The sequence below is a fragment of the Pogona vitticeps genome, chromosome 11 (assembly GCF_051106095.1).
Source record: "Pogona vitticeps strain Pit_001003342236 chromosome 11, PviZW2.1, whole genome shotgun sequence".
In the NCBI taxonomy this organism is placed as follows: domain Eukaryota; kingdom Metazoa; phylum Chordata; class Lepidosauria; order Squamata; family Agamidae; genus Pogona; species Pogona vitticeps.
The window spans coordinates 3,212,543-3,349,145 of NC_135793.1; the positions used below are offsets into that span (position 1 = coordinate 3,212,543).

The window sequence follows — 136,603 nt, forward strand, 5'->3', positions numbered from 1 at the left end:
TGGGCACCTCAGCCCTTGGCAACAGAGCCCATGCGGAAATCGCTTGTAGATCTGCAACGTTCAAGTGTCCTTTTGAATTTCAACTTCAGACAAAAGTCCTAGATATTTTCCTCAACTGGGTTGGGTGCCCACAGCACAAGAAGAATCACCTCCACATGAGGTATCTTGAAACCCCTAGACCAAGCTGGCGGGGGACTCCGCAGTCCATGTGGCAACAGCGGCTATGGACTCTTCAGCATCCCTGCTCTTTCCCTTTCTGGGATAACATTTGTTTTAAATTCTTCCCTCCCTACATGGAATTTTGCCGGAATGATAAGCAGAGGTCTTCCCACACACGGTGTTGGTGTATTGGCTGGACTCGAGCTGAGCCTGATTGATGGCAAGGGGCCAGCTCTGAGGGAATGGCCTTGTTTTCCTCTTCTGTTTCTCCGTCCCTTCATCTATTGATTATATCAATTAAGTGGTTTTGCAAGGCTGTTCCGCATTGCCTTTTGTTCCCCGCTAGAATAGTCGCTGGTTAGTTGGTTGGGTTTTTTTTGGCTTCTCTCTCTGTGTGCAAGATCTTGCTTCATCTTGTTGTTTCTCTCTAGAGGGAGAGGCTACAGATGGAAGCGAAATTTCGCCCTGTGCCATTGCGTCTGTGTGTGTTCTGAAGGGGGCGGGGGCGGCGAGCGACCCCATGTGAGTGATTTCATTCAAAGTCACATACGGCACCCTGCCTTACATTTGTAGAAACCCAGAGGGGGACCGTGTGGATCTTTCTTGCCCTTATGTTTATCCACCAATGAATTGTCGTGATAAATGACACATGGTGTTTGCAATGTGCAATTGTGCGAGTGTGGAAATGTGTGAAGAGAACAATGGACTCCAGGAGAGTCATCTGTAATTTTGCAGAGAAATATCTCAACGGCTGCCACCAGCAAGCACTACAAGGTTCAATACAGAGGCGAAAAGGTTACAAAAATTTGCACTATAAATCCCAGAATTCTTTACCTATCCAACACAGAGTAATATTTCCAAGATCTGGGTAAAGGAGAGATAAAGCCAGGGATGCTGAACAAGATGGAAAGCCCCCGATTATGAACCTCAGATTTCTCCTCCTCTGTGTCGGCCGATGACTACAAGCTGTTTTGAGTCCTCTTGATTTCCCAGCTGTTCTTGCCGGTAAACCCGAACGGCAGCTATTCCTAGTATGTAGTCCAACAGTCGGGTGTTTCTCTGCACAGCAGCTGAGCCGTGCCACAATCTCCAGCCTCACACCCTGGCTTACCAGTAATTCATCGCTTGCCAACAGACGGGTTTCCCCAGGGCCTCCCTGCTCTCCTTCAGCCTGTCCGGCACCCAGATTGTCCTGCCAGAGGGCGCGCATCGACCCAGCCTTCGGTTCGGGCTGAAAAGGTCGGGCGTCCCTTCTGCGTTGCGTCAGGCGTTCCTAGAAGTGTCGGCCTTTAAACAGCAAATCTACAAAAATTCCAGAAGGAATAAATTCTGACCTTGGGGTATATCTCAGAGCTGCAGGAATTGACGTGCTTTGCAAACGTGATCTTGTTGGAGAAAGGGATGTTTTGGAGAATGGCCCTGGGAACTGGTTATTTATTTATTTATTTTTTGCATGAGTGTGGTAACAGATCCTCATAAGGTAGGAGGGACATCTGATATGTAGGGGATTGAAAGAGGAGAAGCAAGCACCGAGAAATACCAGTGTTACAACACATGTGGTCCTCTGACTGTATGAAGCTAAATGTCTCACATTACTTACATTTCTGAATATTTTGGTTACACATACTGGTCTCGTTTCCTTTTTGTCACATGATAGCCTGATGCTTACTACCACTCGACCAATAATGAACCCTTCCATCTTCGGCCTTCTCAGCTATCACCACACTGCATCTTGGAAAGTTTATTTTGCAACTAGAGATGGGCAGAGGCTGGAAAAACGAAGAATCGGGTAGTTCGTGGCTACCTGTGAACCACGAACCGCCCCGAAACCCCAGAAAAATGAATGGTTCGTTTTTTTTCTGGTTTGCGCCTGGGTGGAGAGGAACCTGTGCGCGCGTACATGTTTATAAATCTTACCTAAGGTATTCACTTCCATATGGACTAAAGTGTCCTGTGTGGATTTTTGAAACAGTGCCCCTTGAGAATTTAGGACAAATCAAAACAAGACCCAGGGCAGGTATTTCTTCTGATATCTGAAACCCAATTTGGGGTGTTATAATAATGAGCTGGCTGGATAGCTCAGTGGTTAAGGTCTCTGGTTACAGAGCTGGGAGGCTGGGTAGCCTTGGGCCAGCTGCACAGTCCCAAGGTTGCCCCTAGAGGAAGAGAAGGGTAATGCACTTCTGAGTAATCTCTACCTGCCATAAGGCAGCATGCAATAGCATCATCATCATCATCATCATCATCATCATCATCATCATCATCATCATCATTTTAATTATTATTATTATTATTATTATTATTATTATTATTATTATTATTATTATTGGCGGCAGCAGCAGCAGCATCGGCATCAACACCAATTCACGATTATGAAAGTAAAAGCAAATTGTATGGACCCTCCCACACTGCTCTCCCTTGGTACAACATAAAATAAAATCATACAAACAGTGCAGAATGCCGGGCTCTGTATTGTCGACAATTATTTAGCGCATTCTGTGCCATTCCATCATCTCACCATTCCAACATATGGGGCAGAAAAGGCGTTAAAATATTAAAGACAAGTCAGGGCATGATTTTCCACTTGAGCCAATATCTATATTATGAGGTGATGAAATCCATACTGTGGTGCTTAATGGTGGTGAAAATAAGTGTAAAGTAAAGCCTGTCCCAGCTGTGTCCAGCTTGATTTAAGGAGGAACGGACCTCTGATTATCATCTGATAATTCATTTTGGGGAAGTTAATTAAAACAGAATTAGATAAAGCTGCCTTTTACTAGGGTTTTCACTATTGACCCGAGATGTTCAAATTTGTTTTAGATTTGTCTGATTCTATTTAAATCCAGGTTTTATTTTATTTTATTTTTTGCGAGTGACAGGGTTTTATTGTATTTATAGAAAGATAAGCTAACCAATTAGATGTAGGTGTATGAAGGTAGCCAATGCAAGACAGATTATTCGTAATTTTAAATTTTAATTAACTTTAATTTTTTTCTGGAATGATAAATGCATTGTCCACAACCATAAACTGTATTTTCATAGATTTCAGTGCCTCTATAAATTCTTATACATGGATGTGTTCCCCCCCCTTAGAATTCTACCACTACTGGTGAAAGTAGACTTGAGGTATTATCCTGAACTCTACCTGCACCACAGCAAACTAATTTAAATACACGGACTGTGCCCGCATCCCACCAGGTCAACACTTATATTTTCTGGGAGTTTAGAAGTTTGTTTATTTCTCAAGACTAGATAGGCGGGATATAAATTAAATAAATAAATAAATAAATAAATAAATAAATAAATAAATAAATAAATAAAGTATTTTTGACCCACCTTTCTCTTTAAAAGGGACCCAAGGCAGCTTATGTCATTATTTAAAAGCAGTACGTACACAAATATTAAAAACAATAAAACAAATACCACACTGAAAACAGGAAACAAAATCAATACCAAAAAACACATTCAAAGCAATAAGATACAACCATCCATTTCAAAACTTCTCTCAGTCAGCCAGACCCTAGGGGGGAAGCTTGCCTGGAGAGAAAGGTCTTTGCCTGCTTGCAGAAGGACAGCAAAGATGGGGCCAGGCTGGCCTCCAGTGGGAGGGAGTTCCAAAGTCTAAAGGAGCAGCCACAGAGAAGGCCCACTCCTGTGTCCTCAACAAAGGCACCTTTGAAAGTGGTGGGAGGGAGAGAAAGCCCTCCCCTGATGACCTCAACACCAGGGCAGGCTCAAAGACGTGATTCCCGAGATAATGTGGGGCCAAGCCACTTAGGGAAATCCATAGTTCTGGGGAAAATTCACTTAAGTTGGAATGAGGAAGTGCATCATATTTTTCTAAAGAAAATATCTACAAAATTCACATTTAACAGCACTTCTTTGCAGGCTTTTTAAAAATAAAAAAGGGAACCACTTAGGTGGATCAATTAAAAGTTGGATACTGATTAGACTGAAATTTCTGAGATACGCTGGTGGTCCTCAAATAAGTTATTTTGGTAATCCATGCTTTGTCTGAGAACTGAATTCTGGCCTATTATAAATAAATAACAATTTGAGATCCTCGTCCCATATTCTTTGAATCTTACTGATTTTTTTTCTTTCAATTCTTTCTTTTTTCTTTTCCTTCTTTTCTCTCTTTCCTCTCCAGATGTTATTTCCCCAACATTCTGCAGAAGATTCAAGACATTTCGTTCTGATAGAGGTGACACAGCCCTTCTTGATGGACAAACATTCCCCATCTGGTGGCCTTCGGGTCAGTTGGAATAGAAAGCCCCTAACATTGGTCATGCCTGCCAAGGCAATGGATCGAGGAAGGCTGGGTGAAGCTGGGGTCTGGCTAAGATATCCTGTTCCCATGAACCTCTCCGTCATCACAAATGATATTTTAGCCCCTTGTATACAGGATGCGACAAGTATTTCACCAGGGAAGCGGAAGATTTAAAATTAACACCATGAAAGATCTGTGTGACTACGCTCCCAAGCTGACAGCACCCTGATTCCTTCGGACAGCTTTGACGTGATTTTCTTCCTTATTGTTAAACCTGAATCGGAAAAGGATCCTTCGGTCTTGTAGCAAATTCGGGACCGGTTTTGTACGAACGAGGTGAACATGTTTCTAGCGTAGCTGCTCATTTCCGATTACATTATATTCTTTTCGAAGTTACTTTAGTCTTCGGGCTTACCATTTTTAAGACCGATGACAGGAGATTATTTTTTCCCCCAGAGTGAGGCAGGAGGTGGGAAGCAGAGGTGGAAAGAAAGTGAGAAGAAAAAATGAAACAAGAGAAAAAATGAAAAAAAAAGATTGACTAATAGGTGGCATGCGGTCCTGTTAAGTCAGAATTGACTTACATGTCAGGAACTTCCTGATTTCCACAAGCTTTGCAAATATAAATAGTAAAAACCCAATCTTGTTAGCTCCCCAGATTTAAATGTTAAACCTTTGCCTCTCTGGAGGCCAATCTCTTAAACGGCAAGCACGGTCTTAAAGCATACATTAAAACAACAGCAACAACAATGGTTACATTCACCATCATTATTCCCTAAAAGTGATTGTTCACATGTAATAGATTGGGCTGAAGAAGCCTGCTGTCTTTCCTTAGCGGAGAAAAAGCTAGAGTAAAATATGCAAGAAATTTGATTAATTAACTATGTTTACATGCTCCCATATTACGCCAAAGGAACTGTCTATATCGCTGAGGGTCATATAGCATGATGCTGAGCTAAATGTAAAGCAAGAGGTGGCAAGCCATCTCCACCACTTTGAACCCACAGTGATTCTTTGCTGTTATGCCTTGTTGTTGTTTAGTCGTTAAGTCATGTCCGACTCTTTGTGACCCCACGGACCAGAGCACGCCAGGCTCTCCTGTCTTCCGCTGGGAATCTGAGTTGGGTCAGATTCATGTTGGCCACTTCGATGACCCTGTCCAACCATCTCGTCCTCTGTCGTCCCCTTCTCCTCTTGCCTTCACACTTTCCCAACATCAGGGTCTTTTCCAGGGAGTCTTCTCTTCTCATGAGATCGCCAAAGTATTGGAGCCTCAGCTTCAGGATCTGTCCTTCCAGTGAGCACTCAGGGCTGATTTCCTTCAAAATGGACAGGTTTGTTCTCTTTGCAGTCCAGGGGACTCTCAAGAGCCTCCTCCAGCACCACAATTCAAAAGCATAAATTCTTCGGCAGTCAGCCTTCTTTATGGTCCAGCTCTCAATTCCATACATCATTACTGGAAAAACCATAGCTTTGACTACTCGGACTTTTGTTGTCAAAGTGATGTCTCTGCTTTTTAAGATGCTGTCTAGGTTTGTCATCGCTTTCCTCTCAAGAAGCAAACATTTTTTGATTTCGTGGCTGCTGTCACCATCTGCAGTGATCATGGAGCCCAAGAAAGTAAAATCTGTCACTGCCTCCAGATCTTCCCCTTCTGTTTGCCAGGAGGTGATGGGACCAGTGGCCATGATCTTAGTTTTTTTTTTTTTTATGTTGAGCTTCAGACTGTTTTTTGCACTCTCCTCTTTCACCCTCATTAAGAGGTTCTTTAAATCCTCCTCACTTTCTGCCATCAGAGTGGTATCATCTGTATATCGGAGGTTGTTGATATTTCTTCCAGCTATCTTAATTCTGGTTTGAAATTCCTCCAGTCCAGCCTTTCACACGATGCATTCTGCATATAAGTTAAATAAGCCGGGGGACAATATACAGCCTTGTCGTACTCCTTGCCCAATTTTGAACTAATCAGTTGTTCCATATCCAGTTCTAACTGTTGCTTCCTGTCCCACGAATAGGTTGCTCAGGAGATAGATAAGGTGGTCAGGAGCTCCCATTTCTTTAAGGACTTCCCATAGCTTGCTGTGGTCCACTCAGTCAAAGGCCACAACATGAAGATGGAACTTTGTAAGTACCAAATGGCAGGTGACACAGTTACTTACCTGCTATTTTTTTGGAGTAATAATACTAGCTTGCTGTCAAGTCAATTTTGACTGGTGGTGACCCTTTTCAAGGTTTTATAGGTAGAGGACACTCAGAAGTGCTTTACCATTCTTTTCCTCTAGGGACGCCCTGGGACTGTACAGCTCACCCAGGGCCACACAGGCTGGCTGCACAGTCAAAGAGCTAATTCACTGAGCTTTCCAGCCAGCTAATAATGATGTGCCATCAAATGAGTTCTAACTTATGGCAACCCTTTTTAGGGTTTTTCGAGTAGCGCGTGCTCAGAAGTGGCTTCCCATTCTTCTGGGATCACTCCAGGACTGTGCAGCTTGCCCAAGGCTATACAGACTGGATGCCCAGTGGGGGGAATCGAACTCCCAACCAGACACCTAAACCACTGAGCTATCCTATATTTTCAAGTAGCAAGAATATAATCAAGTTGTACTACAAAATTAACACAAGGAATAGGTGCAAAGCAGTTACAAATGGGTCACATTTTCTAGTCACCCACAAAAGTTACTTTTAACGGACCTTCAAATACATTTTTACAGCAATTTCCCAAGCTTTTCAAGGAAGATGGAAGAGCATGAACCAAGACTTGTTTCGTGGCTTGGATTTGTTTTCTCTGAAAGAATAAAGTGCATTCTACCTGATAAATACAGAACAGTTATTCAGCCTTCCCCAGAGAGGTCCTGCTAGGTATTCTTTGCCCGAGGCCAGCTCACATGTGTGTTACAGAACAAGTCACATGAGCCTTCACAAAATCACCCCCAAGCAGTTCTGTGTAAAGTTAATGTCCGGGGTCACGTCCTATGATATCTTCCCTACCCTATGTATTCTACTGTCATGGTGTTATCTATGGTCAGACAGAAAGACCCAGCCCTCCTGTTCATCTCTGGGATCTCTAAGATCCCCGCTTCAGTCCCTAAGTTTGGCAAAGTTACTTTGGTGTTGACAGTCTCTCAGCGAATGTGCCCAGTGGATCGCTGAAGAGTTTTCTGAGTCACGGGCCCTAAGATGAAACTTTCCCAAGCACTCCTCAGACACTAATTTTCACGAATTTATCCTAACTGGGAATCCAGATAGAAACCCAGGCTTCTCTGTTAAACTATCTCACCCAACATAGCTGACCTTCCTCTTTCTACAGGAAGGCAGATTTCAGCTGAATATCAGGAAAAACTTCTCAATTGTTAGAGCAGTATGACAAGGGAACCCATGAGCTTTGGAGGTGGTGAGCGCTCCAACGCTGGAGGCATTCGAGAGAAAATTGGACTGCCTTCTGTCAGGTCTCCTTGGACTTGGATTCTTGGCTTAAGCAGAGGGTTAGACTCAATGGCCTTCTAGGCCCCTTCCCATTTAAGTATCCTGTGATTCTATTATTTTGTTTCCAGGGAAGGGTGGCTCAGGACCATAAAGGCTGAGAACTGGATTTGGAAGCGTTACTTTTGCCAGAAGCCAAGCTGGGTGGCAGATCCTGTGAGATGGGATCCAGACTCGACATTTGCAAAACGTTGGTTGAGGTGTTCGTTGATATGTCTGTTTACGTGAAGCCGCCCGATCCCATTTTACACCATCTGGGAGGGAACATGGATCGCCCATCCGGTCTGAAATCCCTGTCTTTTCTGAGCAAAGAGGCAGGTTGTGGGTCCGTCCCATATCAGATTAAATCCTGAATCTAAGAACTTTCAAGTGCGCAGGTGAAAAGAGTACCTAAATCACATACATTGCTCGGCAGCAAAGTGGTTTGGGTATCTGGCTTCCGAGCCAGAAGTTGGGAGTTCAGTTCCTCATTGTGTCTTCTTGAGAGAGGTTAGATTTGATCCATAGGTCCCCTTCCAGCTCTACAGTTCTAAAACGACTAGGTGCACACCATGAATTGGCCATAATACTAGTTCAAAGAGGGGGAGGCTCAGAGTGAGGCCGCTGTTCAATACACAGTGGCAAGGGAAGTGTAGCTCATTTGTAAACTGGCCACCACGATGGGCACAATCTATCACAAAACCACCATTTTCCATAAGGGAAACTTGTCGTCGTGTAGTTGTGTCCGACTCTTCATGCCCCCATGGACCAGAGCAGCTTCCCAAGGTTCATAGATCTTACATTCCAGGTTCCTATGCAGTATTTTTCTTTGCAGCATCGGACTTTCCTTTCACTTCCAGGCACGTCCACAGCTGAGCGTCCTTTCAGCTTTGGCCCAATCACTTCATTACCTCTGGAGCTACTTGTCCTCCGCTCTTCCTTAGTAGTACATTGGACGCCTTCCAACCTGAGGGTCCCATCTTCCAGCGTCATATCTTTTAGCCTTTTGTTTCTGATCACGGGGCATTCTTGGCAAAGATACTGGAGTGGCACTGCAAATTCCTACTCCAGGTGGATTGCGTTTAGTCGGAACGCTCCACTATGACCTGTCCGTCTTGGGTGTCCCTGCACGGCATAGCCCATATCTTCTCTGAGTTACTCAAGCCTCTTCGCCACAACAAGGCAGCAATCTGTGAAGGGGAAACTACCGAAGCTCAAAGCTGCAATGACCTCACTCAAGACCTCAGTCCAAGTCAGAGGTACGTTGTGTGCTCCAGAACACAACACAGCTCCCCCGAAATGAGAACGTTCTGCTCAGGCCAACGTTCATTGCACAGGAGGCATGGATCTGAGAAGGATGGATCTGAGAAGCAAAATGTGGTCCCCGGCACTGGACCACCATCCTCCAGGAGCTTCAGCCCTTCAGCTTCAAACCAGGAGGTTTTCTCTTTAAGGCTTTCCACTTGGTGGGAAGAGGTGGAGCTTTGAGAGAGGGCAACCTGGGTGGAACTACAGGAGGTCTCCATTCAGCTCCGGCCTCTGTTGCAATAGGGTGCTTGTTGGGAGCTGTCCGTGGTACTACTCCTTCTGGTTGCCCCCAAGGGCTCTCAGATCTGGTCTGAACATCCCCTTCAGCAGCCACCCCTTATCCTATATTAGGCTCCCAGATGGCACAGTAAAATACCTAGAGCTGTGCTCTAGCCCCTGACTTGGTCCATATGTCCAAATAACACCACACAGATGGGGACTTACCCTGTCCTGTGCCTCTCATCCAAGTCTTCTAGCATGTCTGCTAGTCCTTGAGGAGGCTCAGTAAGAGTGGTGCCATTACACTGTCCATCCAAAATGAATGCTGCATGAACTCGTGGACTTTAGCCACCTTATCGGGCAAACAGCGGCCTATAAAACAGATAAACAAACAAAAATAAATAAATAATCAAGAGATCTGGGCTGCAACTAAGGATAACATCTGTTTGCAAAACTCCCCTGGTAGTAGAATAATTTGGAATTAATTCGGTTTTGATTGGCTTTGGGATACATCCCAGCTTTAGGATGGAGGTGGCTAAGTTTCTGTGTGGCCTTCTCTACACTAACAGCTAAAAAAGAAATATGATTTTAAAGATGGTCCATAGAAACGAGAGGTACATTCATGACTTTCTTGGAGGCTGAGTGGAAAATTCCAACCACATGACACTGGGGTGAAGTGTTTAAAAACGCACACACACACCCCAAACTGGTTAAAAACAGCCCTGAACTCCCCTTAAGAAGTACTTCTGCCATGGCAGTTTGGGGACTTTCTTTAACATTTTTCTGCACACTCTGCGAGATATCGATGCACGCCTGAGGAAGTGAATTCATTCACGAAAGCTTGTGCTGAATGTTTGATTTTTTTGTTGATCTAAATATAGGTACCGCTGCTCCTAAAGTTGTCTTGTTCTCTTATGGGGAAACGTGTGCAAAAAGCAAAACAAAAGAAATCTAAAGACATGGTTCAGTTTTATCCGGGAACCGTGGATGCAATTAGATTCGAACCAGGGATTCCTCAGATGGCTCCTTAGGATAATCCCTCGCCCCTTTTTCAAGTTAAATCTCTGCAAGGAGAACATTGGTTCCGTCTTTGGCTTGATTTTATAATTTTTCGGGAAAGACGCTTTGCTACTTACTGCCTAGAGGATGGTGTATTTCCTTCACACAGGTCAGGTAACCCAAATCCAGAAGCTACATTTAACTTACCTTTTTATCTAAATGAATTTATGGACGGGAGGGAAATGGATGACTTCCCAGAGCCTTGATCAGTGGCAGTGTCTGAAAGCATTAACCTGATGGCCTTCACAAAGGCTCTTTGCCCTGAGCGATGCAACCAAGGTGATGTTACCATAGAGCAGGGATCCCCAACCTTGGGCCTCCAGATGTCCTTGGACTACAACTCCCAGAAGCCTTCACCACCACCTCTGCTGGCCAGGATTTCTGGGAGTTGAAGTCCAAGAACGTCTGGAGGCTCAAGGTTGGGGGCATTGCCTTAGAGAACCAGCTCCAGGATTTCAGCTGGCAGAAGGTGAGATGACGAGTGATCACAGTGAGGCTCTGACAGGTCTCAGGTATGAAATTCATAACCATCAAACTCTGGATTGCTTGGGGAAGTTTTGTTTATTTTACAGATCATCCATCTCTCTCTCTCTCTCTTAGCAGAGAACCAGGGGAAGACAACGTGGTCCTCCAGATATTTGTTTATTTGTTTATTTGTTTATTTGTTTGTTTGTTTATTTATTTATTTATTTATTTATTTATTTATTTATTTATTTATTTATTTATTTATTTATTTATTTATTTATTTAATACCCCGCCTATCTGGTCAATACGACCATACTGTCCGCTTGATGAGATTTGCACTCCAACAACATATTAGGGGCCACCTCTTGCCCACCCTCCCCTTAAACATAGGCCTGGTGGTTGACAATACAGTCAAGCATGCTTCCATTGCTCCCGTGGTGGTCCCCCTGAGATGTGAATGGTTGGATAGCCCAGTGGTTTAGTTCTCTGACTGCGAAGCTAGTGGTTGGGAGTTCGATTCCCCCATGGTGCCTCCTTGACAGGGGCTGGACTGGATGGTCCTGAGGGTCCCTTCCAGTTCTATAATTCTAAGCTGGTGGTGGTGGTGGTGGTGGTGATGATGTCAGAGCAGAGATCTAATATAAATAGAGCATTGCACAGTTCAGAATCATGGACACACATGTGGAGATGAGTGACAGACATTGTTTCACTCCAGCATCATCATCTCTAAGCAATAGTCATATAGGATTTCTTTCAACCCAACATTTTTTAAAAAAATTCTAGAGTTTGGGGGTCAATTCTGTGGGTAAGCGTCCCACGGAACTCTGTGCTTTTACCTCCTCTCCCCCCACCCAACCTTTCCGCCCTTCTTTTTGTCCACAAAGCAGCTGCGATTCTTCACCGGCCTCCAACTTAAAAGACCCACACCTCTGTTGCATCGCTGTAATGCCCGTGGCATAAAACAATTGTCAGCGGTTTCTAACTCGCCCCCGAAACGAAATCCTGAGACAATGGGGCCACGCTGGAGGAGAAAAAAAAGAAAGAAAAGCAAACCCTGCCTACGAGGCATAATTTCTACAGCTGCCTCTGTGGCTCGGCAAGGAAATCAAATCTGGATCAATGGCACCCAACCTTTTTTTTGGGGGGGGGGAACTAATCCAAATACAGGGAAGGAGAAATTTCAAATGACAGCCCGTCAGGAGGGTGGAACCCACCGAGGAAAGGTTTCTTTGCAGAAGGGGGTGTGTGCAGTGGAGCTAGAAGGCTCTAGGACCGCGGAGGAGAGCCGCGCAAACTGGCAGGCATTTCTTGCTTGGAGCTCAGACAACAAAGGCAGAGTGTGGCTGTGTGTGTCTCTCTCAGCATCTCCACCCTGTGAGCTGAAAACTGGTAAGTGGAGCCCCGAGACCCCTTTCTAGGCAAAAGCCAACCCGGGGGTGGGGGCGGCTGCAAAAGGCAGGGGAAGAAAGCTGGGGCCGTTTTTGGAGGAGAGATGTGCTCCTGCCTCCTTCGGTTCCCCCCCCCAAATCTCCACCCCAGACCCTCCAGTCCCCCTCTTTTCCAAAGTTGCAGGGAGATTCTATTGTGTTCACCCATCCCTTGGCACAGGATCCCTCTAGGAAGTGCCGGGAGGGTGGAAGAAGGCAGGCAACCGGGAGGAAGGAAGGAAGGCGGATGAGAAACTTCTTTGAGGCTGCACCACAGGGGCAATGCAAAGGTCAGGGACAGGTCACCGGGACCCTGTTATTTATTTATTTTTTAAAAATGAACAGAGGGACAGGACAGGGAGAGAGGGGCTGGCCAGCCTAATGGGCGGCAGAAGGAAAGCAACAGATTTCCTGCGGATTTGGACCTGATTGCTGGTTTAATCCCATTTCGGTGGTGTGAATCTGCGATGAGCAGATGTGCCTTGCATGCTAATCGTCCTGCGCAGCCAAGCGACGGCAGGATAAGGTTTCGCAGAACTAGCCAGAGCTCTCTCTCTCTCTCTCTCTCTTCCTCTCTTTAGTTCAGAGTTTTAAGTTGCCAGAGGAGCTGGTCTCTTGGGGCTCTTTGGCTCATGCCCAAGCTGATTTCTGTCCCTCCTCGGTTTCTCTCGCTGAGGGTTGGTCTTCATCTCCCCCCTAGAAGAAGGGGCTTGCGGTTCTGAACAATGAAAGGTGCACTTTTGTGGTGGCGTGGCGTGAACACCTCCGCAAGGCACCTTCAGCGATTAAAATGCTCTTCATAAAGAGGAGGGAGGGGGGGAAATCCAACCCCCTTTTCCTGATGAAGCAACACTAAACATGAACATCATGGGGGGGGGAATATACAAATTCTGCCTTAACTTAACTGCCCATTGCTGTCTGAATCTCAGGTTTCCTTCATCACATTTGGATCCTCTTTCTTGGAAATTGTAGGATAGATTCAGCAATGGGCTGAGAGCTAATATGTGTCTGTGAGGGAAGGGAGGATGTGGGGTGGGTGCCTTCCCCCCCCGCTTGACAGCTGCTCACAAAGAAAACGGTAGGTCTGTCTATCTGGTCGGCCATCCGTTTCAATTTGCAGAGCCCGAGTGGAGACGGGTCTGTGACTCAGGCGGGTCACTCCCTCCATGAAGGGAAGGGCTGGAAGCCTTCAGCGGGCGCAGAGCTGGCCGGCCCTTCAGTCCCTGGGAGATTTAATTCCTTAGGCACTGCATAGGCTTGGCTTGCCACTTCCACCCATCTGCTCTGCCACTGACGTTTCTCACTCTACGGCTCCTTGCCATCTCCACGGAACTTCTGACCCCTCATCTCAAGGCGTTTGTGGATGGGGGTGAGCCTTACCATGACACCCACGGACACCTTGCCCCATTCCTGTTTCAGGTACTCATCCTTGATCCAAAGGTAGGGCTGAGGAGAGCACTCTGGGTTGAACGTTAGTTAAGCGATCCTTCCTCCCGGAGCCCTGCCCAGAAAACGTATGGAGAAGCCACTCTGTGGCCTCAACCCAATGGAATTAAAGCATTAAGCAAATATGTGGATTCCTTTCTGCTTTTTAAAAAAAACATAGGTTGAGTTTCAGGATCTGCAACCCTCTCCAGATCTTGAGTTGACTCACCCTCTTTTCCTTTTGCACCCTTCTTTCCCTGGTCGCACCTCAGCCTCACATCTCCAGGGGGTCACCAAGCTATGGAACTTGATTTTGGACACTTTGACGAACGAGACAAGGCGTCCAGAAATATGAGAGGCTCCCGGATGAACGGCCTGCCCAGCCCCACGCACAGCGCCCACTGTAGCTTCTACCGCACCCGGACCTTACAAGCCCTCAGCAATGAGAAGAAAGCCAAGAAGGTGCGCTTCTATCGCAACGGCGACCGCTACTTCAAGGGGATTGTCTACGCCGTCTCCGGCGACCGCTTCCGAAGCTTTGACGCCCTGTTGGCCGACCTGACCCGGTCGCTGTCTGATAACATTAACTTGCCTCAGGGGGTTCGCTACATTTACACCATCGATGGCGGCAGGAAGATCGGGAGCATGGATGAGCTGGAAGAAGGTAATTAGCAGGGGGTGCTATTATGGCTGGCTGGTGTTGGGAGGGTTTAGACAGCACCACGTAGAAAGTCGTGCGGCTGTGGCTGCCGTTCGAGGAGCGTGGCTCAGGATGAAATGGGTGAACATTAAGAGCACACCCCCTGTGAATGTCAGTGTAGGCTTTATTTTGACCAGAGATTCCTTCCCCCCCCCCACTCTCAGCAAAGGGCACTGAGGTGGAGGAGACAGGTAGCCTGTATCGCTGCAGTCCTGCAGTCAAGACTCCGCTCACAACTGAGTTTAATCCCAGCAGGCTCAGGCAGCCAGCTCAAGGTTCACTCAGCCATCCCTCCTTCAGAGGTTGATAAAATAAATGGCCTTGTCTACTCACCAGGGTGGGTAGACAAGGTGTAACCTGCCTAATTAGATTTCAGAGCAAATGAAGCACTATTGGGTGGTACATAAGCAGCACACTTTGCTTTTTTAAAAAATTGTATAAGCCTTCTTTTCCCCAGGCTATTGATCTATCTAGTTTCTAGATCAATATTTCTTTACTGCAACTGGTGATTTTTTTTCTTTTTGGTGGTCTCGAGTGATGGTCTTTTTCCAGACCAAGCTGTCCACCTCCCCCACCCCAAGACCTCTTAATTGTAAATGCCAGAGACATGAGCTGGGCTGCCTGTAGAGGATGATGCTTTTACAAGGGGGGAAAAGGAGAGAAGTGAGCTGATAGCATCAGAGAGATATGCAGCCCCCCAGCATCTCTTTAAAGTGAAGGAGCGCTCTCACTGTGTATGAATGGACAAGATGTGTTTGTGTGTGTGTCTTTGCCTATATGTGAAGTAGGATTGTGTGTGTACTATTATACACACACACACACACACACACACACACACACAGAGTGACATGTAATTGTAGAGGTTCTGTACAGAGAAGGGGGGGTTGTTTATATATAGGTTGTTCCAGTGTACGGATTTAAAATGAAGTGCCTCTTATCGGAGGTGAGGTCATATATGCAACGGAGGCTTCAGAGCTGTGCAATTATTTTGCCGGCGCCTAGAGAAAGCCTTGCCTGCAGGGTTGGGGTTATTGATTCCGTCAGCCTCCAAGGAAGCATCTCTGCGGTCCATATGTCTGACTACCTACGGATGATTTATGTACACATCACCCAGCCCTGGGAGAGACAGGCATGTAGGCTATGTGTTAAGCATACATGGGCAGAAGTGGTTCTTACTCATTACATGTGTCAGCTGCAAATTCTCAGATGGCGAATATGACTCGGCGTGCCTGTTATTTGACATCTGCTGGAATTCATCTGGGTGTTGAGTTGGGAGAAACGGCAGCATAGAGGAGGCTGTGCTTCTCCTTCTCCTCCGGGATCGCGTCTGCAAGACGGTTGGGCACGGCTCGGTACCTGGCACATCCGTGTAGCGGGCTTTGTACAGAAGGGGGTGTGCCCGGGTTTTTGTAAGAGTGGGTGTGATCGCGCATGCATGTGTTTGAGGGCTCCATAGAAAAGGTTTTGAGATGGGTGTGCCAGGGTGAAGCTGTATCTTTGCAGGAAAGAGACGTGGGCGATCCAAGCTTAATTTTGCAGGAGATGTGCAGTGGCGTGTTAGGGACCTTGCGAGTAAAATCACAAAGGTGACTCAGTGTCTGCAGCCTGCAGAGTCACCGACTATAAATCCTCCTGCATGTTGTGAATGAAATAATGCACAATGCCTTAAAACTCCCACAAGGACAGAACTGGGGATGTGTTCAGGAAAACACACCGCAACATGACCTGTGGTTTATTTATTTGTTCTGGAGCATCCTCTCCTCTCCTCCCACATCTGTTAAAAAATGTTGCTGTTGCTCTTGCAACAATGGAAGAAAAAAAGTCTTTCAAGGAAATTAAAAGGGGGGGGAGGGTCTGAGACGTGGACAGCCCTGGTACCTGTGGCTTTAAGAGCTTTTCCATTGGAAAGCCACAGGAATGGCCACCAATGTGCAATCAGTGGCTTCTGCAGGGTGTGTCCCTTTGTCTGGGGCGAATCTGTTCGATGTGCCTGGAAGGTGCATGGGGGGGGGAGCTCCGAAGGGGTGGCACTCGGTGTGCCCAAGGGAGGGGGGGAAGCATGCTTGGGTAGAGCGAACGAGGGTGACAGATAGTCGGTGAGCGAGGAGCTTCCAAAGATGGGGCAGAGGCAGGAGGGTGTGCTTAGGGCTTCCCTGTGACCATTCATTTGCCAAAGGGAAGGAGGGAAGGGTCGGGGCCATATGGCTGGAAGAAATGAATTTCGGATGATGCAGGGGTTGACAGGATGGAAGGTTTCTGGGGAGGCCAAAAGCAATGAAAATCAGGCTTCCGAGAAGCAGGACTGGATGGGTTGTTTTTTTTTCAATGCAAGGCCACCCCCTCCACTCTGTATGCCCCAGAGGCTGGCCAATGGCATTGCCTGGAATACTCCTCTGAGAATTCGCCTTCTCTGTTTGATGAGGTCCCAGTCCTTATGATGATGGGAGTGAGTAAGCTAGACGGCTAGGCTTGCAGATGGACCTTCTCGACTGCCCAGCAAGATGCTCCAGGATGCTGTGGTCAGTTTCTATTCCTGGAGAGGCAAACCGTACATTTCGTGCGATGGTGTCTCCCTCTTGGGTGCTCTTTCATGACTGGGGTGCTTTTTGCCCCTTGCCTCTAAGCCGACGGGCTGCCATCTTGAATGATGTCATTCCCTGGAAATGTTCTCCCTGAAGCTAGGATTTCCGAGGATGACATCATGGTGTGAGCCGTGCCTCCTTTGTTACTTTTGCCTTGCCGTGGGCTGAAACCCTGGGGTGTAATATATATGAAAAGGTTGCCCCTTTGGGGGAGGGGGTGCTCTGCTTCTGCGGGTGGCGCTGGACAGTTTTGCTCTTTGTCTCAGGGAGGGTCTGGGTGCCGTCGACTGAGATGCACAAGGTGAAGGCGTTTTGTTCCCATGCTTTTTGATACTTCCTTAAAACATAGGAGACGTATTGCACCATACCGTCCATTGTCTGAAAGCAACATGTTCACTCTGGAAGGAAGGGAGGGAAGGAGGGAGGAAGGAGCTAGCTAGGAAGGAAGGAAGGAAAAGGAAGGAAGGAAGGGAGGAAGGGAGGGAGGAAGGAAGGAAGGAAGGAAGGAAGGAAGGAAGGAAGGAAGGAAGGAAGGAAGGAAGGAAGGAAGGAAGGAAGGAAGGAAGGAAGGAAGGAAGGAAGGAAGGAAGGAAGGAAGGAAGGAAGGAAGGACTGCAACTCCCAGAAATCATGATTAGGCCTTACCTTGAGTATTGTGTCCAGTTCTGGACACCACACTAAGAGGAGGGTTGCTAACAAATTGCAACAAGTTCAGAGGAGGGCAACAAGGAGGATCCGGGGGCTGGAAACCAAGCCTTATGAGGAAAGGCTGGAAGAACTGGACCTGTTTAGCCTTGAGAAAAGAAGACTGAGAGGAGAAAGGATAGCATTTTTCAAATATTTGAAAGGCTGTCCTACAGAGGAGAGGCAGGATCTGTTCTTGATCATCCCAGAGTGCAGGGCACGCAACCATGGGCTTAAAGGAAGCCAGATTCCGGTGGAATTATCAGGAAAAACTTTCTAACTGTTAGAGCAGAATGACAGTGGAACCAGTGACCTCGGAAGTTGGAGAGCGCTCCAACACTGGAGGCATTCAAGAAAAACTTAAGATAATCACCTGGCAGATCTGCTTTGATTATATTCCTGCATTGAGCAGGGGGTTGGACTGGATGGCCTTATAGGCCCCCTTCCAACTTCACTTTTCTGTGTTTCAAGGGAGGGAAGGAAGGAAGGAAGGAAACGTTATCTATACTCATGCATTCCCATCCGACTGCAAAAGTCCTGGAGGTGGTCATGTTTGCATGAAAATGTCTGTCACGGAGAAACAAATCTAGGAACTTTTTCCAAGCTTGGAGCCTTTTTACATCCCACCTTTTCAGCTTCTCCTTCATTTCGCTTGTTCCTCACAACCACCCTATGAGATAGGTCAGGCTGAGAGAAGGTGACAGCCACGAGGTTACATCATGAACATCTTGGCCCCATGGGGACAAGAACATAGACTCCCCATATCCCAGGCAGACCCTTGAAGTCTCTTTGAGCATTACCGTTCATTCGCCTTCTTCCAATGCCCCCAACCTTCTCACAATGGAAATTCATCCTTAAGACAAAGACGAGAAATGTTTGTATTGTTCGGAGCCTCCTACATGGCTTATGGGAGCTGGAGAAAGGGTTGATGTTGAGTTGGGGCCGTGGTTTCCAACCCTCAGGTCTCTAGATGTGTCTGGACTAGAACTCCCAGAAGCCTTCACCGCTCGCTTGGTTGGCCAGGATTTCTGGGAGTTCTGTAGTCTAAGAACATCTGGGTGACCCAAGCTTGGGAACAAATGAGTAAGGGGGCACTGCTAAGGACCCAACGGTGTGTGAGCTACTGGTGAACAATGTGACTAAGTGGAGACAGAAGCTGGTGTGGCCACAGAGGAGGTGAAGGGGGCCTTGATTTTGAGGAAGAGTAGTAAATGGCCCCTAATATCAATAGCTGTGATGTTGCTACTTTGTTTTGGGCCATGAGCTGGCAGAGAATATTGGATCATTCAGCTGTGGAACATGGGCCAGGAGTTGAGCGTCCTGGCCTTCATAGATCTCACAAAGGCCTTTGATCTGGTTAGCAGGGAGGGCCTTTTTAAAATACTTCCCAAGATTGGATGTCCACCTCAACTCCTTAACATCATCAGGTCATTTTATGAGGAAATGAAAGGCACTGTAGTTTTTGATGGCTCACCATCAGATCGCTTTGACATCTGAAGCGGAGCGAAACAGGGCTGTGTCCTCGCACCAACCCTTTTTGGGATCTTTTTTGCTGTCATGCTGAAGCAGGCCTTTGGAACTGCAACAGAAGGTGTCTATCTCTGGACTAGATCAGACGGAAAGCTCTTCAATCTCTCTAGATTGAGAGCGAAGACCAAAGTCCAACTGAAATGCATGCGGGACTTCCTCTTCGCTGATGATGCAGCCATTGTTGCCCATTCTGCTGAAGACCTTCAACAACTCATAAATCATTTCAGCAAGGCCTGCCAAGACTTTGGACTAACAATCAGCCTGAAGAAAACACAAGTCATGGGCCAGGGCATGGACTTGCCTCCCTCTGTTACCATCTCCACACAAGAATTAGAGCTTGTTCGTGACTTTGCGTACCTTGGCTCTTTCCGAACCATTTTAAAATAAAAATTTGGGGTGTATGTGTGGGAAGACTGAAGGCTGGCAGGGGTGCTGAAGCTGCCTTTGGGTCCAAGGGCGCTTACATTGTGCTCATCCGTGTTGCAAAGGATCCTTACAATGGCCGAAATCTCATGGCTAGTTCTGCTTAGAGCAGGCCAACAGAATCATTTGCTGGTTGGTGATGGGAGCCCCATAGATTCCATGAGTCTTCCAGTTGGGTTCCAGCCAACGACAGTGTGTCTGTGAAGACACAATACCTTTTTTTCCCCCTTGGAACTGGGCACTTCTTATCATGGCAAGGTTGAAGTCCTTTTGAGTTTGGGCAGGGGGAGGCCGGAGGATGCAATCAGACCAGGAACCAGGCACATGACCGAAACGTTCCCCAACATCAGTTAGCTGCAAGGATCTGTGGCAAGTGATGTGAATGCCAATAGGATTCTGGCTTCTAAGAAAAAGAAAAGAAAAAACCTTTTGTAGATATGGAGGGCCCTATACGTGCTGAGGGATACTTCAAGATGGGGAGAAAGAAGGTGCCCGCACTGCCTTTAAGAGCACACAGCAGCTTTTTGGGAGAAGTAGGGGCCCGGGAGCTTCTATTCACACCCCACGGCTATCGCCGTTTGATCCCACTTGAACTGCTGTGGCTCTTTTCCTGCAGAGCCCTTGAATTTGTGATTTGGGGCAGAACTTAGGATCCTTTGCTAGGAAAGTGCACTTCCCTGAACCACAGCATGAGGAGGGCAATTACACGACACAGCAAAGGGCAGTTTGAATTCACTAAAATTGCCCCGGCTCCATCTTAAAGAATTCTGGGATTTCTAGTTTGATTGAGTTGCTAAGGGATCTTTGCTAAAGATCTATAATGTTGTAATGCAAGAAAGTGGAGGTGGTGGTGGTCCCCACTTATGGCTGAGCGATGAATGAGCAATCTCCAAATTGTCCTGTCCTCTACAGAGCTGCTCAGCTCTTGCAAACTCAACCCCATGGCTTCTTTTAGAGAGCCAATCCATCTCACAGTGGGTCTTCCTCTTTTCCTGCCGCCTTCCATCTTTTCCCCAGCATTGATTGTCTTTTTCCAGAGAATCCTGCCTTCTCGTGATGTGCCCAAAGTAAGATAGCCTCAGCGTCCACATTTTTGCTGTAGGACCCACTTGTTCTCCTTTCTGGCTGTCTAGGGTATATCTCCCTGGTAAGGATCTATAACTTTGTAGGTCCAAGGAACTATATACTCCAGACTCCCTCCTATCGACTATAAATCCTAGAATTCTGTAGGATGGAACTGCCGCAGCTAAACTGGGTTGAAACGATCACAACGGTTCCGTGCTGTTACATGGTTAGGAAATCAGTTCCACTTAGCAAATGCGGATGTCAAGTTTAACCATTAAAAGCATTGAGAAGCATTCTTTGCTGAAGGCCAGCTAGAAATAAAAAGTGACATTAATAGTCCTCCATTCATAATATATGGCCAATGTTTCTACCTGATTGAAAAGCTATGATGCTGCGATGTAGCTCATTTTAGACAGTTACCTTCTTGATCATGGTTGGAGGCTAAGTTCATGCATCAGGAAAGCAAGGAAGAAACTAACCCAGAAAAAAAAGTTAATATTCTTGAGTGAGTAGGTTTATTAGGTTTCTGCCTTGAGTACCCATGATGTTTGAGGAGTCCATCTGGTCTGTATTTTCTTTCAAACCCTTCGTGAATTAATACATGGCTATGAATGCTATTGTCAATGTTCACATCCTTCCCATTTCGTAATTCAGTTGTTCGGTCCCAAGTAGAGATGGGCACGAACTGCCGGTTCGGGAGTTCATGCCGGTTCGTTTTTCATTCAAACAGATGCACGGAGCTTTCCAGCCCCACTTCCTCTGGCAAGCACCCACTCAGACACAGCGCCCGGAGAAGGTGGGACAAGGAAGATGGGTGCTACCTCTGATTCGGCACCCACTGGAGGAGGAGGGGCTGGGAAATGTCAATCACCTGGTCGGCCAAAGAAACGAACCACTGAACCCAGCAGTTCATGCCCATCTCTAGTCACAAGCGTAGCAAACCAAAGCAAGCATGCAGATCTTGCCGATTTGGGGTTCAGTTGAAACCCGGCCGCGGTCTGTCCGAAACCTCTTCTTTAAGGTCTAACACTTCCCCCAGATTTCATGGACACCAGTGCGTTTTTAAAAAGTTACAACCATTTCAGTTTTCCAGCGCGTTGACTTAATACATTTACAGTTCAGTTAGGATCCAGGACACAAACGGGATGGCGTGTCCACCGTGGACCAAGACACATTTTCTGTGACTGTGAAGAAATTAAATCAGGGCAGCACGAGGTTCATGCGATTTATGCCCCACCACTAGGAACACCTAGCAAACGGCCGAGACAGTGCTATTGAAGAATCCTGCTTCTGGTCCAAAACAATAGTTTAATTGTCTTAACATTTTAATGTGTTTTAATTTCACCCCTATTCCATAGATATCCATAATTTTGAATTGCACGATACGAATAAAGACAGAAAGACACTAGAACCAAATTAAGATCAGTTGCAAAGCTGTGAACTGGCCTTCTTAGCACATCAGGGATCCAGAGCACAGCTTCTGATCAAATTTCAGACCCTTGGCTTTTACAGGGTGGAAGTTAGAGTAGGTATCGAATTGCTATATCTTGCAGTGTAGACGGACACCCAGTTAGTTGTATGACTTTTGCAGCTTGCTTTGGTTTGTGAATCTTGGTGTTCTAATAAAGAACCAAAGCAGATACCCACGAGGCTTAAGTTTTCCCTGCCCTGCTATATAAAACAGTGCCTTTTTCCAATGACTAAATGATTGCTCTGGAAACACCTCTGAAATCAAGAGGTATTAGATTAATTAGCTTCCGCACAGTGGGGTGTCTTTCTTTTAATGGCTTATGTCATACTGCAAACGAGGCTGTGATGCCCCCCCTCCTCAAGGGGATACTTCGAGTGCTATTTGGATATTATTTTATTTGTTATGAAACCATCTGGCCCTGGAGGGGACCGAGGGAGCAGAAGGAAGGAAACAGCCACGGGGAAAGACCAAATATTTTGAAAGTCTACTTTTTACGGGTTCTTTGAGGCCGCCCCCCCCCCCGAGGCAAGGTAATTCCAAGTTCAAGGGGCAGAAACCCAGCAAAACGGAGAGAAATATCAGCTCAGGCATTGTGAAATTCCCCACTCTAATTGTCGGTTCTCGTGAAGGGGAAGAGGAGAGCGTACAGTGGAAATCCAGTCCAAGTATGACTCATATAATGGATGATCCGAGAGGGCGCAGCTGACAGCCCAAGAAATTGGAGGCTGGTCTCCAGAGAGGCTCCCTTGGAAAGGCTTTTTCATGGCTGAATTCCAAAATGGCCTCCCCAAAGGGGGGCTTCATTTCCTTTGTCTGCAAAGTGTTCCTACCCAGTGGATGGTTGCGCTAAATCCTGCTGGCTTTTCCATACCTCCGTGTTTTCCAGGAAACGTGTCTAGGGCAACGTGGCGCAATAGACACATTTTTTCTTTTGGCATCATAATTCAACGGATGGGTATGGTAAATCTGTCTATTACTCAGAATAGTCATCATCATAATCTTAGAACTGCAGAGCTAGAAGGGGATCCAATAGATCATCAAGTCCAGCCCCTGTGAGGGAGGCCCAGTGGGGGAATTAAACTCCCAACCTTTGGTACCTTATAATGAGGTAACGTTAAGGGTCAGAGACCTCTTTCATCCAGACAGAGTTTCACTAGACATGTTTGGGAGCCACATTTCAATGAACTGCTCAGTTATTTATTTATTTGAGACATTTGTACCCCGCCTTTCTCCGAAGGCAAAAGGGTTGGGACAAATTCGTTTGTTCGTTCATTTGTTCATTCGTTTATTTATTTATTTAAAATACTATTACCCCGCCTTTCTCCTTAAAAGGGCCTAAGGTGGCTTACAACAGTGAAAAGACAATATTTGAAAGCTAAAAACAGTGAATACACTTTTTTTTTCAAAGTAAGTGCTATATTATAAACAGCCAATAAACTCAATACTAAAAACACATTTAAAAACAACGGAACACAACAATTAAAACAAACAGACAAACAAACCCTCTCGGGTTGCCAGTCACTGAGGGAGAGCTTGCCTAGAGAGAAAGGTCTTCAGCTGCTTGTGGAAGGACAGCAAAGATGGGGCCAGCCTGGCCTCCAGTGGCAGGGAGTTCCAGAGTCTGGGAGCAGCCACAGAGAAGGCCCTGTCCTGTGTCCCGCACATGACAGGGAATGATACTCCCAACCTCATCCAGAGTCGACACCCCTCACCTACAAGCATGAAATAAGCAAAGTGTTACATCCCTCTTCGACTCTTCTGTCAACCAAACAACATTCAGCCTTTCTGTTTATTTAGCAAAGTAACAGTTTAACGTATTCGCGAAGGCTTTCACGGCCGGGATCTAATGGTTGTTGTGGGTTTTTCGGGGTATCTGGCCATGTTCTGAAGGATGTTCTTCCTAACCTTTTGCTAGTCTCTGTGGCCAGCATCTTCAAAGGACAGAACAGAGCACAGAGTGCTGTCCTCTGAAGATGCCGGCCACAGAGACTGGCGAAAGGTTAGGAAAAACAACCTTCAGAACACCGAAAAAACCCACAACAACCACTAACAGTTTAACCATCCCTCCTCAATTGGGAATATGCCTGGAAATAAACAACCAGCACCTTATTAAAAGATGGCAATTTACTGGTTGTTGTGGGTTTTTCGGGCTTCTTGGCTGTATTCTGAAGGTGGTTTTTCCTAACGTTTCACCAGTCTCTGTGGCCGGCATCTTCAGAGGACAGCAAACTGGCAATTTACCTCCACCCGTTGTGCAAATTCCCTTGTCCAAGTATAAATTGCTATGAGGATTCTGGCCTTCTGCATTTCAAACGCTTGCTTCGCTTTGTGCACACCTTGTTTCTCGGAGAGGCACTATCAGTTTTGAAGGCAGAGGAGTTCTGGAGGCAAGTGACGTTTCTTCTTGCAACGGATCTCAAGAGGTGTTGAAATGCTACCATCGTCTAGATGATCGCGTCCAATGACATTCTTCGCCACCCCGAATCAAAGGCTTTCAAGAATTCTATTTCAGATCCCCAAAATATAACACTTGGTGACATCTATACCAATCCCACAGGCAACTAAACCAGCAAGTTGTCCGTCCAATTATTTTCTTTATGACATTTATACTCCACTTTTCCCCATGAAGCCAGTGTTCAAAGCGGTTTACAAAGTTTGTCAAAGAATAAAAACCAAAGTACGTTAAAAATGAAACTGCTACAATGGCAAAGGAGATAGACTGGGGAAAAAAAACCCAGCCAGGCATGGTGAGAATATTAAAGGCAGTCGAAAAAGACATGTTTTTACTTTCTTCTTAAAATCACAGTAGAAACCACAGAAAGAGCAGCAGACGGTCTCTGCGTGGCACTGCCAAGAATCCTTTGGGTGGGTTTCTTGGGATCACATGTTGCCGGCCCTCTGGAGTTGCGTTCTCGGCTTCTCTTCTATCTTCCCTTTCTTGCATTCAGTGGTACCTGAAGAATTTTCAGCATTTTAAGTAGAGCCCCATACGGTCCTTGGTTAGAGTTACGGCTCTACTGTAAATACCGTGAGATGGGCGCGGAGGGTTGACGCATACTTCCCTCTTTCCTCCAAGGGTATTTCTGTCTTTGGCTCTCTCCCTGCCAGATGACTCTCCATTTCATACACACCCCCAGCTCTGACAATTTGCATACTGCGAGGGTATTTGTATAGCACATATGTATTGATTTATTTGCTGCCTTAATCTGTCGCCTTTCTCGTAAAGCGCCCGAGGCCATTTTATGAGCAGAAGGAATTTAAAACATAACCCGTTCCATTCCATCAAATCCCGGCTCCGAAATCAAAGCTGAAACAATTTCATTAAAGCAACAATAAAATGCTCGTTATGGAAAGCTGTGTTTTCTTTGTTCGACGGACATTCTTCTCCAAGGACTGGGGAGACGGGAAGGGTTATGGGGTAACATGTTTAGGAAGTGTTGCTAAGTTAAAATGGTGGACAGCGGTGGAGTCAAATGTAGAGGGTGATCAGATTGAGATTTGGGTTACACTTTGGACCTCCCATGGCCCAGTCTCGACTGGTCCATTTTCTGGAGACCAGACAATGTAAAGGAGAGCATGAATCAGCCCAGGCTAGAGCTTTGCCCAATACAGATGTGGAGAATGCAGCCAGTGAGGTCACCCTTTCCAGCACAATCCAATGTGATCCTATATCGCTCTCTGATCGTGCCCTGACAGCACGGTGATTAAACTGCAGTACTGCAGTCAAGACTATGCTCACAACTTGAGTCTGATCCTTTTGGGCTCACGTCAGCGGCTCAAGGTTGACTCAGCCTTCCATTCTTCTGAGGTCAGTAACTCAAGTAGTCAGCCCACTAGGGGAAGGGGAGAGCAATGTGTAGTCTGATTAATTAAATTGTAAACCACCCAGAGGGTGGGGCGGAATATAAGCAGCATGCATAGATTATATTTTTATGTGTTTCAATATAGCATCTCTCTCTGTGTGTGTTTAGTTGAATGCTGTCTTCTTAGTAGGGAATTAGAATTGGTGAAACAATAAGGCAGATAAATACTACCATCCATTTGATGTAAGCTTATTACAGGCTTCCTGGTCTTCTAAACCTATTAGAGGCCATGCCATATGTCGAAGGAAGTGGCCTTCTCCACCCTCTTCCTAAATATGCTCTGATCAGCTAAGGACACTCAAGGACATCCCAGGATGAGACGCTCTTTAAGACCATAGGAAAGGAAGAAAAGGAATCAGAATTAATTTTGACTAATAAAGCAGTACGTCTAGCACTGTGTTGTAGTAAGTAAGTGTGATTGTCTTGTGGCAAACGAGAAGGCTGCCCCCTTTGGAAAATCAGGCTCAAGGGAGATTATACAGTCCGGGGCATCATCCTTCAGATGGAGAAGGAGCAAGCTCAGCCTCTAAGAAAGCAATCCGAGATGGGATGATGTTGTGGAGTGATGTGGCCGGTTGCCCACAGCTTCCAAAGACCAAATGCCACAAGCTCTCCTGGAGAAGAGATGGAGTTCTTCAGATTTCTCAGCCCCGGGGATTCTTAATTGTTATATTATTGTTATTAAGACAATCAGATCATTGAAATCAGTTGAGGGATTCACTGCATCAGCTCTAAGCTGGCACAGTGTGAATCTGAGAATTATGTTGACGCGTTGATCTTCTTTCTTCTTCCAGCTGACTGCAGCAGTAGAAAGGACTGCCTTGTAATGCATGATTATAACTGAAAAATAAACATATTCCCGATGGCTAGAAAAGATGCAGGAAAGGGCAAGTGGAATTATTAACCGTCAGGGAGCAGGGGAAGACAACAGTGGGTCAGTCTGTCTAGTTTGAAGAACTGGGAGCTCTCTTTCTGAACAGGAAGCAAGGTGGTGCTAGGCCTAGCTAAATTTCAAAGCCTTCCCATTTAGGCCTTTCTTCCAGGTGAGCCACATTTAAATGTTTATATGTTAGACAGAACTCCCAGAATGGAAAATTATGGCATTTGTAGTCGAGAAAATCCAAAAATCCCACCTCTAAGGGCTGCCAACTTAAACAGCCTTAAAAGTGGACTGAATGAATCCATCAGTAGACCATCAGTAGCTTCTGGACAGGGAGGCTATATCTCACCTCCAAGATTACAGACAATAAGCCTTCATATATACGTTGTTGGAGAATATGAGACAATCATAGTGGCGCTGCTTCTATCTTGTGGAAGGCCACTTTTAGAACAGAATGTGCATTGGATGGGTCTTTGGTTTGGCCCAGCATGTTTATTCCTGTGATTTTCTGTCAACCCGTGTCCTCTTTTCCATTTTCCCTAAGGCGAAAGCTACGTCTGTTCATCAGACAACTTTTTTAAGAAGGTAGAGTATACCAAGAACGTGAATCCGAACTGGTCGGTCAACGTGAAAACCTCGGCCAACATGAAGGCCCCTCAGTCTTTGGCCAGCAGCAACAGTGCCCAAGCGAGGGAGAACAAAGATTTTGTGCGTCCCAAGCTGGTGACCATCATTCGGAGTGGGGTGAAGCCGAGGAAAGCAGTCCGCGTGCTCCTGAACAAGAAAACGGCACACTCTTTTGAGCAGGTTCTCACCGACATCACAGAAGCCATAAAGCTGGAAACAGGAGTGGTCAAAAAGCTGTACACTCTGGACGGAAAGCAGGTAAGGTTGTTTCATCGGAAGCTTTCTTAACTTCCTGTCTGTGACCAGTGCGGTGCTGGGAACCTCTGCAGTTGGAGAATTCTGTGAAGCTTGCCACATGGTTGAACAATTACATTGTTGGCAGCTTTTGACTGATAATGAAATGGTGGTGAATCCACTGCAGAATTTAACATGAACTTTGCTAGAGCTATCCAAGGTGCTGAACCATTTCTCCATAAATTCAGCATGTTGGATAGCATATCTCCATGGACACAAACCTGGAGTGGTTTCCCTGCTCCATCAATATAAGAGCCCTCGCCACTGTTGTTCAGAATACAAGTTCCAGAATCCCCCAGCCAGCATGGTCAGGTCAAATGATGCGGACATCACTGACTTTTCTGGTTAGATTACTATTTAATAAATTCACCTTACTATTCCACGTTATGGGACCAACTGCTGGTGGAGCTGTGCCTGGCCCCCTCCCTCCCTCCCTCCCTTCTTTTAAAAGATAATTGAAAACATTGCTTTACAGAGAGGTGTTTTGGTTTTATTTTGGCAACCCTGCATGTTCTAGCTTCTTTATATGGTTACATACCTGTGCTATTTTTCATTCTATATTTCCCGCCACTGGGTATTTTAACTGTTATTTGGTCGTTTTTATTCACATTTGTTGTTTTAGTTGATTGCAAACTGCCCAGAGTAATGCTTTTGCACTAATGGGGTGGTGTACAGATTGAATGAATGAATGAATGAACGAACAAACAAACGAATGAACGAACAAATGAACGAATGACTGCTCCCAAAGGTTAGCTACCGGTATGACCTTTGCAAGAAACGTTTCTGTGCAAGGCAAAGAATAAGATGGTATGTCTCCTGATCCAGGATTAAAAGTTGATTGATTGGTGGTTGAACCTTTTCCTTCTCCACTGATGATGAAGGAGTAATCTCCACCTTATTTGAGAAAGCAGGTGAGCCAGTCAAGAGGTATGGCACAGAGCAACCTTGAAATGCTTGTTTGCTGACTTATCTCTCTGTTCTATCTCCTGAACAAATTAAGCTCATGAGCCTCCTTTGGAGTTACAGCCTCTGAGGAGGACAAGTGATTGGGAGTTCAATTCCCCCACTGTGCTTCCTGTACTACCAAAACAGGCAGTGGGGAGCAACAGGTAACCCTCAAGCTTTCAAAATGCAGTGTGACAACATGGGACATTCAGTTAGCTAAATGAGCCTCAGACTGCTCGTGGTCATCTCTTTGAAGGCCCATTGCCTTCAGCACAACAGCTGCAAAAAAGTGTTACTTTAACTTTCATTTATTCTTGCGTCCTGAAATACAGACATGCGCCAGCAGAAATATGACGAGACGAGGCACTTTTGCTTTGAAACCAGGTGCACAGGAAGCTGCCCACCAGCACCAACTGGCATCAAACCAAGTTGCGTACTTTCCAAACCTTGCTTTTACAGAGGAGCGGCCTCCTTCAATTGCTTCTTGACCAGTGCTGTCGCAAACACATGGCTGGATTTCAGCCGCGAGGCGTGGTTCATGGCGGATGGCGGTTCCAGGCCATCAAGTCAACTCCAGCTTATAGTGGCTTTGGGTTTTCAGGGTGTGTGAGTTTTTCAAGGTGTACCCTTGCCAGCCACATGGTTGATCAAGGATTTGAACCATCGTCTCCTGAGTCTTAGTCTGACACCTACTCCACTGCAGCATACTGAGTCTTCATAGGGTTGAGCAGGCAACGTGACACCCCAGTATTTCCTCATACTCCTATCAAACAAGTGAACAGTTAAACAGTTGTCCTTCAAGCATTCAAAAGGCCCTGATGTAACACAGACCTATGCTTCCCCACACCCCACAGAGGTCAGAACTAGTTAGAATGAATGTTACTCCTTAGCAAGTAGGCATAGAAGATGAACTTCTACTCCCCTTTCCACCCTACATTGCTACAATAATCTCCAGGCTCCTTTTCCTATCTTCCTTGGCCCATATTTTTTCTATATCCCTTCCCTGACATTAAAAGCCCCGCCGGCTAAGTGAACGTCTACCGAAGCTTAAAATTAACCTGCCAAAATGGCTGCCATCTGTTCCCTGGAGAAGCCAGGTTTCTCATGCCAGTGGCGGTTGTTACTAAATTGTCGCTGCTACGAGGATCAGCTGGGGAATGCAGCCAAGCATCCGGAGAAAACAGATGCCCAGCCACCACTATCCTAAGCACCAGTGAGCTGTGAATATTCTGCAAAGGATCCCTTCCACCACCACCCCTTTCTCCGCACATGAAAAATAAATAATAAATAAAGGCAACGTCTGCTGGAATATTACCTTGGCTTTAGGGCACCGTCTCATCGTAGATGAGAGAAAAGCGCTGAGCTCAGTGGTTTAGAAGTTGAGAGTTCAATTCCCTACTGAGGAATCCTTCTGGGAGGAGAGCCAGCCTGGGTAGCCTTGGGCCTGCTGCACCGTCCTAAAAGCACCCCAGAAGAAGGGAATGAGAAACCACTTCTGAGTATACTCTACTTAGAAAACCCTTGAAAGGGTCACCATAAGGCAGAATTTACTTGAGGGCACGCAATTATTATTATCAAAGGCACATCAAAAGATTTTTAGACATTCTCCACCGCGCTGTGCGATAGCCGCTCCCCTTTTTCCACAAGGTCTCACAAAGATGCTAGGTCCAGAGCATTGTGGGAGGTACAACATGGCAGCCAGCATCAACACACTCCAGCTGCCAAGCCACTTACTGTGACAGCAAACAATGAATACTCGGACTGTAGCATGGGTCCTTAATTAGATTTAGGGGTCATCTCAGGGCTTTGGAATGAATCCCGAGCTAGTTGGGAGTGATTCGCGCTTCGTCGGATTCAGTTTGTGCCCCAGATTCAAGTCCGCCTGGAAATGGGCAAAGTGGATGCACTGACTTGCGCCGGAACACCAAAAGGGCTGCTACTGTTTGTTTTTTTTCTTTGCTCTTGCTCCTGCATAAATGACACCTGCAATGGGATAAACCCTAAAGAGAGGCATAAACGGGAGTCAAGCTTTGTGTGGACTGCAACAGCACACAACCAACACATGCACAGACCGAGACACGGCGCAACCGGAATGGCACAGAAGGTCACCGTTTTTCCCAGCCTCCTCTGCAATGAACAAGGGAAATCATAAACAGCGTTGACACCGCAGGCATCATTATGCAGCCAGTCTGCCTGCAGGGCCGAGGGAGAGACCTGGAGAGGAAGACTCGTCTTTTCCCTGATTCCCTGCCCTTCCATCTGCTCCCTTCTCCTTGCCTCATATCTGGACTCCTTGGCAGGGCTGGACGAAGCTCACTGCGCTCCTGGCCATCTCCAGACACCAATTCCCCCAACCATATGTCAAGGGCTTCCGAAGCCCAGAAATCCTGTTACGGAGACTTGACCTCACCCATCCTACAAGATGGGAGGAAACGCAAATGGCGAAGGGACCTTCCCAGATCCCCTTTCCTCTTTTCCTTAAAATATGGAGCCAAGATTTATTTATTTATTTATTTTGCTTTGACCTTAGGAAGGCTATTTTCTCTTTTCGCTCAGGGAAAGGGGGAATCTTGAGGTGAAGATTTCTGCGTTCGGTTTTCATCACGTAATCCTGCCTTGTATTCTTGTCCCATCGAAACTCTAGGTCAGGTTGCAAGCTTTTTGGATCTCCTTGGGACACAGGTTAGGACGCGACGCAACACCATTGCTTAGCGCTGCTGCACAGGAAGTTGAAAAGTTATCGCACGGTTCAACCTCCATTGGTGGACGACAAAGCTGGGCTATTCTTCAGGCTTCCAGGGGCCAACCACAATACTTTAGACATCTTTTCTGAAGTTCCCACAAACTAAAACTTTGTTATTAAAAAAAAAACAGCGCAAACTCACAGTTGACCTTCTCCGGCACTGGTGGGCCTCTCTGGAGTGGAAGATGCTTGCGATCCAAAATAACTTCGGTTGGTGTTATCTGGTCACCGTATTCATTGCACGCGCGGTGCCATGAAGCAACGGAATGCCAAAGCATTCTGGGAAATTTAAATGCCAGTCAGACTGAAAAGCGGGATCAGGTCAAACGTCGGCTGGATCCAGCTGCTGAGGCCCTTGGCAGCCACTCCAAGGTGCTCAGCGCTAGCACAGGCTGTGACCAAAAGTCCTCGAAAAGTCGAAAAGTTTGTGAACTTCTTAACCCGAAAAAACTCTCCCTGAGTTCAGTTTTCCGGGCAGCTCAGCTGTAACCAGGCAGAGCGCAAGGAAACATTTCAATCCCCTTCTTCGTATCGCCAACCTTATCAACTTCGGGCAGACGGCAGGATTACATGTAAATGAAGCATCAAAGGCTAGAATTAAAATATTAACACTGATGAGTATGACTTTGGCTTGCGTGAGAGGGCTTCACCGTGGATTAAAAACATCCCAGCCTCTCTCTTAATGCTTGCTGAAAGTTTAAGGCACCACTTTCACCAAATTTTAATACTGTGTCACTCCTTTCGACGGCACTATGGATTTTCTATTATTTGAGACAGCTGCGATCATTCAGGTTGACACGCTGACAAGAACATGCTGGAATGAAAATGAAGAAAGACCACAAGGGAAGAATCAAATACGCCCATTAACTTAAAGGCCTTATTGTCCGTGTAGGAAATATTTTATTTTAAACTTTTACTGCGATTAATCTGAAACATATTTTCAATAGGTTCCTTCCTGGTCTCCTCATATCATTTCGAAGCTTAATCTTCCCTTTAATTTCCTTTGTTTCTCATTATCCTTAGGGACTTCCCAGTGACAGCATTTCCTTTTAATATGTCTTTTCTCTTCTCATAAGAAGACGAAAAACATTAAAACCACCCTTCCGCAGTTGATTTTAAACTGTAGTAGCAAGTATTTGGAGAACTTTTAATTGCTAATATTAAGTACTGATTTCCTCGCATTGTTGTTGTTGCATAATAGTAAGTGTCATCATCAAAGGCAAGAAAACATATACGGAAGCCTAGAAGGGGAAAACCTATTGATTATACATTGCAGGAAGCCCAAGCTACTTATTTTGGATTAAGACCAGGAATCTGTGGCCCTCCAGATGTTGGTGTTAACTCATTGCAGCTCAGCTTACACTGAAAAAAATCATCCTCATCATCTTCAAATTGCAATGCTGGAAGGGACCCTATGGATCATTAAGTTCCGCCCCTATGTCTCTTTGCATGGGAAGGAGTAGATAGAAAGAACCTCTTTCTGCTTCCTAGACTGTATGTTGCCTCCTCTAACCAACGCTGATTTTCTTGGGTTTAGGCATCTGGCTGAAGAGCCAGTGGTTGCGAGTTTGATTCCCCCACTGGGCCTCCTTGACAGGGGATGGAATCCATGATGATCCACAGGGTCCCTTCGAGCTCTGCACTTCTATTACAATGATGATGATGATGATGATGATGATGATGATGATGATGATGATGATGATGATGATGATGATGATGATGATGATGATTCAATAATCCTGTAGTCTCGTCTTGAGCAGAAGAGCTTGGAATTCTGGGAGCCATGATCCTGAATGAATGAATGAATGAATGAATGAATGAATGAATGAATGAATGAATGAATGAATGAATGAATGAATGAATCCCAACACCTCCCACAAACCCCAGATTTCTCAACTTTTACTGAAAAAATCATTCAAGTCTTTCCAGCCTCAGGCCTCAGCAACGTATGATGGCAAAAATCTCTCAATCCAGGAAAATGACAGCGAGCGCCATCCGAAAGCTGACAGATCCGCAGATCCCTACCTTCCTCGCTCCATGGGCTCCCCTTCCATAACTCACATGGCTTCCATTCATCTTGTCGATTCCGCACACACACACACCCTCCGCCTTGCTACGCCATTGTGCAATCTGCCAGCTGCAAGGACCAGTTGCTAGGTGACCGCCTCGGCAGCACAAAAGGCCCCGGCTGGGCCGGTCACTCCTGTCATTTCCAAACAGCTGTGCCGAATTTCTATTTGCTTTTCCCCCTCATTGTCGCTAATCCCTGGAGGCCGAATCAGCAGAAACCACCTAATAGAGATGAAAAGGGGCTGCCGGTGATCTCTTTGCTTCCCCCCCCCTTTTTCTCTCTCTCTTTTTTAACTAAAAAAAGAGAGATACATCCTTTCTTGAAGGAAAAGGATGACACTCAACTTAGCCGTGTTTGGCTAGAGCCGGAGCACAGAGGTGAACATGCAACGGTCTCCCTCTCGCCCTCTTTGTTCCCAGCCCTTACCCCTGAAGCCGGGTTTGCCACCTTGTGAATCTGAGCCCCTTCTGGTGTAAAGCGGAAGACCCGTCCATGCGTGCGGCTCGCAAATCAAGTCCACCTTCTGCATGCGAACAAACAATGGAACAATGGAAGGGCGTGAAACCTCCTTTTTTATCCACGAGCCAAGATGTCAATGGGAAGGGGGAGCGTGTGCCTGGAAGGAATCTCCCCTCTGCTGATAGTTGCTTCTTCATTGATGCAGAGCTGCCTCTGCTTGGAATAGGTGCTGGCCTCCCGGACCATCTGCAATGCGGACAGGGTGGGACATCATGCGGAAAGTGTTGGAGACGCCTCACAGGGCACCCTCCGGTGGCTCTCAGGGTTGGAAGAACAGCTCCACGGAGGACTTGGGTCAACGTATGGAAGAGAAGGCATAGAAATGGATCGGGTTAGAAGACTCATCCATTTCCCCCAGTTTTGACCATTCTAGAGACTCTTGCCTCGGCAGTAAGATCCCTGGTGGATTCCCTCCGAGGACTAACCAGGGTTGGCCTTGCTTAACTCCCAAACTCAGACAAGGCTCAAGGCTGTTAACGGTGGTGTTCTTGGACTCTTCTTGGCATGCTCAGGGCTGCTATGTTATGCAATGACTCTAATCCCTCTCAGCCATGATCGTAGGGGCCATGCCATGGCTATGTAGTCAGCCCTAACCAGCATAGTCAGACCTGTGACTCTCCAGATCAGCGGTTCCCAACCTTAGGTCCCCAGATGATCTTGGATTAAAATCCCAGAAGCCTTCCCCATTCGCTGGGTTTCTGGGAGTTGTAGTTCAAGAACCTCTGGGGACCCCAGGTTGGGAACCACAGCTTCAGATGTGACTGGAGTGCAGTAACTGGGCCAAGGAGGGTAGATCTTTTCGAAGCAAAGAGTTGAGGCTTTCCTAAATAAAATATAGTGGTTCTTCTCCCAAGCATGAGGAGGGAAAGACAATTAAAGGGGAGGTTTGGCATCCTTCTGTTACAGAAGCCTCCCTCCAAACTTCTGCAAGTTTCTGCATGTGAGACAGAGCTTGATGTACAAGAAGAACCTCAGAGAAGAGCCTGGATTGCCAAGGAGATGGCATGCAGGTAGTCTAGGACAGAATGCCAAGGTTTCACAGTTGACCTGCCTGGATGGAGTATCTTCTCATGGTAGAATCCACAGCAGTTGGATGGTTGAATCCAAAGCAACTCTCCTGGTTCAACCCACTCTCTATCAAAGAGGATGGACACCAACCGTTTCAGTGTTTGCGCATTATTTGACATAACATCTTAATTGCTCATATGCTTGTCTGCCTAGATGGGGACGGACAAGCAGATCGCCCCCTGTATCCTGATGCAGTAACATTACTGGCTCTCAGACATGCGTCCAATCGTTGGTGGAGATCGTTGGGAGAAAGACAGACAGACGCATAGACAGATGGCCTCTGGACATGAGTACATGTGTAGGCCGTTTGGAACCAGCCATGCCCTAATCCTCAGTCTAATCCTCTTTCACTCAGTTAACCCCATGTCCACAATTGTGATAATACTCGCGTACCTTTCAGGGCTTTTGAGATCAGTACATTAGCTAGCAATGGGTTGTAGCTGGCTCAACCCGGCTTGTGAGGGATGGACAGTAAGCGGGGAGCTGACATTTGGTAAGGCACATCCAGAGAATCTCTGGGGCTCGGCATGGATGATGTGGTGCCATTCGTGCAATCCCAGAGTGATAGATTTACGCATAAAGCATGAATTCTGCATTTCAAAGCAGGAAGAGCTTGATTTAGTTCCATGCCAATGAAAACGAGGGTGGGGAAGCCAATTAGTTGGTTTTCTCAATCCATTAGTTGAAGAAAGAGGAGACTGATTTTATGCTGATTTTATGCTGGATCAGCTTCTTCTCCAGCAGGGTCAAAGAATCATAGACTAGTGAAGTTGACAAGAATGTTGTATGTAGAGACTTCTTTTGCCATCGTAAAGCTGGATCTGCAAACTCAGGGACTGCTCTAAAGATCTCTTCTGAATTGGAACATCATGTCAACCCAGCTTTGCCAGCATCTGTGGCTGGTCTTTTGGAAGCAATGCTAGATGCCTACAGTTTATTATTTCCTGCTGCCAAGTCCTTTACGCCAGCTTTTTGTTGTATGTGATTTCTCAGTGCAGAGCTCTTTTGAATCCAGGCTTTCTCCTGTTGTTGGAGCTTCGGTTCCTCTTGGCTGCTTCTTGCCCGCTCCATTGTGGTGAGCTTTTCAGCTCCGAACAGGGTCGCACCGACATACACGTCCAGGCCATTAGGAAAGTAAGGCCATTCTTTCTTTTTTTGCCTGAGCTCCTGTGACGTCTGCTTCTCTTCCAATCCAAATCCTCCAGGGCATTGACTTGACTCTCGCAAAGAGACTGAACACTCAGCAAAATGCAAGCCTGAATCGCCAGTGCCAGCTGGCAAGTCAAGAGGGATGTGTGTTTGTGTGTACATGCAGAGGAAAGAAGACAGTCTCCCAAAGAATTAAGATGTTTTAAAACACTGAAATGCAGTTCTGTCAAGCATTTACAACTCTCCATAGGAAAGATGATGACTCAAGTCTCAGAGTCCTGTGGACTGTGGCATATCCCTCTTTTGCAGAGTGTAATTAAAAACCAGGAAAGTGTTGATGAAAGGATGTTGATGACAGAATCTTTCGAAGGTCTCTAATTCATAGGGTCACCAATTGCTTAGGATTTCAAAATTAGAAGCACTGAATGGGCTTCTCCTGTCTTTTTAAGCCATATAGCCTACATGTATGCAACTTCCCAAGGCATAAAAATGTACATGTGTTTCTTAGATCCAGGAGGGGGAATATGTGGCCCTCCAGATGTTGTTGAGTTGCAAATCAGACATTGCTCACTGTTAGCTATGTCAGCTAAGTCTAATGGCGACTGCAGTCCAACCTCATGAAGGAAACCACACATACCCTTCCAATTCCTAAGGTATGTTTCTGTATGTTTCTTTATGCTGGATCAGCTTCTTCTCCAGTAGGGTCATCACACCCTTACTCAATATATATTGAGCAAGGGTGTGATGAAGTTTTCCAGTTTTGCTTGTCGTTGCAAGCAAAACTGGTTGGGTGGAAAAGAAAGTCAATGATGGAGGTTTGGTCATAAGACCCCCATGTATATAAAACTTCTTAACTGTTAGAGCAGTACGACAATGGAACCAATGACCCTGGAAAGTGGTGAGCACGACAGCACTGGAAGCATTCAAGGGAAAACTGGATGACCGTCTCTCAGATCTGCTTTGACTTGGATTCCTGCCTTGAGAAGGGCGTTGGACTCAATGACCTTAGAAGCCCCTTCCAACACCATGATTATATGACTGTTGGACAAGAGCAGTTTGTTCTTCAATCCAATCCATCCACATTTGATTCCACACAAATAATCATAGAACACTAATCATAGAATGGAGCAGCCACAGAAGGTGACGTGGCCACCTCAGCTCACCTGGTGTGGTACAATAGCCACGTGCATTGTGCCACTCTCACCAAGCTACGGACTCCTGTCCCCTTACTGATCTCCTAATTCAAAAGAGGACTCTGATCTATAGGATGTGGTCAATGCTTTACACACTAAATGCTGTGCTAAGCACACAGCAAAGAAGCACGGGACCAAACTGGCATCTCTTAGTTAACGCAACTAATAACCCAGTTCTTCAGACTCCATTTCTTTGAAATTCTTCAGTGCAGGAGGGACCCTCAGTAATTACCAGCATAAGTCCAAAGCCGCTTGGAAAACACCCTAAAATTGCCTGCAACTTACCCTGCCATTGTTCCTTCTGCTTATCTCCATGTCTTAATTGCTTTCCCCTTCCAAATTCATTTTGACACAAGGCTTTAGAGATTTGTTTTTATCCTAATACTGATAATAGGAGCATTGTTTTATGGGCTTCAACCTTTATCCATTTTTGTCTTATAGGATAAATCCAGTATTTTATCCACTTAAGCACGGCATTTCTCTCCAGGAAATCATGTAGTGCTTCTATTATTGTTCGCTCACAGGCCACCACCCACTATGGCAGGAACCGCAGAAACAGGGTCAGAGAAGAGGATCAAGCCATTTTGAATTGCAGGCATTGGAAGAAGCAAATCCCTCAACCACTTTTCTTATAAAGTTCGGGGGGGGGGGGACTCCGTAAATTGCTCATTCCCAATGAGATTGCTTCACTTAACACATCAAGATAGCCTGTCAAGCATTTGCTAACTCCATGAGATTTCTCAACTCCAGTATGAGAGTGAGACAACATCCACTTCCCTGCATTGCAGTTTCTACAATTCCCACAATATGTCTCTGTGCAACAATGGGGTGTTTTCTATTTGTAAAATAGAGCACAGATTCATAATATATTATTGTTCATTCACAGGCCACCACCCACTATGGCAGGAATCGCAAAAACATCCAGCTTTCGTCTGGATCCTGCCTCTCGCCCAGTATCATCCCATCCTTTTTCTCTCTGATCCAGGAGAAGAAGGAGGAAGAGGGTGGCAGATTTCTGGGACCTCAGTGTGTAAGATCCTGCTATACAGATTCCATGGAAAGGAAGGAATTTGACACCCACTTATGTGTTTTTCAGTCTTTTATCAATTAGCCAAATATGTAGCATGCCTCGCTAGAGTTTCCTTTTCGGGAATAACCCTTATCCTTTGGTCCTTAAGGGAAGGCACATCAGAATTGCAAATCTGTATGCACTGAGTGATAAAGCAGATTTCTAAAACACACACACATGGAAGCATTTGAAGATCTGCATCTTCTACATACGATAGAGTCTCCTACCTGGGAAATCTTGACTCAACAAAGCAGTGCATCATAGAAGAAGGGGAAAATCATTTTCATCTGATAAATAATTACAGAAACATAAATAAAGAATAATCTATTCTTAAAAAAATACCCCTTGGGCATGGCACATTTCCAGAGTTTTGGTTTATAACATAACATGAGTCACTGGAACAAGTAGCAATTTCTTCAGACAACCCTCCCTTTCGGCTAATTTGATATTGCCACAACTTTAATAAGGTACTCAAGCAGCAGTTTTCGAAGAAGAGGCGGCCAAACCAGCATTTTACAGTCACATTTAAAATGCTGCCTTATAGCGCAATAAATCATGCATCTTCAGGAAATATACTAGCAGGCTGCCTAGTGTGTGTGCCATGCCTTCAGCTTTGTAACCCAGTGTCCAAGACACAGTTTTGCATGAATAAATTGCTAGCTTCAGTTTGCATTTTTAATTAAGGGATGTTAGAAAAGGAAGGAAGGAAGGAAGGAAGGAAGGAAGGAAGGAAGGAAGGAAGGAAGGAAGGAAGGAAGGAAGGAAGGAGATGATGGTAGAGAGAGGGAAGGAAGGAAAGAAGGCGCTAATGATGAATAGAAGGAAGGAAGGAAGGAGTTGATGGTGAAAGGGGGGAAGGAAGGAAGGTGCTATTAATCAAGATAGACTGTAGCAGAGGTATAGTACAGCGCGGCTCAAAAATTTCACATACGAGAACACTCTAATTAGTGCCAATAGTGTTATTATTACTCATATTGGGGTTGCCTATTCCCTGACAGCTTAGCTGCAACTCTTATAGTCCCTGGAGTGGACGCATGCATGCACTTTAAGAAGTAATTTGTTACAATTCTAGTTCCATCAATCATTTTATTGTCATGTGTCACTGTGGCAGACAGAGTTTTGGGAGGAGGCAGTGTGTATGTGTGCGTGTTCAGTGATGTCTTGGTCTCAAACGAGCAATTAAGTTCCATTAGCTTTGCAAATAACCTGTTCCACGTAGAAATGGAAAAAAAATGCAAGAATTGCTTTTTTTGGATGTGGATCAATGCGGTGGCCACAATCCAGACTTTCCCTGAGGATGAGATTCTGGGCACTTCAAAACCTACCAGGAGAGAAATGGAAAGCGCAGTACTGAAATGCAGGCAGGCTTTGGAAGCAACGTGTTCTGAATAACAACGCTACTCTAGTACACTGCGTTTTGGTTTCTGTGATTCTATAACAGTGGATGGCAGAACATCTGTCAGAAGAAGGGTCGCTTCTGCGCATCTCGTCCCGATGCTGTGACTTCACAGGCACCATCGGAGGGGTGTGCGAGGCGGCAGTGTTGGAAAGTGGAAGCAATCAGTACAGAACGTAAACAGAATAAAATATGCATCAGTAGAATTAAATATGCATTGGCAGGGATTCTACAAGAGTAAGGATGACCCTTGGCAGGGGAAAAGCTTCAGACTCTGTTTGCTCCTAAAGACGTTTCCGGATGGGGGGGGTTCCACAGACAACCACCCACCCAAGAGGGGGGTCTTCCAGGCATAGTTTGTCGACTGCAACTAATCTTCCCCTGCAACGCAAGACGACAAAGACATGGAAGCATGCCCTACGCTTGCCTAGCATGGCATATAAGAGCCTCCCCCACTCTGGCACCTTAATTGTGTTTAGCCGCAAGCCCATCATCCTCAGCCATATGACTGTGAACTCCAAACTTTCAGAAGCATCTGAGTGCACCTCTGGGGGTGGGGGGGTGGGGGGGAAAGACAGGCAAAAAGCTTCCTTCTTTCTGGATGGCACTTCATTCCCTAGAGATAGCAAGACTACGTTAAGAAGTAATTCATTACAATTCTAGTTCCAGCAAAACTGGGAAGAAATGCTGCCGATCAGTGTTGGCAATACAGGTCTAGACAGACCAACCGTATGACTCCATAAATGGCAGCTACCAGTGTTCCTCCATTTGAAAGCATTGTGTTTCTTAAAGTAGGAGATGGCTCATTCTCTAGGGGATGCATATGGTCTTTAATCTCTCCAAAGCTTGCTGTTATCTTAAAAAAAAAGTTGCAGAGTTTTGAATTTCTGGTTAAATTCCTCTAGCTGTGCAGCAGATGTATAGGGATTCATAAAGCAGAAGAGCTTCAAATTCCCCAGGGTAGACCACTCCTTTTCCTCATCATCTTTTTCCTCTCCCTTTCCTGGGGCTTGTACTCTCCTTAACTCACTGTGAGACATTAGCAAGAGAACGAATAGAAGGTTTCATTACTTACGAATGAACAGATTCAACAGCAAACTGACAAGCGTGGCTGCTTTCAACAACAGACTTCAACAGACTCACGGCGTCCAACAAACTAAAAAAAGAGGGGAAAGAGCCCTGAGCAGAGGAATGGGGCTCTCTTTGAATTGAGAGGCAGTAGCGATCTAGTGGTCAGTGCTGGAGATGATGGGCAGTCACCCCCACCCCATAAATGTCCCTCCCAACCACACCTACTTGAGGCAGCATGAAATGTTGTTAAAAAAGCACCTTCAACAGAAATCCTCCTTGCATTTCTTGCCTAATCACCACGAGCTTTTTGCCACGACAAAGGGACAAAGCAGATTTGCACAGACGGGGAAGCGGCTGCTTCAGTGTCTCCCCAGTAGCCAAAGGCAGTGTAATTTGCAATTAAAAGCCTTTAATTTCAGCTAATCTTTGTTAAGAATATAATATCGCCCTCTTCCCTAATACTTTCAGCACCGTTTGTCACAGGCGTGAAACAATCGGTCATATTCAATCAAGGTCTGCTTGGGAGGGTGAGTGCAATGTAAAATTACCGACAACATTCGTCATGCCTCTGGAAGACCCGAGGTGTGTGTTCAGGGCGGCTATTATCCTTACATGTGCCGGATGAATGCCGGGGACATTAAACCTGGAAAATTAAATTGGCTCAAATCCGTCTGTGTGAAAAAGGATAAAAAAACTGTCAGTTCTTTAAGGAAACTTCAAGATTCACTGAAGGTGTCATGTACAGAGTTGGGAGCTTGGAGTCCCTGGCAAAGCCTTCTGGGAGTTGCAGTTCAAGAATGTTTGGGGACCCAAGGTTGGGAACCACTGCGTTGCACCATCAGTCTTCTGCACTCACTAGTCTAGTGAGCTGCATCGTGGTTGCAACCTATGATTCTAGAAAGCAAATGGAAAGATTGCATTTCACTTTGAAAGTGACTTTCAGCTAGAGACCTCTAGGCAGGGGGGCAATAAAAACAAGGAGAAGAACGTGGGTGAGCTCCCCATCTATATTACAAAGTGCAAAATGTTTAATAAAGTGCCTGTTCAAAGAGTGGAGAAAATTTTATGCACAGAATGATCTCAGAGGGATCACACGAGAGAAAGTGTGCTAGCAATGGTCTGCAGTTTGCTTTCTTCGACACGGAGATTTGCTTCATTTTTACAAGCTGCACGTGCTTATTGCCAGACGTTTATTTATCATTGGTTGTTCGTTTCATTAATTTATAGACTGCCCCATTAGTGCAACACACTGTTCTGGACAGTTAACAATGGGGGGGGGGGGACCAAACAAAGGAAACAAAAGTAAATGTGGTGAAAATGAAACCAATAGAATCAAATAGAAATGGGCAAAAACTGTGGTTCAACAATTTCGGGAGGTTTGCTTCCCAGCCAAACAGCTGATCTGAGATTACGAGCCCTGTCCCCTCCAGCAGGCACTCATTGGACAGCAACCCCCTGCTGTGTCTCCTCCGGGTGCTGCCTTCAATTGGGCGCCTGCTGGAGGAGGCAGGTCTTCGAGCCGCAAATCAGCTGATCAGCTGGGAATCGAACTGCCCCGAATTCCCAAATCGTGTGCCCATTTCTAGCATTGAAACATTAAAATTTTCAAAAATTTAGACAAGTGCAATTTTACTTGTGGTCGTCGTTGGGCCTGTTGAAGTGTATCGCTGGTGTACGCTAACTTGTAAATCTATTCATATCTTTAACAAGCGGCTGCAATTTGGCCAACGAATACATTTTTTTGTGCAGTGTTTTAATTGTAGGACGGCTCTGACCGGGATTGGAATCTAGCTGAGAGGACGCCTCTGAATTGCATGCCTAGAGGCTAAAATGTTGTGGCTTTGAGGGGTGCAAAAGAACACAGCAATGTACAGCCCTGCCCCAGCGGTTTGTAGGCACAATGAAGTGGCGTGAATATTAGCCTCTCTGGGCAAGGAAGCCATTCTTTCAGCTAGGCAGAAGGAAAAAAAATATTTGGCTTGCAGTTGAACATTCACACTTCCCCAAATGATATCTAGATGGGGAACATAATTAATCCACTGGTTTGTTCACCGATGCATACAAAAACGTATATGTCAAAGAAAACAGCTTGTAGAAACTGGAGCTATCAAGGGAAATTACTCACAAAATGAGCATGAATATTCACACGGACATTAAAAAATATCGCAAGGCAAGGCAGCAGCAGATTGGAATAAACTCGTGCTGGTGGGATGTGCACTTTACAGATGACAGATTTGCCCAGTCATCCTTCCTGCTTTCTGTCCTTCACTAAAGCAGAGAATACACTCACCAGGTCTTTCCTTTGAGGAGGCCCATTCATGATCTCAGCCTGGACCCAGGAAATTTACATGGGGTGATTGCAAATTTAAGCAGTAAACATGGTCCTAATGGAGTTTAGTAATGTTTATGTTGGACTAAGGGAGGAAAACCTGCAAAACCAGAGGTTGAGCGTTCGATTCCCCTCGGTGTCTCCTGGGAGAAGAGCCAGCCTGTGTAGCCTTGGGCAAGCTGTACAGTCCCAAGGTTGCCCCCTAGAGGACGAGAATGGTAAACCACTTCTGAGTAGTCTGTATCTGGAAAAACCTTAAAAAGGCTTAACATAAGTCAGAGCTGACTTGATGGCACAGCTTCATTATTATTTTTATTTCCAGTATAAGATGCTGGACTGGTGCTGCTGGTCGGAGTGGAAGCTCGTGAGCTAAACTGAGCAAGAGGGGCCTCCCAGTATTCTCGTCACCCCTCTGCAGTGACCAAATAAAAGAGCAATCATATATTCCTTGTTCAAAAGAGACAATTATTGCTTCGCTTCTCACTGTTCATTTCAGTTCATGGCACTGTGTGCAGACATGTTTTGAGACTAAGCTTGCTCTAAAAAGTGGCGTTGACTGTGCAAGACGGCATCTTTTATTTGTTTGACAAACTCATGTGTGTGAAGCTGAGTGAGTGCTCCAGGAGATCAAATAGACCACCAATCTAAGGTTAAAGTCTATTTTGCTTTCAGATTGCCTGTTATTTGGTTTTCGTCTATCACTACATGGTTTATGTTGAATTTTCCAGGATATCGTCCTCCTTAATACAAGATGCTCTTCAGAGCTTTATGCTACAAAAGCCCGTTGGGCTCTTCTAAGCCCTACTTTAGTAAAGGGTAAAACTGCTGTATCATCGACGTACAGTAGAGCAGGGATCAGCCTGTTGGAACTGAGTGGGCAAAAATCAGGATTTGTTAAGCCTCCTCTGGGTGCTGTCTCTGAGTGGGTGCCGGCCAGAGATGATGGGACTGGGTATCACTGAACGCCTGTCTGTCTGAAGGACAAACTGGCATGAATTCCGAACAGTCGGTTCGTGCCCCTATTGACCCATAACCTCTCCCCGGGGATGCTGTCAAATGGTGATTTTATCTCTACGAAGGTGGCTAAAGTGCCCCATGAGGTTGGGTGATATACTTCTCTACCAAATGGTTTTGTATCAGCCACTGATCAAGGGGGGAATGGCTAGCCCCGAATCTTGCTTCTTCTTTCATTAAGATACTCTCCTGTTCCAGCCATCCTCAGAACTTCCAGCCAGGGTGCCAACACAGAGCTTGCTTGTGGCTAGAGATGGGCATGAACCCATCTCTAGCCATAGATTTTGGTGGTTTGTGCTAGTTCATTTACCAGCCGAACAGGTATCTGGCAGTTCCCAGCCCTGCCTCCCCTAGCAGCCGCCCCCTCAGAGCCAGCACCAGGATGGGGACATGGCAGGTAAGCCGGGACACTGTGACTGAGTGGGTGCCCGCTGGAGGAGGTGGGGCACAGAAGCACAGAACACCTGTTCAGCCGGTAAACAAACTGGCACAAACTGCCAGTTTCTCCTCACGACACTAAGCAAATTTATGAGTTGATAATTCAAGGGATCAGACATAGCTCCTTTCTTATATCTATTGGAATCATACTTACCTGGCAGGGGAGATAGCACGATCACCGTCATTATTATAAGCATTAGAAATCTTTGGTTGTGTATAAATATGGTCCTGAGGTTGTGTGTATGTGTAACTACACTACAAACTGTTTTTAGTGGGATTTAGTCTCAGGTATGTGGCCCCCTAAACTATTTGATCAAATGAGCTATAGCCCAAACGATATCCACCCTCATTAAAATAAGCTCCAGTGAACACAGTGGGACTTGCATCTTAATAAACACGTGCAATTATCGTCCTGCTAATTAACTCAACAGAAGACCATTCATCAGCATTAATTGGGGTGGGGGAGAAATTTATTCAGTCCGTGTTTTAACGCTAAATCTATTCAACACATGGACCAGCATGGTGTCGCCCTCATATTTCTCAGCATGTTCTAATGCAAATCCATAAGGGGAAAATGGCCATATATATACAGTATTCATGTGACATTCATATGATATCTTAAGGTGAAAGATATATGTATATATATCTTAATGAAAGAAGAAGAAGGATTTAGGGTTCACTTTATGGGCATAGAGAGATGTAAATTAATGTTTTCATGGACCATTGATTGATTGATTGATTGATTGATTGATTGATTGATTGATTGATTGATTGATTGATTGATTGATTGATTGATATACCACCCATCTGGCCGAGGGGGCACTTTGTGTGCTTCAGGGCATAAAACAACCGTAAATCTACAAAGCCTAAAATCGTAACAATCACTCAACTAAAAGCAAACATTTTAAAGTGCATTCTAAGAAGTGTAAACATGCAGGAATAGGCAAAACCTACAAGTGGAAAGACAAGAAAATGAGAGAAATGGAAAATGAGAGGATCCGCCGCCTCTACACCTTATGGGTGGACCTAACATTTATCTTTATGTTTCGTATGCACTTTGGAGCGAACCTCGGTTGGAAAAAAAAAACACCCAACAAATCTGAACGGCCAGCTTATCGGCGATGAGAGCCAGCTCTATGTAGCTGAACTAAGTGGTCTGCCTTTGTGATTATTTCTGCCTACTTGAATCCAGGCTAATGCAGCAAAAGGAAAACACTTGTTAAATCATTCTAGTGTGCTGATATTATAGCATAACCCATGCTCTAGCCGTTGAGTACCTTGGCGTATTAATTGCAAAGACAAGGAGTTTTACGACTAGCCTATTGCTTTTTCTCCTGCAGTGAGAAGAGATGGCTCTAGATAAGTAGGCCTGTCGTTGTGATCTTCTGGAAGGAAAAGAGTTGTAACGTGCTGTCAAGTCACCTCTGACTTATGGCCACCCTATGAATGAGCCATCTCCAAAATGTCCCCCCCTCAACTGCTCAGCTCTTGTAAAACTCAAGCATGTGGCTCTCTTTAGGGATTCAATCCATCTTTTACCTTTTCTTCTCTTGGCTTGTAACAGTGATATGCTGCCCTCTGGCTAGCTTTCATTCAACTAGCTTCACCGGGTTTTGCTTACCAGCTACCACCCTTTGAAAATAATAACTGCTATTGACATTTATGGTTATAATTGTTATTTGAAGGGTTTCGCATCCAAATCCTTGCATTCCTTCAACAATTTTAAGGTGGGATCTCTGTCCATCTGCTTTGTCATCACAAATCTAGGAGGTAGACCAGCCGGAAAGAGTGTCATTGACCCCAATTCATCTTAGAACTGCAATCTAGCCCCTGTTAAGGAGGTCCTGTGGGGAATTGAACTCATGACTTCTGGCTTTGTGGCCAGATGCCTAAACCACTGAGCTATGCAGCAGGCTGTCCTCCCAGAGAATTTCACTGCTTAGTGGGAAATCAAACCCAGATCTCCTAAATTCTGGTCCAACTCTCTAACCACTACACCACATTGCCTATATATTTTTAAAATCTGGTTCTCCTTCCTGCTGCTTTCTCAACCCCTACAAGGAGCTCCAGTTTAGCCCTGCATGACTTGATCTGAACAAATCATGCAGCGAGATAGAAATAGAGAGAATGCAGAAGAGGAGAGAGCAAAATTGGAGCAAATGTAAATATTTCCGCAGTGAAATATAGCCTTGATTTATAATCCTGCCACGTCCGCTCGCCGCTGGGTGACAGGAAGATTTCATTTGGAGAAGATCCGAACACCCAGCTTAGTGGGCCAGGGAACAACCGAGAGGCAGATGGTTTTAAGAATGAATGCATTATTTGGCTCTTCCTGAGAGAAGTGCAGAATAAGAAGCAATAACAGACAGCTGTAAGAACGGCTTCAATATTTTTTTTCCTAGCCTCTTCTAAAGAAATATATGCATTTATTTACCTACGGATCTACTTATTGACTTTTTACAATCAGGATCTTTTTGTCAGGCGAAAATATAAATTTCAGACCAACGATTCAGTCATCCTTGTTCTTTTCTTTTCCAAGGATACAAATATAAAAGATGAGCAGGGTTAGCGCAGGAAACCGTGCATGCAGAAGACAATGTAAAACACAGCAAATAGATACTCTTGTTCGTATTCCCTTTAAACAGCTGGTTTTAGACTGCAATTAGTCTGTTCAAGGAGACCATTTTTAGCCTGTTGCTAAGATGCCAAATGAATGCTTTGAGTCGGATCTGCGTGAAAACTGTGATTCTGCTGTTCAAAACTTGCTCCCCACTTCAGAGCAGCTTAGCAAGGGAGTGACTTGTTTCCCCCTCAGGAGCAAAAGGGGTTTGGAAGGAAATCAGTTGAGCCAGGACGTCTTAATTAGGGTGCTCTGCCAGTCGAAGCTGTATCTAATATTTAAAGAATCCCTCCCATTATGCATCAACCTCCAAGTGAAGTTAAGACAGGAGATGCTAAGTGCAAGGGTATTTATAGCCTAGAGAAGAAGGGATGGTTGGAATTTGAAAAGATGACATCGTTTGGGTCTCTCCACCCCACCTCTACCCTGTTTTCGTTTGAAAAACAGAAATCTGACAAGTGTGTTTCCTAGAAAACTACTGGTGGGAACAGCATGGGAAGGGGTGGGGTGAGGGGACATCTGTTTTGCCAAAACAAGAAGTGCCAAGTGGAGAAAAGTTTGGTGCTTTGTTCCATTTCGGCAAAAATGTTCCATTTTTGCACGAACCCAACCATGGGCCATGGACCGCAGACTACGGGCCAGCTTGTTTCATGGGTTTTTTTTTATTCATAGTTTGGTTCCTGCCCATCTCTAACCGTAACATTTGAACTAAAACCTTCCTTTCTTTGAAACGAGCTACGAGCCGGAAAATCCAGATAATTAATGAAATTGCCCCAATCTTTCCAACACAGAGGCTAATCCTTCTTCACTTAGAAGTTGATAATTCCCTCACACCACCACATCACTGCATGCACGCCAACTCCAGCCGGCCCAAGATGAGGCTTTGAGGCCTGATACGATAATAATAACAATAACACCGAGTCCGACATTGATTCCCCTCGTCATTTATTCTGGCAGGGAGCTCCTCCTAACAGCGGGAGAGGCTACCATGTGTTACAGATGTAGAATCGAACGAGGGACGTTCACGCTGAGCCAAATCTTCCGGCTGTGCTGTCAGAGGCCAGAAATAAAACAAAATAAATCCCCTTCCTGTTTCCAATTATTTCCTTTCTCTGCTTTGGGAAGATTTTTCCAGAGACGCCCAAGACTGCCTGTAACAATGAAAAAACCCATTGGTCTTCTCTCTGGCTGTCACGCTTGGCCCTTACGTCATCTCCACAAGATAATGTAGGACCCGAGGCTCACCTTTTCATTCTTGGTCTCCTCAAGACATTCAGCCATTTAGCGTGTGAGATATGGGGGTGGGAGATTGTGTGTGTGTATCAGAGAGAGAGAGAGAGAGAGAGAGAGAGAGAGCATGCTCTAAATCTAACATGTACTGAAAAATGTGTTCTGCAATGTTTCTATGGTTACACGCTAATGAAGATTGAAAGGAAGAGGGCTCTCACCCCCATTCAAACAGTAACCAGCAGGACTGGATTAGGAAGCATAAGAGAGAACAAGGCAGTGCCACATCCGGACTGGCACGGTTGGTCCACCTAAGCCAGGACTATCAAATCTGATGGACAGCCATTCTAGAGGCTCACATGGAGGATCCTTCCCTTGCCTTCTCTGGCATTCATTGGACATCTTTCATCCAAGGAAAACCCATGTCTGGCCCTCCTTCATTCGTAAATCGGATGAACTTGAGTCAGTTCAGGGCAGTATGGCAGTTCCCCCCCCCCAAAAAAATTACCAAGCCCCACACTCAAAAAAGTCCTAAAAATGTTAGAAGCAGCTGTTTGCTGAAGATGGTTACTCCATGTAGCTCTCCAGAGGTTCTATCTGCAGTGCTTCCCAAACTTGGATCCCCTGATGTTCTTGGACTAAAACTCCCATAAGCCTTCACCAAATGGATGAGCTGGCCACAAATTTTGGAAGTTGTCGTCCAAGAACACCTGGAGACCCAAGATATGGGACCACTGTTCTAGCGGGATTGTATCCTTGGTTACCCTGGAGATTCCTCATATCCCATGGCAGTTTGTGTTATTATGTGCTTTCTTTTCTTTTCTTTTCTCATATCGTAGCACTGCACAATTTAAAATTATGGACGTGTATGAAATATAGGCAAAAACAAATAAAAATGTTAAAATAATTAGACTACTTTCAACCAGACATGGGGTAATTCAACAGAGGTATCTCACCCCATTTGATTGATCTTCTTTTGTACACATGGTGGGGCCATAAATTACATGCACCTAAGTGCCGCGTGGATTGAATTTCTCCACACACAGCCAATTTGCTCTGTATCCAAGCAAGCACTATTTTATAGAATGCAATGTGGAATCAATTCACTTCCAACTTACAGCAGAATTAATACAGTTTTCAATGTATGTGAAGTCCTCGAGGAACGGTTTACTGTTGTCACACACACACACACACACGAGTTTCTGTGCTGGTTGGAGATTGGAACCCAGATCTTCTGCCTCCTAAGCTAACATTCTGTCCACCGCTCCCATACTGACTGTCGTTGTTCACCCTCTAAGTGCTTACTAATCAGGCCAGAATCTTCTCAGTTTCTAAAATCATGTGGACACAAGATCCATACAGTGGTGCCTCGTTAGACAGTTACCCCACATGACAGTTTTTTCGCTAGACGTCAACTTCTTGCGATTGCTATAGTGATTTGCAAAACAGTGATTCCTATGGGGGAAATTCACTGGACAATGTTTGGTCTCTGCTTTGCAAACCAATTTTTGCTAGACTATTTTGACAGCTCCCTCCGTGCTAGCAAAACGGGTGTTTTTGGGACCTAAGCTTCGCAAGACAGCTGTTTAAACAGCTGATCAGCGGTTCGCAAAGCGGCTTTCCTATGGCCGATCTTCGCTAGACAATGACGATTTCAATGCATTCCAATGAGGAAATGCTTTTTGCCAGATGATGATTTCGCTAAACAGAGATTTCAGTGGAATGGATTGTCATCGTCTAGCAAGGCACAACTGTACTTTCTGGGTGGGATGTGGTGCTTTTTTTTGATACACCAATATCAGAGCTTAGGACCCCCGCAGTCTCTTGAAATTTTGCCTGGGCAGACACCCTGGGCCGAAAAGTGGTGGAGTGTATTCAGAGCAAACTCTGAACCGTGATTCCCCCCCCCCAATGGGAAGGACAAAGAAAAATCTCAGGAATGTTCTCAGGAAAAAAAAACACGTTTTGCGAGAAATGTTGGTTCTGCGTGAGTTCCTCCCGCCTTACTTCTCCCTTCTTTAGCCTGGGAATACCTCGGTTTCATAGGAAGCTCCACTCTTTCCGCAATCTATCAGTTGAGGATGGCAGAGGAAAGCTGGGATTTTCGTTGCTATGGAATCAGCCGGCCGGCTTTGCCTTGAGGTTCTTGCCTCCCGTTGTGAGGCCGAAAAGCTGTGCGGCTGCCAGTGTCCATTGCAATTACAAACTCATCTCCGCTGACTTTTAGCCTTCGAGGAACACGCAAAGCCGTCTGCATCCGGTCTGCTTCGCTTTTTAAAATGTGTATGTAATTCCAACGACTGCCTTCTAGGCTGCTTCACTGGTCTTCTGACTTTTTTTTAAAACCTACCCAATTTCGTTGACATACAGGCTGAAATCCTTCCACTTAACATTAGTAAGTCACAACCAGAGATGGTGGTGGTGGTGGTGGTGGTGATGATGATCATCATCATCATCCATGGGAACATCAGGTAGGGAAGGTGTCCGAAAAGGACCATGTCAAGATATTGTGGGATTTCTGAATCCAAACAGATAGACACCATGAACATAACACACCAGACATAGTAGTGATAGTTGAAGAAATGTCCGGATCATTGACATTGCCAGAGTTGAAGATAAAGAATTGGAAAAACTAACAAAGTACAGCAACCTGGCACAGTATTTCACACACTATTATAAGCAGTTGCAGATATCAGAAATAACACAATCAGAGTTACAAAAAAAAATCCCCTGCAATATTGGGAACAGCATTCATATATTATCAATACTTAGGTTTTTGGTTAAAACTTATATCTGTTATTTAATACCAGTCAATGTTTTTATAATTTTATTGACTGTGCCTGGTGTTTTTGAATAAAAATAATGTGCCATCAAATCAATTCTGACTTATGTTGACCCTTTTCAGTGTTTTCCAGGCAGAGAACACTCAGAAGTGCTTTACCCTTCCCTTCCTCTAGGGGCAACCTTGGGACTGTGCAGCTGGCCCAAGGCTACCCAGGCTGGCTCTCCTCCCAGGAGGCACAAGTGGGGAATCGAACTCCCAACCTCCGGCTCTCCAGAAAGAGACCTAACCCACTGAGCAATCCAGCCATCCCATTGAATCCGTGAGGATTGGCTGAGTCCCGCTGTAAATTCCACAGATTCCATGGTGCTTCTCTAGTTGTGACTTACCACGCTAAGTAACAGGACGACATTCACAATGTATTAGTTTCTGGAGGGGGCTGATTGAATGAGAAGATGATTATTTGCTCAAAATGACGCTTTTCTTCCTTGTGCTATGGGCCCACTTTTTGCAGTCCCATGCAAGCAATGTCAGGAGCGAAGGGAAATCCCATTAACTTGGTGCAGAAAGAGAAATCCAGCTATTTCAAACATGTACCTGGACTTTTTCCATCAAATAAGGAGAGAGAGGAGAAAATAGCACATTATTTGACATTGATGAGCATGCATATCCGAATCTGTTTTACCTTTGGCACCCCAGTGAGCCAATACTTTGATAGAGCCATAGCTGTTGACCGTAGGCCGATACATTTTCCCCCCTGTCCCACAGGTCGATAACCCGACTTTGGAGTCCATTGGCTATAAATGCGCTGTTTATATGGAGGAAAATAGCATCTCAGCGTGGGACTAATTGGATTTCTCGGGTTTCGGAGGCACCGAAAGTTCAGCAGACATGTTCTGTTCCTTTCGAACGTTCAGATGGGGCCATTTGGCGATGGGCCAAGTTGCTTTCAACTTGGTTACCAACCGACCGGCTGTGGAAGGGTTGAGCAAGCTGATTATATAGCCTTTAAATAGAGCAGCACTTATTTGCTCACGTGGCCGGGCTGAGGGAAATGTTCCCCAGTTTATTTTTTAAAAAAATCAGATGAAAGAAGGCAAATTTGGGGAGGGGGCCCCAATTTTTTTTCTGAACGAGGACTCCCAACATATTTTTGCACTCCAAATACCAGGGGTCTCTCACCTCTCTAGGGGGTGAGACATATAACAGGGCCTGTGGTGATTATTGTAAATTGTAATGCAAAGTCCCAATGGTGTTTGGGCTAAAGCAACTGTCATCACGATATGCCAAAAATTACTTTGTAAGTACCTATGGATACATTGGGAAGAATCGTCATAAAAACCCATCAATAGCCTTCTCAGTTGGCTAGTCCCTTTACTAGATGACTAAGAAGTTACAAGCAAGGTGAGCTTAGAAGGAGAGTTTTGTGGCCTTGAACAACGACCTAAACTAATAATTTATTATTTAGGTTTAACTTTGTTTCTTTTCATACTGTAAGCTACCGTGGACTGTTTGGAAGAAAGGTGGCATATAAATATTTTAAATATATAATAAATAAATAAACCTTCTTTGTATGTTTTTTTTTAATGATCCAGACAAGTAGTGGGTCCCAACCTTGGGTCCCCAGATGTTCTTGGACTACAACTCCCAGAAATCCCGGCCAGCACAGTGAGAGGTGATGGCCTCTAGGAATTGTGGTCCAAGAACATCTGCAACAAAGACATGGATCCAATCAGAGGAGTGTTTTGGACTCATGGATCACATGGCTTTCTTCTGTTCCCCAAGAACTGTGAAGGTTTATTTAAAACAGCCAGGAAGGGATCCACAGAATTCACAGCCTTCCTGGTATGCCAACATGCCCCCAGGCCAGGTGCTCCCTTATAGCATCCTTGGGATTTGCATGGATTCCTCCTTTTCTCTTGATTTCAGTGGGAGAAACTCAAGAACAAGGGTGGGACCTCTAGCTGGGAAAGCAGAACATAGGCTTCTAGGCTGGGAAACTCTTTGGCATCAGTACCACGGACAGCTCCATTGATATTGTGGTATAAGACACTGCCCGTTTAAGTAGATAGGGTTTCTGATTGCCCAAGGAACTCCTGGCCACCATCTTGCAGGAGCAAAACAGTCCTGTGTACTAATAGATGGACTGGACAAGATATGATAGGAAGCATATAGGAAGCCACTTCCAAAGCTCAAACCTGGGGAACGGAGGGGAAAAGGCCACCTCCCTTTTATTTGGTTCCTATGCTTTGCACAGCATACACGTCATTGCCCCACAGAATCATTGGCTTATCAGACCATCAAGTCCAACCCTCTGCTCAAGGCAGGAATCCAAATCAAAGCATTTCTGACAGATGATTTTCGAATTTTATCTTGAATGCCTCCAGCATTGGAGCGCTCACCACTTCTTGAGGTCATGGGTTCCCTTGTCATACTGCTCTAACAGTTAAGAGGTTTTTCCTGATATTCAGCAAGAAATTGGCTTCCTGTCGCTTGAGCCCATTATGACATGCCCTGCACCTCTGGGAGGATTCAGAACCAATCCTGCCCTTTGTAGGACTATCTTTCAAGCATTTGAAGAGTGTCATCCTCTTGTCTCTCCTCCATCTTCTCTCACAGCTAAATATGCCCAGTTCTTTCCAGCCATGATAAAATCAGTGCCCTTAGAGTTGAAGGTGAGGCTTGATCTGTCCAATATTCTGTTGCTAATTTTAATTTTGCCCCTTTACTTTAGGAAATTTGTCCCCCAAAAAGGCATGTAGCTGTAAGCCGATATTCTGCTTCTTCAAGCAAGCAGACAAGACCAATTCCTTCTTAGAGAGAGAGAGAGAGAGAGAGAGAGAAACTTTATTACAGTCAGTGACTAATATCCACAATGCAAATAAACCATAAATAGACAAAATATGTTATTCCAAGGATCTGCATTACTAACACCAGATAAACAAATTAGCAGAAGAAGTCTCCTAGTGGTATAATTAGTAGTCAACATGTTCCCTTCTTAAAAAGTTGCTGCTCTTAACTAAAACTAATGAAAATTAGTTCTTTACTTTCTCTCTCCCAAAGAGATCTCCGTAATTCATAAATCTGCAAGGTAACACCAGACGTTGCCTACTGCTGTCTCTTCTCTGTGACCATCACATCACCACTAGGCTACCTGATTAAAGCGATGTGATCCCCGCTTTTGATTCTCTTGGTTCCTGCCTTGACCACTATTGTCTCTCGTATATTCTGAAAATGGAGGGCTGCAGCTTTTTTTATATACCTATATCCACAGATTTAGCATGGTAAATGTGAGTGAAATTCACAGTGAATGTGGATAATTGTTGCTATGGTGATGTCTTCCCATTGATGACATGAAGTCAGCATTTTTCCCTAGGTTTAACATGCATTTCAGCCTCTTCCCCACACTCTCGATCTTTTCGGTGCTGTGAAATGAATGATGCAGAATGTCTAGGGTTTCACTTATTTTAGTATAGTAAATTGCAATTAGAGTAGGCCTCTCTGAATCAATGGAGGAGCTGACCCATTGATTCCCACCTTGATTCTGTGGGCCTTCTCTCCTGGAACTTACTACACTAAGCAACAGGATTTGGGCCAGTATCGTACAGGCTATATTGTCCAGCTGTCTACTCTTAATCTGCTGTAACAGTTACTGGTGTGAAATGCTGAACACCATCGAAGACAAATTCATGTATGCATTTGACTTATTATGGCTTGAAATTCATTTATTCACAGTCAACTTCATGCTACTGCGTAGCAATAGAGATCCATGCCTTCTGGTTCAGTAGACTTGGAGTTGAGTCTCATAATTGGGCCCACGAGACACAACACTCCTTGGACATAGGTTTACACACTGTGAATGTAGCGACCATGACCATATCAAGGGGAACAACTTCATATTTTTGCCTCTGGCACAAAATTAGCCAGTCATGGCTCTGGTGCAACTGTTAATTTTCAAACAATTAAATTAATCTTTATGAACAAATATTATACCAGGGTGCTCTTCTTTCCCTTCCTCGTGGTTCACTTCTTTCTTTCTGATTCACTTTAAATTTGAGCTCTCTGGAGGTAATGCGACATGAGTTGCATGAAATTATTGGTATTTCCAGTTAATTCATCCGGGACGTGATTATCTTGTTGCTCTGGTGCAATTGTCGTAACAGATATTTGACAGTAAGGTACGATTAAGTTGTCATAAGTGGGGCTACTGAAGAGCAGATGGAGCTGTTTCAGACCTCTTGCGTATGATTTCTGCTGCCATCAGTGATTTTGGAAGTCAATTGAGAAGGTTATACCTCACTGCATGTCACTGCTGGTTTACCCCCTCAATGAACCGATTTGCTGAAAACGTACCACGTTTTCCCATAGAAAATGAATTGAAACAATGGTGGATGTGGAGGACACGGAGATGAAACTACCTGATGTCAACATGAAACCTGAGTGCTGTGAATTAAAACTAAAATGAATGAATCTATTCTCTCGGTAGGTGACCTGCCTTCATGATTTCTTTGGGGACGATGATGTGTTCATTGCCTGCGGTCCAGAAAAATTTCGCTACGCACAGGACGACTTTTCGCTGGATGAAAACGGTAATGCCATTCCCTTGGTTGCGTTGAAAGGGTGGGGTGCCTCCCTTTCTTTTCTGGATCTAACCTACATTTCCATAGTTTGATTTATTTTAGATAATGTTCCGTGTCCACGTGCCTGTGTGTGCATGTAGACCTACAAATACGAGTTTACCTTTTTGCGGCTGCGAAGAGATTTCTTGTTGGTTGTTGTGGGTTTTTCTGGCTCTTTGGCCGTGTTCTGAAGGTTGTTCTTCCTCACGTTTTGCCAGTCTCTGTGGCTGGACTCTTCAGAGGACAGGAGTCAGAACTCTGTCTGTGCTCTGAAAGATTTCTTGCTATTTACAGAATTTTCATCCATACTCCTCAAGTTCTATAAAGCTTAATACTGATGAAGGAAACACAAACTGCCGGATAGCTCAGTGGTTTAGACTTGCCAGACGTTCAGAGTTTGATTCCCCTCTGGGCCTCCTTGAGAGTAGCTGAACTTGATCCATAGGGTCCCTTCCAGCTGATGGTGATAGTGATGATTATGATGATGTATGTATGTATCACGTTTTATGTGGTGCATCACATTTTAGATCTTCATTTCTGGTGTTTACACCAGATCTCCCTTTCCCAGGCTGAAGGAGATTTGAAAATGAGAACATGGAGCAAGCCCTCAAGAACCTCAGAAATGGGAGAGGTCCTCTTAGAACTCTGTCTTTCGAGTTAGAATACTCCAGATATTTCACTCATAGGGGCACATCCCCATCTTCAGCTTTGGATTGTGTTTGGTTTGCAATCCAGCAACACTGCGGAGGAACTTGTAAGCCTCATCTCATGTCTACCTTGAGAAACTCTCTTAGTTTCCTTCATACTCTTTTTCTTCAGCTTCCTTGCATGTAAATAAATCCCCCAATGGCCTCCGGTTTTGACTTCCTACAGAATTGCAAGGGTAGTGCTAACGAAAGGAAATCCTATAGACCAGTGGTTCCCAATCTTGATTAACCCAGATGTTCTTGGACTGCAACTCCCAGAAATCCTGGCTAGCAGATCTAGTTTTGAAGACTTCTGGGAGTTGCAGTCCAAGAACGTCTGGGGACCCAAGGTTGGGAACCACTGCTGTAGAACAATCTTCTGGTCACATGCTGTGACGCTTTGGTTTGTGTGAGCCTCTGGCTGTTGTTACGAGGCAGCCTTGATGTCCAGAATTCAAGAAAACTGTCCCTCCTCTTGCACAGAACATTCCAGAAATCTGTGTTTTTCTTAACCAACCTATGTGATTAAAGACCAAACTCAGCTTTTTGTCATAGAAGGAACTACCCTGCTGTTCTTATCAGGGAGGCTGAAATGTCTTTGTCAAGACAGAACTATTTTAAACAATCGCCCATGGAGGCAGCCGTCTTGGTTCCCCACTGATCGAGCAGTTTCCTTGTGGTGCCATCTAATGAGAACCAACAGATTTGCCACAAGGCAGAAGAGTTGGTCTCATTAACCGTGCCAACATTATACTCTTCGTGGGCGCCCCAGGATCTGTCAGGAAACATTATCTTTGTTAAAGCCGTATGGATGAATTTTGTATAAGAGACTACTTCCAGTTCTTTTTTTTAAAAAAATATCAAAACATTGATTTTGAGAAACATTGATTTTCCAAGTGTTTTTTTTTAAAAAATATCAAAACATTGATTTTGAGAAACATTGATTTTCCAAGTGTTTCAAACACAAGATCTCACAATTCCTTCCTTCCTTCCTTCCTTCCTTCCTTCCTTCCTTCCTTCCTTCCTTCCTTCCTTCCTTCCTTCCTTCCTTCCTTCCTTCCTTCCTTCCTTCCTTCCTTTTTCCACTCTCTTTTCCTTCCTTCCTTCCTTCCTTCCTTCCTTCCTTCCTTCCTTCCTTCCTTCCTTCCTTCCTTCCTTCCTTCCTTCCTTCCTTCCTTCCTTAAGATAAGCAATTCCTTCTGTTCAGTACATACAGGATTCACTCTGAGGCTAAGGATGAATGGCTCAGTACACAACAACGTAAGAAATGGTTTTATAAGTACATAATTGGTCCACTGAAACCAGTAATGTTGATACTGACCGGCAGCAGCACGTCAGGATTTTAGGCAGATATAATTCCCATTTTCAAATTTCCTATCTGGAAACAGGAGCCTAGAGCATTCTGCACATCACATAGAGACAGTACCAGTGAGCAGTGGCTATTCACCGTAGGATATCTCCATAGTTCCTTGTATGTCCTACCGTGCTGGGAAGCAGAATGCATCACACAAAGCAAGAATATTAGATGCGAATACCGCTTAATTTGCATCATGTATGGTCCTTGTGGAACTTAACATTTTTGGCAGAGGAGGTGGTGGTGCAGAATGATATGCATCTGTGCCTGTGTGTAAGGGTGCATGTGGTTGTTTCACTGCACGGGGGTGTTTTCTGGAGTTTGGTGCCCCTATTTGAACCATGAAGGTCAGCGGCTCACATGTCCCAAAATCGCACAGCAAGACTGTGTGAGAAGAGGCATGGCCGACTGCATGGGGAAGATAAACATCCGAGTCTCCTGCTGAATGACAGTCGCTCTGGGGAAGCTCTCTGTGTTGAGCAGAAATCCTGACCTTGCGATTTGACAGGAAGCCCAGCCTGTGGTGTCTTGAGGTGGAAGAGGACTGGGCGCCTCGCCAGCCATCACCGCTGGAGCAGACAGATGCTCTGGGCACTCTCAGGTCTTCGAGGTGGAGAGCAGAGGCAGAAAGCAGGAAAGGTCCAGGCTGCGTTATGTGTTCCTAGCGAAGTTTCCATCAGATGTCTCACATACATGGGGACGTGGCAGTTGGGAACCACATGGCGTTGCGCTGCTCGGCAGCCTGACAATGTGCTTTACCAGATGTTTACACAGCTAGGGCTAGAAAAAATCAGGTCCGCAGACACCTTCCTCTGCTTCACTCCGCAAGGAAGGTCAAAAGGGTTTGTGTTGAAGCAGGAAACAGACGAGGGTCCTGGAAGGAAGCACGGACATTTGCAGTAGCTGCCGATGGACAAATCTAAGCCGGAAGGGCAGGAAAAGTGAAGGGACCATTCATAGGGCCAACAGACAGCTAGCTGGCTGTATTTTCTCCACTTGTCTTTTCTAGTTCTCTCTGTAGATGGGCATTCCTGATTTTCCTTCCTGTTTCTCTCTTTGAGGTCACGTCCTGCTTCTTTTCCTCCATCACAATGAGAATCATGACTGCCTCATCAGACTTCCAGGCATGGGTTTAAGGTTTAGGGAGCCTCTGCCGAAAAGTGTAGGGAGTCTCTTTCTTCTGAGCTATCCCTAAAAGGATCTCCCATATAGCAAGCAGTAAAAGTGTTTCTGTATGCTGAAGACTAGCTTCCAGAGTGGCTATCTCTCTTCCATAAACTCTCTAAGTAAATTTAGCAAATGATTGCAGCAACAGCAACATTTGGGAATGTAGGTTTGAGCTCCTATTCATGATCCAGAATCTCTGCAACAGGGATACGTTCCGGCCGTCCTCCTTTCTCGGAACATATTACACATCTCAGCAGCTGGAGCACAATTGCTCTGGCCTCCTCATGTCCTGAAGGCATGTGTCTCTACTTGTGACGGCTTTTGTCAGGAGCAATTCTGCTTGCCCGACTGGAAGATTGCCAACAATGTGGGAGACATCAGATACTGTCTGATGTGTGATCATGAGCCAGTCTGAGGCACTGCATGTGCCTTGTGCATATTCATCCCCCCCCCTTTCTGTGGTTGTGAACTCCTTTGGAAAAATACAATTCTGTCTCTTTAGGTCAGACTGGAAGTACACTGGGTTTTTTTGGCGGGGGTATCCTTCCTTCCATTCATCATGAGCTCCTTCCTTCCTTCCTTCCTTCCTTCCTTCCTTCCTTCCTTCCTTCCTTCTGCATAAATGCTCTTCCAAAGTGGGGAAACACCTCTCTGTCTTAGCACTTTCTTTTCTTCACCTCTGTATCTTGCATTTACTGTGCTTGAGAACAGTCATTGGAAGGTAGCCAAGGGCACAATTTGCATCTCTGATTGCTAAGGCCCAGATCCCAAAAGATTTCCTGCAGCACGAGACAAAACAGAATAATTGCAGGCAAGATATGTTCCCTGGACTGACTTACATTCCTCTGAGCTGTTTCAGAAAAGGGTAATGCAACCTCCTCTAGGCTCCATTGTCCTCATGCAACCCTCTCTTGCATGACTGGTCAGACTTTGAGAGAAATGTATGCAAGGAGTTTTTTCTTGCCTTCTTGCCATCCAAGCATCATCCCATTGACACCAACCAAGATGATCACCACTCCAGCCAAGCAGAGATTGGGGGATGCAGTGGATGGAGTATTACTCTGACTGTTGTAACCTTGGCAAGTGCATAATCCTGTCTAGCAAGACATACTCTTGGAGTGTGTTAAAAATCCCAAGTTTCATTTTTTTTAATACAGCATACAATATATGGACAATAAGCTATGCAAATAAAGATTTCACAAGACCTCTTCCTGGATGATCCAATGTATAACAACAATAAAAACCATCGTGACTGGTAAAAAATACAGGCTAGACTCCTCTTTGGTTTTACTGTGCGCACCACAGCTGATTGTGTGTGCAGTTCTTGCTTCTCAGGCTTTTACAGACGGGTGTGTACAGAAGTCCCTTGACTGACAACTTCAAGCCGGAGATCACATGGAATGCTTTACCAGTGGAATGGATTCTTTGTCTTCTTCTAAGGGGACACCACCCAAAGAATATATTTAGCACCAGATGTTGGCAAGTCCCAAGTCTGAATCCACGTCTTTGGTACCAAGTCTCAAGTCTGAGTCCCTATTAAAAACAAGCTCCCCCTATCCCAGAAAAAAAGGAGTGGGTGGATGGGTTCCTAGCTGCACAAGCATCTATCCATCCATCCATCCATCCATCCATCCATCCATCCATCCATCCATCCATCCATTAATCCATCCATCCATCCATCCATCCATCCATCCATCCATCCATCCATCCATCCATCCAATCTCTCAGTCCATCCATCCATCCATCCATCCATCCATCCATCCATCCATCCATCCATCCAGCCATCCATCCAGCCATCCATCCATCCAGCCATCCATCCATCCATCCATCCATCCATCCATCCATCCATCCATCCATCCATCCATCCATCCATCCATCCATTTAATTTTAATGCAAAGGAACAGTATGGATGCTTATCCAGTGGTACGTTGCCCTTTATAAGCTTCACTGCTACTGCCTCCTGTTTTATGTGTTGTCCCTCTGCACAAAGCTTTAAGATCAATGCAGATCCTCACAGTCCTTTGGTTTCGCTTTCCTCAGAGTGCCGAGTAATGAAGGCCAACCCTCCGACGACTCCCGGAAGCAAGTCATCTCCGACACCTCAGAAGAGTTCGGCAAAGAGCCCGGCTCCTGTGCGCCGGAGCAAATCCCCAGCTGATTCAGGTAACCCTCAGGATGGTGAGTGGCAGTTCATTTCCCAGCAGATAAATGTTGAACCTGACATGGGTTCAGGTGACGAGCTGACCTCTAACTCTCTGGGCCATAGTTTTCTCTTTCGTATGTCACGGAGTGATCCGGCCCAAGGCCTATTCTGACAAAGAGCAAGATGGCAGCCCCTTCCACACCAACTGACCATTGACTCTTCATCACTGATGATGGACCTAGTGGCGGTTTTGTTTTCAGAGGCACTCTGTACAGAGCCTAATGGGCAGAGAGACCTCCAGTCCTCTAATCCCTTGCAGCTCCCACAGAGTTTAGCCACTCCCACCCATTTTCCTCGTTCTTCCTCACAGGAACAAAATGGCTGACAGAGACTTCATTCCCTGACTACATTTAACTGAATACTCCTGTGAGGATTCTGATTTCTGGGCTAAAGCCCTCAGAATTCTGCCTGATGGGGATTTCTGCCAAATCCTGGGGGTTGAAGTCTAAGATATCTGAAAGCCCCATACCTAGTAAACAGTCATAAGGAGATTAAAGGAAGGCAACAGTTAGCATTGCCTGCTTGTATACTTGCCCATTATCACTCTAGGCCAGAAGGAAAAGCTGAACAAGTGGTCAACAACCAAATGTCCACCCCACAAGTAATGACAGCTGGTAAGAAAGGGTGAAAAGTGTTGTGTAGATCGTACATCTGCCCAGCGTGGTATGTCTTGTAACTGATCAAAGGAGATCCATAAGAAAGGAGAAGCTAGTGTTGAAGATGGACAGAACACACGAAACACACCTGATTCCATTTCTGGGTAATGTTTTTCCATGATACTAGATCAGTGTTTCCCAACTTGGGGTCCCCAAATGTTCTTGGGCTAAAACTCCCAGAAGCCTTCACCACTAGCTATACTGGTCAAGATTACTGGGAGTTGCAGCCCAAGAACATCTGGGGACCCAAGGCTGGGAATCACTGGACTAGATGTTGTATTCTGAAATGTTAACTGTTCCATGCCTTCTCTATTGCTTGCCCAGAGGTTGCAATCAGATGACCTGTTATGTGGGACCCAGATATCTAATTTTTAAAAATCAGATGGAAGAAGAAGTTTAAGGTGGAACTAAAGTCAGCTTTATCAGTGGAAAACATCTGTCTTGGGCCACATATTTTCTCTTCTTACAGCATGACTGTTGGATAAACAACAAGCAGACTATCTCGGGGAACGGGTTGCCAGGATTAGAGAGCATCCTCTACTGTAGATGCCTGCTGGTTTAGAAAAGCTTCTGCAGGATCCCTACCAGGTAGTCTGATAGGGGAGAAAAGAGAGGGGTTATGAGCCAGGGTCTTGAATTTTGACCTGCTGGGTGTGTCGTCTTAAAGCAAGCACATCAAATGATCGCCAGTGATCTTATCTGTCAATCGGTCGGTTGGTCCATCTGTCTGAAATAGTCTTTGCTCTGTGATTGGGGAAGGAGCCCGTGTTGCTTTAAGACCGATTAACCTTTCCATGCCCTTTGTAACTACCGGAGGGAAAGATCCATAGGACATTGATTTTAAATAAACCATGACCTCCTCCTGCAGGCTATGCCTGATTGGGAGAAAGTACAATCCGGCCAGCAAAAGTCTGGACGGCGTCTGTTGTGCCTGGTCTCCTCCTTGATTCCTATCCTCTTGCTGCACAATTTAAAATGATGGACGCACATGAAATACCGATATAATTTAAAACAAATTAAAATGTTATGGGAATTAGACTGTTTTTGACCAGCAGCAAGCTACTGTAGTAGCATTCTCTCCACTGTTTGCTAGATCTTCTTTTGTACACGTGGTGGGGCATAAATTACAAGCACATAAGTGCTGTGTGGACTGAATTTCTCCACAGTCACAGAAAGTTTGTCCAGTCTCCAAGTAGCCCCATTTTACTTGGTTACTCTTTGATCTCCCTATTTCACTTCAACCACTATTAAATGACATGTCAGGGTGCCTCTCTGCCATATTAATGTCTCTGACTGCCTTGCTCCGCTTCGTGGCCTTCCCTGAAATGCATAAACATTCTGATTTGGCTTGTTTTTATGCACTTGTGCGAAAACAGTGTATGTCCCTATATACCACCTTTATTTCAATGACCTTGTTGGCACATCTAACTCTCTTCCCCTTTAACTTTAAAATGCCCTGTGTGGTAGATTAGTCTGAGACCAAGTCTCTGGCCCATGGCTGCCCCCATGAGTCTCATGCACTGATTGGAATTCGAACCCGGATGTCCCAGGGTCAAAGGTTGTGTCGTTGTTGTTTTAACTAACCTAGTAAAACTATACAAAAGATCTCAGGGATGTGACATGATGCCATCAGGAATGTTCTGCCGGTGACTTTCCTTAGAAGCCTCTTAAATCACCGTCAAAACCTCAGCCACACAAGTATGAATAACAGAAATGAATATCAGTTATGGGAATTGATTGGTAATTATGGTGATGAAGTGGGTATCGGGGCCATGGCCTGAGTGGGCATTTGATGAAGGAGGCAGGGTTGGGAAGCCACACCGCTGCATCCGATTGCCCCCCCATGGGAGAAGGCAGGGCACGGGAAACTGGGGCACCCACAGAATAACTGTGTGGCCGAACCGTCGAACCACACCGAACCGCCGAACCACAGTTCACACCCATCTCTAAGCCTGACACAAAATAGTATTGCCGCTACTCGAAGCAGTAATACAATCCAGGCTCACGGGATCAAACTCTTGAGACTTTTCCCATAAAATGTGTCATTTTCCAGCCCTCACAGGTTTCTCGGTTCAGCACGAGCATAGTTTTAGTCTTCCAAGCATGGGAGGACAGGGGACTGATCTTCCCAGAGCCAGAGATTGTTGTGAGCTTTTCCTGTTGCGCCTGCTACTTGTTCTGAGGTTGCTTGGTGTTGAATAGGCAGTTAAGTTCCCTCAGCTTTTGGAAATACCTTCTCTTTATCACAGCGAAGACTGGTTTGTTGATAAGGATTGACACGACTGCCTCTCTCTTCTTCTGAGTCTCCTTGGGATCATGGGATCATGATGGAAGAGTCCATCATGATGACTGCCTCTCACCAGTGTACCGTGTCCCCTGACATACAACTACAGTGGTGCCTCGCTGGACAGTTACCTCGCATGACAGTATTTTTCGCTAGACATTGACTTTTTGCGATCACTATAGTGATTCGCAAAACAGTGATTCCTATCGGGGAATTTCGCTGGACAATGTTTGGCCCCTGCTTCGCAAACAGATTTTCGCTAGATGACGATTTTGACAGCTCCCTCCACGCTCGGAAAACAGGTGTTTTCGGGACCTAAGCTTCGCAAGACAGCGATTTAAACAGCTGATCGGCGGTTGGCAAAGCAGCTTTCCTATGGCCGACCTTCACTAGACAACAACGATTCTTCCCCATTGGAATGCATTAAACAGGTTTCAATGCATTCCAATGGGGAAATGCTTTTTGCTAGACAATGATTTCGCTAAACAGCAATTTCAGTGGAACAAATTATCATCGTCTAGCGAGGCACCACTGTATAGAAACCAGTGACCTGACAGCATCACATCATGCTTTCTCTTTGTTGGCCGTGAAAAAAGGGTCTGAGGGCAGTGGGGGAAAAAGGGAATGATATACAAGAGCATCCTAAATAATGTTATTGGGTTCCGCACCAACATCCTATTTGGTGCTTGCTTTGGTCTTTAATTGCTTAACCTGCCCAGGTCACTTGCAAACACAGCTGCCTTTACCCTTGGTGAAGTTCATCTGTGCTTTAGTCTTTCCCATGTCAAGGTATCTTTATTGGGAAGCAAAATTAGCACAGTAATCTCTGCATCAACAATACAAAAGCGATGTCACCCAGACTAGGAGATCTGTATTCAGATTGCTTGTTTGTGAGTTGCAGATTTCATAAATAGAAGTGATTTGACAAGAAGGAGGTGGGTGGCCCACCTCCTCCCAATGTCCTTGAACCTTTGCTCACTGGTTGATTTCTCTTTTGTTTCATGGCAGCAAACGGGACATCCAGCAGCCAGCTGTCCACCCCCAAATCGAAGCAGTCCCCGATCTCCACACCTACTAGTCCAGGGAGCCTCCGTAAGCACAAGGTATTACGTTTCTTATACCTTACCAGAGATACCTTGCTAGATGGAACGGAGGCTGAGGCGCTCCCTCCAGAGCTGTAGTGCCACCCTTAAGGAAGGCCAGATAGTGGTATTGCAGCCACCAGCTCTGTAAGGCCTAGTTTTGCACAGAGATGAACACAAATTGTACAGTATTTTGCATCTTTATCGTATCAAACATGGCTTTGCCTTTAAAATTGCCTTTTCCAGCTGGCCAATGAATTTCAGCAAGCGTATAACATTGAGCAACAATGAATCTCTGATCATACCAAAAAGCAGAGAGAAGGAAGAAGGTCTGCCAGCTGTCCAAAAGGCTTACTCCCTCACCAACAACAGTTGTTTTAATTTGGAAAGATCCTAAAATCTTGGCAGTCCTGAGCCCTGTGGAGCGCTACAGGAAATAGAAGATAATCTGAAAAAGCTGTAAGCCATCAGTTTGGTATATCCTTATAAGGAGGCTTTTAAAAATGCAGACTCAACGCCCTTCCTTCTGCAAGCCGTATAATGTGCTATATAATTATATTTTGCTAGTGCTGCCTTTGCAGTTTTCTGAGGCCGGGGTGCCTCTTGCAGCTCTTAGGGTTTCTTGCAAACATCCTCTGATTTTCCACATCCTCCACACCAGTCAAGAATTATGACTAATATCTACAAATAGATGCCAACTCTGGTGGTCATTGGCTGTCTATATGGAAGGCTAATGCATGAAGCGGGAGGCTGGCCACACTCTCCTTTCATCCCAGATTTGAAGAGACCGGTGCATTTTGCAACATGCTTTTAAAAAATGAAGGGATACAAAATTCTAACCTACCCCTAATAAGGGGCCTTATGTAAATGTAGGTCTCTGGCACCTTCAGATCGTTGCTGAGCACACAGAAGGATCAACGCTGGTAAAGTTGTAAATTCGTGGGGGGGGGGGGTTAAAGGAAATGCAAGAATTAGGAGATACCTTCATTGAACCACTAAGAAATCACACAAATCGCAAGCTTTTGTGTCTGTCACAGCCTGAGGAAGTGGGATTTTTACCCGAGAAAGCTTGCGATTTTTAGTGGTCCAATAATGTTATCCCTGAACTCTTGCGTTTGTATAATCTTGAGCCACACAGACTTTTCCTCATTTTTTTCCTAAAAGGAAATGTTAGAATGATAACTTTGTAATGCATTGCCTTCGCATGTTACTCCATCTTCCCTCTTACTCATTATGTTACTTTGGTATTGGTTCAATATTTTTTGTAGGATTATGTTTTTTAAAAATCTGAAGCTTGTCAGAAAATGGCCTAAAACAGAGGGAGGTTGTTCCTTTCATCTCCCACGCCCCATGTTACAAAAAAAGCGATATAACCCCAGCCAAGCTCAGACTTCCAGGCTTCCGCTGCTGCTGCTGGCATGCACTCCCTCACCCCTTCAAGTATGCCCCTGGGTGCAGGGGGTGGCGTGAGGGTGCGGGTGGGCAGGCGCTCCTGTGCATGCATGAAGCGATGGGGGAAGAAGGCGCACCTCTGGCGCACACGCTCCCCAACCACTATGCACATGCATCGGAGAGCATGAGGGGCCGCCCGAACTCCCTCAGAGGGTCAGCCGGTCTGGAGTATGAAAAAGGTTGAGGACCTCTGCTTTAGAGCTGCTCCTATTGTTGCTGCAATTCACATATTAGCCTTTAAATGCTAATGCTAATCACCACCACCATCACCATCATCTGGATCCAGACTGATAGACACCTTGAACTTAACACACCAGACATAGTAATAATAGAATGAAAAAAGGTCTGGATTCTGACTAATGGCGACCCTTTTTTCAGAGTTTTCCCAGTAGAGAATAATCAGAAGTGCTTTACCCTTCCCTTCCTCTTGGGGCACTCTAAGACTGTACAGCTTGCCCAAGGCTACCCAGGCTGGCTTTACTTGCAAGCAGCACAGGAAGGACTCAAGCCCCCAACATCTGGCTCTGCAGCCAGATGCCTAAACCACTGACCCTCCATATTATCTATAGTATCTGTTAGATGTACTACAACAGTTGAAGCTTGTAGTGCAAGAGCGACGTCCTGCTTCTCTGATGCAATCCCCACACGGACCGCAGAGTTTGTCCATTGTGGGAGTTAACACTTTCCCCTTTCTTCTTACAGGACCTGTACCTGCCTCTGTCTTTGGATGATTCTGATTCCCTCGGAGACTCCATGTAAAGAACCCCCCCCCCGCTCCCTGTGTCCGTAGTTCCACGCTCTGTTTTAGATGAAAGGCAGTTCTTCTGCCAAAAGGAGCAGAGAAGTCACTGGCGCTTTAGCCTGTCTATCCCAAGGACACAACGTTAAGTCTTTTCTTTTCCTCCTATGATTTCTCCTCGGTGCCACAAAGCTAACACCTACCAACCGACAGAGATAAAGAGATACCAATCGTTGGAAGTAACTTTATAGCAAAATCGGTGGCCAGGGTTGGCCACGCAAGGTCATCGTGACCTCTCGTCCCTCCCACTGCTTTTCCGTGGTCTCCTCTTTGACTCCCATGTGCTGCTTTTATGCTTGGTCGTAGGGAAGAGAATGCCATTCAACCCTTCCGTTTAGAATCATTCCATTAGCAAAGGTCATAATTCTGTTTGAAAAGCCACGGACGAAACAGGTCTATTCACCAGCACACACTTTCCAAATACAAGTCAATACCAGCAACTCTGAAAAACCAGACCTGTTTCCCCATGTTGTGTTCCGAGCTGTACCACCTGTACATTGTCTGACCTTCATTTATTCATGAGCAGCAGAAAATAAATCCATTGTTTTTGCTAACATTGACATCAACCCAACGAGAATTGGACAGCATTAAAGAAATACGTAGAGTGTCATAATGTCCTTCAACACTAACGAAATATTCCAAGTGTCATGGCATTCTCAAGCTGGACACTGGAGTACAATTGAATAAAGTCAGCAAGGGGTTTTACCTGTGTGGGATTTTCAGATGAGCGTACATAGGGCTAGCAATAAAAAAACCAGTCTGGTTAATATGAAGTTACTGCAACCCTGGTATCTCTCTATCTCTGTGAAGACTCTTTAATGCCTTGTATACAGTCAACGCTGAAAACACTGTGACCATTTCGTTTTCAGGTCTTGTAACACCTCTAGGTTATTATTATTATTATTACTTTTTAATACCAAGAAAACAGTACACTTTTATAGAGGAAAACAGATAATTTAGCTGTCTTTGAGAAAAGGGTTGGGAAGTACATCAAGCTCCTTTTTTAAAAAAAGAAGAAGAAGAAACACACAAGAAACTGGTGACTTTCTTTTGCTTAAAAAATAAAATAAAATAAAAATCTACAAAACACTTCAACACAGTAAGTACTGCCAAACTAAGAGCAGAGGTACAATAAATTACCCAGGGAAGGGCTACAAGGGGTGGGTGGGATCCTGCAATCACTTCGGTATGGGTAATATTTTGAGGGTGTTTGTAAATGTTACACTTGGTGTTTTCCATTTTTTCCTGTATTTTAATAATCCTAACTAGGGCCTGATGCTCAGCCTGTAGATTTCTTAGAGGATTCATAACACAGTATTTGAAACGACTCTTTTATCTGAAGGCCACCTGTTATAATGGGATACGAAACTGAACGAATCTTTTCGCTTTTCATAACGAACGGGGCAAGCGTCACCATTTTATATGGAACTGGTTAATTTTTTTTTCTCCTGGGCCTGGATCCGGGCCCCGGACGGGACAAGTCCCCTTATTCCTGAATTTGCTGGAATAGAGGTTTCCTGTCTTTGCAACTTGTTATTGGGACAATATCCATGCAATTTGGAGATGAGGGGGTGTCTTCGTTTTCCTGCTCTGCTTTAAGTTCCTTTGCATCTCCTTGTGAATTTAGAATGTATTAAGGCGATAGTGTGTCTCTTTCTTTTGACAAGGGGTGTTCCTTTTGCGTGTGCGGGTGTGGCTGTGGGTGGCCTTTGGCCATTTGCACATAAGTTGGAAGGGCGTGCAGAAAAGAAGTGGACATTAATTCGTGAGGAACACTGAGCTACTGAACTCTGCAGCGCCCCCTGGCTGTTAAAAGAAAATAATAATAATGTTTGGCTACATTTTGGATATTGATCAGTGCTTTGCATTCACTTTTTAAAAAAAAAAAAACCACTGACATAATGGAGCTTAATGTGAATTGGTCGGGCCATGTGGTTTCACATCCAAAAAACCCCACAAAACATAAGATTTTGAGGTATCCAGTGGCTGCAGTCCAGAGGGAGCCTGTATCACAATAGCTAAGTACGGCTCTACCATTTATAAATACCGAGCCATTAAGATCTAGATGTCTGTAGCCCCTCTGTCGCTGTTTGGTTTAATATTTCTAAATGTTGCTTCAGGAACATCGACGTCATTGGCCGTACGGAACTCAAGCATACGAGAGAGAGAGGGAATTTGTCCCAATGCTTGGTCCGTAAGCCATCCGTTCACCGCCAGCATTCATGGATGTTGAGAGTCAGATCGCTCACGGGGGAGAGGCTGGCTTGGAGGATGAAGCACAGGGAAGACTTACACAAGAATTGTCCATTGTGTGTTTGAAATCGGCAGATTTGGTGTTTGAATTAGAGCAGGTCTCTTAAATGTCTTCGGTGCCTCAAATTTACCTGATCTGTCAAATAGGGACAGTGATACTTCTCTACCTCATAGGGAGGGATGGGGGAGGTTGGCTTGTGTGTCATTTTGTTCATGCCGTAACATACTTTTGGATCATCTGGAGGGAAAGTACTAGCTCTGTCCTCCTAGGAGCAGGTGTGGACAAGACTTTGGTGCTTAGTTTTGTCCATGGAAACAAAGGTTTCCCTGGGATTTACCAGGAAGTCACTCTTCCCCAAAAGGCATTGATGCAGCATCAATCCATACGCACAGTGTGTTCTTGAGAAGCAGGAAGCCCTGGGGGCTCGTGACTCCCACTCATCCGGAGTAGGCGATATGGGCCACTGTACCCATACAAGACTCTGGATGATGGGCGTAAACATAGCATAGACTGTGAACTGTTTAAGCCAACACTCCAGTCAACTTGGAGGGGAGGGTTCTCTATAAATTTCCTCCATCTTTGACCTTTTCTCCCCTCTTCTCTCTGTCTTAAAGGACTGTCCCCAATCTGTCCTCAGAGTATGACTAGAGGCCATGCGCTGAGCTATTCTGTTTGATGAAAAGATGATAGAGCAGGGCTCCTTCTTCTTAGCACCACTTCTAATGAACAGGGAGAAGTCATGTGAATGATACTCCATCCACGGTCTGGAGGACTCCTTGTCTTCAAACCAACTTCTCCTGGTCCAAGAAGCAAGGGGTGATCATCAGACTGAGTCAAAACTTCACTGGCTCTCCTTTCTGGCCAAGAAAGCCATCTTACACCTTTGACCACTGTTCTGGTTCATGGGCCCAGAATTAATCTTGCTAATCTCATACTGTGGAGTCTTTTGAATGTTCTCTTCTGCTCTCCACTCACCGCCAACTTCACCAGAGACAAAACTCGAGACAGGTTGATATTTCCCCACGATAGCTCAGTGAAACTTCAGAGCAATGTGTCTTGGAATGCCAAAGGCTAGGAGCAAGCTCTACAGGAGAACTTCTGCCTTCATCCTTTGTTCATAAGCTTTCCAGAAGCTGACCCCCTATTGGTAGATGGAATGTAGGACTAGATAGACTTCTAGTCCTTTCCAATAGGTCTTTTTCCCCCCTTATATTTGTAAGTAGATAATTGTTTACATGGAGTAGGTTCCTCATTTCTCCATCAGCAACAATACATTTCTTTCAAGTGCAGCTATGAGCATCTCTCTTCACTTGCACTTAACCCTGGCATCTTGGAGAGCCTGTTCTCTTAAGAATGGCCTTGGCCAGGGACACACAACTCTTTTGGATAGGATTGGGGAGGTGAGGCTTTTGAGATAGGTTGAGTTACCCCATGGCACATCAGTACACAAGTATACCAAGGCCTGGCCAACAGAAAACTCGACAAAGGCCTGGCGTGAGGAAAGAGAGGGGTTCTCTCGTTTTTCCTCACAAGGGAAAAAAAAAGCAAAGCCATTCAAAGCCTGCAGAAACGAAACAGGGTAAAAGGACCAGACTCCCAGGTATTAGAAGCTATTCTTCAGGTAAAAGTTCTTGAACTATAGGTAGAAATCGGTGACCATGTCAGATGTAAAACTGCTTGTATAGTTGATGTTGCATGATTTTTTTTTGTACAAAAGAAGAAGAAAATATGCATGCATGCCGAATAGCAGTACCGACGATGCTACTCATGTTCATCTTCCAACTCTCAGGCTATTTAAAGTATGTTCATACATTAACATTGCACCCCCTCCAACCCCTGGTGCTTGGTATGTGTGAAGTGGGTGGTATCACCACTAGGAGTAGCAACTGTGGTCTGAAATGGGGTGGTTTCCCAAACCTTCGTGGTTGCTCACATTGGCTTATTCACTGAGGAACCCCTGCATTACAGGAGACAGTGGGCTGTGTTGTTAAGACACAAATTCACAAGAGATTATTGGTCAGGCTAGTGGGAGCTCATTATTACTCATGTGCATTGATAGCGGGGCTCATTCCAGGTCTGACGGGACCTTTAACAGCACCTGCTGGTTGACCCTTCTTCTGTAGGGTGATCTGGCAGCAGTGCTGAGCGCAGTGGCACTAAGCCCCCAGTTCTGATCATCGCTTGGTGGCCACCAGTGAGGGTCCAGGAAATGGATATTAGTTTCCCACATCTGGGTGATGTTATCTCAGAAGCCTTGTGGGGAATTAAACTGATGGCTCCAGTTTAATGGCCCACGAAGACATCCTTGGAGACCTCTACTCTTTAACACACTAAAAGTAGACATCACGCATGATGACGTTACTCAACGCATGTCGATTTTTTTGGGGGGGGGGAAATCAGGGCCACTGAGAATGCTACCATTTGGAAATAGTAAATACATTACTCATGATTGGAAAACTGTTCCTAATGGGAATTTGGATGAGTTGATAGTAATGTCAATGACATTTCAAACATTGATCCACTCGGTTGTGTGGTCTAATAGAGTGTTTCCCGACCTTCGGCCCCCAGATGTTCTTGAACGACAACTCCCAAAAATCCTGGCCAGCCAAACTCATCATTCCACAATCAAAACTCAAACATTGCGCAACAATTTGAGGTTGAGTGCCACCATCTCCCATTGCTCTGCTTTCAGGCCTAAGTTCAGGCCCCCCATGAAAAATGAGGAGGAGAATGTGGTGTTCCCCAGTCCCTCTCCCCCACACAGAAAAGGGGCTGAGAGGTGTTGTTTATCTTCTTAACAATCATTGGTAGATTCATTTCTAGATTTTGGCATCCTCTATGTTCGGGTGCCTTGGGGCACAGCCCAAATTACTCTAGCTTAGTTACAACCCTGGTCAAAAACGCGTCCTAGATAACATCCCATTTACACTACAGCCCACTCAAATCATCTTGCTGTGCAACTGTTATAAAGTCTCCATCCATTTAGAAGACTTCTGTCGCCATTGGGCTCTTACAAATATGACTTTTTCTCAAAAAGTTGTCTTTCAGCTCTATAATTCCTCCTTCACTTGTTAGCCTCGCCACAGCTGTTACTGTCTTGATCTTCCTCCTCCTCCTCTTCTGTTGTCTTACAGAGCAGGGTTTTGAGAAGCACAGGCCAAAATCAAAGCAAACGAGCCTGCTGGATGCATGGGACACCAATCAGATTTCTTAGTCATGACCACGTTCTTTAATGATCAAAAATGTAGTCATCGTGGTCATCTTTCAAAGCCATCTGTACAAACCATGCACCGCCTTTTGGAACCCATCATTTCCTCACCTACAGCTCTTTTGAGAAATAAGTTGTGACTAGGAAAAGAGGCAACTCAGTCAAAGGCTAATGGCGGATGGCTTGGGGAATACCTCTCAGCCGACCTTGTATTATTTTCCCCATTCATAAAAGAAAGCTGCAATATAGTGTAACCAAGAGGTCATGATGTATTTTCTTCTGTCGTCGTTCTGTGTTGGGTGGGGATGAGATTTTTAAAAAGCATGGGGGTTTTAAAAGAAAAGGGGGGGAATCAAGGTGGGATTTAAAGTTTAGCTGGCATACTTTAAATTCTCTGTACAGAACCTTGAAGTTCATATGCTTTGTATGAGCTGTTGTATTTTCCAGGGTTGGTATATTTTTTTTTGTTTCATTTTGTTTTACTTTAGATGACATATTTATCAAATAAGTGGTTGTTAAAAAAAAGATGAATTAATTTAAAATGGAATGCTTCGTTTTTCTCTCATGGGTCCCTCACACATTTCATTTTGGCAGAAGCTTTTCTTAAGCTTACCAGGAATGTCAAAACAGTAATATGGGATGTTTGTGGGATGATTTTTATGGCTTATAGGTGGCTGGAATTTTTTTTTTATCTCTTCCAGCGAAGACCTCTTTGAGATGGTTTGAGATGGTTTTCATCTTCCTGAGAGGATTTTTTTCCCCTCCTTATCTTCCTGTCTAACCATCTTGGGTCGAGATCCAAGTAGATATGCACAAGGGAGAAGTTGGTTGAAATCGTGTGGTCATATCATCTCCCCAAGCTTCCGGAAGCTTGTGTCGAAGAACCATCTCAGCTGCTCCCCTTGTGTTGAAGGACCATCTCAACCACCACCAGCACCACCAAATCATTTTTAGTGGAGGGCATGTGGAAATAGAGTCTATCATGAAGATCATGCCACCATTGGCATATTGGGAAAGGGACATCCTCAAGAACTTGACGCCGTTCCAGACAAGCTAGTAGATCTGATAGCCCATTGAGGATCCTGGTGCACCTTTTCTCTCTCGTTTGCATTGGTCCCTGTTGCCCTGTACCATCTTAATATGCAAGCAATGACCAGGATGAGATGGGTTAGTATCCTCCACTCGCCCTGAACTTTCTTTCTAGATGGTCCGTGCCCCTCTCTAGTCTGCATCTTAACCAGGCAAATCCACTTTTCCGTTTTCGCTTACTGCTTGGAGGGCTCAGTTATTTTCCCACCACTGCAAGTTGTCATTTTGAGGTTCCACACCCAAACGTCTCCTCTGTTTCATCCCATAATATATTGCAGCTTTAAGCCAATGACTCCACTCTCCTTTCTTAGCGTGCCTGTTTCGAAAGAATTCTGCATTCTCCATCCGTGGTGGTTTAGCATTCTCTCCACTTTTGTGCCATTCGACTTGTACAAAAAACCCCCTTTTTAAAAAAAAATGACATTTTTCATTGGGGGAGGGGGGAGGTTGGTCTGTTTTCTTTTAAGCCTCAGTTCCATGGCTAGAGATAGAAGTAGCATTAATTAGCTGACAGGTGTCAATTAATGGTGGTAGTTTTAGACGTGGTAGCTTACTAGCAAGCAAGCTTTTGAGAGTAAATGCATGGTGCTAACATTTCATGGCATAAATTTCCTCTCCCTTGTTCCTTCCTGTGCTTTGGTCTCTCCTGCCCTTCTGTGGGTTTTTAGTTATAGATGTGGACATGGAGAAAAGGACCGAGCAAAGAGCTGAATAGTCGCTGATCATTAGGTGTGTAATGTACAGTTGTATTGTTCAGTTCATTGAGATCCGCCATGATCTCATCTCTTCGTGGCAACAGACCTGATGGACAGCTTGCGTGTCTACAGAGCGTTACGCCCAATGCAATTCAGGGTTCTTTTCTTGTTATTTTTTTTTCGGGGGGGGGCTGGAAAGACAATAATGTATATAATCCCTCATTTTTGTGCACAAGTTTCTCTGCGTATTTTGAAAGTAGGTGAGGGAGGTGCCGGTATCATGGAGGGATGGTGTGGGCGTCGTTCCCTTCACAGGTGTCCAGAATCACAGAAGGCATGAGGTGTGTTGATGTTGAAATGAACATCGCTCTTCTGTGGATAAAGGCAAGCAAAGACTCTGAACCTATGGTGCTGATTGTTGACATTTCATGGGACTTAAACAGAAGACAAAACCAAATTGGTGTATCTTGGATCCATGTGTCTCGTGCCTCTCCCCATTTAGAAGACTTTTCTTCAAAAGCCTGATATTCTAGACCTACTTTTGATTTCCTTCTCCTGGTGAAGTGTCGTGAACTGTTTTTAACCGCTTGTAAGGCTCCGCCCTGCCCATGTCCCCGCCCCTCCCACAACTGGGCCGTTTCCGGTGATTGGATACCGTTCAGCGGAAGGACCCGCCCAGTCTCCGACTTTGCTCTCAAACTTTCTTCTGCATTGTTTTTTCTCATCTAAATGTACATTTGCAAGGTGTGTGTAATGTCATTTTCCAGAATAAAATTGGGTTCCGGTATTTAGCGGAAGTCAGCGGTGTGGATGTCTGTGATTCTTTCGCCTCTGCTGTGCTTCTTCCTGGGCTTACCTCTTCAATTAATGTTGAATAAAAGCCCCTCCTTGGCGAAAAGACGCCTCGTTCGGTCTGCAATGAATCGCCCACCAGTTTAGTCTTCAGTAGGATAACTCCAGGCTCTGGTATTATGAGAAAGAGGAGGAAATCCATCTGCCCACTTTCTGTGCAGCCCAGGGATTTCAGCATCCAGCTGTGGAGCCAGAGGTTGGGAGTCCGATTCCCCCCCCCCGGCCTCCTTGGTAAGGGTTGGACTTGATAATCCATAGGGTCTCTTTCAGTTCTGCAGTTCTACAATCATGGTGATGATGATGCTCTACTGAGAAGCATGAGCAGTTTCTATCCCTCCATATGTTTTTTCTCTAGAGCCCCAGCCAATGGTGATGGATTATGGGCACTAGAATTCAAAAATACCTGGAAGATATAATGATATAATATTCCAGCATGATGGGCCCTCCATTCCTCACCTTCTTCCTCTTTTTCATTAAAAACTCTTAAATGGCATAACCTGGTCTCAAAAGCGGGGAAAGGACAAAAATCCTTGTTACACTTGACGCAGGGCCCATCCCCAATGTGGCTCCCTACAAATGTGTTGGACTACAGCTCCCATTATCCTTGGCATAAGCTTTTGTACACCAGGCCATAAATCAGAGGGGAGTTGTTTCAGCCCCACATCATTTCGGTTCCCCCGTTTTACCCAACCCCAAGCCTTTCAATACCATTTTTGAGAGGCAGCGACCAAAACATAGAAGAGTATGTATTTTAGGCTGCTATTCCCATAGCAAAAGGGGAAGGGTGGTTGAGCTCCCCAAGGAAGCCTCACGCATCTTGTGGATGCTCCAGCCACTGAAATGTTGCCTAGTGTAGATATCACCTCTCGATCAACTCCACCAACTATTTTTTAGGGTAAAGAGAAACACTCCAATGTTCTTTTTCTTTGTTCCCTCACTCCACTTCTTTTACTAAACTCCACTGAAATATTATTGCACCGTGAGAACGGAGTGTGCGTGAGGTGGTGAAAGAATGGTCGTTGTATGGGCTCTGAGTGAGTAGGACGCACAATTAGGTGGAGCCTGGCCTCTCCCCAGGCAAGGAAGCCCTGCGGTGCAGCGGATAAACTGCAGCACTGCAGTCAAGCCTCAGCTCATGACTTGGGTTCAGTCCCAACAAGCTCAGACAGCCAGCTCAAGGTTGACTCACCCTTCCACCCTTCCGAGGTACCCAGCTCACGCAGGGACAAAGATTTGCTTGCATAGGTAGGTTGCAAACCACCTCGAGAGTCCTCTAGCCCCATGGTTCAAAGTGTGGTTGCGCTACAGATTTGCATCATGGCTTCACATACTGGCATTCTGATTTTCCCTCTTGATCCTCAGCCTGAGTTTTACTCTCCCTGCAGTTGCTGCACACAGATACGACTCCAGTGCTTGGCATTTAATTCCCCACTGTGTTTCCAAATCTCTTTCATGGTCAGTACCTACCAGTAGAGATGGGCACGGACCACCTGTTCAGGGGTTTGTGCCAGGTCGTTTATTGGACAAAGAGGTATTCAGTGTTTCCCACCCTGCCTCCTCTGTTGGGCGCCCACTCAGAAGCAGTGCCTGAGGAGGCGGGGCAAGAAAGCCTCTGAGTGCTGGAGGTGGGTCTGGAAAGTGTGAAACACCTGTTAGCAACCATCACTACCAACCAGCTGAGACCTTGCTTGTGTGTAACATTCTATTGCTCTTTCACAAATTTTGCTATTCCCCCCCCCAAAAAAAAAACAGTTTTGTTTTTACCACCCTGCAAATTTGGTGGCATCCACAACATGCCCACCTCATTATTTAACTGGAAATCTAATCTTATATGATGTAAGTAAGAGAGAATTTCACATTCAAAAAACATACACAAAAGTAGCAGTCTTATAAATCATAATCATAATCATAATCATAATCATAATCTAATACTAATACTAATACTAATACTAATACTAATAATACTAATAATACTAATACTAATACTAATACTAATACTAATACTAATACTAATACTAATAATACTAATAATAATAATAATAATAATAATAATAATAATAATAATAATAATAATAATAATAATAATAATAATAATAATAATAATAATAATAATAATAATAATAATAATAATAATAATAATATAGGAAAGTCAGCTCAGGTTCTAGAAATCTGAAAAAGTTCTTCAGAGCTATTTCGGCATCCACAGCCTTCGAATCAAAATTCACACATTCTGTTAGAGGAAGGGTATTAATATAATTGTTTTATAGATAAGGAACAGAGACTAAGGGCATTTCCAGATTATCCTAATTGTGGGTTTTCGGTCTTTAAAGTCCAGGCCCGTGCCGATGGCTTCGAGCAGTCGGTCCCTGCTGTTTTGGAATTAATGCATAATTAAGCGACAGAGTTTGTTGCCACCAGCCATGGCAATGGCCATTGGGTTAAATAACATTAAAACTGGATTTAACCAATTTATGGAAGAAAGATCTGCACACAGCTATTAGCCATGGTGGTTAAGTAGAACGTGGAGTTTTAAAAGAACTCCAGTTCAGAGGCTGGAAAGAACATGTTAAACATAATATCATTGCTGATTGCTTCCTTTAAAAAATTAATAATAACGAGGGCCATTTAATAATTTTAATCATGATAATAACATCAGTGATAATATTAGGGAATTTTACAAATACAGGAACAGGTGATACTCGACCAGTAAGAATATTTAAAATAAAAAACAGAAAAAACAGTGAGCTTTCGATGATAAATCATCTTCTTCAAGGCTGTGCATCAAGTTCTTGCGAGCAGTTCCAAACTGATGTGCTGTTTTCAATGTCCCAAATCCACACGGCTGATGATGTTGAGTCCAGGCTCGCTTCTTAGATGGAGATAGTGTAATATGCAAATTGTTATCAAGTTCCACCTGAGCTAGCAATTCAGAATTTATGGCCTGTCTCTTAAAACAGAGGATATTTGTAAAACAAATAACATGATTGCAGAAAATTGACTTGGAAGACAAGTTGATTAGGGGGAGGTGGTGGGATGTCCTTTGTAAACTTCTCTTTAGCATTAAGAGTAACATTAACACATTAATAGGTAACCAGAGTGGTGTAGTGCATTGGTTCCTAACCTTGAATAACCCAGGTGTTCTTTGGACTACAACTCCCAGAAGGTTTCACCACCTACTCTGCTGGCCAGGATTTCTGGGAGTTGCAGTTCAAGAACATCTGGGTTACTCAAGGTTGAAAACCACTGATGTAGTGGATAGAGCGAGGAACTAGGACTATGTAGAACAGGCTTTGAATTCTCACTCAGTCATGGAAACTCACTGGGCGTATGGAACTGGGAAATCTAATCCTTTAATATCTCACCTACCTTGAAAGCCCCATTAGGAATTTTAATCGGTTCTGATTTGATGGCACATCGCTAAGTAACGAACACACAAATCATCGGCTGCATTGTGTTATCGGTGATGTAAGCCGAATGGTGAAAATCTCAGCTGTGGATGGGCTGAGCTAGGATGAATTGCAACTAGTTAAGATCAGTGGTTAAGATGAATTGCAACTAGTTAAGAACAGGACACATGTATTCCTTATATTCCTTTTATTTGTGCGACTCGACATGCAACGGGGAATAGAGAAGCTGATTTCTCAGAGAGCAGCAATTTTCTGTTGAGATTTATACTATTTGACTGATCCCCTCATGAGCAAAGCATATTTATTTATTTATTTATTTATTTATTTATTTATTTATTTATTTATTTATTTATTTATTTATTTATTTATTTATTTATTTGATACCCCGCCTATCTGGTCTACTCGATAGTAGTAAGATTCTGGACAATATGTTATTTTTTTAAAAAATTAATATTTCACACTTTGCACCAATTCCTGCAGTGGGAGGAGGGTAAGAGCAAAGGAGACCCATTGGTTTCCTTAGAGAGATTGCATCTCAGATGGTTAAATAGAAAATGAAGGAACTAGTTACCAGTTACCTCCCTTACTTCCTTTTAGAGTAATGGAACTAAGTTACCTTTCAAAAAATAAAGTAATAAGCTGTGGCAAAGTTACTTTTCGGGTGTAGCAAGGAACATCTACCGGCTACTTTAAATGTTATTTTTCAAGGGCAAATTGCTAGCTACTTGAAAATATATTTTTTTAAAACCTCTACCCACTTAGTTAAATGTCCTTCACTTTCTCTCAGTGTGAACAGATATGTCAAAAATTCATTTTCATCACTCCTCCACCATTGAGTCGGCAGGCCTTGCATGGATTAACCTTTCCTCGGTCTTGTTACCTTTTTAATAAAGATTTTTATGGTCTTAGATGCTCTGTGTGTGGGCGGATGTACGTGCACGGGCAGTTGACTTGATCTGGGGGGTGGGGAGGTGGGTCATCCGCTCTGCATTGCATCATTATTTTCCAGTCCAGAAAAGCTCTGATTCTCTTGAATAATATTTCACGGTCAAAGGGAGCCTTTTGTCCATCTGCCTCTCCCCTTCTTTGTGGTCACTTTACTTGAAATCCAGTTTACTCGGCTCTGTGTGTGTAGAAATCACCGCAATCCCATTAGGGCATAATGGGGAGACTCTCTCAACGCATGAGCCGCCAGACAATTGGCACTCGAGTGTCATTTATCATAGGGCGCGCTGGGAGAAAACAGAGTGCAGAGTGTACAGTATGCTAATGTTTGCCGTGAGAGATGACCTTAAAAATCAGCTCCCTTTTTGAAAAGGGAATCAGCAGGAGATTTTTTAAAAAGTGCTTCATTTATTTGCATTTCTATACCAAGATCACCATCATCATCAGAAAAGCATAGAGACAGCATGGGAGGGAGAGGCATAGAAGAGACATTTTTATGGGCAAGCTTTTCCTATCCTGCCTCCCCCCCACCGCCCCTGCCGTCCTTTGCCAGTTTCCTGACATGAATGAACTGTTCTTGACGGGAGGAATATAAAAGAGTGTGTTGTTCCATTCAACGTCCTTCATTAACGCAGGATCTGAATAGATTCTGAAGGTGACTCAAGAGGCCCCTTTTACTATGCAGTGAAAAAATGAAATAGGTTATTTTAGGACCAGGCTGCCTCCTGAGTGGGTGGCTGGGCTCACCTTCGGACCTGCTCGCAGTTGTGTTGCGTTCATCCCCAAATGGAGATCCCCAATTCCATCACTGTGGGGACCACCTGCTCAAAGCACCCACCCGTGACATGCTGAGGTCAAGGTACTCCATGAGTAGATGCAGCCTCATCTAAACCTAAGCATCATCTGTCAGACTATAAATGGTCTCCATGATCCAGGAATTTGCCTTGTCTGAGCATCTTCCCCCACGAACGTCTGCCTGTGTCACTCGTTCCTCTTGTGGTTCGCCACACCAAGAGAGGCAAAGAAGACCTCTATGACGAAACCAGACTTCTTCATTGTGGCCCCATTCCTGTGAAATGGGTCCCCATTAGAAATCCACCAGGCCCCCTCCCTTCCAATTTTCACGAGGATGCTAAAGAGCAATTTTTTTTTACAACAACATCCTCGTTGTTAGTTATGAACATGAGCCTCCTGGTTCCACCATTTAAATTTTATTCAAGTTCTTGGTCCTTGGTCTAATTGTTACTGGTAAAGGGTGTTGATCCTGTGCTGCTGGATTTGGTGGGTTGGTTTTGTTATTTACTGTTAACCACCCAGAGTAGTGCTTTTCACTAAGTCAAATAAATACAGTGGTACCTCGACTTATGAACTTAATCCGTTTTGGAATGGCGTTTGTACGTCGAAAAGATCCCATAGGGATGCATTGAAAATCATTTATTTTATTTTATTTTATTTTATTTTTATTTAATCTGTTCCAGCTGTTTTTTGTTCTTATGTCGAGGCGCTGTTTGCAAGTAGAGCTATTAGTCCCATAGGAGTAGACTATGTCTAGATGGGTGGCATATAAATGCAATAAATAAAATAAATAAATAAATAAATAAATAAATAGGAACTAACGCAAAGCCGGTTAATCTGTACTCTACCACTAGGGGGTGAATTGTTTTCTTTTTTTTCTTCTTTTGACCTCAGATGAACTTAGGAAAAAAAAGTGCAAGAAAGGTTTTTTCGTTTGTAAGTCGAAGCTTCATTCGCAAGTCGAAGCAATATTTTGCGAATGTAGCCATTCGGAACTCAAAATGTTCATAAGTGGACCCATTCATAAGTCGAGGTACCACTGTATCTAAAACAAATAAATAATTCTTAGAACTGGGAAGCTGGATCCTATGGATCATCAAGTCCACCCCTGTCAAGGAGGCCCAGTGGAGAATCAAACTCCCAACCTCTGGCTCCATAGTCAGATGCCTAAACCACTGAGCTATCCAGAGGTCATTAACACACCACATCTTCACTTTTTAGCCATGAATGTAAATTAAGTGCCTTCTCTCCCATTAGGAAGCAAAGTCGTTTTTTTTTAAAAAATCATATAATCAGAAGTGCCTTCAAAAGATGTGCACTGACCTATTCCTCGTTCTAGGAGAGATTGCGTGGAGTGAGGACAAAAAGACCAGGGTGGGGTTGCCAATGAATGGATCATCTATAGTAGAAAACATCACAGAAGACTCCACTGGAAAATGTAGGGAAGCCACAGCAGATACACTAGGGGCTGCCAACAGTTCAGGAAGGATTTCCCGGCGGCAACAGATTTTAAAACTTCAGCTGTGAAGTTCTGCTCTTTTAAGCTTCAGAAAATCCTTTCTGCCTTGATTTCTGCAGCAGAATCGCTGTGCTTTGCAGAATGAACATTTCTGTGTTTGAAATGTAGAACTGGCTGGGACTTGAAGCCAACCAAGATTTTAGGAGGTTTTGCAGTACAAGAAAATGCTAGAGATGCAGGACCTAAATGTGTGAAGACCAAAATGTGTAAAATTACAACGGAAACATGTTTCTAGATGTAATTTTACAAATGTCAGACAATATTTGGGTGCTGGGTGCTGACATGATGCAGTTTAATGATACAGAAAATATATCAAGTGTTTTGAAATTATGATTTGATTAATAGCTGCAAAAATTCATGTGGGCTCATTGTGATTTTTTTTTAAAAAAAAAACCTCTTCATTCTCCATCATTGGGAGAATGGTTATTAAAATCTCTTGACCGGGCAAAGATTGATTAACTGCAGAAAGCTATATTTAGTTATATATCAATCTCACTAAATTCCAAATCTGGCAGATAAATGGGTACCATTGATTGGTTATTGGGATATGAGAAAAGCATTCATCAACTGGAAAAGGATTTTTCTATCTTGGTTTCGTCTTGTGGAATTAAGGGATTTTTTTTTTCAAATAAGTACACATTCAGTTGTCTGGATCAACATCAAGGTAGTATTTAACAGAATATTTTCTACCACTTGATTTTGCCCCCCCCCCCCGTCCCAACCTTCTGACCTTTTCACCTGATTTCCATTTTGGTTTGTGGATCTTACAAATCTTCGTGCAAATTTGTAGAGCTTACAAAGGCTAGAGTTCATTTCAATGGCAACTCTCTGAATTCCCCAGCCAGCAGGTGAGCATTGTCAGCCTGGAATATACTGGGAGCACCTGTCCAAAACAATTGAATTGCTTCTCCCAAAACTATCCAGTGTTGTGTATATTTCCAGGATTCTCCCCTTAAACATGTTTGGTCTAACACAGAGATCTTTGCAAGCACTGTCCCCGAACATTACACATTTTTTACCTACGTTTAAACAGAATTGCACTGCAGAATTGAGAGAAAGGCAAGTATTGACGTACACATGTGCTTCACTTTTATGTATCAATGCTGAAAGATCAAATTCAGGGGATTCGTCTTAAAATGCAAATGGCGCAAACAGCTCTCCCTGAATATTTATTGACTGCTTCTGCATTTTATGCCACCCAATTGGGAACAGTAGGTGAAGCTATTTATTTTAGGAAGCATCTCATTCTCCTCTAAGGACGGTTGGCGAGTTCAAAAGATACCCTAGCCTTCCTTCAAAACACCATTTGAAGAGGACTAGTACAATTTTGATGAATGAGTTTAAAAAGCTTTAGAAAGAGTCCTCCCAGTGGCAGGTATGTGCTTTGCTGAGTCCATTTGCTCAGCTGGGAAACCACTGAAAGCCCTTATATGGTAAAAAAAAAAATTACTCAAGGTGAAATGGCTAATGAATGCAGGCCAGATGTGAACTCTTGACTCCCAAGAGTTCTACTAATGTCATAATATGGGAGAAAATGGATGTGTATCACCTGGTTTTTTCGCCTCTTATCACAGAGGTGCACCAACCAGTGCCGCTCTCCGATTACATTACCTTTCCACAAGGGAGAGGGAAAGAGACAGCCTTTCCCTGCATTGAATTTATGACTGTTACCTAAATACAGCACTACGATATGAGGGAAGCCATAAAGCGAACACCTCCTTCTTGACTTCTGGATGATCCTCCGAACGATTAATCCCTTCCCCTCCTCTCAGAAGCTTTCTCATGACCCTGATTTAGAAGGGGCTTTCTTTGTGACATCTGAGCTGTTGTGGGAGGACAACTCTATCATGGACATCTTTCTTAGCCGGGATGTTTACATAATGTTTCTGTTGAGAAACGACCGTTGGGTAAATCTTCATTCAGGGAAAGAGGCTTTCTGTGAGTTCAGAAGGAGGGGGATTTAATATGATTGATGCTGGTGTTCAGCAAAAGACCAAACCTAATATTATAATATAGTATTCCGAACTCCGCCAGCTTTTTTCTTCCCATTTTTGGTGCTGAGGACCGAATCATGATTCTGAAGGTGAAAGAGGCTAAGGAGTCTCTTGAAACAAGGGGGCTCAATGCGGGAAATGGTAGACATCCCTCCTCATCCTTTATTAGACACCCCTCATGAGTGTTGAGCTTATGGCTATTAAACGGGAGCGACTCCTCTGAAAATTGTGTAGCCAAAAGGCAACTGAAAACTCACTGTTCCAAGGACTTAGTTCAAAGATAGTATGAGATTATTATTTTTTAAAAAAATCTAAACTTTGTTTGAGAAAGCTAGACAGCCTGTGCATGGGTAAATAAGAATTTATTTAATTTATGGGTAAATAAGAATAAGACTAAACCACCCTTGAACTGCAGAGCTGGAAGGGATCCTATGGGTCATCAGGTCCAGCCCCTCTCGAGGAGGCCCAGTAGGGGAATTGAACCCCCAGCCTCTGGCTCCACAGCCAGAGACCTAAGCCACTCAGTTATCCAGCAGTTCTGCTATGGTGCTAGACAGTACACAGGATGCTCATTGTGTGGCTTCCACCCGTTAAAATGAAGAGAGAAGCAATATAGTGATTTACACGCCACCAAAAGGTTCCTTTGGAAAATCAAGAAGGGGCAACGTGCCAGAGATCAAGAGTTATGTATCGGTTCATTCCGCCCACCTCCAAGCCCATCCTATTCAATGTTCTTTGCTGGCTCCTTTGTCAGGGTTGACTTGAATGATGATAGTATACAAAGGAAGTAGAGAAGAGGTGTTCCTATTGACCAACACTGCCACCTAGTGAGTAACACTCAACTTGGTTTGTCCGCTATAACTCAACCGAATATTGTCCTCTAGCCAGGAAGGAAAAGGTGGAAGGTTTTGTGCAAATAATTGGCTGAAACGCTCTGGAACTATCCTCCATACTTACTTATGGAAGAAAACTGCCTTACTGAGTTAGAGGAATCCACCTCCCATGGCATTTGGTTTATTATTGGTGGAGTGGTGCCAAGTCTTGTAGGTTGATGCTCCAGAACTTTCTGATGAGCTGAGATGATGTCAAGTATGGGGGTGCAAATCACATTGCATTCTTGCAGGTAAGAATCAAAAACATTTTCTCCCGGTGTGATGTGATCATGAGAATTTCTATGCTCCCCCCCCCCCCCCATTTTGGTACAATTTTTTACAAAAAAAAAAATCCTCATGGCTTTTGTGTGGGGAAAAAAAAGTCCCCAGCCTCATGTATTTTTGAGTAAAATAACTTGTGTTTTCTGTAGAAAACCGATAGTTTGCACTATTCCAAATTTACCGAAATTCAAGAAACGCCATCCTCTTGAAGAGCGAATGAATAGGATGTCGAGACAAAATTTTCTGTGGTAGGAACGAAGGCACGGGTGAAGTCCACTGCAAAAAGAGGAGCAAACTTCGTCCCACCTATTACATTTATGGGAGAGAAATAATGGCAGATAGGAATGAAACACAAGAAGATTCAACAGGCTTTATCTACAGGTTGCATTGATCACTTACTGGGTAGGATTTGTAATGTGCAACAATACATTCCGTTGCACAAACACCATATATTTATTCCAAAGAACAGACAGATCTGGGATGTAGTTTCCTCTACTCCTATTCTGCCCATGGTCACCCCACTCCAAGGTAGCAGAAAAGTGAAAACTTCCTCAGTTACCATAGGATATCTATATTTCCTAAATAATACATATATAAATGGCTGCAGTTTCCTGGCACTTTGGAGCTTGAGTGAGTCTGAAGTGCCCTTGACCCAATGAGCTAAATGGATCTTGCTGGGGGGGCGTGGCGTTAATTGATTTAAGAATGTCTAAGCTTGGACATAGCTCAGAAAATGTTTCTGCAGAGTTTTGACTCTCTTGAGCGCTTTCAACTTGAGCCATCATCAAGCAATGCCCTTTCCTAGTTGTGGTACAAATTCAAATCCTCCCCTTCTTTCTCCCTCCCTCCCTCCCTCCCTCCCTCCCTCTCTCTCTCTCTCTCTCTCTCTCTCGGGTCCTTCTCTGAACAAAACTGCTAGAATTAGAAAAAATAAAATAAACATGTTGCCTTGGGATGAATCCCGGCTGGAGAAACAAGCTCATGTTTTATTAAGCCATCCTCACAGGGCGATCCGATGAATAATGGATGGCGAGTGCAGCCGTTGGGTTGAGCAGAAAGGAGCTTAACCACTTTTGCCAGCTGTGTTTACAAAGGTCTGTGACTCACCTTTGTCGGCACCCCTAAACATATTAATAACGGTGCATAGGAGCGAGGGATGAGTGAGAACGAAGGGGCCACGCTCCATCGGAACCCCCCTCATGTTTCTACCAACAGGGGTGGGATCTGAAGCTTCAGATGAAGAATCCGGAAGAGATGCCGGACATATTCTTGTGCAACTAATGCAATGAAGCCAGGATGTGCAAGGTTAAATTGCCTCTTGATTTTCAAGGACCCATTAATTAGATTTCCATCTTGCCTCTTACTCACTGAGCTTGAGTGACATCCTTGGCTTTCCTTCCCCTTTTTTCTTCCTCCTAACAACCCTGCAAGGTAGTTCAGGCCAAGAAAAGAGAGAATGGCCAAGGCACTTTCCTGGCTAGGTGAGACTAAGAACCTCAGTCTACTAAATCTCAGTCCAACATCCGAATGACAGTGGTCATGTGCTAAAAGAATGTAGCATTCCCTTCTTGTTCATGGTGTGGTCCAGGCCCCACTGTCCTCTTCAGCGTCCCATGAGGAATCCAACATTTTTCAACAGAATGATGCAAAGTGGCCCCTTTGAGGTCTTGGGTGGATGATGGCTCCCATCCGCTATAATGACCACTGCCAATGGTGAATGATGGATGTGACATGAATGTGATTGTCACATGGAGCTACCTGTGTGTGTGCTTTTGAGATAGATCGCTATACATTGCAGCTTTCATTGAATTTTTAGTACAACTTGGTGTTTTTTTTTCCATATTGGTGTTTTCCACTTCTTCAAAAGTTGGAATTTGTTCAAAATTTTTTTATTTATTTATTTATTTCATATCCCGCCTATCTGGTCGGTTAAGACCACTCTAGGCGGCTAACAACATAAAATAACACAATAAATATATATATAAACGATTTTTTTTCATAGTGGAAACATTTAAACAAGATGAGAGCAAACAATAGTATACTGTAATATTGCCCACTAACGTTATAAGACACTTGTTTATATTCACTGCTCTTAGTGTTAAATATTGTCTTTTAATGATGGGAACCACCATGGTATACTCGCTGTTTTCAACTTTAAATATTGTGTTTCAATGGTGTAAGCCCCCTGGGTCCTGTTAAAGGAGACAGGTGGGGTACAGCTAACTAACTAACTAACTAACTAACTAACTAACTAACTAACTAACTAACTAACTAACTAACTAACTAAATTAATGGATGGATGGATGGATGGATGGATGGATGGATGGATGGATGGATGGATGGATGGATGGATGGATGGATGGATGGATGGATGGATGGGCCTGGCTAACCCAGAGAGTACTTTAACGTGGGGCAGTATATAAGCAGCACACTTTGCTTTTTTTCCCCATTTTTTGCTTTGCTAGGGTGAGAGATGGTGTATTTCTAGTCAAAAGCATAGCAGCTGTTTCCGTACGTACATCTTATACCTCGAAGTTAGTGTGTGAAACTGTGACTTCTTGTATCCTTATCCTTCAATGCACGACAGACTATCCCGCTCTGACAATTTAGTCAGTATTCTGGATGTTTTAAGGGGAGGGAAAAAAGTAAAAAACAAAACAAAACACCAAATTGAAAATTCAGCTAAAACCTGGGTAACTATAACTTGGTTGCAGTCACGTCTAACATATACTGTTTATTAAGTTCCTTATGCAGTGACCTCTACTACCAAAAAGAATATAAAAACAGATGGGAAATGAGTATGCCATAACTCTTCAACTGAAAAATGAAAAAACTACCTTAGAAGCTAGTAATTTTTCTTTTTCTTTCTTTCTTTCTTTCTTTCTTTCTTTCTTCTCTCTCTCTCTCTCTCTCTCTCTCTCTCTCTCTCTTTCTTTCTTTCTTTCTTTCTTTCTTTCTTTCTTTCTTTCCCAGTAAATATCACGCCCCCACCAATCCGGTTTATCCCAAAGCAATTCCAGGAGGGCTCAAGAGAGCGCTCTCCTTTCTGGTATCTTGGCTGCAGAGTCTAAAAAAGAAAAACAACACAGGACGGTGTTTGATCCTTTCAACAGATGTGTCCCAGTCAGCTTGCTTCCAGCTGTTTTTCTTCTTCTTAGCATTCCCATGTGACTCGTGATCAAATATTTGCGAGCTGGAATTCGAGAGAGCAAAGAGGGAGCAATGGAAATGAACTATGAGGAACCTCTTCCCCCGCCGTTGAACCGTTGGTACAGTCCAAAGAGTTTAAGAAGTCAGGAGTTGGCTGTTTGCAGTTGTGATTTGGGACTTCCTGTGTGTATGTTTGCCTGACAGCTCAGAAATCCATGGTGAAAAGTGTTTAGTCCAGGTAAGTCTCAAGAGTTGATATATAATGATTACTATGTAGGGGATCCCTTGATCTAAAACTCACCCGTCCAAAATTAGCAGTTGCTGAACCACGCTAAGCCTGTCCGGAATCCCAGCTGGTTATGTTTTAGCAGGAGCCCAAAAAAATAAAAGGGTAAATTGAAGCACACGAAAAGCTATGGATTAAGGCCCCGTGCGAAACTGCAGCTTGTGCCTTCTGCAAAAGAAAGCTTGTTTGCATGTTTTCCTGCTGTCCTGGAAAAGTTTGCATCAAATCTAGCTGTTGTTGTTGTTGTTTGCCGGCAGAAATAGAAATAGGTGCACGTGTTACTGGAAAGTGGGACACTGTTTCAAGAAACGTATAGACCCAGCCAGCTGCAAAGATTATGAGCACAGAAATAAGCTTCATTTGGGACCTCCTGAAAATTTAGGATGATCACATTTATCTTATCCACAACCCTGTTCTGCGTTTGGACAACCAGGGAGAGCACAATCTGTGTTCTTCATTCAGAACTGGCCCCAACCTATCATGGCTCCCCATTAGTCACCTTTGAGGGATATCTTATCTGTATTTCTAGCGTAAATTGCTAGAATGGTCATTCCCGGTGGTTCATCTCCCTTCTGTGAAGTGTCTCTGGCCAAATGTCCAGCTTCTAAAGGCTTGTGATCTGTTTTATGTTGTACTAGAAGCCGCAGAAACACTGTTTTCTCTTAAATGTCCAGCTATAGGGTGACATTAAAAGGCTGGGATTTATTGAGAAAATAGTTACTTAGAGTGAAAAGTACTCACGTCTGAAATAACTCGAGTTTATTAACCGGTGGAGTCAAGCACCGGCATGGAAGAATTCTCAGGGTTGTAAAAAGTTGTCGGCAGAGTCAACAAGGCAGTGTTTCAGTTGCTAAAACAGCATCTTTCCACCCACAGTTATGTACAGTTTAATAGGCTTGTTTGATGGTGCAATTCAAAAATAAATTGTCATCATGTGAGAATCTAGACAACTTGAAGCACATAGATGCTTTGAACACAGGCTAGGAAAAGCAACAGTATGAAAAAATATAATTAAAGCTACAGTTGGGCATGTCCTTTCTGGGAAGCCTTGTTGAAAATGGCAAACCCTACCTCTGAGTAAACGTGTTTTGGACGGCATCGTCCAGTTCTACAAAATATGGAGGGCTTCATTCAAAGTCTTGTATATTCAGCTCTACTGGGGGCAATAAACTGGAGTTACCACTTCTCTCTCTCTCTCTCTCTCTCTCTCTCTCTCTCTCTCTCTCTCTCTCTCTCTCTATCTATCTATCTATCTATCTATCTATCTATCTATCTATCTATCTATCTATCTATCTATCTATCTATCTATCTATCTATCTATCTATCTATCTATCTATCTATCTATCTATCTATCTCCCTCCCCCCCATTCAGAAGTAGTTTATTATTCCCTCTTTCCAAGGGTGCTCTGGAGTTATACAGCTTGCCCAAGGCTGCACAGTTGATGGGGCACATAATGCTGTGGATGATCTTGGTGAGCCCCACTCTTGAAGGATGGTAGGAAGTCATAGTCACGACTGGATTTCTGCTCACTCCAACCCACTGAGATATACCACCATAGTATGGCACCAAATTTAACTGGGTGAGAGGTGCAGCACAGTCCTCTTCCCAATGGCTCCTACTCTCTCACATGCCTTCAAAGAGAGAACCAAACAAAAGTCGATTGAAATCGTTTGTGTGTTCTGTGCTGTTAAGTCCGAACCGACTTCTAGCGAACCTCATAGGGCTTTCAAGGTAAGTGAGATACAGTATTTAAAGAGTGGCTTGACCAGTTCTACTTCCCCCAGTGAGTTTCCCCAGCTAAACTGATCCAAACTCTATTCTCCACTCTACCCATTATGTACACCACACTGGGAATTCCGTTTTATTAAAATTAAGGGATCAAAATACATTTTAGAGAGAAACCCTTAAGATTCAGGGCACTATATTAGACCTTATTGAACAGCAGCTACAACAAATCTGTCCGGGCAGGAACGAATAAGCTTTCATTCCACTTTATTTTTGCAAGACTTTATCAGTCCTCACATATTTCTTCATATCTGGGATGAAAGCAATTCTAAAAAGAATCGAGCAAAATCAGAATGCACAGACTCTCGAATGTCCATCTACCTATTTACTTGAGGTTAAGATTACATCATTTTCTCTTCTGTTGACCTTCATTTCTGTCTTTCCGTTTCTTACAGGTGTCTCTTTTTTTAAAACGCATATATGTAGATAGTACAACACACACTAAAATATGTCCAGTATGGGTTGAATTCGGCTGTTGTGAAAAGATAATTTTGTAATTGTTTGTTTTTGGAGAATTGCTCAGAAATTCCTTCGAAACATCGAGAAGGTGAAAAATTTAGACGTGGGAGATAGTCAGACTGATAGCTCTCCTCCATCTTTACTGGGAGAAATAGTGGATTTCCTCACAAGGAAGGCAACGAGGGCAGAAACCATATACCTTTAATCACATAGATCTTTATTACTGTGCAGGCCACCATCTCTGTTTCACCTCCCTTCCTATTTTAATTAGCAATCCATCATTTGAGATCAGTCCTAGGCTGGTTCATCGTGAGCTGATTGGGGATAAAAGAGCTTCCACTGAACCATTTGTCTTCATTTTCTTAGGGCAGGGCAGCATGGCTCCCACTTCAGCAGTGAGGCGCTTCAAAAATCAAAATTATCATGATCTGAAGAAAGAGTGCCTTGAACGAAGGCAGCTTTTTGAAGACCCTGAATTTCCAGCTTCCGACTCATCTCTGGTCTACAGCAGTCCTCCCCTGGGAAAAATAGAATGGAGACGCCCAAAGGTATTTACCACCGTACAGATTCTACTGCAGCTACCAGAATCCTTGCCCTCTGACCATGCTGGGAATAGAAATTCAAAACAACTAGAGCAGTGGTCCCCAACCTTGAGTAACCTGGATGTTCTTGGACTACAACTCCCAGAAATCCAGGCCAGCACAGCTAGTGGCGAAGGCTTCTGGGAGTTGTAGTCCAAGAACATCTAGGGACTCATTTCACTGAAGCGTATATGTGTGGTAGTTGGGGTGTATAGTTTTAGAATTCTACAAATCATAGGATCCAAATCTCCTTGAATCATCTACATTTTGTCTAAATGTTGATTCTACTAAGATTTTAAATGATGTGAGACATGTTTATGTCCTCATTCAATGCTGTTCAGGATAATGGTCAGAGTGATATAATTTCCACGCTGTAGATTCCCTTCTTACGTGATGTCTGGGGGCTCCATTCCAGCCCAACAATTCTAATCCTTCTATCAACCACACAGTCTTGAATTATCTGCATTTTGTCTAGACATTGATTTAGCTAGGATTTTACCGGTTTGATCTGTGATGGGTTTATATCCTTATTCAGTTCTGTTGTAGATGATGGGCAAAACTACATGATAACCTTTCTTACGGCATAGGCAACAGCAACAATCATCAGATATAAAAATTAGGAAAACATTATTAACAATGTCTGCATCTATTTTCTTCTCCCACATGCATCCTGACACTATTTCAGCTCATTTCTTGTTCCCGACATCTCCTCTGTTCTATCTCCCACTGCTTTCAAACTTTGATTGAATGATAAAAGAATTGAAATTTCCCTCTGAAATTGGACATGGATGATTTGACTTCCTTTGGTTAATCTGTTATCTCCATCTTCGGCTAGGCACACTGTCTACTTTTGCAAAACTCGGGGTAAAAGCAATCTCAATAAAATCATTCACGTTTTATCGTTATCCACATACACCCTTGCACATTGTTAGAAAGTTGGGTAGAAATCAGTTTTAAGAATTGATACGATCGTCCGTGTGTTGATGAAAAGGTTTCATTTGGCTTTCTGTTGTACTTGGACTTTGCAAATTCGGGGGGAACTGCAAGTTCTGCATCTCTAGAAAGCTGTAAAAAAACATAGACAAGTCACTTTTTTAAAAAAACATGGTTCTTGGGACCCCCTTGTGGGTAGTCCTCTAGAGGAGGGGGCAGGATCTGTTCTCGATAGTCCCGGAGTGCAGGACACGTAATAATGGGCTCAAGCAACAGGAAGCCAGATTTAGACTGAATATCAGAAAGAAAAAAAACTCCTTAAGTGTTAGAGCAGTACGACAATGGAGCCTATGACCTCGGGAGGTGAGGAGTGCTCCAGTGCTAGGGCCATTCAAGAGGAAATTGGACCACAATATTTCAAATCTACTTTGATTTGTATTCCTGCATTGAGCAGGAGGCCTCAGTGGCCTGAATAGGGTCCTTCCAACTTCATTATTATACGATTCTATGATAGACATTTCGTTGACTATCAAAATCAAGGCAAATGATTTATTTTATTTTAATTTTTTCTGTTCCTGTCTCCCCGTTGGGCCCCCAACAGTGAGACTACACAGGGATTTGATCTGGCCTGGTACAGCCCTTAAACGATTTGTTTTACTTATTATATTATTATTCTGCCTCTCTTGTAAGGAGATCAAGGCAGAACCCTTGTGTGTCCATTTCCTTACTACATCCTCACAAGCTTTGTACAAAGAAGCTCAAGCTGAAATCAAGTGTCTGGCCCAAGATCGCCCATGGGAGTTTTCACAGGGAAGTGGGCTTGGCATCCAAACGTCCTGAGTTCTAGTCCGACAGCCTGACAGGAACCAAAACCCCTCCCTGAATTACTGTCACCACCGTCCTGTTAGGTGGGCCAAATAAAGAGGGAAGGATGGATCCAAGACCACCCAGTGATTTTCATGATCCACTGCAGACATGAATCTGCATCTCCTAAATCCCAGCCCAATGGCATTGGACCATCTTGGCTTTTGAGGAATAAAAAAAAAATCTACCTCAGGCTTCCACCTTCAATGACATTGGGCCAGGTCAACGGCTTATGTGTAAATTCTCATGCTAGCTGCAGAACTCTCTAGTCTTTTGAGAGAGATGGAATCTGATTCTCAAAGTGGGGGCCCAGGAGAAATAAGACTGTAAATGATTGTTTGACTCTAATTAGTAGAAAGCTTACGAGCTCTCTCGCAGGGTGCAGGATGAATCGGCAAGCCTTGTTGAAAAAAGGCTATGAACCCAGTCTCCGTCGATGACACGATTAAATACTGGAAGAGGTTACAGGGGCTTTTATTTGCTGGATTACAGTATTTGGGCAGGGTGGGGGAATCATCATCCTCCATGACTCTGAGCTGTTGATCGTTGCTTTCTTAGAATTGGTCGAGGGAGGCCCCATTACATGAGACTCAGTGGTTCTTGCCTAGAGAGAAAGGTGTTAAAGTTGTGAAGCTTGAAATAAAACAGACAGATCGGCGCATCTTCCAGAGATGCAGAGGGTGCATACTAAGGCAGGCGGTTGCCATGGGTTGCCATGGAAACTGGCAGTAGCAAGGCCCGGGATACGGGGTTGTAGCGCAGCCAAATTGTCACCTTTTTGTAAATATGTATGTGTGTATAATTATTGACTGAACGAAGGGAAAACAAAAAGCTTGAACCAAAATCAGGGCATGGCTCTGTTCGTCTTGAAAAAAAATAATAAATAGATAAAAGGAAGAATGAATGCAAGGTTTCCTGCTGCCAGACTTCATTCCTGTATCTCTGCGTGATTAACTGTTCTGACTTCACCTCCTTCCAATGTGCTTCGATTGGGGTCGGCCGGTCCTGTTGCATCGATGCCTCAGATATGATTTGCATATACCATTTTAAAATGATTTGCATATATCATTTTTAGTAAACACAGGCTGTTTGGAACACAGTGAGATGGCCAATTAGGGGTTTCCTAACCTCCACGTAAATCATTGCCACTGGTGCCAAAACATAATCATAAGTGATCTGCAGTGGAGGGGGTGCTTCTCTGCATGTGTGTTCCACGTTTTTCCACAAAATATCTCAGAGCAAACTTCACGTTCTTCCCCTTGCAAAGCTCAACACGCAAATGCATGCACAGCAAGAATAAAAGGATGGGCTGACTGAGCTCAACAGACACAAGCAACCCATTCGGTGCTACAACTTCTCTTAGTGCTTGCACAAAGGCAGCCCCTGCCACATTTTTTGATAATGCACATTTTACAGGCATGTGGCTAAAAGCAATCTTGAAAATGCAGAACAATCTGTTCAAGACCAACAGAGAGAGAGAGAGAGAGAGAACACTTGTAGAGAGAAAAATTGCATTTCCTCACTGGCCACATGACAGACCAAGTCATTTAGCTGCACAAAATGTGCTTCATCTTTTCTTTGTGTTGTAGTGGACTGAGGACATGCAGGGCTGTGGCACCAAGGTGCTTTAATTACTATTGTGATGACATGATCTGCCACCCCTCCATTAAGTTTCATTATTGTTCTGAGCTTAGCAGAATCTTCAGAACAGCTGGCAGGAAAGGAAATGTTCTAATACATGATTGTTCGGGGAGGGTTGGTGGGCAATTAAGACCCATTTGCTTTGCAAAAGACCTGCTTTTGGTAGAGATATAGACTGCCAAAAATTGATACAGTGGCTTGAATCCTTGAATTCTTTGCGTAGCTGTCACTTCAGATACCATCATGATGATGACCTTAGTTCATAGTGGACCACTTAGACTATTTTCAGGTAAGAACTGTCACATCCAGCCCTCATTATTAGCCATAAAATGGGTGTTCAGCAAGGGGCCAATATCACAAACTAAGAATGCAAATAAATACATTTCAATTTTGCCCAGTAGGTCCAACTCTTGTACCCTTGTGGTACGACATCACAACATTAGCCACTTCAGACTTAGTGGACTGTGTCAATTATTTTGATGTCCGGATGAAATAATAACGTGAAAAGATCCAGTTTTATGACAAGTTGGAAAATGTTGCCTTCCTTTTGTCTTGGACGGTGTGTTCTCCGTCTGAAACTATTCTGCTTGGATAGGATCCCATGTCTAGATGGGGTGTGAGTAGCCAGTTTCCTGACCCATGGACAGAATCCCACCCAAATGGCCAAATAAACATACGCGTCTACTTTTAGTTAGTTAATTCTTTTTGGCGGTTTCTTGAATCCCTTCTGAAGGGTGTTGGCCAGCCCCAGCCAAGATTTCAGTCTCTGGAGAAAGCTTTCAGCTGACCAGCTCTTGTCTACAATAATGAATAATTGTTATTTATTTTTAAATTGCAGTTTTGGCTTCTCTATGCAGGCCACCATTGATGTCAGCTGTTGAGCAACACCCTTTATCTAGTGATAAGCAAAGTCTAACTATCTCGATTTTGCGTGGGCTTGATCTTTGCCAGGAGAAAGCAAAAGCTTTCCCCAGAGTTCCTCCAAACTCTGGAAGCTTTCAGTAATTACTACTGGACGCTAAAGCACCAGAGAATATATAATAAGTTTAGCTTAAAAAACGGGTGGGCAATGTGGGTTTTGGCATTTTGTCCCATCTGATCTTTTCTAGATCTACATGCAGTGTGGTCTTCCTTCCCCCTCCTCTCTATAAGGCCACTTCCTGTGTCTCTGTAACCGTATATTTGGAGTCTTCTCCTGCATTATCTCTGAACAGATTTCCTGATGAAATAAACAACTTTCCCGTTTTAACCTAATTGCATGTTTCCAGAGCCATTGGTCCCATTTGGTAGTCAAATGTACAGCACTAGCCCCATCTTCTCTGCTAGTGTAAACATGAAATATCCTTGGTCATGTTACTGTACGGATTCCTTTCCTGAACTCTCCTAAATAAGCAGCTCAATAATTTTCATTGTGACAATCCCCCAGCCAATGAACACAAATCTTCTCTCATCTTCATGGGACACAGAGGCAAAACCCCTGCCAGTGTGTCTCGTGTCACCAGCTCAAGACCTGCTGTGAGTTCGAACCCCTGACCCTGACAGATGGCCCCCTTTTTGCCTAGTGCTCCGAGAGCATCATGTGGAAGCTGACGTGCCTTATTTTCACCCCACCAAGGTGCAAGTGATGTTTGACAAAGCAAACGGAAGTGATGAAGCCATTCCAGTCAGATTGCCCCCATAGCCAAGGAGGGAGAAGAACCGTTTTTCTGATCCATTATTCATAAAAACACCTAAAGTCTAGACAGTCTTGACAGCATGGGTCAGGGGCTTGTCCCATTCTTTTCCCCCAGTGTATTTTATTAAATTCTCTTCGCGCACCCCCCCTCTGTGGAAGACAGACCTTGCATGTTTATGGATAGGGCTTAAACGATGAAAGCAGGTGGCTTTCCCTTGTAAACCATCTCCTCGGTCCCTCCCAGGAGCCTTCAGATAATGGCCCTTGAATGAGGAATAATTTGGTGGACATCTGGAATAGCCTTACTTTATCTCTCCTGGGGTGAAAAAAAAGGGAAAAAAAGAAAAGTTTCTCCAAAGTTATCAGTAAGAGGAGTAAAAGACCTTCTCCTTCTGTTCCCCCACCCCCCGCCTCCGACACTTGTTTCAAACCTCAGAGAGGTTCAGATGGCATTAATTGATGGGCTGACCTATTTAAATGTCGCCTAGGCAGCAATCAGAAAATATCACATTTTAATGACAGGGTGATGTGGAGCCTTTTTTCACAAGGGAATCCGTAGCGGGTGTCAATGCATAGGTCATGCGGTTTCTAACAAGTTGTACCTTCTTCTTAACAAGCGTGCCCATGGTCATTGCAAGGCGGTGAGGGTTAAAAGTAGAAAAATATCTCTATGAAATCATAGGATAGTTGAATTGAAAGGGGCCTCTAAGGCCATCGAATCCAACCCCTTGCTTGATCCAGGAATCCCAATCAAAGTAGATCTGAAAGAGGGTGGCCCAATTTTCTCTTGAATTCTTCCAGCGTTGGAGCACTCACCAACTCCTGAGGTCCTCAGGTCCATTGTCATACTGCTCTAACAGTTAAGACATTTATTCAGCCGTACTTTTTTAAGTCTTTGGAAAGTGCTCTCCTATCTCCCTTCAGTCATCTTTTCTCAAGGCTAAACGTGCCCAGTTCTTTCAGTTTTTCCTCCAAGGGCTTGGTTTCCAGTCCCTCCTGATCATCTTTGTTGACCTTCTCTAAACGTGCTCCAGTTTGTTGACAGCCATCTTGAAGTGCCGTGTCCAGAACTGGACACAGTACTCTAGATTTGAGGCAGTTCAAAAGTATATCTCAGATATTGCTGGCATTCCAGGCTGCCTTGATGAGCATGTCTTGTAGGTGTGTCCATTTATTCTTCCAAATCCGAGCGAGAATGATGTTTGTTCTACAATTGCTGCAGAAGGGAACTGTCAGGGTCAATCATGCTGGAGGTCAGATGACAAGTAGATCCAACTGGACCACATACTCATTTGTATGAGTAACAGACAAGCAAACTCTTAGAAGACAGCACCTAACGGAGTACAACTGAGTTACTCGCTACTTCTCATAGAATAATAACAGTCACTTCTTTATTATCTATCTGGCAATTAACTCATTTAGCACCTATTGGCAAAGGCCAGACATCATCTGGTGGGCTACATCCATTCCGACACGTAAATTACACAACTCTAACATTCTTGTCTTCGCATACATAAATGCTGGATTGCACTTATCTATTCCAGCACTTCTAACCAGGAATGTTCCTCTCTGTAAATCTACAGGAGTGAGTCCTAGGGGAATTGATGAGGAGGGAAGCAAGCTTGAAAAATGTCTCCAGCCACTAGCTACAGCCAACGTTAATGCCCCCGTGCAACATCATTTCATCCAGTCTGTTGGTGCTGTTGCACTGATACGCAGTGACATTCTGACCCCATTAAAATTAGAAGGAGGTCTGAGTCCACTGAGGTGTCTTATTTCACAGATTGATTTGACAACATGAGGGGTTTAATAGCCTCTCACAGGGAAAGGTTAGGAGTGGGAGGAGGCCAAAAAAAACAACAACGAAGGACAGAAGCTCATACATCTTCCCATTTATCATCAATAAATAAGGCTTGTTTTTGTGACTGTCCATCTGAGGAGGGCGGTTCTTCTGGCCATCTCGCTGATCAAGAAGTACAGGATGAGCCTGACTGAACTTCAAAGCAGAGGATCGTGCAAGAGGAAAAAAATATTCGAACCAGGCTGTCATTTACGTTATTTGCTACTGGTTAAGCAGAGGCTCGGTTTCCTACTTCTCTCGGGCAGCGTTGAGGGCTCCTTTTGCCTTTTTTTAACACAACACTTTCGTATTTACACAGGAAAAAAGGTCTCAACAATGATTTGTCAGACAAACCCAGGATCAATGGCTGCTGTGGGTTTTTCGGGCTCTTTGGCCATGTTCTGAAGGTTGTTCTTCCTGACGTTTCACCAGTCCCTGTGGCAGGCATCTTCAGAGGACTGGAGTTGAAACTCTGTCCATGCTCTGTTGCTGTTTGTTGGATAGTTCAGTATTTATAGCTGTGGGAACAGCTTTTGTCCTTTTCAGGAGATAGGGTGATCCACGTGTTTTTGTTGTGGATGTATTGTTGTGGTAAGTGGATCATTCATAAGGAAAATTTCGGATGGCAGATTTGGGGAGACGTTAAATGGTTGGCTGTAAGATCCGGGGACTTCCACTCTAAAAGCATAGCATCTCCAATATCTGGGTGTTCGGGGATGAAAAGAAGTCTCTTTTGTTGCTCCACCTCAGACAGCAACATGTCTTGAGATTAACCCCCCCAACGGCATCTCTGTTTCTGACAGACCTAGCAGATAAAAGGTCAAGACTCTAAATCTTGGGAGTGGTTCTCTACTCAGAGTAGGCCCCTTTGCATCCAAAGAGCCCGCAGAAATTCTTCTTTGGAAGAAGGTGGACAAAGCTGCACAATACCATCTTAGCAGAATACATGTCTATGGCTACCCAGTAGCAGGAACTGTCCAGGGTGCTGAATGGGAGCCCTCAAAGAGGCTGAGCACCGTGGAAAGCCCTTTTCATGTTTGGACCAATAGACGGCGTGGATTTGCCACCACTACCACTGTTCAAGAAACCAGCCTCTTTTGCGGGGTATGACAGTCTGGCAGTGGGTGTGTATAAAAATAATAATAAATTTAGGATTCCATCAGGGTCCGTCTCCCCTGCTAACCTATATGATGTATATACATGGTGGTTAGCACAGTGGTTGCTGTTGTTTTTGACCGGGGGGCAGCAGTGAGGTTCTAGGTGGGCCATATTCAGTCGTAGTATCCGAGGTTCTTCTCATCTGGTTTCTGACTTTCCTCCCTAGCTGTGATCTTAGGAGAATTAACTTCCCCAAGTAGCAATTAACTGGGGGGGGGATCATACCAGTAGGAATATGCTCAAAGGTTCCAGAACCCACCCTGTCAACTGGTTTGCAGCTTTAGAGCATGGCACTGTATTCGTGAAGGTTTGCCATCTGTTCGGAGAGGCTGAACGGGTTCTTTGCCTTTAGTGATGAAGACTTGATGATGTGCTGACAATTGGATTGTGGTTAAGCAAGCAAAGTCTGGGAGGAAATACAGGTTAGAGACATGTGAAAGGGGTCTTCTCCTCAGGCACCCTAGCAAGCCATCTCGCCCTGCCCCACAAGCCTAGGGGAGCCCAGGAGAAAATGAGTCTCCCGGGTCCCTGGGTCAGCAGGGATTCCCCACGGCGCCTCCTTGAGAGGGGCTGGACTCGATGGTCCAGAGGGTCCCTTCCAGCTCTGCAGTTCTAAGGTTAAGATTATGACGGATGAAAGGGAGAAACGGGAAGAGGCCCTTGAGCACTGGGACCCTGTCTCCTGCAGAGGTTCAGACTGGGTGCTGGAGATGCAAGTGGCAACAGGCATAGCAAAGGGGGCTCTGGGAGGAGCAGCGCTGAGGAGTCCGATTCCCATCACCCACCTTTACCAGGCCTCCCTAGAAGGACTGGGGCCCCAGCCGGGCTGACTGTACCGATGAGTTGAGTGTCCTGAACCTGTCCCCCCCCCGCGAACATGAAGAAAGGGGCAATAGGGCCTGATTCTGTTCTTTTAACAACATCTGCCATAGGTGATCAAATAGGGATGGAACCCATGGCCTTTTTGCTGGGGGGGGGATGTTTAGCCCTGAGCCTCTGGGAGGGGGGCAGTGGGGCTCCTAAGAGGCTAACAAGAGGCAAGCATCTCTGCTGTGAGCACTGTAAGAAGGAGACAGAGACGAGAGAGGCTAGGTTGTTTGGTTATTCGTTCGTTCGTTCGTTCGTTCATTCGTTCGTTCATTCGTTTGTTTGTTCGTTTGTTCATTCATTCCTTTATTTTTACCCCGCCTTTCCCCTTCAAAGGACCCAAGCCTTCTCTTTTCCTTCCTCCCTTTGACACCGGCAAGTCTTTCTCGAAGGGCCCCAGATCGAAAGCGTTGGCGAAGGAGAAAAGGAAACAAGAAAAGGAGGCTTTGAATACTGGGAATTAAATTGTGTGTGGTTTACGATCGTATTTATTGTGTTTTTATGACTATAGCAAGACCTGAGGCGGGCGCTGGGCCCTTCTTACATGTGTTGCCTCCTCTTAGACAGCTTGCAAATAAACACTCATTAGTGCTGCCTGCTGCCTTGCTCGCTTTAGCAATTGTTGGTTTTTGAAATTTCATAGTGAAGGCGGCAGGGGGTATGCCAAAGGCTAGTACAGTAGATCCCCCTTATCTACGTGATCAATATCCACTGATTCATTTATCTGCGCTCTGAAAATATTTTAAATCTCCTAGAAATATTCATTTCTAAAAATGAAGTTACCAGAACTGGCCACTGGAAGGAGCCGGAGACCAGGTTATGCATAACATTCACTATAAAAATAGTGTTTGTTATAATCCACGTTTTTCAGCATCCGCAGCAGGACTTGGAACCAATTCTCCATGGATTTGGGAGTCCTACTCTACTTCAGAATCTCTTGTGTTGTGTCTCCCAACATTCCTCACCATTGACAATGCTGACCAGCACTGATGGGAGATGAAGTCCATCAATGTTTGGACATCTTGGCCTAAGAGCTGAGCTTCATCATCATCATCATCATCATCATCATCATCATCATCATCATCATCATCATCATCATCATCATCATCATCATCTTAGCTTCAGGAAAGGCAGAGCTGCTGCTAACAGCAGTGGTACTGGGTTGACTCCTTTGCTTTGGTATTTATGGTACAGCTTGTCCAGATGTTAGACTTCATCCTGACAGAGTTGCTAGACACAACATGAACTCGGAGAGCGGAAGAGGTCATGATTGCAGGCAGCTTTCCACCAGGATGCGGTGAAGGGCTTACAGGCCAACGAGCGTTGAAAGAACGATGAGGACGCCATTGGAAACAAATGTAACAACTGAGACCTCATAGCCAAGCAAGCCGAAGCATCTGGCTCTGGAGCCAAGGATTGAACATTTGGTTCTCCGTTGTGCCTCGGAGCAGAAGAGCCAGCCCATGTTGCCCTGGACAAGCTGCACAGACCCAGGGCACCCTCCCCCCCCGAAGGAGGGAAGGGTAAACCACTTCCGAGTGCTGTAGACCTCATTTACTTGCCAAGAGAGAATCTTTTCATAGAACACTCAAGATGCCATCATCCAGATTCTACTTAACAGCACGTAATTATTATTAATAGCAGCATCCACAGGCCAATAATATAACTGGCATTCAACCTACTTATGAGCATATGTTCCTAAAGAACGTGGAGGGGAGGAATGAGAAACCCCCAGCTAGGTGCTGGGAATATGATATATAGGATATTTTCTTGCTATTGGGCATTGGAAGAGCATCCTGTGTCCCAGAAGGGGCTTGGCTGGAGTCGCTCGTGGTGCAGAGAAATGACAGGCGCCTACAACCCCAGCTAGAGGCGAGGGTTTCCATACAGCGTTTGGCGCATAGTAGAAAATGTTTTAGCTGCGGTTGCCATGGCAAACAGCCTGGAGGGGCAGGAAGGAATTGTCAAGCTCTTTGGACAGCTGGAAGCGATTGTGTATTGCGGTCATTCATATCTCTTTGGGTTGCGCCACGGGAGTTTGAAATATGAATGAGTACACGTCTTTCCTCCCACTTTCTCACAGCTTTGGCTTCCTGAACCCTGACATGGGAGGAATCTTGTCTCCTGCACATGGTTTGGAGGCGCCACCTAAGAGCTACTAAGCTGACCGCCATTATTTTCCCCAAGGCTGGGCTGAGCTCAGTCGCAGATCTGAACTCATGAATACCCTGATTGATTTCTGATAACAGACGTCATTGGTGCACATCACTTTGAGTCGATCTGCACACTGAGCAGAAAGTGCACTTCTTACGACAAATGTTATCATTCTGTTTGACTCAATGGTGTCATATTTTAGATGAGACGCCTTAAGATGAGCCTTAAGTGGAGTTGGGTTCACTGTACATCAGTGGCTCCCAACTTTGGGTCAGCCAGAGGTTCTTGGACTGCAATTCCCAGACGCCTGCATGACCAGTTGTGCCGGCTGGGAATTGCAGTCCGAGAACAGCAGGATTGGGAACCATGGATGTACAGCAAACCCAACCTTCCTGAAGGCTGTAATAGAAGGGTTTGGTCTTTAGAATACCGCACCGTTGGGTCAAACAGAATGATAACATTTATAATGGGAAAGGCATTTTCTGCCCAGTGTGTCGGTTGACTCAAAGTGGTCCCTCCCTATGATCTCTCCATCCCTCTCTCTGGCTTTTGCTGTGCACCCCTGCACAGTTTTTCCTGAAGGTTTATCTCTGACTCCTGTAAAAAAAAAAAAAAAAACAGGGTTATATCTCCAAAAGCGATGCTAAAGGTTTTTGTACACAGGGTTGGGAGGAAAGATGTGCCTGAGTCTTGAACATTCTACAGAAAGATTCTCTCTTGGCAAGTAAATGAGGAAAGACTTTGCTGTTTACGAGCAACATTTTGGGTCATAAAGTTTTACAGGATGGTTCGACAATACTCCTAGGGAAGGGGGGGAACCAGCAGGCATGTTATTTATTGCTTTCTGAAAGACTATTGTTTCTTTCTTTCTAATAAACAGAGGCAAGATATGTTCACTGTCTGATTTAGGGGTGATTTATGAAGACCCAGAAGGGCCACCATTCTGCTGAATTTATTGTAACTCAAGAAGAATCATTAGAGTTTAAACGGCTGGAGGTGGTGCGCCATCTTGACTCTTCTTCTTGCGCACTACAAGTCTATGCGTGTCACCACAGATATAAGGAGCTTATTCTCAAGTCAGGGCTCTTGGGTGTGCTAGATAGAATGCTAGACTGGAACTAATGAGACCTGGGTTCAAATCCCTCTTTAGCCACTGGAACTTATAGGGGTTGCTGGTAATGCAGCCCCTTAAATAACACACATTCCTTGGAAAATCTACTAGGATCATCATGAGTTGATATCAACTTGATATCACATCCAAAGGCCCTTCCAAATGCTGGGTTTGGTTCACCTTAAAGTATCAGGGTCTGCATGGATTTTGTCAGCATTTCTCTCCCAATCCTTACGATGCTCCTCTTATCTCCCTTGCCACAGAGCTTTTTTTCTACATCTTTCCATGCCTTTTTCCCCTTCTGAAAGCACCGTTTATTTTAGTATCACTTTGTACTGTAGTGGAGTTTAGTGCTTTTTATCAAAGGACTTTCAATTAAAATGTTTAAAAATAAAAAGCTTCAGGAGACAATTTCTTAAAGATTTCATGAGGAGAAGCAGATTTCTTAAAGATTTCATAAGGAGAAACAGATTTCTTAAAGATTTCATAAGGAGAAGCAGATTTCTTAAAGATAAGAAGACTGGATTTTTCAAATATAGACACACACGTCCATGCATGCATGCACGCACGCACACACGTGCACACACGCACACACACACACACACCAGAAAACACAGAAGTATTGAATGTTATACATTGCATGGTCTCTGGCTCCCTCTAGTCGCCAGTTCCTGGCGAATACATATAAATATGTATTTAAATACATATAAATATATATTTCTGGGGGGTTTTATTTAGTATTTTCGGGCAGTGGATAAGTGAATCAGCAGATAGTGATACCGTGGATATAGAAGTCCTATTGTAGGTGTTTCAACCTACATATTAAGCCCTGGCTTACCTTCCAAAGACCAGTCCCAAAGCAATGTATGCTAAAACCAAGATACAAATGTAAGAAAAATCATGTGCTAGGACAATCAGACACCTTTCACCCCTTCAGGGAGCACTGCTGCAAGAAAGGGGATCAGTGCATTTTCCATTTCACTGCTGGCAGCTGGCAATGGTAATACTAGCCCATACATATCTCACAAACCTAGAAAACCTTTTTAAGATCAGCTTAAGTCAAAGACAATTTATGGAATGTCTCTCCTTTCGAAAGTCCACTGCTAAGAAACCTCCGACATAACACTGTTTCCATTGCTCTTGTGAGGAGGATAAGCTTGCAAATATTTTGAACTCCCATTACATTCTTGGACGGTGGTGCTTCTAGCCTAATCTTTTAAAAAATATATATCTACAGCTTATGCAACTATGATGGAAAAAGGGAGTGAGAGAGAAAGAGAGACACTGTCGTCAATTCTGCTGTCTTCGTGCCACGATCGGGTTTGTTTTGAGAGCCTTTCTGGCCAGTGAGACATAACCGCAGGCACATGGAGAGTTGGCCTCTGGGACTCTCTGGCTCAAAGGGCTGAGAGAAGCCAGACCAGGGTTTGAGGTCAGCACGATGGCTCAGCACTCTCCCGCAGGGCAAAGGGCTGCCGTCATTTCAAACAAGTCAGAGGGGAGCATGCTGGATTTGTTATGATCCTGGCTTCCAAAAAAAAAAAAAACATGTTCTGAAAAAAGCAAACCCCACAACACTGACTTGGAATGCCTGAGACAGGCGCTCAAGAACTAAAGTTATGAAACTTTTCAGAAAGAGAGGAAGTTGGAAAAGGAGCAGCGCCAGCGATGAGGAGATAAGAAACAGAGTTCTGTTCCATGTCCATGGCAGACTTGTGTCTGTTTTCTGCTACAGACCTTGCCACTTTGATTTATTCGGTTTGTGCCTTGCCTCAGACATCTCAAACATGGGATTAAGTAGCAGTGATTAATCAGTCATTTAGAACCGTCAACTGGGACTCATCAGCAGTATGTTGAAATGTTGACAACCCTCTAATCCTACTTCTCCTTACCCCAAAATCCATATATCTCTGCTCAGTTTTTTCCTTCTCTGTTTCTACTGGCAGTTAGTAGTCGGTTGGGGCTTGTTGCTCAAAGCAGTCATGTTTGATAGTTTTGCTGTACAACTCTAAGTAAGTGAAATCGTTTATTGTTTCTCCAACTAAGTCTCAAGGTGGGTTATTGAGAGTGTAAGTGCCAGTTAATGAATAAAAAAGGGGGTGGGCTAATCTGGGGAATTTGAAGCTATGCTGCTCAGTAAACCCTGCACTTCTGCTAGAGCAGTGGTTCTTAACCTTTTTGAAAGAAACGCCCCCTTGAGCCATTGAGGAAGTTATCATCGCCCTCCTCCCCACGGTGATATTTATTTATTTGTTTGTTTGTTTGTTTATTTATTTATTTAAGACACTTAAATGCAATGACCCCTGAAAACAAAATTCAATTCCAAGAAAATGAAATGCCCCCCAAAAGTAACATTTAATGATTTAGTTTCAAGCGAATTTTAAGATGCAAAAAGAAATATAAAAAGGGCATAAAAGCAAACTGCAATGCAGGAACTAAAAATTTCAAGACAAAAACTCTGAAACTAAATTAAGATTGGAGGAAAATATATATTCGTGCACATTGTAAAAAGGCTGCAGCCATCTTCACAGGTTTGGTTTGCTCCAGCGCCCCCCTACCGCCCCCCTTCTGCTCCAGCACCCCCACACCGCCCCTTTTCGTTCTACCGCCCCCCTGAAAAATGAAATCGCCCCCTGGTGGGCATTATCGCCCACGTTAAGAACCACTGTGCTAGAGGAATTTAACCAACATTCAAAACTCAGCAACAAAAAAAAACCCCTTAGTCTCTCCATTCACCCTAGTGTTCTTTCTCTCTTTTCCCCCTCTACTTTTTTAATGGTGGTCTTTTTTTCTCTACCCCCCATCATGGAGTGATTTTTGTGACTGTGTGTTTTGTCCGTAGGACCTCTGTGAAGATCCTCACTTGTTCGTCCATGGCATCAGTTCCCACGATTTGCACCAAGGGAAACTGGGGAACTGCTGGTTCGTGGCTGCCTGCTCTTGCCTGGCTCTGTGGGAGAACCTCTGGCGAAAGGTACTAGTGATAAGCTGGAAACTCTCAGCAATTAAATTCAAACACGACGTCAAAGAGGTTGCCACAAAGTGCTCTGGGGATACCTTTGCTTTCCATCTGCAGCAAAGTTGAGGTGCACATGACCCTAACTCCACAGGTGCACCATACCCAAAGATAAAGCTTTCAAAGATTTTAAAGAAAGTCACAAAAGAGAAGCAAAGGTTGCTTGCATGAACAATTTAAAGCTGCAAGGATGATGATTTCAAAGCCAAGTTCAATGTCTTGTATGCAATGGGGAGTCCCAACGCAACTTGAATCAATGACATGGATGTAATGTTGATGTTTGACTCTGGGGTTCATCCATTTGGGTCTACCAATTGGATTTAAACCAAAATCCTATCCATTTTGCCCAAGTTGAACTATGTCTATGAGGTGCAGGGAGCTAAGAAGTCAGCATTTCCTATTGCCCACCAGTTGGCATGACAGAGTTACACAATAGGAAAAGCATACATGGATGTCTTCACTTGTGACAATTTGTGACTGAGAGTTAAGGTCTCAAGCCAGCCGGAGGGAATGAACTGGATTTTTGAGAGAGAGGCTTACGACTCCATAAAGCAGAGGTGGATAACTGGCAGATCTCTAGCTGTTGTTTGACCCATGGGGGGCCTTTCTGAATACTATCAATATTATTTTAGCTGCTATTAAAGTCTCGTAACTCATTAGCATTCAGTTTTACAAATCCATGTTTTGTTTCTGAATTCAATGATCTGAACTTGGCAATTAATGAATCAAGGTTTTCTGCTGAAAGCTTTAGGTAACTTTTTCTATTTTGGGGTCCCACAGGTGATCCCGGATGCTAAAGAACAAGACTGGGATCCTAAGAAGCCGGAGGAATATGCTGGGATATTTCACTTCCAGTTTTGGTGTTTTGGAGAATGGACTGATGTGGTCATAGATGACCGACTGCCGACTATGAATAATGAGCTGATTTTCTGCCATTCCAATGATCGCAATGAATTCTGGTGTGCGCTTCTGGAGAAAGCATATGCAAAGTATGTGTCTTCTTTAACTTTCTGTTTTTTGAAGGACATCAAATGTCCCTTTTAATATTGCTGAGGCCAAACCCCATTGTGTACATTCCATCTTCAGAAAGGTAATGATACCACTAATGGAGGGAGTATTTGGGTAATTAAAAACTTCTTCCTTCTGTCCCACAGCTTGTCTAGCACAGGAGCGTGGGAGCTGTAGGATAAAAGGAGGAGGTCTTTTAATTACCAAAAATATCTCTCTCTGCCTATAGGGGCAACTACAGTATTTCCCTGTATTTTTCCACTCTTGGAAAGACCTGACACACAATGTGTCAAATTATTTTTGAACTGGTCACAAAGATTGTACTGGTTTTTTTGTACTGGCCACATTGATTATCATCTGGCTCCTTCCGAGTAATGAGTAATTTGACAATTTCCTTTTTTGAACAGTGTTCTGAGCTGAACTGTTTCCTTCCTAAATCCCACAGTTCCAACATCCTAGTTTATCTTCTTTCAGAAAATAAATTGCAAGGTGAAAGAAAGTCAGATGCCCCACCATCAAAAACTTAAAAAGGAAAAAATGCCTCTGTCAGACATCTCTAAATTTGCTTTCTGTCCCTATTTAGAATGGCAGGATGTTATGAAGCCTTAGACGGCGGCAGTACCGCAGAAGCAATTGTTGATTTCACCGGAGCAGTTGCTGAATCCATTAATTTGGCTGAAGGCAACTATAGCCACAATATCATTGAACAGGCCAAACTCTTCGAAGATTTGCTGAAAGTCCACAGAAGGGGAGGATTGATCAGCTGCTACATCATGGTATGAGTGAAGATTGGGCTGTTGCAGATCTTATGAACACCTGGGTGAAATTTACAAATTTAGAAAGGATCATACCTTTATTCAGACCACTAAAAACCAAACATTCAACACCAGCTTTCATGAATAAATTCACTTCTTCAGGCGTGCTGCAGAAAAAATACAGATGAATGTCACTAAAATTGCCAACCTCTACAGAGGAGAAATGGGAAAAAGCTGAGCTCCAGATTCACAAAGGGGTGGCTGAGAAAGAAGCCAAGCTTCTTTTTTCTGTATTAAAAAAATTGATGAATTATGAAAAGAAATCCACAATGCAAGCAGATATCTATTGGGGGAAAAATAGCATTTCTTATTAAATACAGTTTTTCTCTTCTCAATTTCCCAAAAAAAGCCTTACAGGAATGCCTAGTCTCATCCGACAAAGGCTAGCTGAGAAACCCATTCCGGTTTTGTTTTGGGCAGAACTTCACCAGTTCTGCATATTCGAATTAATACACAAATTTTGTTGTTGTTGTTTAGTCATTTAATTGTTTCTGACTCTTCGTGACCCCACGGACTGGAGCACGCCAGGCCCTCCTGTCTTCCACTGTCTCCCGGAGTTGGGTCAAATTCACGTTGGACGCTTTGATGACACTGTCCAGCCATCTCGTCCTCTGTCATCCCCTTCTCCTCTTGCCCTCACACTTTCCTAACATCAGGGTCTTTTCCAGGGAGTCTTCTCTTCTCATGAGATGGCCAAAGGACTGGAGCCTCAGCTTCAGGATCTGTCCTTCCAGGGAGCACTCAGGGTTGATTTCCTTCAGAACAGATAGGTTTGTTCTCTTTGCAACCACAGTGCTATGGATTTTGTCTTAAAACTTTGCAGGAACATCGTGTCCTGACCTTGTAGGGGATGGATGATGAGTCATTCCTGGAGGAGGAAAAGATGATTCAAACAGAGGTTTCCAGCGTCCAGTCATTGTTTCAGCATTTTCTGAAATTAATAAATCAATTAGTGGTCTCTCTGAAGAGTGGTCTTTGAGGACAAGGCGATCCAACATGGAAGGAGGTTCTTGGACAGTTTCTGCCCCAGATGGCTTTGCAGGCAATGTGAAGTAGCACATTGAAAGTAACAACGTTAATAAGAAGGGTGTAATGATTTTTGTTTTGGGGAAAAAAAGCATAAAAGCTCAGCAACGTCATTATTTTTCTCAAGAAATGCTTTTCCTCATTAATTTTTGGAAGCTGAAAAGGCTTAGAGGACATTATGAATTTTCTTTCTTTCAAAATAAATTTTAGGGCACCTCCCTTCCAGTTTCGATGAATAAAAAAGTAGCACAAGAAAAGCAAAATAGAACAACATATTAAGTAAACAAATTGTGCTATTCGTATTAATTAGCAGTAGGCAGGGCCTTATAGCAAAGTTAATGATACAAATCTCTACTTATTTCATTCTTGCAAGTGGGAAGGAAACATTTTGAAAGCTTCCGCCCCCCCCCCAACTGGGTCCAATTAATGAATGCTTTTGCACATTTCCCTGCATTTTTGATGCTTTTTGCAAAAAATTCGCAAAAGCTTTTTTTGCGAACACTTGTATTTTGCCCCCTTGAGTTGTGCACAAAAAATTGCAAAACAAAAACTTTTTTTAAAAAAATGCTAATATTGCTGTTCATGATAAACAGCACTAGTCTTTTCTTTCTTAGTGCAAGAGCAAAAAATAATAATAATCACTAAGTGGTTGACCTTTTTTCCGACAAGGAGTGCCAACGTATTGAAAATCAAGGCTGAAACCTTTTCGAGTACTTGTATCCTTGCCCAGCTCTCAGAAACCTATATGTTTTTTTTAATGGTGTAGTTGTTCAATTTATGAGTAGCTTCCAACCCAAAGCAGAAGATATAAGATTTCTTCATTTAGCTAATCTAGATTTTCTCTGTACGAATGCAGAAAATATTTATTCGGTGAGACCTGCTTTGTTTTCGCAGAGCGAGCATTTGCAAGGCACGTTGGCACAGTGGCACCAAAACCCATTGAGATGCTTTTAGGCTTTGTGTTGTAACAAGAAGTAATCGCGCTATAACCCTCCCCTCCTGTGCTGTCATGGAAACACACGCTTGTATTTTAAGAAGAAATGCAAGTGAAGAACTGTTAGAGAAAAGTGAGATCCTTGCAAAATGTCAGAGCATCATAAAATGCCATAATAAGCACTAAGCCTGTAACCCTGTTCCTACTTACCTAGGTAAGCCCCATTGAACTCAGTAAGGCTTCCTTCTGAGTAAACATCAATCTATGATTGCACTTCAAATTAATGCTTGATTGCGCTGTGCCCAGTCTCAACACAGGGCAATGTTGGTGGGGGAAAAACACAGCAACATTTACAGTGAGGGAAAAGCTTTCTTGATGCTGTGTTTGTTCTTCAAAGGCTTATTTGCAACCCTCTCATTAATTCATATTTACCTTGCACTGTAGTCTTCCTCCCGCGATTTTGAAGGGCACACGGAGATGGGTTTGATCAAGGGCCATGCTTACTCCGTGACAGCCGTCGTGATGATGAGCTTGGGGGAGAAGCTGCTGTCATGTGCGAAGTCTAACAAACTCTTCATGATCAGGTTGAGGAATCCCTGGGGAAAGAAAGAATGGGTCGGCGCGTGGAGTGATGAGTAAGTAAACTGTGTCTGCGTTGTTGTCCGGAAGTGTTAGCCAGCTGATTTTTGATGGAACCGCAGGACTTTCTGTACACAGAAGCTAAAAGAAACTCACTACCAAGTGTGGGAACATTCCACGGGCAATGACAGAAGAAGGATTTTCAGTATGGCGGGTGCAATTCAATTTAACAGTCTGCTCTGAGTGTCACAATCATGGATAAGTCCAAAAAGTATAATGGTTCCAAGCATTCTCTTCACCCAATGGGCAGCTGATGCCTACAGCAGTGGTCCCCAACCTTGGGCCTCCAGATGTTCTTGGACTTCAACTCCCAAAAGCCTTCACCACCAGTTGTGCTAGCCTGGGTGTCTGGGAGTTGCAGTCCAAGAACCTCTGGGTAACTGAGGTTGGCAACCAGTGCTGTAGGCCAGCGGTCCCCAACCATGGGCCTCCAGATGTTCTTGGACTACAACTCCCAAAAGCCTTCACCACCACCTCTGCTGGCCAGGTCTTGTCTAAATACAGAGAGCAGAATCAGATTAGAGGATATTGAAACAGTAGAAAATAGACTACATGCACAAGAAACATATATTTTTATAATCCTTTGTGTGGATATGAAACCGAGGCACCTAGGAGACAGGCTCTTCTATGGATGGAAAGAAAAAGACCTTGGAAAAAGAGGCTGAGAGAGATGTGATGTCGCCGCGTACACATAGTCTTGGCATGTTGACAATAAATGAAAAGGACAATCCCATTAACAAATCCTTTCTTTTCCTCTGATGCACTCAGATCCGAAGAATGGAAAAAAGTGAGCCAAGCAGAACGCAAGAAAATAGGACTCACAATCGAAAATAATGGAGAGTTCTGGTGAGCTAAACAAAGACGTATCTGTCATTGACCGAGGATGGCTGGTTGGTATTCTGGAGTTTTTATGACCTCGTATGCTGGCTCCAGTGTGAGTGACTAGGAGGGATTTTTCTGTGCTGGGCTGGCGGCCAAACTATCCAGCATTCATCTATGATTTACCCCAACCTCTCAAATCAACAAGAGCCCCACCTTCTTCATGAGTTTTCTCTTTCCCTTTTTTAAAAGTCTGTGCAACAAGGGAGCATCGGCTGTGAATTTGAGCAACTTGCACATAGATTTGAGCAATTCGCATAATTTTGCACAGAATGCCCAAGTTGTGCAAAAAATCGCTCTCAGACGTTCTAAAACTCCTACTGCAAGCACCGGAAAAATACCTCATGACCTTGCAGGCAAAGACAAGTAAAGGAGACCAATTTATACCCCATAACGTCTACATCACCAACAAATGATTAGCATTAAGGAGTTATTTAAAGTCCCAGGAGCTGTTTGAATCCCAAGTTCCATGAGACTGCAGTTATGGTTTACAGCCCAATAAATTCTTGCATAGAAGAAAGCTTTGGGTGACAGCTCAGAAGCTGTTGCATTTATAAAAGAAGAAGAAGCTCTGGTTCAACTCAAACCTTTTCTAAACTGGAATTTGGGACCTGCCCCTTCAACAAAAAATGTCCCCACATAGATACATATTGCCCCTTCTGGTTATCCTGTTGGGTTTTTCTAAGCACACAAGCTGCATTCCTCCAAGTCTTCAGATGGAAGGATGCTTCGAAAAAGTCTGTGGCGGGACGATAAAGTGTTGCAGTTTTGAATTTCTGGTTAGATTTCTCTTGCCACACAACAGAAATGCAGGGATTTGCACAACTTCAAGACCCCCAGAGTAGACCGCTCTCTCATTAACTGTCACTTACAGTCTTAATAATTCACCCTGAGTATTAGTAGGAGAAAGAATAGAAGGTTGTGTTACTTTCGAATGAACCAAACAAACAGCAAACTGACGTACATGACTGCTTTCAACAACAGACCTCAACAGAGAGGGGAAGGGCTCACAGCAGAGAGGCAGAACTCTCTTTGAAATCAGAGGCAGTGAATGGATGGTTAGTTAGTGCAGGATAGGTTGACAGTCACCCCAGCCCACAAAAGGCCCCTCTCAGTCATATCTACTAAAGGCAGCATGCGAGGTTACAAAATCTCCAACATAAAGAGGGTTCTTGGCCTTTTAATTTTGGAATTGGGTGAAAATCTGAGTGAGGAAGTTGTGCTAGCCATTTTTTAAAAGGGTGGGTGGGGTTTTCATATTAAAGAGAAAAATTCCTAACACCTCAAATTAAAATGTACCTCTTTTTCCTTGTTCCAAGGATGACCTTTGAAGACTGGTGTAAAAATTTCACAGACGTCGACATATGTCGAATAGTAAACACCTCCCTCTTTAGCGTCCATAAGACCTGGGAAAAGAAGATGATGTATGGGCAATGGACAAAGAATCCCGACCCACTGCTGAACCATTCTGGGGGATGTTTAAATAACAAAGCCACCTTTTTACAGAACCCACAGGTTAGATCGCATTTCTGCTTGAATTTGGGGAGGGGGGCTTTGAATGGTGGACTGTACAGGAAAATCTTTTCTGTGGCCCAGCCAAGTGACACCCCTGCTGCTCAGGGGTCCTCAGATCCTGGCGATCAGAAAGCAGATGAACCCCAACCTCTGGAGCCACAGGTTGGGAGTTCGATTCCCCACCACACCTCCTGGGAGTAGAGCCAGCCTGGGTGGCCTTGGGCAAACTGCAGAGTGGTCCTAGAGCACCCCTAGTGGAAGGGAATGGTAAAGCACTTCTGTGTACTCTGTACCCAGAGAGCCCTGGAAAGCGCCTCCATAATTAAGAATCAACTTGATGGCATGCAGTGACAATTAAGGGTCTGAAGTGGCCATCTCCCAAGGGGCAGGACCAAAAAAGGCAACACAAGTCTCCAAGGGGCATCTGAGAAAGTTTGCCCTAGTGCCTTGATTCATCATATACAATAATTTCTGGCCCCACCACCAGCTCTTTGTTCAGCCTTAAAAGTCCCCCTCCCTCTCTTTTTTTAAACACCTATAAAGGACCCATGGAGGTAAAAATTAGGTCTACAGGGCAAATTACACCCTTCCTCTGGGTGGCAGAGTTTGCATTTCTGAGGCAATTGAAATTTGGGGGTGTTTCAGGGTCTTGAGAAATGTTCAGACTTGCAAGCCCCCCGGAGAGAGGACTCCAGTCACATCTCCTGCGCCCACCCAACATGCATTCAAAGCCACTTGTGGCTCATGGACTCAGGCTGGTGTCTCGCTTGCGAAATTGCGGACCAAGGGCCCTCTGCTCAGCCCAACAGCCAGCTTTGTCCGATGTTTTATTTGAGGAGAAGCTCAGGCACGTACATGAACTCCCCATTTATACCCTGTAGCCTGCCAAAACGGAGGAGAGGGATAGTCTGTGTAGACCCTTTTCCCACAGGCACTAAAATATTAAAAAATATTAAAAGAAAAAAAATCCTAGAAATACTGTATATATTTCTAAAGATAAAAGTATCAGAACTAGCCAGAGATCATATATTTCCACAATGTAGTATTTTTCGCACCATAAGACACACTTTTTCCCCCACAAAACAGGGGGGTGGAAAGTCTGTGTGTCTTATGGAGCGAAGAAAACAGATTATATTTTCCTGTTTTCTTCTCCTAAAAAATTGGTGCGTCTTATGGAAAGGTACGTCTTATGGAGCAAAAAATACGGTAATTACCAGAACTGGCCACTAGTGGGAACATGAGACCTTGCTATGTATAGAGCAATTTATTTCCATGATGTCATTATCAGAACTTGCCACTCGAGGGAGCCAGAGACTATGCAATATATAGCATTCACTATTAAAATTGTGTTCACCGTAATCTGAATTTTTCAGCATCTGGGGTGGGGTTGGGGACTTGGAAACAATCTCATGTGGATACGGCGGCTCCTATTGTGTTTATTTCTATAAGAAGAAACACCTACCCAGTACTAGTAAGAATAATTTAACCTTTCGGGATACGTCAGAGAGAGACAATGTGGAGTAGTGGTTAAAATCCTGAAGAGAGGCATGGGAAATTCACATTCCACTCTCTGTGTAGCCGTGAAGCACACGCGTTGACTGTGGGCTAGCTGTTCTCCCTCCGTCTGGCCTCCCTCACATGTTTATTGGGAGGGGAAAGTAGGAAGAACGACAGCCACGCATCTCCATGAGAGGAGGTACGATATAAGTATAGCTAATAAATAATCAAAGGATAAATGTCATGGATGCATCTGTTTGTTAATGGAACCGTTGTCCCACAACAAGGCTTTTGGCAAAGCCCATTTTCTGTAGATTTAACAGGGAGCCTTCCTTCCTCCTGGCTCCCTCTTGTGTTTTTTTCCTGCTCTTCCTTTTAGTACATCTTCGACGTGAAGAAGGCTGAAGACAAAGTGCTGGTCGAGCTGCAGCAGAAGGACCGGCGCATGTACAAGAAAGAAGGGACGGGAGAAAACTTTGTTATCGGCTTTGAAATCTTCAAGGCAGGTGTTTCCGCTGCGTGGCTGATCTTACTGAAATGGATGTTTCATTACCTTTACGTGAATCTAGTGAACACGTCAATGTGTTTCACATCTGGTGTGGGTAGAAAGTGGAGAGGGGCCTCTTGGTAGACAACTGGGCATTTGCAGGCGATTGGCAAGGCTTTTGAATCACCATTGTTTAATGTTGGCAACAGATGGATTTCTCTCCTGTCCTTTATTACAATGGTCCCCAACCTTGGGCCTCCAGATGTTCTTAGACTACAACTCCCAGAAGCCTTCACCACCACCTCTGCTGGTCAGGATGTCTGGGAGCTGAAGTTCAAGAACATCTGGAGGCCCAAGGTTGAGGACCACTGCTTTATTATATTGGAGAAGTGAGAAAAGTTAAAGGAACCATCCGTGTAGAATGAATGTGTAGAAGAGCGCCATTTCTTTCTAATTGTTGATTCTCTTGTTGTTCTGTGCACTTAAGCTGCCTCCAAACCATGGTAACCCTATGACTGAGCAATCACCAAAACATCCCATCAAAATATCTCTTGCAAATTCAAGGCTGTGGCTTCTTTTAGGGAGTCGATCCATCTCACATTTACTGTACTTCCCCTCTTTTCCTGCTGCCCTCACCTTTTCCTAGCATTGTGGTCTTTTCCAGGGAAGCGTTTCTTAGAACAATATTACTAAGATTTTTTCGGGTTTTAGGTCATTCTCTTATCGATCCTAAGTGGAAAGGGAAGCATTCACTGGTTTTGTATTTTCAGAAGTATTTCAGATGTGCAATGTCAAAACTGGCCACTAGATGGAAGTAGAAATTATTGTGGTGCTTCTCTGGCCTGCCGAAGGCAACGCCATATATTAACAATGTGCAACTTAATTAATTGCATGAAATACTTGCACCACCTGAACAGTATTAAATGACAACAGTGACCTGATTATCAAGAACTAATAAGTAACATACCAAGTTCCTTTCAAAGCATAACATTCTGAATGCTGTCCTAGCCATGGTAGCTTATGAGTGCAGAATAAGTCATTCCTCCATCTGGTTTCCTATGCCAGGTGGAGGACAACAGAGAATGCCGTATGCATAAACTGAAAATACAAGAGAAAGTGGCTACCTCAGCCTACATCGACAACCGTATGGTATTTCTGAAGGTTCTTCTCAAGCAAGGGCGATATGCCTTGATCCCAACCACCTTCAGCCCTGGCATTGAAGCTGAATTTATTCTGAGGCTTTTCACAGATGTACCATCAAAACTCAGGTATCATGATCTTTCCCCTTTTCCCAGCAACCTCTGATTGCATGCAAACCTAACTTCCGAAATACGCTTTTAAAAAATTGCTAGTTATAATCCTTGACATGGTTGTTGACAAGGGTGTAGTGGTAAATTTGGAGGTGTGGGTGATATCATGAGAGGCCCCATCAGCCAGCCCCCACTTCCCAACGTAAGGAGAGTCTTAAAATCCTATATTGGTCCACATCAAGAAATTAGGAGATGGTCTTTGGTAGAGTGAATGGCTCTTAATTGCTAATGCAAGACCGAACCATTCTTAGAGGCTTGGAGTTACAATTACCATGTTTTTATCTACTTTCAAATTGGGAACAACTTCTAGGGACTTTCAAGATACCGTGAGATATTTAAAGGCTCTCTTTGTGAGTTTCCATGGCTGACTGGAGATTTGAACCCAGGCGTTCTGAGCCCTAGTCCATCACTCTGTCCACTACACCACACTGGGTATCTTGCAATTAAGATGGCTTGCAACCATATACTGTTACTGGGAAAATCCATTCACCTCCCAGCTATGATGAAGGTTGCCCTAAGTTGAGAGATAATGTGATGGAACTACATAACTCTCTGATTTTGGAGGAGATTCTTCTTAGGGGGTGCAGCTAACCAGAGATGGGATATTTTTGGTTTTCCGGTCCACAAATACTAAAATTCTCCATTCTGGGATTTCTACATATCTTAGAGACACCTAAATGGGAGAAACTGGAAGGCGTTGAAGCCTAGCTAGGCCTAGTTCTGCCCAAGCTTTCAGCTCACAAAGAAAACTCCCAGCTTGCACTGGGGCAGGAACAGGAAGCTTGGGAGGAGCTAGGCCTAGCTAGGCCTTGAAGCCCTCCAGTTTAGGCCTTTAGTCCCAGGTGAGCCACATTTAGGCTTCTGTGAGGTGGGTAGAACCGCCAGACTAGAGAATGATGGTATTTGTAGTCCAGAAAAAAATCCTAAAATCCCATCCCTACCCCACAGTACTGCCTATCAAAGGGTAGTTCAGGAGAGGAACCTAACTAGGAAAAATGCCCAAATGTTTGTGAGGATATACTAGTCGAACACACAGTGGGCTTATGCCCTATGGGTGACTGTTAGTCAGGAATGGCTCCTTCGGGAATGGGGGAGTGATGTTCTCCATTTCACTGTTTCAGGGAACTGAAACTGCATAAACCCAGGCTAAGATGTCAGGACATTCTCTGCGGTGTCCCTCGGAGGGTGACTCAGGTCAAGGTCCACGCGGTGGAAGGTCTCCAGAGTCAGGACCGCCATGGTGGTAAGTGCATAGAAAGGGGTTAACCTTTTCTCTTGATGGTGGGACTTCCTGGGGGGGGGTATTCATGGTGGGAACATTAGATGGGATGTTCTCATGGCTGCTTAGGAGGAGAAGACAGGAGGAGACGGGTCCAGATCACTGAAATGGGCTCTGGCTCTGTCCTTGTGCCCATGGTTGACACAGCCCACCTTTCTGCAAACCACGGATTGTACACCAAAAGCAGACATTCCCTGGGAAGGGAGGCAGCGCCCTCTGCTGCCAACGGGTGGACTTCCAAGCCCTTCTGTTGGCCTTTTGACCTGTCGCTTCGTTGCCCATCTCTGTGCTACTCATCCAAATAAAGCGATGACTTACGGGAAGCTCATAAAACGCTCTTTATACCCATTGGGAGTTTATCTGTCCTGCCCCCTTTTACCTCCTTGGTTTTAGAACGGCTCTCCAGGGAGCAAGGGTGAGTATTAAAAACAAGCAAGCCTTAGAACCCAGCTGGACTGTTCACCAAGCCAGGCCTTGTAGAGCTTGCAGGAGGAGAAGCGGCGTAGTCTAAAAATCATCCTGCAATATCTGGCCCAAGGAAATTAGACTTTCATGCGCCTTTTTTTCCCCCATCCTTAGCTTAGCCTATTGATGGGAAGTACCAAGTCCCGAGTCTGAGTCTTTTGAACCAAGTCTCAAGTCTGAGTCTTTGCTACCAAGTCCTGAGTCTGAGTCTTTGCTACCAAGTCCTGAGTCTGAGTCTTTGCTACCAAGTCCTGAATTCGAGTGTGAGTCTTTGCTACCAAGTCCCGAGTCCAAGTCTTTGCTATCAAGTCCCGAGCCTGAGTCTTTGGTACCAAATCCTGAGTCCGAGTCTTTGCTACCAAGTCCTGAGTCTGAGTCTTTGCTACCAAGTCCTGAGTTCGAGTGTGAGTCTTTGGTACCAAGTCCTGAGTCCCTATTAAAAATAAGATTTTTTTCCTCCCCAGAAAAAAAAGGGGGCGAGTGGATGGGTTCCAAGTCACGAGTCAAGTTTGAATCATGGAGGGTGGGGGAACCAAGTTGAGTCCGAGTCAAGTCACTGGTACATCTGAAGTCTGGCTTGACAGCGAATCCCCACAACCCAAGTCCCCAATCCTGCTTCCTATCTAGACGTCTATGCATGAAAAGTTTTGACTTCTGTGCTAAAATGTGGACAATTGAAGTGGAGCCAGGGTAACCTTGTACAGAGGACAAGGCACGGTCAGGCAGCGCTTCTCTGTTTCCCCCTTTTCCACGTGGAAGAGTTACGGTGATCAAGTGATACGTGTTGAAGATGATCTTTATGAAAGCCCAGAAAACGAAGATAATGAAGCTAGCGACCGACTCCCCAAACATCATCCAGGGCCATGAGAACTGAATACGGTCACTTGTTAATGCAGCTTCCGATTGTCATCTACTTGCTAGAACAGTAAAGAAGAAACGGGGAAGATAAATCAGGAGAGAAGCAGAATGAGGCCTCGAAATTAGCAGCCTTTTCTCTCATCAGCTTCCCAAAATTGGTCTCTGTAAGGCCTCCCCCTCGACCCCTCCAGAAAACTCCCAACAACAAGAACAATGTTTCTTTTGAATGTTTCCTACAGAATGGTGGTGACGGGAAGGGGAAGGAAGAAGCTCGATTATCTCTCTGCTCTTTATTCAGCGCTGACAGATCAATAAGCCAGATTCCTGCAGCTGCCAAACGCTGAATGTGGGCCTTGTCAACGCAAAGCTAGAAGGAGCAGAGGGGTGGCTTAAAAGCCTCATACTTCAATTTACAGCTCTGATTCGCGCTTAACGAATAGCAAAGCGGCCCTTCATCTCTCTTAGGACGAGGCTGAATACGTGCCGCTTTTGATTTCCAGATCTGATCTCGAAATTTTAACGAGATGGCCATGGCTCTGAGAACCCCTTGAGATGAATGCACACCATTTGGATAAATCCTGTCCATTCCTGGCTGCTGATACGACAAGGGATATGAATTTGAAAGAGGCTGCCATGTTGCTCTGTCTCGACATGTTAGGAAAATCAGAAGGGAATAAGGCCTTGTGTTTGGTGAAATCTTGCTGTTCCTGTTCTTTTCCTGTTCTTTTCCTGCTGTGATTTCGCCATCACTGAGATGTTAATATTTCCCAAGTTTGATCTCTTCAATTTTTCCCTGGTTTCACTTATGTTTTCATCCCATCATGGTTTTGCGATTTTTCTTCCCCATAGTGTGCATTTTCCAAATTTACACATTTTCCAGCTGTGTCCATTTATTTGCCCACTATACCTAATTTAAACAATTCCCCCTTTTGATTAAAAAGTGTGTTTGTGCGCATTTTACTAAGTGTGCACGGCTTAGCCATTCCTGTTTTAAAATACGCAGTGTGTTGTGAATGCTACTTGGAAATCCCACACAAGTGTTGCAAACTGAGGTCTGAGAAGAGTCTAGTGACACCTCTAAGACTGACAGCTTTTATTTGACACGAACTTTTGTGGATGTTACCCATCCCTTCAGTTATATGGAGTACATCATTCCAGCCATATATGCACATTAGTTGTGGCTATGGGGCTGGGATACAATACTTCCAAAGAATCACTGCTGAAAAAAGAATACATCAACAGCTGCAACTCTTTCTCTCTTGGCTTAAACAAAGATAAGGGCTTTTTACCATGTACCTTACCATTGACAGGATGATTGTGCTTACTAGCCCTTTAGAAGCTGATGACCAGTGTTAAAAATACAATGGTCATTTTCTATGCCTCATTTCATTTTGTCCCCATCCCATAATCCACCTGGCTCCAACCTTTTTGGCTTTTCGGCGCCAGGCAAAGACCTCTCTGTTTAGCCAGCATTTTAATTCAATAGTATTCTTTAGCTGGCCATAGGAGCAGCAGGATTTATTAAGATTAATGTTTTATATGATCATTTTTAATATAGGCTATTATTATAATATTGCCTATATTTAATAGTTTTAATGCTTTTGAAGTTTTAATATTGTTGTACACCGCTCAGAGACCACTGGTCATGGCGCGGCTAAAAAAAAAAATCTTGTAAATAAATAAATAAATGATCCTGTGACTTGAATACTGTCTTCCAGGCATAAAAAGACGTAATCAAAGCTCTGCAATTTTAAAATGATGATGATGGTAATTAAAGCTCCTACCCAATTAAACTTGTAAGCCTTAAGGTACCACAAGACTGTGTTGTTTTTGTAAGTCTCTTGTGGAAGTTAACTGCAGTCTGTTTAAGATACAGTCTTCACACACACACACACACACACACACACACACACACACACACACACACACACACACACACACACACACACACACACACACACACACACACACACACACACACACACACACTTCAGAGTCAATGAGCCGTAACATCTTCACGTCCAACCAACCCCGGGCAATAAGGATGAACACCTTGGCAGTGAATTCAATCAGGAACTCTTGATGAGGGATTTTTCTCCCTCTCTTTATGGGAGGCCCGTTCGATAAATGTTTGCTCAAGAGGAAAATAAGTGGAACAACTTTGCTTTTGTCTGTCAGTGAAAAGCACCCTCACTCCCATGATGGCAACATTTAGTAGACATCCTTCAAGGTTAGGCTGTGCTTTGCCGGAACTGACCTTCAAGCCAGTTCAAGGTCACTGGATTGACTTCCAAAACTCAGTTCTTTCATGTTATGCACTAATAATGCCCGAAAGGCAAGAGGCTGGCCTATGCTTTCCTTGGCCTCTGTTCTTGAAGCCGTTCTCGCAGACCTGGCTTCGGTGTTGTCTTGCTTCGGTGCTTAGCCTGTGTTGCCAACCTTGTTCCTCCATGTGCGTCACAAAAAGCCTGGAGTAGACAAGGCTTGGTCCTTTGGTCATCGCTACAGTTTGTACGCTTAATGAATTGAACCCACTGGGAATTGTTTGGGATGTTCCTCTCTCCCTGTCTCGTCCTTCCATGCAAATGGGAGAAACTCTTGCGTTCTGGGCGGCGAAGAGGGCAGGAATTTTCTGTCGCTCTCATCACCATTCTGGCCTGGGCAAAAGCCATTTTCTGTCCAAAATGCACCCCATATTGAGCACCATCGCACAATTCCCACGCTGGCGTGATTTAGGCAAACTGCCGGCGTGGCCTCAACGTATAAGGCCTGCCGCTTGGTTTAAAACTGTCAAACTTTGGATGCCTGGATTGCATCTTCCTGAAGAATCATCCTGACCTCCAGGGCTTCGGAAAGACCGCTGTAGGCATTTAGCGCAAATTCAAAAGGTCCTGAAGTTGGGAGAAAACCCTTTGTCTCTCAGCTGAGAATCAGAGAATCATGCCGGGCTTGAAAACTCCTCATCAAAGTGTCTTTATCATGTTCCAATATCCTAAGTCAAAGAAAATGAGAATTTAGCAACTGTAGCGTCTATATGCTATCAGCCCCTTCTGAGTTCACGAATAGCTTTCCTTAGCTTTCCTCTTGACTCTGGTAAGTGGCACAAAATGGGAGGACCACGGCGTGGACTCTTGTTTGCCATCCTTCTTGGGCTCTAAGGGGCTAGAGAATCTAACCAACGTCTCAAAGCCAGCGTTTGGATTCCCGTCAGGATTGTGAGCTGTCTTGCTGAGTGTATAACCCACGGTTCTGCCGGTCCAATCCGATTCTGCTGTTTATCGTGTCATCATGGGCAAATATTTCTGAGCAAATCTAGAAAGAGGACATTCGTTCTCAAACTTATGACAGAGAGGTTTTTTTAAAAAAACCCAAAGAAAAGCATGATTCGGTAAAGACTTGTGAGCCCATGAATTTGAATACCAATCCTGGTATCTTTTCAGGAGCAAATCCGTATGTGATTGTCAAGTGTGAGAACTCAAAGGTGCGTTCTCCTGTGCAAAAGGGGACCATGAATGCTGTTTTCAACACCCTAGCCATTTTCTACCGAAGAAGGGTTCAGCAGCCGATTATTATCCAAGTAAGTGCCTCCCTCTGTTGTTCTAATCCCATTTTCTCGCTTATACAGTGGTGCCTCGCTAGACGATGATAATCCGTTCCAATGAATTCCCTGTTTAGCAAAATCATCGTCTAGCGAAAAGCATTTCCCTATTGGAATGCATTGAAACCTGTTTAATGCATTCCAATGGGGAAGAATCATCGTTGTCTAGCGAAGATCGGCCATAGGAAAGCCACTTTGTGAACCACCGATCAGCTGTTTAAATCACTGTCTTGCAAAGCTTAGGTCCCGAAAATACCTGTTTTGCGAGCGCAGAGGGAGCTGTCAAAATCGTTGTCTAGCGAAAATCGGTTTGCGAAGCAGGGACCAAACATTTGTCCAGCGAAATTCCCCCATAGGAATCACTGTTTTGCAAATCACTATAGCGATTGCAAAAAGTAAATGTCTAGCGAAAAAACTGTCATGCGGGGTAACTGTCTAGCGAGGCACCACTGTAAGTCAGTTCATGTTTTCCATGTGAGAAACCTGCATGCTTCTGTCTGTCTGTCTACCTATCTGCCTAAACTTAGGTTATTATACTTTGGGCACATCACAATATCACAAGTTTCACTGGAAAAGACAATAATGCCAGGAAAAGTTGGAGGCAGCAGGATAAGAGGATGAGGAAATATGAGATGGATAGACTCCATAAAGGAAGCCATGACCTTGCCTTTGCAAAAACTAAGTAAGGCTGTTAATGATAGGCCTTTTTGGAGGTCACTCATTCATAGGGTCACCATTACCCAGAACTGCCTGCATGGCACCTGACAACAACACGTTTCATCATAAAGGTGTTGTGTTGCTTCTGCACTTCTTATAACCGGATATTTCAAAGTCCACAAGCCATTTATCTGTTGCAGAGAAAAACAATGCAACACAGAAGGACTATACCTCATCCTGAAAGCCCTAAAACACTTAATAATATCCAATCATGAAGTAGAAAACCGAATAGGTACCATTCGCTGTTTCCTGCCCTATTTGGCCTGATTTTGAAAATTAAATTTTCAAACCCTGGCAGCCTTCTGGGTAATGTTCCCATTACATCCTTCTGTACATAGTAAAAGGAGCAACTCAGCAGAACAGCTGGGAAGGGTCTCCGAAGCAGAAGGATCAATTTTACCCGAGCTTCTTGATAAAATATACCGGAAAACATGTGGCCAAGTTTCCGTATTCCCCGAAGCAAGGAAGCAGAACCTGAAGGCTACAGAAACCCTTCCTGTGTCATTGTTGTTGTTTTTATGAAGCTCAAATGATTCCAAACAGGTTAATTACTGTATTTTTCCTGTGTATAAGACTATACTTTTGTTTAAAATCTTTAGACTAAAAATTGAGGGTCGTCTTATACACGGAAGTAAGCTGAGGAGAGAACAAAAACAAGTGGAGGGGAAAGCAGGGATCAAAGCGATCCTGCAGCACTTTGATCCCTTTCCCCCTGTGCTTGCTAATCCCCACTTAGATTTCTTAATTTTGGATTAGAAAAGTGGGAGTGTCTTATACACTGGGGTGTCTTATACACAGAAAAATATGGTACATGGAGGGATGGGTTGACCCAATGTCCTGTGTGCATTTTGGCCTGCAAAACCATCGCAGCCCAAGCAAAGATCCGACGTCTCTCTGGTTGAGGCCGTGTGCCAGGAACCTTGGCCGCCTCCCGTGCGGGCAAGGCAAAGCCCGGCGCATCTCCCTGCCACGATTGCCATCTTCTTTCCCGTCTCTCCAGGTCTGGCACCACAGCTTTTTCTGTGACCGGTTCCTGGGCCAAGTGCGGCTCACGGCCTCCCCCGATGACGGCAGAGAACTCCAGAAGCTCCCACTCCGGGGCAGAGGCAGGGAAGAAGCCGACGAGATGCCAGGCCACGTCACCGTCGAAGTCATGTCCAGCGATGACCTTCTGGAGTTATGAATGTGGACGGCTGACAAGCTGAGGGGAAGCTGTTCCCTCCCAGGGAGGGACCTCACTTGCCTTCTCCGCAAGAGCCCGTGAAGGGTTTCCGAATAACCTATCTTGAGTCCCGCCTAAGTGGCACAAAGTGGTGAAGCAGAATTATAAACCCAACAGACTGTTAATTCTTGTCTCCTCTCGCTATATACACATTTTTCTCTCACAAACGGGAGCTCGTTCCAAGAACTGGGTGCGCTCGTGCGACTGGAAGGAAGCTCCTACTCTCTCGGCCGGGAGGGGGAGGGAAACCCAACAAATTGTATGTTTTTATTTGACGTAAAGCTTTCGTGGTCACCAAGCCACTTCCTTGAAAGTGATCCACAAAAAAGGTGTCCCACCAAATACCGGGTTGCCTTTCGGGCGCCACCAGGGTCTTCAGCTCGTCTCTGGACCAAAAAGCTCCCCAGTGTAGTCATGCAGGATTGCACCACGGGCACAAGGGGCGAGACCTGGAGGGGAAACCCATCGCCCCCCGGTGGTGGTTTTTAGAAAGAGTGCCATGTTGGTGAGGCTTTCTGATCAGCCGATGCTCGACAGAAGGCAGGCCCTTTTATGATGTTATTTTAACTTTTATTTTTATGTTACTGTTTTGTGCGCCAGCAAAGGCACCCGACTGCCATACTCAAAATGCAAGTGTTTAGAGACCCTTCGGTGCCAAAACAGGATTCCACAGAGCTCGGCTGTGCTGGCCTGAGAGCCGCATGGCTGGAGACCGTGGGCCATTTTCCAGAATTTGGGTCAGCTGAGTGGTCCTTTACTCCTCTATAAACTCTTTCATCTGATGGATGTTAATCTCATGGGTCAGTATTACTGCCAATCATCACTGCATTGTGTAGCCTTTGTCTGGTGTGAAACAGCACCGTGGCGGTCAAAGTAGCTGCTATATTTGGTGGGCTGGATGTGGAAAGACAAACCCTTCCTTTTTAAAACAAAAAAAATCTGCATTTTGGAAGAGGCTAATCTATCCCAACTTTGCAAAAAAAATTCTGCAGTTGTTGTAGTTGTTTCTGAATACCTGTACTCTGCAATTTTGCTTCTGTCGTCAAGCACCTTCTGTTACCAGGCACAGGGACCTGAAGAAAATATATATTATTGTTGCAGCTGGAAATAGCACAATCTGGATATGTATCTAATGCATCTCTTGAAGAGCATTGACTCCATAAAACCGGATGCTAAATTAAACTAATACAGTAGGACCCCCTATCCACAGGATCTGTATGTGCTGACTCACTTATCCACTGGCTGAAAATACTAGATAGATAGATAGATAGATAGATAGATAGATAGATAGATAGATAGATAGATAGATAGATAGATAGATAGACAGACAGACAGACAGACAGACAGACAGACAGACAGACAGACAGACAGACAGACAGACAGATAGATAGATAGATAGATAGATAGATAGATAGATAGATAGATAGATAGATAGATAGATAGATAGATAGATAGATAGATAGATAGATAGATAGATAGATAGATAGATTCACCAGTCAAAAGTGCAAATTAAATTCATGTTCACCTTCCAGAGACCAATGGCAAAACAAAGTACAGTAAATGCTAATAGTACAGAAAAGTGTATGCTGTGGCAAGCAGACACTTTTCGCCAGTTGAGGGAGCACCTCTTATAAATACATGTTAAATGTATCATCCAATTTGCTTGCTTCGCTACAGAAGATTAATCATGCTGGAAAAAGATTAATGCTGCTAAGCGCTCTCTTTTTTGGTAAATTCAGAGTGCTTTGCATACTGTACATTATCTCAGTAACCTTTGCACAGCCCTGAGACGACGCCTGTTGGTCTTGTTCTGACTAATAGAAGATGAGCTGTTATCGTCACCACCGCCACCTTTTTATACTCGTGGGTGATGTTCAGTCAGGGGCAGATGCAGAGAAGCCCATGTTTGCCTGCCCCAATGCATGCCCGCACGGTCCCCCATCCCAGGGATCTTCCTTCCTCATCCCACCTCCAACGGGAGGGGAGAGCCTCCTCTTAATACACACAGAGAGAGCAGCAGATCCAGAATCCCCTGTGCCTATAAGGATTACATAGGGCTCAGTGGATCACCCTGCAGCCTAGGTCAAATGATCCGGCCCGGGTTTTGTATTTATTATTATTATTATTATATTCCAACTAACTGGGCTTCACTATCTCTAGAGGTGGCCGCCCTGACTTTGTAATGAAGCTAAATCCAATCAAGCGAGGCCACAGATTTAAATATTTTGCATTCATTTGCTTCTCCTGTTCCTTGACTTGCGTTAAAGCTAAATCTCTTCTCATTTCCCATATTTAGAGGCTCAAGCGGGGAGATTAACTGTTCCATTTTTTTGCTCCTTGATTGGCTTGTACATGTTAATCGGAATTGACTTGCTGCTGAACTCTTGGTGCCTCAGCTGAAGGCGCCACTCGCATTCAGGGCCCCTACTTTGATCCCAAGCCACCTCCTGCTTTTTTTCCAGGTCTCCACGGTCGGTGGATCTTTTCCTGGCGAGGGCCGTGGGGCAGCAGGAGGTCACAGCAGCCCACGGCTTTGGCCGCCTCCGAGACCTGGCAGGATTTGCATGGCTGGGTGTGCGAAGTTCACCTTCCATCCCATAAGTTCCAGAAAGGGGGGGGAGAGAAGATTTGGGGGGGGGATTTGACAGCCTCAGTAATAGCGGCTGTTTTGCACCTTGCAAGACGTCTTGAGAGAAGATACTCGAGAATTCCTGCATTTTTAAGACTGAGAAGGACATTTTGGAATAAAGTGCCTCGAAAATAATACCTATGCTGTAAAATAAAAACAGCTACAATCTGCATGGATCACCATATAAAACAGACACGTGTACACACATGCACCACACACAGAGAGTCTTAATCTGAAGTGTGTTTTGGAGAAAAACAATGAAATCAAGAATGAGAGATGATCATATCCCTGAGGTCCATTTTCTAATTATAGCCAAGAAATTTTTCTCATTACTCATTTCTTGAGGTGGTGTTTCTCTCTGTCATCATCTACGACTACTTTGTGGGGGGGGGGGGTAACGTACTTCTGTTGTCATTGTTAATATTTGGGGGGAAAAGGAAACCCTAAGGCACGTTCCTCCATATGCTGTTCTGCCATCTATACTTTGGAAAATAAAAAGGTGCAATGACTTTTTAAAGACTTTGCTTTTGAATAATCCACATTTTGGTAGCAGCTAACTCCATTGCTTTCTGTTTCGGCACATGGATGGACATCCGGGTAGAATGACTGACAGGTTGAGGAATTAGATTGTATTAAACCTGGAGCTGAACATTTCCTGAGGTTTCATTATGGAGGGACCTTCCTTGTCTCCTGGTAGGATGAGAAACCGTAAGATTTATCTCTTCTACACCTGATTTGATGGCCTTTTGCTTAGGTCTCTAATTGTGGACCCAGAGGTTGGGATTCCCCTCTGGGCCTCCGTGAGAGGGGGTGGACTAGATGACCCCACAGGGTCCCTTCCAGCTCTGAAGCTCTAAGGTTATTACGAACTGCAGGATAGCTCAGGGGTTTAGGTCTCCAGCTGTGGAGCCAGAGGTTGGGAGTTCGGTTCCCCCCACTGGGCATGTTAGACGGGCCAGCCTGTGTAGCCCTGGGCCAGCTGCATAATCTCAGGATGACCCCATAAGATGGGGATGGGAAACCACGTCTGAGTTATCACTATCTGGGAAAACTCTGAAAAGTTTCACCATAAGTCAGAACTGCCTTGACGACTGACACATGATGACTATCATCCTTCTTGGTCTTCAACAGCCTTTCTTGACTGTAGCTGTAATGACCAAATCTGACCACACAACGGCAATCTTGCTCTGTGGCATGTCATCTGCTGAATGGCTGGAGTCAGCTAAATTATCACTTCAGATCCTTTCTGCTCTGCCTCTATGGAGCCCCAAGGCCCGGACCTTGTCCTTGGTTCTAATTCTGTCTCCACCCTGTGTGTGAGGATGATGAGGCTGAAACAGGGAGGTTCGGCCAGGCTAGCTCAAGGTAGCCAGTCAGTTTCACATTGTGAGTAGACTCTTTGGACGAGGACTTCAAAAACCTGGGTTCAAATCTCCACGTGACTGTCCCAACTCAGAGGGAGACCTTGGGCCAGTCATACTTCCTCAACCTGGCCTACCTCACAGGGGTGTTCTGTGGATAAAGGAGGGAGGAAAGACAAGATAAACATGAGCCAGATAAATAAATAAATTGGACTGGAAATTCTCCTGATTGGTCTCAACTTTGATGGCTCACTTACTCCCAGGGTGGCCATTTAAAAATTTCAGAAAGAGAAAAGGTCTATTTCCCCCGCCCCCCAAATGAAGAATCATGCATCCAGAAGTCTTCAGGGACAATGATCCTCTATTTTGTGGCTATTTCCTTTAACTTCATGAAGGAATTACATTACTTTTCATTTTGTATCCTTTAATTTTATAAAGAAATATGCATCTTCCTGTACTTAGTCCCTTTAATGGCATATGTTTCTTCTACACAGCCTTCCCTGTTCCTTACCTTTCTCTCTCTCCAGCTTCATGATGTAAGTTCATCAGTTAGGAGCAGAAACATCCCAAACGAGGAAAGGATACCCATTTGATCATGACAGCCTCCTGCAAGATAAGGGCCATCATCCAACACATGGCAGACACATACAGTATTCAGATGGAACACAATCCACTGATACTTAGGGTTTTTAATTTTTTTTATTTGCAATATTTTAGGTCCAAGTTTCAAACTGCATTTTTTTAACACTCAAGACACAGTCATGCACAATCCATATTTCAATGTCCTATTGCTTCAACCATGATTGAAAATAACTTAAATATTGGTAAAGGGAGAAAGGAGGTGTGGAAACCCTTTCTTTGTATTTATCTTGGCTTTAAAAAAAAAGAATGCTGAGGTTGAAAAATAAACTCATGCCATCAGCACATTTACAAAAGAAATCAAGTCACCCTCTTCTCTCTATAATTTTTTAAGGACTTCTTATTTCAAGTTCCAACAGAATTTCATCCAACACAATTTTGCATTCATTTGTCCTCTTCCCCCCCCCCCAAAAAAAGAGATAAAATTCCAAGAAGAAAGTGGAGGAGCTAACAACAAAATGTTCAGCAATGGAAATGTAGATCCTTCTCCATTCACAGAATCATAGAATCATGGAGGTGGAAGGGGGCTATAAGGCCATTGGGTCCAAACCCTCTGTTCAAGGCAGGGACCCGAGTCAAAGCAGATAAGACACGTTTCTTGTTGTCTTATCCAAATTCCTCTATAATGCCTCCAGAGTTGGACCATTCACCACCACCCGAGGTAATCCACCAACTCTCAAGATAATTCAATATTGTTTGGAAAGCCTTATTGCATCATTCAAGAAAACAAACTGGAATTTGGATGCACAGAATACCTGCATATCAGAGTTGATCTTATGCATTTCCACTGCACGAATCTTCCTTAGCTGAGATTATATATACTGTATGTAGAAGGAGGTGATCAATTTGCTTTCATGAAAAGAACAAAAGGAACCGTCACATCCACTGAAATCTTCGGTCAAAATGAGGGACCTTCTGTCCCAGGATGGAGAAAGTGTAATGCTCTTTATTTCAATGTAAAATGCCCAGCGCATTTCGGCTTATCAGCCCTCTTCAAAGGCATGTTTATTAAACTTTAATGAGCTTTTTTTGATTTAACGAAACTGGTTGCCAACTGAGTGAACAGAATAAGAGCTAATTAGAGTCTAATCAACACATTCAGTGTACCCACCTAGAGTGGGAGGGAGGCTTCATAAAATCCATAAATTTTGCCATCACTCTCTTACACACACACCCGACACCCCAAAGTTTCGGCAAATGATGGCCTTCTCTCCAGCTATCAAAAAGGTGAGGGCATCAAGTTTCCATCTTTTCCCATCAGTTGAGGAAGCCTCACTGATACAAGACCAGCTAGCAGGTCCTTCTTCTATGATGGGTTCCCAACATGGACATAAACCTAAGGCGTTGGTCAAGTGCCTTGGCCGTGTTCCTCCGGACTTTGCTTAGCTGTCTCAGAAATTCCTGATGCATGAACTGATAAATGAAAGCGATAGCTTTTAGGCTTTGCCACCCTTCCCATTAGACATTGATCCAAGGGAAAAGGGGCAGCTGAGATACGTAATGCAACCCTTTGAAGTCAGGGACACTACTTTAAAATGTATGCATATATTTGTTCTCACTCAGCTTTCCTTTCACGTTCATACAAAGACGGCCACACAACACCATAGCCACCGCACAACCTAAAAAATCCCAACTAGTGACCTCTGAAGGCTTTTCTGCCTCTCAAACATGATCTTTCTCACTGTTTGAGCATCTGTTAGACCTGTAATTTGCTCAACCGTTGGCACCGAATAATAATCTACTCCCCTAAACAGCCTCCCCAACTCACTGGGGCCAATTTTTTTTGTCTTGATAAAAAATAATAATTAATTTTTTTTTTACCCTGCCTTTCCTTTTCACCTTAGCAGACTTTCCCCTTCCAACTCCTGAAGCTAGAAGTCAACAAAGGTCATTCACCAAGACCGTACTTAAGATTTTTACTCTCTAGAATTCCATAGTCAAAGTCGCCATCGCTACACAATGATGGCTGACGCCGCACGAGTCCTTGTTCAGGCCTCAGGTTATGTGCCCAGGGCTTACTTCCTTGGAGACCCAAGGATGGATCTCTGTAGAAAATGTACGTCAGGGTTCCCTCGATTTCACAGTCACGGCTGTGACTGTGAAATCCTCTATGTTCAATTTTGGTGATGGTTTTCAGAATGCTCGGTTATAGGTAAACCCCATTGGAGTCTTAGAAATTTCCCTGGTGTGCTCTCTGGCCATGAAGGAATTATTATTGTTGTTGTTTATTTCTTAATAGGTCACATAGACTAAAACTGGCTGGAAGAAACTGGCCCTCAGTCCGTTCAAGCCAGAATCACATATCTGGCTTCCAAAGATGCAACTTTTTTGAACCTTTTACTCTGCCTTCCGCAAGGTTGGGAGTTGGGTTTTTCCTTGTATAATTCAGCTACCCTAACCCTCCCTTCAAAGTCTAATTTGACCACTAGATCACATCCTCAAAAAGCTTTAGAGGATAAGAGCAAAGGAGAGCTTCTGTACCTAGAATAAATCCAGAAAAATGAAATGACAGTCAACGAACAGACTGCATTATTTAATGAAACCAATGTGGCCGTCCTCCAGTTCCCTATACAACATCAGACTGTTTTTTGTATGGGAGGTGTTTCAGCATAGCCTCTTGGAAGCAGGACAGATAAAAATCAATGATTTCTTAAAAATCAAAGTGATTTAAATCAATAATCTTCGACTTGATCTTTGCTTGGAACTTCCAAGCAGAGTGGATTTAAGTAAAAATATAAAAATTAAATTAATTTTAGAAAAAAATTAATTAAAATTGGATTTTAAATAAAACACTTTAAATAAAAAATGATTTTTAAATTTAAATTGTAAAAAAATTAAATTATATTTATTAAAAAATTTAAAAAATTAATTTTTACATTTTTAAAATTTAAATCCACCCTGCTTGGAAGTTCCAAGCAAAGATCAAGTCGAGGATTATTTGACATGCAACATATATGAACGGAGCTGTCCCAAAGCTGGGTGGGGTAGATGTGAAACCAGGAATGCTAAAGTAAATGAAAGGAGAAAACTCTGACTGCTACAGGCAGACAGCTAGATAAAAGGTGCTGAGCACCCACTCTGAAGAAGTGAGCAAGAGAGAGCAGTCCAGGCTGGAATTGGACCAGCACAACCTAGAAAGACTGGCAATGTCAGAAGCATTGCTATATGTCAACAACAGTCTTTGGAACTCAGCACTTGAGTGCTCCTTTCAGTGATAAAGACCAGAGAGAATTAAATTCTGGCTACATCTGTACATCTCAATAAGCCACGATTTGTGTTCACTAGGGTATGTTGCTTAAGCTATGAATTGTAAAGGAGATGACAAAACAAATGTTACTTTGTCTTCCTTGGTTTCTCATTTCTTGTTCTCCTGCCTCTGTGTCAGCTCCAATACCAAAATGAGGGTTGTGGATTCTGATGTCACGACAAGCCATTATTAAACAAACCAAAGTTTGTAAACCAGCTAAAAGTCATGGCTTCAGATTGTGGTTTGTGGCTGCTCACCAACTACTGTCAGACTTGGCTGGGTTTTTATGCATGTGTAAGCAAAAAACAACAACAACCCACAGACGTTACAGCAGCTAATTGAAGCTAATTAACAAAGTGCTGGTGGCATGCTTGGTCATGCACCCAGTCACACAACCAGCACCTTGTGAATTAGCTTGTTAGTCACCACATTGTCTGCACTTCTGATCACACAGCTATAAGAAACCAGGAAGATTCTGGCCCATGACTCATGGACAGAAGAACCACATGGCCTATCCATGCAGTAGAGTAGCCACATGGATCTCCCTTGCTCTACAAATCTTGTGGGAAGAAAGGATTCACCCCTCACTTCCCAATATGGACATTTGACTGAGATAGCGAACATGTGGATCATCTCAAGTAGCTCTGCATTTCCTGAAGGCCAAGATCTTCTATTTGTTTTCAAATGAAGTTGCCCGGACAAATCTCCAGATGTTCAAACAAGTCATTTTCAAAAGCACGCAGGGAGGCAGTCAACGTAGTCTTCAGGTTTTTAAAAGCAAACAAACCACACGCAAATCAACAACGGGACATCTGATTTTAAGATGGGACAATAAGCTGGAACAGCATTTGCACAGAAAACAGACAGGCGTAACTCGAAGTACGGCTTGGCCCCTGGCCTCAGAAAAACCCAAATTCAAGCGTTGGGACAAACAAGCGTGTGAGGCCGTTCATTATACATGTGAAATTATGGCCGGTCTTGCAGCCAGTGATGGAAAACCAACATATACATATTTACAAAGGAAAAACACAAAGACAGTCAGATGTAAACAGGAGAAATAGATAGTTACAGCCTGACACTACAACCCACTCTGTGGTGGGTTGCAAGACCTCTCTTCCTACGTCAACCAAGACACTTTTCTTCTGCCTTGCTACGTTCCGTTTTGTCATCTATAAATACACTGTGCTTCTCATAATTATCCTGATTATAGCCATTTTCCTGTTCCAGGACGCTCTGAGGTCATGGAGAGTTAACAGTTAACAGCCCATTCCCCTCCCCCTCTCAACCACGTAACACTTGAGTTCTTGAAAAATTTCAGGATAAGGCATAAACGAGCGCAACCGTGGTTTCCATTGTTTGGTAAGGGTTCGAAATAACGAGTCTTGCTCTCCAATTGTAGCTCTCCAGATGCTAATGGGAAATACACATACACCCATCATCCCTCACTCTTGACTAGGGCTAATGGGACATGTAGTCCAAGAATACCTGAAAGGGCACGAGTTGCCTATCCCTGGTTCTGGAATAAGAAGAGATTTTAGAAAAGAGATTCATTATGTTACTTCTTTCTTTCTTTCTTTCTTTCTTTCTTTCTTTCTTTCTTTCTTTCTTTCTTGCTTGCTTGCTTGCTTGCTTGCTTGCTTGCTTGCTTGCTTCTTCTCCTTGTCCTCAACTGGCACATCTGGTGTGGACCATAAGGGCCTTTTCAGTGGTGGTCACACAGCTAGTGGTGAAGGCTTCTGGGCGTTGTAGTCCAATAACATCTGGGGACCCAAAACTTGGAACCAAAGACTATTCTCCTTAGTGTCAAACTTTTGGACACAGATGGAACTCCAATAAAAGTCTTTAACTGGGGGCGCTGCACCTTCTTTTCCTTCTTTAAAACTCTTTTTTTAACATGTGTGTCCTTTTTATCGCTGTTTCTGTCTTTCAATTGCTTTATGCTTGATGATCTTTAAATCCTATTACATATTTCGTAACATTTCTAATATTGTACTTTATATATTTGTCATTCCCCTTCCTGGGCATTCCATAAGCCATCCCGCGTTCCTCAACTGGAAGAAAAGTAGGCGTGAACATGAAATAAATGAATAAATGATAGAGAAGTAACCATGCAGCCATGGAACAATCTTGAAGGTTTGGGCGATGCATGGTAAGAGCTGGCGTTCACAAGTTTTTCATGCCTTAACTGATAAAAGCACGTTTGTATTGGTCAGAATCGGGTCAAATATGGGGTAACTCTACCTGTCCCTCAGAAGACAGACTGCCCGAGGCGACAACAGACTATGCTGGTTGTAGAACTCTGGGAGTAGTAGTTCAAGGAACCGGTGCTTCCTCTCGCTCAGAACACGTGTCTAGACATCCACATCGAATTTGGGGAGGAAAAACAAACAAACCCACACACATCATAAACTCAACAGAGTTGTTACATTGCTTCATACAGAGTGCTGTTCGAGCAACACAACCAGACGGGGGGAAAATGTGACTCTCATAAGGTCTTCCAGAGGGATGGGAGCAACAACAGTTCCCATCAAGGGGCGAGAAAACTTCCAAAAAAAGTTTCAATAGCAGCACTCGGGATAGAGAGAACCTTGAGATAAGACCGATGCCATATATTGTACGGGACACTGGAGATTCAATCGCAGGAGATTACGATCATGCTTGCCTTCACACGTGGGTCAATGTACATCCAACTATAGATAGTCAGGGGCAACCTTCCTTCCACCTCATATATCTCTTTTTAAAAAAAACAGCAGCAGCAGCTTTTGCCTCGCCTGCCCCTTCTCCAGGCTCATCTGTCACCATCCAGTGCAAATGTGCTTTCTTGTGTTTTCCCCGCTTGGTCCTCACACGAAAGTAGAACAACAGCTAGGATGGAGAGCTAAGCAAAGCCTGAACAGAAAAAGACAGTCTGGACTTCACACGGAACCTTCAAGGGTAGTTTGAGGCCCTGAAGCTAGCTGACATGTTCACAGGCCAAAGTGAGACATCAGGACACCCTTATCCGCAAGATCAGTCTCGGCTGATTCAGTTATCCACGGTCTGAAAGTAGTATAAGAAAAATCCTAGAAATCTATACAGTGGTGCCTTGCTTGACAAGGATAATCTGTTCCAGCGAAATCGCTGTAGAACGAAATCTTCATCAAGCGAAATAAAAAAGCCCATTGAAATGCATTGAAAACCGCTCAGTGCGTTCCAATGG

At 44.3% G+C, this 136,603-nt stretch overlaps 2 protein-coding genes across 5 annotated transcripts; both read left to right on the forward strand.

Annotated features, from left to right (window-relative positions):
* Positions 1-12,230: 12,230 nt before the first annotated feature.
* DCX (doublecortin) lies at positions 12,231-69,800 on the forward strand. Of its 4 annotated transcripts, none has more exons than XM_020784388.3 (7): positions 12,231-12,328; positions 14,064-14,455; positions 27,534-27,874; positions 56,031-56,133; positions 61,411-61,548; positions 65,522-65,616; positions 67,750-69,800. In XM_020784388.3, the coding sequence occupies exons 2-7, from the start codon at positions 14,092-14,094 to the stop codon at positions 67,804-67,806; spliced, it is 1,098 nt and encodes a 365-aa protein (XP_020640047.3). In that variant the 5' UTR covers positions 12,231-12,328; positions 14,064-14,091; the 3' UTR covers positions 67,807-69,800. The 4 variants fall into 4 exon arrangements, with proteins under 4 accessions (XP_020640047.3, XP_020640048.3, XP_078236779.1 ...); XM_020784389.3 differs by having other exon boundaries at positions 61,411-61,533; XM_078380653.1 differs by having other exon boundaries at positions 65,522-65,619; positions 67,750-68,276.
* An 18,886-nt stretch (positions 69,801-88,686) lies between these two features.
* On the forward strand, positions 88,687-126,912 carry CAPN6 (calpain 6). Its single transcript, XM_020784398.3, has 13 exons — positions 88,687-89,146; positions 91,806-91,987; positions 107,106-107,237; positions 108,060-108,268; positions 108,871-109,063; positions 111,507-111,697; positions 112,470-112,547; positions 113,900-114,095; positions 115,972-116,094; positions 117,145-117,347; positions 118,511-118,632; positions 123,432-123,568; positions 125,307-126,912. Exons 2-13 carry the CDS (start codon positions 91,817-91,819, stop codon positions 125,487-125,489), a joined length of 1,938 nt encoding a protein of 645 aa, XP_020640057.3. The 5' UTR covers positions 88,687-89,146; positions 91,806-91,816; the 3' UTR covers positions 125,490-126,912.
* The last annotated feature ends 9,691 nt before the right edge of the window (positions 126,913-136,603 follow it).

Excerpts from the sequence above, each read along its gene's own strand:
- DCX (XM_078380653.1), top strand. The coding sequence starts at position 14,092 with ATGGAACTTGATTTTGGACACTTTGACGAACGAGACAAGGCGTCCAGA. Across the intron at positions 14,456-27,533 it reads CATGGATGAGCTGGAAGAAG|GCGAAAGCTACGTCTGTTCA; the intron begins GTAATTAGCAGG and ends ATTTTCCCTAAG. Across the intron at positions 27,875-56,030 it reads ACACTCTGGACGGAAAGCAG|GTGACCTGCCTTCATGATTT; the intron begins GTAAGGTTGTTT and ends TTCTCTCGGTAG.
- CAPN6 (XM_020784398.3), top strand. The coding sequence starts at position 91,817 with ATGGCTCCCACTTCAGCAGTGAGGCGCTTCAAAAATCAAAATTATCAT. Across the intron at positions 111,698-112,469 it reads GTCGGCGCGTGGAGTGATGA|ATCCGAAGAATGGAAAAAAG; the intron begins GTAAGTAAACTG and ends TGATGCACTCAG. Across the intron at positions 118,633-123,431 it reads GAGTCAGGACCGCCATGGTG|GAGCAAATCCGTATGTGATT; the intron begins GTAAGTGCATAG and ends GTATCTTTTCAG.